This window comes from Erythrolamprus reginae, chromosome 2, assembly GCF_031021105.1.
Source record: "Erythrolamprus reginae isolate rEryReg1 chromosome 2, rEryReg1.hap1, whole genome shotgun sequence".
NCBI classification, from domain to species: Eukaryota; Metazoa; Chordata; class Lepidosauria; order Squamata; family Dipsadidae; genus Erythrolamprus; species Erythrolamprus reginae.
The window spans coordinates 34,611,419-34,729,137 of record NC_091951.1 but is presented as its reverse complement, the minus strand read 5'-3'; the positions used below and the strand labels follow the sequence as shown (position 1 = coordinate 34,729,137).

At 41.9% G+C, this 117,719-nt stretch overlaps 4 protein-coding genes across 4 annotated transcripts; all 4 read right to left on the bottom strand.

Moving 5' to 3' along the window:
- Nucleotides 1-2,019: 2,019 nt before the first annotated feature.
- LOC139159317 (vomeronasal type-2 receptor 26-like) lies at nt 2,020-22,769 on the bottom strand. The gene is made up of 6 exons (XM_070736640.1): nt 22,639-22,769; nt 19,272-19,563; nt 17,113-17,913; nt 10,516-10,737; nt 9,138-9,264; nt 2,020-2,930 (listed from the first exon to the last, which is right to left on the bottom strand). Exons 1-6 carry the CDS (start codon nt 22,767-22,769, stop codon nt 2,020-2,022), a joined length of 2,484 nt encoding a protein of 827 aa, XP_070592741.1.
- Nucleotides 22,770-26,594: 3,825 nt separating this feature from the next.
- LOC139159316 (vomeronasal type-2 receptor 26-like) lies at nt 26,595-52,605 on the bottom strand. Its single transcript, XM_070736639.1, has 7 exons — nt 52,481-52,605; nt 49,063-49,221; nt 47,090-47,381; nt 44,714-45,520; nt 36,891-37,118; nt 33,049-33,175; nt 26,595-27,499 (listed from the first exon to the last, which is right to left on the bottom strand). Exons 1-7 carry the CDS (start codon nt 52,603-52,605, stop codon nt 26,595-26,597), a joined length of 2,643 nt encoding a protein of 880 aa, XP_070592740.1.
- Nucleotides 52,606-56,314: 3,709 nt separating this feature from the next.
- LOC139159315 (vomeronasal type-2 receptor 26-like) lies at nt 56,315-81,283 on the bottom strand. The gene is made up of 7 exons (XM_070736638.1): nt 81,145-81,283; nt 78,104-78,374; nt 76,320-76,611; nt 73,524-73,952; nt 65,009-65,236; nt 59,985-60,111; nt 56,315-57,225 (listed from the first exon to the last, which is right to left on the bottom strand). Exons 1-7 carry the CDS (start codon nt 81,281-81,283, stop codon nt 56,315-56,317), a joined length of 2,397 nt encoding a protein of 798 aa, XP_070592739.1.
- An 8,175-nt stretch (nt 81,284-89,458) lies between these two features.
- Nucleotides 89,459-104,635, bottom strand: LOC139159314 (vomeronasal type-2 receptor 26-like). Its single transcript, XM_070736637.1, has 6 exons — nt 104,478-104,635; nt 102,792-103,083; nt 100,995-101,801; nt 96,618-96,845; nt 92,418-92,544; nt 89,459-90,369 (listed from the first exon to the last, which is right to left on the bottom strand). The coding sequence occupies exons 1-6, from the start codon at nt 104,633-104,635 to the stop codon at nt 89,459-89,461; spliced, it is 2,523 nt and encodes an 840-aa protein (XP_070592738.1).
- Nucleotides 104,636-117,719: the final 13,084 nt, after the last annotated feature.

Genomic DNA, 117,719 nt, shown 5'->3' with positions numbered 1-117,719 from the left:
GGAGGCGTCTGTAATATGGCAAATGATTTAGCTTTACTAGATAAGTGGTTAAAGCAATGGAAACTGCAGTTTAATGTTTCAAAATGTAAAATAATGCACTTGGGGAAAAGGAATCCTCAATCTGAGTATTATATTGGCAGTTCTGTGCTAGCAAAAATTTCAGAAGAGAAAGATTTAGGGGTAGTGATTTCTGACAGTCTCAAAATGGGGAAACAGTGCAGCCAGGCAGTAGGGAAAGCAAGTAGAATGCTTGGCTGCATAGCTAGAGGTATAACAAGCAGGAAGAGGAAGATTGTGATCCCGTTGCATAGAGCGCTGGTGAGACCACATTTGGAATACTGTGTTCAGTTCTGGAGACCTCATGTACAAAAAGATATTGATAAAATTGAATGGATCCAAAGATGGGCTACAAAAATGGTGGAAGGTCTTAAGCATAAAACCTATCAGGAAAGACTTAATGAACTCAATCTATATAGTCTAGAGGACAGAAGGGATTGGGCAGACATGATTGAAACATTTAAATATGTTAAAGGGTTAAATAAGGAACATAAGAACAAGGGGGCATAATTTGAGGTTAGTTGGGGGAAAGATTAGAGGTAATGTGAGAAAATATTATTTTACTGAAAGAGTAATTTATGCTTAGAACAAACTTCCAGCAGACATGGTCGGTAAATCCACAGTAACTGAATTTAAACATGCCTGGGATAAACATATATCCATCCTAAGATAAAATATAAGAAATAGTATAAGGGCAGACTAGATGCCGTCAATCTTCTATGTTTCTATATAGATACAGCATTCAAAAACAGTCATATACCTTATTCCCCATATATCTCCATCTATTTATATTGCACTTTTTTCTGAAATCCATTTCCTTCCTTCCTTGCTATAGAGGATACTCTATAGAAAAATACATATATGAACAGCAAAACAACAAAGGAAACCTTGATTATGGTCTGTGAAACTATGACGTTTGGGGGACGGGAAAGGAGGAGGATATCAATGAGACTTAGGGTTGGGAATAGGGATGGTGGTAGAAATATTTATAGGAAGGCAAATTTGGAGAATGCTGAGAAATTCAATGGCTCATGGGGGAGACATATAGATGAAACTCGAAAAATTAGAATATCATGCAAACGTTCATTTATTTCAGTAATGCAACTTAAAATGTGAAACTTAATATATGAGAGATACTCATATCATGCAAGACAAGATAGTTTAAGCCATGATTTGTCATAATTGTGATGATTATGGAATACAGCTCATGAAAACCCCAAATCCACCACCTAAGAAAATTAGAATATTACATGTGATCAATAAAACAGGGATTGTACTTAGAACAATATTGGACCTCTGAAAAGTATAAGCATGCATATGTACTCAGTACTTCGTTTGGGACCCTTTTGCAGCAACTACTGCCTCAATGCAGCATGGTATGAACACTAACAGCCTGTGGAAATGCTGAAGTGTTATGGCAGACTAGGAGGTTTCAATAGTGGTCTTCAGTTCTTCTGCATTGTTCGATCTCATATCTCTCTTCTTTCTCTTGGCAATGCCTCATAGATTCTCTATGAGGTTCTGGTCAGGCAAATTTGCTGTCCAATTAAGGACAGTAATCCCACAGTCATTGAAACAGTTTTTGATGCTTTTGGCAGTGTGGGCAGGTGCCAAATCCTGATGGAAAGTTTAAGTCATAATCCCCATGAAGTGATATGTAGATGGAAGCAACAAGTGCACCAAAATCTCCTGGTAGACAGCTGTGTTGACCATGGACTTAATGAAGCACAGTGGAACAACACCAACAGATGACATGGCTCTCCAAATCAGCACAGACTGTGGAAAGGTTTGCGAGGAAGAATGGAGAGGCACACATTGCAAGATGCTTGAGATCCATTGTAAAGTTTCCACATTTGAGGAGCCATGTCATCTACTGGTGTGGGTGAACTGTGCTTCATTAAGTCCAGGGTCAATGCAGCCATCTACCAGGAGGTTTTGGAGCACTCCATGGAAGCATTAAATTCAGTCTCCGTCATTTTTTTTCATCATGAGATGCTCCTTCATGTTCATATGAGGTTTCAGAATAATGATGTAACATTTGGGGACAAAGATGCAGCCCAGTAAGCCTAGGCTCGAGGACAGGATAGAGAAGACCTGCACAGCTACCATGTATTTCCCTTTGGTGCTCAGGTAGGTGGGGACGAAAGAGATCCAAACACTACAAAAAACCAACATGCTGAAGGTGATCAGCTTAGCTTCATTGAATGTCGCTGGCAGTTTGCGGGCCAGAAAAGCCACCAGGAAGCAGACAAAAGCTAAAAAACCCATAAAGCCAAGGGCAGAATAGAACATTGTAACCGAGCCTTCATTACACTTTAACAGGATATGTCCTGGTTGAGAATGCATATCAACATCTGGGAATGGTGGAGAAAGTCCAAGCCATATGATGCAAATTCCTATCTGAACCCAAGAGCATGACAAAACAATGGAGATGGCCAGATGCTTCCCCAGCCATTTCCTCATCCTGCTGCCTGGTTTTGTGGCTAAAAATGCAACCACCACCATTATAGTCTTGGCCAACAAGGAAGACACAGCAACTGAGAAAACAAAACTAAAAGTGGTTTGCCGAAGAAGGCAGGTTAATTTTTGGGGGTGACCAATAAACAGGAGGGAAGTCAAGAAGGAAAAGAGAAGGGAGACCAGGAGAATATATGTGAGATCCCGGTTGTTGGCTTTGACTATGGGAGTTTCTCGGTATTTAATAAAAATATATAGAACAAAGCCAGTGGTTAGTGACAAACCACCAGCAGAAATAGCCAGGATAAGACCTAAGGTTTCTTCATAAGACAAGAAACTTATAACTTTGGGTTCACACTGGTCTCGCTTCTTATTGGAATGTTGGTCATCTGGACACCTTTTGCAATGAGCAGCATCTGAAAAGCAGAAACAATGTTTTTTATTAATTAGCAGATATGTGAGCACATATACATTCAACAGTCTCATGCATATTAAATAAATCTGTTTTTGGACTTCAGGGTGGTGATCGAACCGCGGCAGGAGGTTGGGGATAGTGCTCTGTCCCCGTCTCTCCCTTTTTCATGCTGTAAGTCACGGTTTGCAATTTGGTCGAGCTCGGAGGGCTCGATCTAGAACAGGGGGGGTCTCCTAGATCCCGAGGGGCAGAACACCACTGGCCCGGAGGGAAAGAAATAACCCGCAGCTCCAGCAATGAAGAACCTCGCCTCAGCTCCAGCTGGGATGTGGCCATAGCGGCTCGTACACGAAGGAGGAAGCCAAAACATTTAAACAGAGATCAACTGAAATAAAGATCAACAGAAAAGAAAAGTATAGAATAAGGTAAAATTTTGGACTTTATAATTTTTGAAAAGTGAAAGAACTCAAAAGTAAATAAGGTGAACAAAGAAAAGTTTTCTCTTAAGAATCAAATCGCCCTCCCAAATTGGAAGTTATACTATCAAGCGGCAGCTCTATTTTGGATAAAAGAATGGTTAACTTTGGAAAATAGAAGACTATTAAACTTGGATGATTTAATGTTAGGTTGGCATGCCTTTGTTTGGTATGAAAAGTTCAAAAATCACTCATATTTTAAAAGACACAAAATTAGAAAGGCATTATTAGATGTTTGGAATGAGATAAAAAATCATTTCTTGGTAATGCCAGAATGGATTTCACCAATAGAAACTATATGCCCCCCAAATTTATTAAAAGAAGGCAAAATATGGAAATATAGAGATATACTTGATAACCAACTAAAATTGAAAACTAAACAAGAATTACAGGAAGTAGGTGTAGAAATGGATTGGTGGCAAAATCTCCAGATTAAATCCAGATTCCCAAAAGATGTAAGAACATTTATATTTGTTCTGACGGCGTGTCTCAACCGCCCGTAACTACAGGATAATTAGTCCAGGAAGACACACAACACACGATAAAAGGAAAACCCAAAAGTTTTTATAAACAGAAAAACAGAAATAGCTCCCTTTTTAAATGTCAAAGGGATTTTCTGGTACACACAAGGCACAGGTTAAATGCAGTCCAATTGCTCACCCAATAACTGGGAAATTGAGTCCAATTCTAAAGTCCAGAGAGTCTACACACACAATCCTGAAGAGCAAAAACCACAATCTTGATGAAACAATTAATCAGATAAATTGCCATGAGGCTAAAATACCAGGCTGCATTTTTATCTGTAGCACTAATTACAGCAGCCCCACCCAACCACAGGTGGCCTCATTTTCTCTTGTAATAATCCTTCAGTTGTTGTCTCCTATGCATCACTCTACACATGTGTGGATGTGTCATTAATTCTTGTTCAGAATCCAGGGATGATACAGATGACTGATCTCCTCCTGGGCTGTCTGCCAAACTTCCCTCTTATCTGTCACTCACGCTTCCCTGCTCAGAGGAGACTTCGTCAGCAGATTCTACTGGGAGAAAAACAGGCCTGCAGCGTGTGGATGTCTCCCCCACATCCACTTCCACATTCCTTGGGGCAGGAGCTGGGCCAGAGCTAACCACAACAATATTTAAGAAAGGTAATAATATATTAGGGAAATTATTAATTCAAAATCAAAGAAAATTTATTGGGAAGGTGTATAAATACTTAATAAATTACAAGGCAATAGGTTGGATATTAAAAGATAATATGATTAGTTGTTGTAAAAACTTAGGAAAAGAAATAGATTTGGACACATGGGAAAAGGTCTAGACATATAATTGGAAAATAACTAAATCAGTTTCTTTTAAAGAAAATTAAATTAAGATGTTTTACAGATGGCACTTGCCACCCAATAGAATCTCAAAGATGTTTCTAAGCACTTCACTTAATTTTGGGAAATGCAAAAAAAGAAATTGGTACATACTTTCATACATGGTGGACATGTCCAAAAACAAAGATTTATTGGAATAAGGTGGAGAAATTGTTAAGAAAAATTACAAATAAAGAAATTAGGAAGACCCCAGAATTTTTCTTATTAGGTATCACAGATATTAGGCAAAAAAGAGAAATATATTATTTAATAATTCATATTTTACTAGCTGCAAGGATTGCTTTTGCACAAAAATGGAAAGAAAATGAAATTCCAAAAGATGAAGAGGTTTTAGGAAGATTATGGAATGTGCAGAATTAGATATGATGATGAGACAGTTAAATAACCAAGTTAAAACAGAATTTTATAATACTTGGCAGAAGGTTTTCAACTGGTGGAACACAAAAAAAGATTTTTAAAGATATCAAAATAAAGTGCTAAATAGTTAAATTTACTAGACTGAATATATTATATAGAGATATTGGATACATAAGTTTATTTTTTGAATTGGTTTAAACCACAATTATATAATTGGTGGAAAGTACTGAAAAATTAAAATTTCTATGATAGCATATATCATATAGAGATATTTTATTGATATGTTTACTTTTCTCTATTGATCTAAACTAAAATTAGTTTTCTCTTTCTGTATTAAGAAGACAATTGTAGCTCCTTTTTGTGTTAAATGTTGTTCATTTTGTCATGTCTTATTTTGAATATTAATAAGAAAATATTTAAAAATAAATAAATAAATCTGTTTTAGAAGAAGAATATTTTGAAGGGAATAAGATGCAAGCTACATTTAATTGTGCTTGATTAGTGTTCTGTCGAGCTCTCTGGTAGACTCCTCTCAAAAATTCACAGGTACAAATTTCAGACACATACATGTTTGAAAATTCAAAACAATGTTCTTTATAATGAAAATTCACTTAAACTAAGCCCTCTTTTGGTACAGCAAAGAGCACTCATCTCCAAACAAACTGATAATTTGTACAAGTCCCTTATCAGTTCTGAGATACTTAGCTTGCAGCTGTGAGGCAATTCACAGTCCTTCTTCTTTCACAAAGTGAAACACACCTTGCTCTGGTTTAGTTTCAAAGCGGGGGGAAATCAGCACACAAAAGGTCAAAGTCAGTAAAGTAGCACGAAACACCACGATCAGATAATCCTCCACAATGGCCAAACCCACAGGCTGCTATTTATAGCAGCCTCACTAATTACCACAGCCCCACCCAACCACAGGTGGCCTCATTTTCTTTAATAATAATCTCCCAGTTGTTGTTGCCTATGCATCGCTCTCCGCATGCGTGGCTGTATCATTAACTCTTGTTCTGAATCCAAGGAGGAGCTAGATAATTGATCTCCTTCTGAGCTGTCTGCTACACTCTCCTCCTCCCTGTCACTCATGTCTTCTTGGTCAGAGGAGCCTTCATCAGCAGATTCCACCGGGGGCAAAACAGGCCTGCAGCATGTGGATGTCTCCCCCACATCCACAGTCCTTGGGGCAGGAGCTGGGCCAGAGCTAACCACAACAATTAGAATCAAATGTTGTTGGGAAATAAAAAAGAGCAGTGTGTAATAGTGAGCAGATTCTATAAAAAACTTCCAGATTCAAATGCAGTGTGGTACATTTGATATGTTTAGAAAAAAATATAATTTGATCATTGTTTCTGAATCTTAGCTGAAGTAACCAGCTGTCCAGTATGGAAACCAGTATGTTTGCCCATATGAGATTTTGATCTGATATATCAGGGATATATCTTGCAAGGCTGGTGTCATAGACCATGTTTTGCATACAGAAAATTCCAGCATCATCCACCAACATTTTAAAAGAAATTATCAGAACAGCCTTTCAATGATATTTTGATAGATCTCTGGAAAAGACAACTAGACACAAGAACATTTTTTTTCCGAACGCCATTTCTCATCATTCCTGTCACCCATTTCCTCCCATGTTGACTGTATGACTGTAACTTGTTGCTTATATCCTAAGATTTTTATTAATATTGCTTCTTCATTGCTTATTTGACCCCTATGACAATCATTAAGTGTCGTACCACATGATTCTTGACAAATGTATATTTTATTTTATGTACGCTGAGAGCATATGCACCAAGACAAATTCCTTGTATGTCCAATCACACTTGGCCAATAAAATTCTATTCTATTCTATTAATGGTGATGGTGATGGTCAATATTTTGTCTTAGGGATGGAATTTAGGAAAGTAGTAGGTTAGCAAGTAGATTAAGATATTCATGAACTGAGAGAACCAATGGTAACAAGGTCAGTCAATGAATCGCCTTGGAAACTAAATCAGCCAATGAGAGTTAAACACATGTGAGTCTGTGCATGGAATCAAAATTGAAACTAGAAGGCTGGGCGTGGTTCAGCCCACTCTGTACTCTCTCTGTATCTCTCTAAACTGTGAACTAGAAGCAGCTTATGTTTTACTTGTAATTGTTGCTACCTTGAAGAAGAACTCTGCTAATGGTATTGTAAATTCATGTGTTATTATGCTTATAAAGAAGTTAATGAATCCAGATGAATCAGTTATCTGTGTGGGCTTCTGGAAATTGAATTTTCTGCAACAAACTCTGATAAAGATGTAAATAGGCAAACTTCTTCAGAAGTTAATGACATGGTTAACCTTTTCAGTATCTGGACAACCAGTTAGTCCTTGATTTACTGCCATAATTAAACTCAAAATTTCTGAAGGTTCTAGGCAACCTCAGGAATCCTGTAGAATAGGAAATCCAGTATAAGATGTTCTACAGGTGGCATTTACCACCTCTAAGAATTGCCAGGGTGTTCCTAAATTCATCCTCAATATGCTAGAAATCTAAGAAGGAAACTGGAACCTGTTACCATTTTTGGTTTTGTGATTTGCTCAAAGGCAAAAAAAAAAAAGAATTGGAGTAAAATCCTGGCTGATATAGATAATAAAAGAAGAGATAGAAGGAAGCCTGAATTATTTCTATTGAGCATAATTGACAAAAAAATGTAAAACAGAAATATTGATTATACATATCACTACTGTAGCTAGAATAACATATGCACAATTTCAGAAAAAACAGGAAACACCAAAAGACAAGATTATAATTAGAAAAATATTACCTTATTTTTCAGAGTATAAGACACACTGGAATATAACACACACTTTAGTTTTGGGGAAGGAAAACAGGGAAAAGAATCTGCTTACCAGGTATTCATCTGGCTAGCGTTCTTAGTCTGGTCAGTTTCAGCACATTATTTTATCACTTGGTTAAGGGCTTAAAATATTTATTCTGAGAGAGTAACAAGTAATAAGCAACAAGCTTGAAAGCCAGTAAGAGCTGTGAACATCATTAGCACCTGGAAAGAAACAATCTGAGTAGGTAGAGCAATGGAAAAAATATCCTGCACAGATTTAGGGCTTGGTTAACATTCCTATTTGCAGAGAATAACAATGAAAGAGCTTGAAAGCCAGTAAGAGCCGGGAACATTAATAGCACCTGGTTAGGGCTGGAAAAAAACACCTGGAGCAAGTAAAGCAATGAACATCCCCCCCAAAGACTTAGGTCTTGGAAAACATTCTTGGCAGAGAGTAACAATGAAAGAGCTTGCAAGCTGGTAAGAGCTGGGAACATCTTTAGCATGTGGTTAGGGCTGGAAAGAAACTTACTCAGAGCAAGTTTGAACAATAAAAAAACCCCTGCAAAGACTTAGGGCTTGGAAAACATTCTTCACAGAAAAAATAATAATTCAAGAGCCTGCAAGATAAGAGCTGGGAAGATTGTTAGCAGCTAGTGAGGGCTGGGTGAAAAAAGCTACATTCAGAGTATAAGACGCACCCAAATTATCAGCCTCTTTTAGAGAGGAAAAAGGTGCATCGTATACACCGAAAAATACAGTACATTGCGCTGAAATTGACCAATTAACAAGGGGGGGGGAAAGAAGACACAAAATACTACTCGGTATGGAATAAATTATATGAATTGCTGAAAGAAAGAATGGATAAAAGATGAACTACAACTGTCAATACTTGAAAGAATAACATCAAATCTTTATGGATCATTGCATAGAATAACGTAGATAAAAAAAGAAGTGAAAGAAAGAACAAGTTATTTATAAAAATATAAATATGTTTGTATAGGGAAAGTATATTGGTGGATACAAACCGAGGGATGCTTACCGTAAACATAGGGGAATTATACCCATATACATTTTTCTGTCTTGTTTATGTATGTGTTTAATGTGTATAATAAAAAAAACAAAATTTTTAAAAAGGAATCCTGTAGAATAGTTTCATGGTTTGCTCTAAAGCTACCTACCTTCTTGCATGGAAATTGTTCCTTCCACACAAAGAGAACAGTCATAGCAGCAGATTGGTGCTCCCTCTCTGGTGAGCTTGGTGTATCCTGGGTGACAACTTTCAGTACATCTAGACAAAGGAACCTTCTAAATATACAAGGGAAGAGTGAATTAGAGGGATATTCTTATGACTGGCAATGACTCAGAGTAGGTTCCCACTCTGGACTAAATTGTATTCATGATAAAATTATTGAACCTAGTCACTGATGAACTGACCCCCTGAAATCCTAGAATCCTTTCTGACAGCAGGATTTGGAGTAGAGCAAAGGAAAAATTATTCCAGCTCATTCTTGAGTGCTTCTTAATTCAAAAGTGATAAAGGATCTACACTAGTCAAACCTCTTGACCCTATATGCCAGCTATGTCCCTATCACAAAATTCAAGAATATACTTCAAGGTTTATTTCCAAGTTTAATGCAAATATTTTATTTTATTTTTTCAGAAACTCGTTTTCAACATCATACTCTTTTTCTGAAAGATCTCCAGAAGGAGTTCCGCTGAAGCAGGATTTTTTTCCGTAGTCCTCTTAAAATGAAAGAGAATGGCGGTTCATCAAATTTCATCAAGTTGTGCTCAATTTTCACAGTGAGCCTGGAAAAATCCCTGACGTTTTCTTGAGTTTGGGAAGTGATTTGCCCTCCCTCCCATTCTAGGAATGAGAGTGATCAATTGATCCAATATCATTTAACTGGCTTTATGCCCAAACAGGACTGGAATTCATGGTCTTCCACTTATTATCTTACACTAAACTGGCTATTTATATTTATATGATTTAGATTTCTTATATTTATATTATTTATATTTATATTTAGATAAATATAGGATTTCCATGGAAAGGAACATTTATGAGTTTTGATAGTAGTTTTTAGTAATTTTAAATAATTTTGTGATGGCTACCGCTTCTTTATCTATAACTATACCTGGAACTCGCATTTTTAGGACAATTCTTAATGTGTGTGTGTGTGTATATATCACCCAGTTTAGTGAAGTGGGGAAAAGTCCCAATGTGTCATGTGACACCGCCATAATGCCATGAGTTTGACACCCCTCCTCTACACTATTCCTAAACCAGAGCATTATGAATACCTTTCTGTGTGTTTGGTGTAATAAGAGGCAACCCTTCACAATTTTATTGTGCTTCCTGTCTTAGCTTATATAGATGTATTATTCATAGTATCTAAGAACCTGTGGTTCTATCTAATGTATAATGAATTCATAAAACTTTAAAATGCATTAAGGACAGTTAATCTCCAATGAATTCAGTAGGGGTATTTTTTAAGCAGATGTGCACAATATGTATAGCTAAATAATAAAACCAAACAAAGCAGCAACAAATACCTTATTAAATGATGTTGGCCACTTAATGCCACTTTGATCAATGGAGATCTTGACTTCTGAGGAGGCCTCATTTTCTACACTTCCAACTTTCACCCCAGAAGTAGATCTGTTGGGGTACACCACCCACTGAATGATATCAAATCCAGGATCTTGATCCTTCTCCAAGTAATCTCCATCCACACTAAAATTGGAAACCTGGAAGTTTTTCAAGAACGGATGAAGCTGTAATGACACAGAAAATCACACATTCCAATCTGAGCCTTGATTTCCTGTCTATAGGTAATGATTTCTTTAAGTAATCTTTGTCCTATAATCATTAGTTTAGTGTCCATTCAAAGTTACAATGGCACTGAAAAACTGATATATGAGTGGTATTCATATTTATGACCATTGCAGCATCCCCATAGTCAAACATGGTCAAAATTTGGGCTCTTGGCAACTGGCATGAATGTATGATGATTGCACTGTTCTAGGGTCATGTGATGAACACTTGTAACCTTCTCAGCTCCAGCTCCCTTCTGGCAAGCAATGGAGGAAGCCAGATTCACTTAATAACCGCAGTGGTTCCCTGTGGTAAAAAGTCATAAAATGGAACATAACCCATTTCATGTCTTGCTTAGTAACAGAAATGTTGGGCTTAATGACCAGAAATGTTCTGGTTGTAAGCTGATGACTACCTGTATTATTATGGATTAGGATGGTCTGAATATGTCTATGAAGATTCTCAGTCATCCAGCAACATGGACTTCCTTATTTATTTATTTTTTGAAGATATTTTGTTTCTCATCCAAGAAGCAATTTCACTATCCACTCAGAGCTGAAGAAGCTTATTAGATGAGAAGCAAAATGTCTTTAAAGAAAAACAAGAAAGTCCAGTTGCCTCTTGAAAAAGCATCTTTGGGGTGTTCCAGATAACTCATTTTCTTCAGCTCGGTGCTTCTGTCTGAAAAGCAACTCAGAGAAATAAATGTCTCTCCTTTCTTCCCCAAGAAAAGCTAGATCTTGTCTAGATATGCCTTGTGTGTTCTGCTTTGGGCCTGAATGAGTCGGAATAATGAACCACCCACTGCAAAAGTTCAAACCAGAACAAAAGTATATTATAGAAAAAGAAAGTAACAAAGCATGGTCCTTTTAATTTCTACTGGCAATGTTCACAGTCAAGAATGAAGAAATAACAGAGTAGGCTATGGGCCTGGAGCCCAGTCTAATTAGAATATTCTACAGTGAGTACATGCATTGTCAAAAACATATCCCATTAATCTGAGCTTTGCAAACAGCGATAATCTCTCTACGAGGATCTTAAAGCCAAGGTTGCCAGCAAAGCATTTCTGGAACTCTGATTCTAGCAATGCCACCATAATGACATGTTGGCAGACCATACCTCTATTCTCCCAGAAATCCTCCTTTTATACTATATGGGTGTTATCACTGTTACCCAGAGCTAAAAATGACTAGATTTTTCTCATAGACTATCGGAACTTTTTCCCATAAAGCTTTTCCAGTCTGCTTCTAAAACTTCTGACCCAGGCATCTAATAGGTCTCTTGATCCCCCAGTTCCTCACCCCCATCTGAATCAAGGGAAACCATCATTACGATTTCTTCAGTCTCTGGAGGTTCCTCAGGTTCCAGCTCTCCCTCACTCTTTGATTCAGCTGGCAAAAATGCTGGCCTAGAGCACCAAGACGGGTCCAGTTCATCCTCCTCAGAATCTGTCACTAACTGACCCGGTGGTGGACCACTCACAACATTGTGAAATACTTGAATGGAACATATTTTGTCACTGATAAGTTTAGTGCCAGATGGGGGAGGGCAACCTTCGCACAGTGGTTAGAAACATCCCACACCCAGCCAGTGTTTCCTGAAGCCTGTACACATGGGAAGGAGAGGGCAGCCCAGCAACCTTCATGTGGTGGAAGCTTTCTAGGCCAGTTGCCCCTTCCTTCCTCAGACAGAATCCCCCAAAGCACCCTCCCCATTGCCACTGCTCTCTCTTACCACTGCCCTGTCTTTCCACCACTGCCCTCTCCTGCATTAGGAAGAGTTGTGCTTGGCACAGCAGCTAGGCCATGCAGATCCTTGCTGGGTTGACCCAGCAGCAGCAACATCAGCCACAGCCCCAAGGCCCTTCACTATGAGTCACAGCACACTGAGCCATGCAGGGTAGGCAGAAAGCCTTTCTCCTGTATGCTTATCTCATGGATGAAACCCAGCCAGCCTGGCTCAGCATGCCAGCAGGAGTTGGGTATTCTGGGTGCAACTGTGGGAAAGGTCTGTAAGAGACAAGAAAGGGTGCTTTTTAGCCAAGAAGGGCATCAGAGGGAAAGCCAAGATGACCACCGCCACCCCATGGCATTCCAACCTGAATATGGGTCTGGAGTGCAAAGAAAAAAGTGTCAAAAGGTCCCCAAAATGTTCTCCATTATTTTGCCACAAACATCACCTTCCCAACAGCAGAAATATCTTTAAAATCTGGATTCTCTCTTGGTGAGGCAGTGGGTGGATGGGAGTGAGTGAGCAGAGGCCCAGGGAAGGAGGCAGCTCATTGCCAGAAACAAGGCTGCTTACCGGCAGGTGCAGGCAGTACTGGGCCGCCCAAATTTTTACTGCCACACTGTGGGTGTGGCTTATTTTGTAGGTATGGCTTGATGGTCATGTGACTGGGTAGGAGTGGCTTGCTGGCCATGTGACCAGGTGGGAGTGGGTTGAATGATCATCATTGTTCAAGTGAACTGTTAAGTCCTCGACTTACAACCTTACCAGTGTCACTCTCTAGGGGTGACAATTTGCTTCACGTTTCCCATGCTCTCCTTCCTGGGTCACCTCCTGCCTCAGGCTGGGTAGCTAGGCAAATGAGTGCTATTCAGCTGTTGAGAAAAGAGGGGGAAGGAAATGGGCCCCCTGCAACACCTGTTGGTGCTGGTCCCCCTGCCGCTTTCTGAGGAGGATGAAGATGAGAGGGGGGATGGTCAGCTATGGCTGGGCACACAGCTTCATTTGCACCGGTGGAAGTGAGTTCAGCCAGCTGCCCACTTCTGGGTGCAGGACTTGGCAATCATGTTCATGTCCTCAGGAGGTGACAGCATCAGCTGAATGTGCCGTTTTGGAATCAGGGAGGGGAAAATGCTTTCCTCCCTGATCCTCATATTTCAGGAGGAGGATCTGACCAGGAGGAAAGAGAAGGTATGTCTGCAGAGGAGGAGGAGGGGGCTCTGTGATGTGCATCCGCACTGTGATCCCCTCCCTGGATTCTTGATCCCTCTCTTGTCCACCCTGTTATGCAACATGCTCTCTGCCCTGAGAAGGCGCAAGCCTCTGCAGAGCCATGTGGCTGAAGTGCTCCTAGCATTTTCTCCGTACTGTCCACAACCAGATACTTTTTGTGATTCCGTGTCCTTCACGGGCAGGTCAGTGCCAGCCACAGCTCAGGAAGGAGGAGAATATGTAGGGAAGGGAGAGCTACAACTGGGAGAAACCTGGATTGTGAAGGGGGAGTGAACTCTTCCCTCTCTGTATCCAGTGGCAGCAGCTGTTCCTCCCCATTTCCCTCATTCCTGAACTGACATGAAGGCAGGGGTGGGCTACTGCCTGGACTGGGGGGAATGCAATGGGGTAGTGAAAATGGATCTCCACCCCAGAGCACCCAATTTGCATGAACGATGTTGAAAGAAAATGCAGGGTGTCCTACATAAGCCACACCCACAATGTTGTAGTAAAAACTTTGGTAGCCCTTCACTGCACAAAGGGCACCATGGCTGGTGCTGAGCTGCCCCTGCTCTGTTCAGCATGGCCTGCTACTCACCTCACTGCACAGTGGTGGCAGCACGAGGAGTCCTTGCCATCCCCACTGCCACTGTTATCCCAGCACAGGAAGGTATTCCGCTTGGGAGCACATGCACATGGTAGGAATATAAGAGAGAGGATCTCCTCTCTCTATTATTTCTGCCCTTCATTTGAGATCTGACAGAGCTGGTACTGCCTGGTTCCTGTTGCTTCAGCAACTCAACTAATAGAACTCAGAAAGCAGAATTTATTTATTTAGTGAAGGAAAGAAGAGAAGGAGGAGGGAGGGAGGGAGGAAAAATCAGGGGAGGGGGAAGGAAAAATCAGACAGAATTAGATTAGATATTAACAGAAACAGAAGAGAGGGTGATAAAAATCTGTATAGCTATTTATTGAGCATTAAATTAGAAGAAGAACAAGTGCAAGAAACTGATAGTTTGGGGAAAATGGGGTTATATGATAAAACTAGCAAAATGGCAGTAATTATGGGATAGAAATTATAAATGAACAATGTCATATGCATATAAAGAGAATTTGTATAAGATGTTTTATAGATGGCACTTTCTATCAGCAAGTCTGGCAAAGATGTTTAAAGATAAATCAGCTAAATGTTGGAAATGTCATCAGGCACCTGGCTCATATTATCATATATAGTGGACATGTGTAGAAGTTAAGAAATATTGGACAAAAATACATACATGGTTGGAAAAGATAATACAACAAGATCTTGACTTGAAACCTGAAATATTCCTGTTGGGGATTTTACCAGGAACTTACAGCAAAGAAAATGTATATTTGATTATTCATGTAATAACTGCAGCTAGAATTGCAAAAAATTGGAAAACAGAAGCGATCTCTACAGAGGCGGATGTGATTAGGAAAATATTAGAATGTGCAGGAATGAATAGGTTAACACTGGCAATTAAAGAAAAAGAACAAACCAAATATTATATTATATGGGAGTTACTTTATCAATGGTTAGAGAATAAATATAAAAGTTAGAAATAAAAATAGATGAATGAAATATGAAAAATATATTAATAAAGTTAAATAAATTAAGGATTGTTATTTGTTTGTTTTGTTTGTTTGTTTGTTTATTTATTTATTTGTTTGTTTGTTTATTTGTTTGTATGCCGCCCCTCTCCGTAGACTTGGGGCGGCTCACAACATATAATAAAACAATTCACAACAAATCTAATAAATTAAAAAAAATTAAAAAACCCATTATTAAACCAGACATACACACCGACATACCATACATAAATTGTATAGGCCCGGGGGAGGGGAGGATGCCTCAATTTCCCCATGCCTGACGGCAGAGGTGAGTTTTAAGGAGTTTACGGAAGGCAAGGAGTGTGGGGGCAGTTCTAATCTCCAGGGGGAGCTGGTTCCAGAGAGTCGGGGCTGCCACAGAGAAGGCTCTTCCCCTGGGACCCGCCAGATGACATTGCTTAGATGACGGGACCTGGAGAAGGCCAACTCTGTGGGACCTAACTGGTCGCTGGGATTCGTGCGGCAGAAGGCGGTCTTGGAGATACTCTAGTCCGATGCCATGAAGGGCTTTATAGGTCATAACCAACACTTTGAATTGTGACCGGAAATTCAAAGTAAATAATATTAGATAATTAATGTATTGGAATTAAGCTAACAATAGATTAAATAGTGAACCTGGTTGTAAACTTCAACTGCAATAACACAAAATATTTGTATTCAGATGACACACTATTTAATGAAAGATGAATTGTTTGTATAAAAATAATTAAAAAATAAAAAAACAAATGATTCCATAATTTGAGAAACAACAAATCTCTCCTTCTCTTTAAGTCCTCACACCTCATCAGAACAAATACTAGAGATGGGAAAGTCTCATTCAAAATATTTCTTCCCATTTTTCCTTCTCACCACCAGTGGAGAATTGAAGAATTGAAAGAGGACCAATGGTGGGTTGCTCCTGGTTTGGCCCGATTCTAAGAACCAGTAATAGCAATGGTGGGAGGGTCTGCCCACCCACTCAGGACACTTTTGTTCATGTGCAGAAACATAATCCTCATGTGTGAATCGGTAGAAAAGGGTTTTACAACCCACTACTGAGGAGGACCCTCAGTGGAACTTGAAAGTATATTCTTGAATTTTGTGATAGGGACATAGCTGGCATATAGGGTCAAGAGATCACAAAGCAGAAAATAGATTTCACCCCGGAGTTTTGTTTGCTAGGAATTACTAACCAAAATTGCAAAAAAGAAATGTTGTACTTGATTATACATATTTTTACAGCGGCAAGGATTATCTACGCGCAAAACTGGAAAGGGGAAGATATCCCCAAAGAAGAGGGAGTTATTGCAAAAATATTAGACTGCGCGGAAATGGACATGATGACAAGACGCCTGAATGAACAGGAAGAAACCAAATTTTATGAAACATGGAACAATGTTTATGAATGGATAGATAAGAATAAAAAATAAAGAAAGAAGAGTAATAATAAGTATAGATTAGATAATTTTTTCTCATTGAAATTTATATTAGATTTAGTTTATAAATTTGCCTTTCTTTTTTCTCTTTAAGATTTTTTGACTTGAAACTAGCTAGAAATTTTTTTATGATATCAATTTTTTCTAATAGATATTTTTTGTATTAGTAGCATTGAATTAGATATTCAATCATGTATTCCTTTTTCTGTATCTGCATTTATACTTTTGAGAAGAGCAGGGATGATACATCCCTACACTGTATGTTAAATGTTTGTAAGTCTGTATGTTATTTTAAAGAAAATTAATAAAAAAATATTGAAAAAAAAATGAAAGTAGGTGAAATTTTACCTGCCATGGCTGGGCTACTGGATGGTGTGCAACCTGCCTTTTCTTCTGGCCCACGCAAGAGGTGTAGGCAGCATTGAGGGTCCAAGACACAGCTTGAATTGCATTGCGAATACTGTAGGCATCCTCAGACAAGATTTTTGCAACTACGTCCGGGGGTAGGATTCTCCAGTTCTCTTTTTCTGTGCATCTTTCCCAAACCTTCTTTGACAGCACAGAGCTTGAATGGGAACACTGAAAGGCTGACTGTGCAAACGTCATAAAAGTAAAGAAGTCAGAGGTATCACGATTGTATGATATTCTTGCCTTTGTCTTGATTACAAATGACAAAGAAGCATGCTTGCGCTGAAGATCAATGAGTCTGTATAGCCATCTCACACTTAGATCTGACAAGGCTGTTATAATCCACACTTTCCCAATGGCTAATTTTTCTCTCCTGTCCATGATTTTGATTATTAGCCCTAGTGTTGTTACAATGCTCAAGTCCAATTGAGAAACAATTGTATTTACTTTACTCTTTCTTAAGTATAAAAGCAGGTCTTTTTCTATTTCAAAATTGAGCACTGGGATGCTTTCTGAGAAGGCAACACAAACTCCTTTCTTGAGGGCTGCAGGCACAAATGTCTTTCTGAACTTCTCCCCGTTTTCATTGTCTGGTGCAAGGAGGCAGATCCAGGTCCATCGGAAATGCAGGAGCAGTTTGACAATCACCAAGTGAGGAGGTTCTTGTCTTGGACCCATCCGGTAAGAGAAAGGAAATTGATATGCATGCTCAGAGATGTGACCAATGATCCCATAGTTGATCTAAGATGAAATAGAAAAGTTAGCTGATCCTTCCTTCCTTCCTTTTTTCCTTCCTTCCTTCCTTCCTTCCTAGTTGTACTAGTGACTGGAAGGAAAAACTAATGGAAGAAAAGGGGATGCAAATTTTTGTGCCATTATATTTTTCAGCCATCAAGAATGGAACGCATTTATGTTGTTAGACCAAATCCAATTCAGTACCAAGAAAGAGGGGGCATTGGGTTCACAATACATACTTACATAAATATATACATGCATACATGCTCATTGCATTATTCCCCTTTTATTAGTTTCATTATGCAAAGCAATGAAAAAGAGTAATAATTCATAAGATTTAAAAATAACTGAAGAAACTACATTAAAAAAGGGAAGCTAATAAAATGTAGGCCACACCAATTCCACTCATTACATTTATCCCTATTTGCTACCCTTGGAAACCATCTTTCTTTTCAAATGTCCATAAAACCTCTTCATACTTTGCCTTTTGTTCTTTAAACTTTTCACTTTCTAGATCTCTTTTTCATGTGTCCTCAACTCATCCAACCAAGGTCAAATTATGTTGGTTTTCCCATTCCTTTCAATCCTTCCTTCATTTTGCATTTGATTTCATTTCGTTCTTTCCTTGGACAATGCACCAAATGCACAATTTTTATCACTGTTTTGTGGCAATCATTATTTTATCTGTATTTTATCATCCTCACTTGCCTTACTTCTGGAGCATTCTGTGATTCTTTTCACTCTCTTCCAAGCATCTCCCTTTCCTTACATCCACTTTCCACTTATTTTGGTATTGTTTTAAAATCGCATCATGCACACATGCCAAACAAATGGAAAGTAAAATGTAAGAACATTATGGGGAAAAAATTCTTACAAGGCTTGTAACCATTTTGATGGACTTAGCAAAAATGGCTAAACTGACTGCTTTAATTAAAGAAAAAAAATATAGCTAACTTTGTTTCTACTTGGAAACCACTTCTGGACTTTGCGGTTGAGGTGGAAAAAATTAAATGTTGGGTTTTGCTGATTAGTTAGGTTTGTTGTTATAGAAATAACTAGTATATATTACTATGTAAAAACAAAAATGTTAAGCCTATATCTCTTACTATATTATGCTAAAAAGAATTGGAAGTCAGTGCTTTTCTTTCTTTTCCCCCCTATACTTTTTCCTCTTCTCTCTTTTCCTGCTTTACTTTCCTATTATTGTCTCTTTTTTTGCATTTTATGTTTTGATAAATTAATAAAAATTTAAAATAGCAAAACTCAACTGTCTCTAGATTAACTTGGTGATATTCACCAAGATCAGATTCTGGACACATTTGGAAAATTTGCAAAGTGGACTTAGTTTCAACTTATATTCATACCTGTGGGATCTTGTAGGTGCCCAACATAACTGCAACATAATTAAAAAGCTCAGAATCTGCCTCTTCCAGAACAGCCAACAAACCTTTTTGCCTTCCACATCTGTAGTTTGGGATGGTCTGTTGTCCCATGGAGAGCAAATCTATCATGGCTTCGTGTGTTATTCTTTCATTCATATAATTCTCATAAATGTTGTAGCCCAGAGTTATATTGGGTAAGAGTCTTGGATTCTGGTTGATTTCATGAATGGCAAAGAAGAAAGGCAAGACATGCCAGTAACTTGCATGTGGCATACTGCAACATAAGAGAGATCAGTGTGATGATGGCACAGTGGATAGAGTGCAGCACTGCAGACTGCTGATCACTGGCTGCCAGCAGTTCAGCAGTTCAAATCTCACCAGGCTCAAGGTTGACTCAACCTTCCATCCTTCTGAGGTGGGTAAAATGAGGACCCAGATTGTTGGGGGCAATATGCTGACTTTGGGAACAACTTAGAGAGGGCTATAAAAGCATTGTGAAGCAGGATATAATGCTAAGTGATATGGCTATTTTCTGCAGGTTGTCCCTTAGGCCACTTTCAAATATTCAACTGGATTTCAGTTTGAGAACTCTACCCAGGGAACCTCGGAAATTACACCCCAAAACTTCAGAGGAATAGTTAGGGCAAAGAAGGATAAGATAGTCCCACTATTCTCCCTTGCCACACTCCTATATAGGAAACTATTTTCAGTTAGTGATTGTTTGTTCCATTAGAGAAAACCAGCATTCGACATCATTTATTTACAAGACTCTTCTAGGTGTAGACTTCTCAGGATGGCTCTATTAGAAGTAGAATCTTCTTGACATAAATTGGGCTTCTTACCCCAAGAGAGAAGAGAAGCAAAATATCAAGCAAAATGATCCCCATAAAAAGCCCCAAAGTTGATTATTCATATACAGTATGAGTTAGGAAGAGAACATGAAAAAGAAATTTCCCAGCAAAATGAACACATTTATGTTAAAGGGAAAATATCTAAATGGACAATTTTCTAAATAAATGCCATTTGCTTATGTTTCAAATTAATGATCTAAACAGATTTCTTCCAATTACATTTTCCCTTTTTCATGGATAGAAGTCTGTAGAGATTCTCAGTCACCCAGGTCATGGTTGTCTTAAAGGTTGTCTCCTTTTTCAGGAGGCAACTGGACTTTCTTTCTTTTTGGTTTTCTTTTGAAGACATTTCTCATCCAAAACACATCTACACCTCTGACAGGACAGTGGGTAATGAAAGGTTTTTCATGGATAGATAGCTATCCAGGTAGCTGTAGGAATCATCATGCCAAAATAGGCTTGCATTTACCATCTTATTTCTTTTTCACTGCCTTAAATATTCAAAGTGGTTAGAGTTGACTATAAATAAAACAAACCAAGAGTGGTAGAATGCTTTGTTGCATCAGAGCATTACCTTATTGCTCTATAATTGCTTTAGAGTGGCAGAAGCTTTTTATGTACATTATTCTGCTTCTCTGATAAAATGTTCTTTTCTTGACAAGAACTTGCATTCAGTTCAATATCATTTTCTTCCAGATCTGAAGGGGATAAGTCATTCATTCAATCCATCCATCCATCCATCCATCCATCCATCCATCCATCAATCAATCAATCAATCAATCAATTTATATTCCATATTTCCTAACCACTCATCTCCTTTCCATAGAATAGAATAGAGTAGAATAGAATGGAATGGAGTAGAATGGAATAGAATAGAATAGAATGCAATGCAATGCAATGCAATGCAATGCAATGCAATGCAATGCAATGCAATGCAATGCAATGCAATACAATACAACACAATAGAACTTTATTGGCCAAGTATGATTACACACAAGGAATTTGTCTTGGTGCACATCGTCTCAGTATACATAAAAGAAAAGATATGTTTGTCAAAGGTACAACACTTAATGATAGTCCAGGTAGAAATAAAGCAACCAAATCATATTAGGAACCAGTCAATATAAATCATAAGGATACAAGCAACAAACAGATTTAGAACAACATATCCCTGAGTCCTGCTGAGTTTCTGTCTTCCTTGATAATCTAAAATTAACTTAAATAGGAAATTCAAATAGTGGGTAGATGTAGACAGACAGGAGACAGACAAATAGATAGACAGAGAAAGTAATAAAATTAAGGCAGGGATCTTTGAAAGTGCAAATATAATTCAAGTGCTTTGTTCCTAAATCAAACTGGAGAGAAAAAAGTGACTTGTTTGAGAAAAGCTAGGAAGTTGGAAATATGGATTATTTCCTACGTGAAAGAGGACATTGGAGAAGGCAAAATCAATCACAAGAGTCAAGTGCACTGCAAGAATTACCTGCGAAACCTGTTGGTTGGTGGCATGACAAAAACATATGGATGAAATAAGGTGTTGACTGTAGATATGATTCCACTAATAAGGTAATCTCCTGGCTTGTAGAAATTGGATTTTTCCTCTCTTGCGACATTCAAGGGACATCTGATTTTTAGCATCCCACACGGGAAATGGGACACCAGTAGAAACAGAGTCAGCAACACTTGACATCCCATAATAGAAGCACTTGCTATAGCTGGACAGAGATACTGTTAATGTCTGCTGTTAATGTCAGAGCTGGTGCCTCACTGGGGGCAAAAACCCCTTGCCAAAGAGTACAACTGCATTACTTCACCAAAAATGAAGTCCAGCACCAGATTTGAAAGGAGTTACATATTTAAAACAGGTGTGGGCTTCCCTTTTCTAAACCCACCCTCCCTTCTCTGTAGAGGAAGTGGTACTTATAGAACAGATTTTCAAGTTCTGAATATCAGCAGTTAGCAGATATTTTTAAGAAAGGCATCCTGGGTAAGAGAGAGGAATCACCAAGGTACGCATGGTGTGTGGCAGCAAAACAAATTACTGTGATTGTGATAATTATAAGTTAACTACAGAATCACAGCTGGTTTTTTTAAAAAAACTTTATCTGTGGGTGCACAGCTGGAGAAATAACTGTGTGACTCCTGGGCATAATTTCATTTTAAGAGTCCACTTTAAGAGTCAGGCAGGAAATAATTTAGGAAAGTTTAGTCTTTACTCAATATGACATATTGAAGTTTATAGTATTATAAAACAGCTTTATTTGTTTTTTTCTTTGTTCAATATATTTACAGTATATGGCCATCTATCTTATGCAGAACTCTCAGTGATGGGCAGCCAAAATTTTTACTGCCACACTGTGGGTGTGGTTTATTTTGTGGGTGTGGCTTAATGGTCATGTGAATGGGTAGGAGTGGCTTGCCAGCTATGTGACCAAGTGGGAGTGGCTTGAACGATCATCGTTCAAGTAAACTGTTAAGTCCTCGACTTACAACCTTACCAGTGCTGCTCACTGGGGTGACAATTTGCTTCATATTTCCCATGCTCCCCTTCCTGGGTCATCCCCCCTGGGTAACTAGGTGAATGGGTGCTGTCAGAAGCATAAATGCTGCCAGCGCCACTTCCACCCATGCCTTCTGCTTGCACCTCAGGCGGAAGGTGGCCGTGTGAGGCTGGAGGGGAATTGGGCAGGAGAGAGAGAAGCTCATTCAAGGCCAGGAAGGAGGAAAGAGGGAAAAAAGCAAGGAGCACAGACACAGCAGCAGCAGCAGCAGGGAAAAAAAGGAGAGCCCAGCCGAGACTGGTAATCCAGGAAGTGACAGCCGCTGATTAGCTAGAGCTATGCACGCATCTTCATTTCCACTGGTGGAACTGTGTTCCACCCCATCCTGCCTGCTGCCCACCCCTGCTCCCAGTGAACGGTTAAAATAGCATAATTATACAATTAATAATTTATTATCTATTAGAACCACCAATAGTAAAAACCTGGTCCCAAAATAAGCTTTAATAAGCAGTTCATGACAAAAAACTTTCATCAATCTCACACTATCCCAGCCAGGTCTTGTGCTTTTTGGAAAGCTGGGAGAATGGGAGGCCTGTCAAACTTCAAGTGAAGAGTTCCATTGAACAGGGGCTGCCATGAAAAAGACACATTTCTAGATCCCATAAGATGACAATGTTTAAGGGAAAGCACTGTGAGCATGCTGATCGCCTCTAATCTGGAAGGATGAGTAAAAGTGTCCTTAGACAGAAGGTCTTCCATCAGATAATCTAGCCTTGTTCCATTAGGACTTTGAAGATAATAATGGGCATACTGGCAGGGGGGACAGGAGCCAACTGTCAGAGTTCCAACTAACATGCCTGTAGCAAACAGATATATGAGAAATAGGTTCTTCAAATAACAGTTTTATTGGACCTCTCATATTGGCATAAGATGGGGAAAACCAACCCTGAATACTTCCATGGTTTTCACTTAATTCAAAGTAAAAGTTTCTCCCTCTTTCCCAAACAATCAGTCCAGTTGCCTGGTGACATCGATTCTCCTCTCTCCGGCTACCTGTGGGAATGTTCTTGGTTCCCAGGAGAAAGTATTTTGTTTTGGTTACACACCCCAACTATCTCTATCCCTCCCCCAGGGGTGGGCTCCTCTTGGTTCGGACTGGTTTGCTCCAACAAGTGGAGACCTGCTGGTGACATCATGATGACATCACCAAAACGAATTGGTCAGTGCTGATTCATGGACACCACCAGCTTTTAAAAAAATAATTGATTTTTTTTCCCCCTTCTGACCATGCACAGAAGCCGAGTTTTGGCACTGTACATGCAGTCACCATCTTTTTTTCAGCTTTTAAAAAAAAATTATTTTTCCAGATTTTTTGTTACTGCGCATACTATGGGTCATGGAAGGGAGTGAACTAGCAGCAAGGTAAGTTGAAACCCACACCTGCCCCTCCCTGTCCCTCAGCTCTAGTGTGGCAACACTGAAGCCTCAAAATAGCCTCAGTCAGGTCACCTTCAGGGTTGACACCAATGCAATTCATGCAACAGAAATATAATCGGGTAAACCTGGGGACACCCGTTACTGTGTATACCACTACCTTCTAGACAAGTCTTAGCTTCCAACTGGTCTTCATGTGCAGCTCCACATAGATCATATTGCATTAAGTGCCATGAGTGTAGGAAGACCCTCATATTCTAGAATAAAACAATCTCTGCATCCAGCCCATTGCCATCTTCTATTATAACTTCTGAACTGAACAGTGTTTTTTAAACAGAACATAAGAATGCACACACACACATTTTCTCCATGCTGATATGGAAAAATATCCTTCCTATATTCAGGCCAGGTGGACGTCAATCATTATCTCCAATGGAAGACAGTCAATATTCTTGGCTACAGTTATTATAACATCTAGATTGTTAAAAAGGAGTGGGAATGGAGTCAAGCCTTCAGAACTCCATAAAGCAAAGGCCTAAGACTAAATATTCCTCTCTGCACTCTGTTCTGCTTCAGACATAATTGGATCGGAACAAAGAAGCACCCATGTACATACAATTCACGAAATACATCTATATTTAAAAAATGATTTGTACAAAACAAGGTCAGACTTTTAATCCTTGTTGCCAATGTTCCCAGTCAAATTGTCTAATAGATAAAGAGTGGGCTGCAGCCCAGAAGCCAAATTCAATTCAATTCTTCTTAAGTGTTCACATATCTTTTAAACACACAATTATGAATCTTCAGGTTTTCCTCAGACAGCTGCATCTCTGCACAATTAATTTAAAGGAATAATAGTAGTTTGCCAGCAAAGCATTTCTGGAACCCCAGATCTAGGACCTCCACCATTACAAATGTTGAAACTCCACACCTCTTTACCCATAAATCCTCATTTATACACTGCCTGCTTGTGTTTAACTGTTTCCAAGACATATTCACTGTCTAGACTTTCTTTCATAGAGATATCACCTTCTAGAACTTTTCCCATACAGATATTCCTGTCTACTTCGTGACCTTCTGACCCTGGCAATTAATAGGGGTTGTTGATACCCAATGTCTCTTCCTCCTCTCAGTCAGATATCACCATCATTAGGATTTCTACAATGTCTGGTGGTTCCTCGGGTTTTGGAGGTTCGAATTCTCCCTCACTCTCTGACTCAGCTATCAAGAACACTGGCCTAGGGTACCAAGACAGACCCGGTTCATCCTCCTCAGAATCTGTGACTCACGGAAATGGTCGGGGACCACTCACAACACACACCAACTGAAATTAATTTTGGAAGGAGGAAAATAATCACAGAAGATATGTTCTTCTGATTCTCTCAGGCAGCCCAGAAGTCAATTTTTTCACTGCCATATCTAAACCCCATGGTTTTCTATATGTTCCTGAGCCAGATTGCTCTTCCCCCTATCCCAAACTAGCTTCTTCATCTCTGTACTATCCAGAAGTGATATTCAGCCAGTTCAGAATAGTTCACTCAAACTGGTAGTGGAAATCGTGGGTGGGTCCGTCGCAGCTAGGGGTGGGCTGCTGCCCAGATGGGTGAAGAAATGCAGTGGGGTAGCAAAAATGGAGCTCTGCCCCAGAGCATCAAATTTGCACTGAAAGATGTTGAAAGAAAATGCAGGGAATCCTGAATAAGCCATACCCATTGTGTGGTAGTAAAAGTTTTGGTAGCCCTTCACTTGTCACAGCTCTATGCTATCCTATTTGTGCATGTTTTTGAGACAGGGCACATGCACTGAAGGCTTGCGTGTGAATAAAGTGCATGCACTGGAGCCTGTTCCCATGTGCGGAGGTGGCATGTGTGAGCAAAGTGAATGTGCGCACACACGCTCACATTTATGAACCAGTAGGGAAGGCAACTGAAAACTATCCCTGGTACTATCCCCCTCCTCAAAGCTATTTGTGATGAGGATTGTGATAAGTGATGATTCTCCAAGCTTATGTCCCAAACATAGATTCAGGAGAGAAGGTTGATGAGTTTTATGGTCAAGTTTGGTTTGAAATTAAATACGTAAGCAAGATTGAGCATTGTTATTGGAGTCTACAATGTCAAAACAGGAAAGAACATGAGGGGAAATGGTAGTTATCGGACTAAATGTGATATGGATTGGGAGAACAATTGCTTTATTGGTAATGTCTCAAAACCAGAGTCTAAACAAAATAGAATTAAACAGAGTGATTTCAGATCAGTAAAGAAGTGAGACAAGACTGTATACTCCCTTCTTATTTATTCATCTTTTATGCTGAATGGATATTGAAGAAATGTATATTAGAAGACAAGTAACATGGTTTTAAATTGATAGAAGAACCAACAATAACCTTCACCATGTTCTTTATTGATAGTAAGATTAATCACATGGGAGAAAGGCAGACTCCTTAAAATAAATAACAAATAATTTACAATGTCTCATTTTAACCTAGGAGTAATTTGGATTTTTAAAAACGGCCAAAATCAGGAGCTCTCTTTGTCTTTCATCATTAGATGCTCCTTCATATTCAAATCAGGTCTCAGAATGATGATGTAACATTTGGTGACAAAGATGCAGCCCAGTAAGCCCAGGCTCGAGGACAGGATGGAGAAGATCTGCACAGCCACCATGTATTTCCCTTTGGTGCTCAGGTAGGTGGGGACGAAAGAGATCCAAACACTACAAAAAACCAACATGCTGAAGGTGATCAGCTTAGCTTCATTGAAAGTCGCTGGCAGCTTGCGGGCCAGAAAAGCTACCAGGAAGCAGACAACAGCTAAAAAACCCATATAGCCAAGGGCAGAGTAGAACATTGTAACCGAACCTTCATTACATTTTAACAGGATTTGTCCTGGTTGAGAATGCATGTCAACATCTGGGAATGGGGGAGAGATTCCCAGCCATATGAAACAGATGCCCACCTGAACCCCAGAGCAGGACAACATGATGGAGTTGGCCAGAGATTTCCCCAGCCATTTCCTTATCTTGCTGCCTGGTTTTGTGGCCAGAAATGCCACCACCACCATGATAGTCTTAGCCAGCAAGGATGACACAGCAACTGAGAAAACAATACTGAAGGCAGTTTGTCGAAGAAGGCAGGTCCCTTTCTTGGGTTGACCAATGAATAGAAGGGAAGTCAAGAAGGAAAGCAGGAGAAAGATCAGCAGAATGTAGGTGAGATCCCGGTTGTTGGCTTTGACTATCGGAGTTTCTCGGTATTTAATAAAAATTCCTAGAACTAAAGTAGTGGTTAGAGACAGAAAAAGGGCAGAGATAGCCAGGACAAGACCTATGTTTTCTCCATAGGACAGAAATGTTATAACTTTGGGGACACAGTGATCTCGCTTGTTGTTGGAGTAGTGGTCATCTGGACATTTTTCACAATGGGCTACATCTGGAAAACACAAAGTATTTTTAACAAGTGATTTAGTGACATTCAACACATCATAACCAACTTTCCAGAAAACAAGGTGGAAATGGTCTGTGTTGGTTAGTGACAATTAAATAACTCAAAAAGAAATCACTAAGCGTGAATAAAGTAGAAAATTATAGTTATGAAAACATTCCTCTCTTACCTTTTATTTATTTCCTCAACCTGTGAGTAGAATATAAACACACACATAACACACACCCCAATTTATTCTATTAGTTTGTTTTTTTTAAAAAAAATATTTTATTGATTTTTTACAATATAAATATACACGCAACATAAAACAAGTGCGTTGTGAATTGTGCCCACCACTAGACAAACATTCATACCCCACCACCAAATCGGGGGTGTTTCTTGTATAAACCATTTTAACCCAAGAGCAAAGTATCTATTTACATATTATTATTATTATTATTATTATTATTATTATTATTATTATTATTATTATTATTAATTCAATTTTTATGCCGCCCTTCTCCTTAGACTCAGGATGGCTTACAACATGTTAGCAATAGCACTTCTTAACAGAGCTAGGCTATTGCCGCCACAATTCGGGTCCTCATTTTACCCACCTTGGAAGGATGGGAGGCTGAGTCAACCTTGAGCCAGTGATGAGATTTGAACCGCTGACTTTCAGATCTGCAGTCAGCTTCAATGGCCTGCAGTACAGCACTCTACCTGCTGCGCCACCCCGGCTCATTTATATTATAAAGTGATTCCAATTTGTTTCTTGTGGCTTGGTCTCAGATTCTATATTCTTTATATTCTATTAGTTTCTGTGGTTGTGTTTCACATTAAACTATAAATGTTCTTGCTAGCATCTGTATTTATATTAGTTTTAATTAATTTCACAACTTTCTGGCTAAAAACCATGTTCCAAAGGTCTAAATATATCCCTCTGTGGCATGTGTTCTGTATCTCAACCAAAAGCCAAATACCAATAGCACACCATCACAATAAAGGGACAAAAGCTACAAAATTATACATCTCCACCTCATACCAATTCAGTGAAGCGGTGGATGTGATGTGCTGGTGCCTGGAAGCTGTAAGGGTCTGGATGGGAGCCAACAGGCTCAAGCTCAACTGAAACAAGACCGAGTGGCCATGGACATTTTCTCTTAAGGACCACTCTATTTGTCCATCCATTGTTCGGGGGGGTGGGGGTGGAAATTGACCCCCTCAGACAAAGTCCACAACTTGGGTGTCCTCCTGGATCCACAGCTGAGCCTTGATTACCATCTCTCAGCAGGATGACCTTTGCCCAGGTTCGTCTGTTATACCCGTTGTGGCCCTATTTGGACCAGGAGGCTTTACGGAAAGTCACACAGGCCCTCATCACCTCCTGTCTAAACTATTGCAATGTGCTTTATATGGGGCTACCCTTGAAGAGTGTTCAGAGACTGCAGACAGTACAGAATCCCACTGTACGAGCTGTCATGTGTGTACCTCGGTACACCTAAATAACACCTATGCTCCGCGAGCTGCACTGGCTACCGATTAGTCTCTGGTCACAATTCAAGATGTCAGTTATTACCTATAAAGTCCTACATGGCTTAGGGCCAGATTATCTATAAGACAGTCTCCTGCCACATACTTCTCAGAGACTAGTAAGGTCCCACAGGGTTGACCTTCTTCAGGTCCCATCAACTAAGCAATGTAGATTGGCAGAGCTGCAGGGGAGGGCCTTCTTTGTGGCTGCTACAGTTCTATGGAACCATCTCTCCCCCGATGTCCATACTGCTCCCATCCTATTAGCCTTCCAAAAGGTTGTGAAGACCTAGCTTTGCCAAAAGGCCTGGGGACCATGAACATTTATATATGTCATGGCTGAATTGTATTGAATTGTATGCATCTGTGTTCATTGGATTGTTTGAGTTGTGCATTTTATAACTGGGGTTTATTGTTTTAATATTTATATTTTACTTCTTTATTGTTGTAATTTGCATTTTTATATTGCTGTAAACTGCCCTAAATCCTTCAGGATTGGGCAGCATAGAAGTTTAAATAAATACATAAATAAATAAATAAATAAACAAACAAACAAACAAACAAACAAATAAATAAATAAATCATCACCTCGAGGTTCGACTACTGTAATGCTCTCTACATGGGGCTACCTTTGAAAAATGTTCGGAAACTTCAGATCGTGCAGAATGCAGCTGCGAGAGCAGTCATGGGCTTACCCAGGTATGCCCATGTTTCACCATCACTCCGCAGTCTGCATTGGCTGCCGATCAGTTTCCGGTCACAATTCAAAGTGTTGGTTATGACCTTTAAAGCCCTTCATGGCATCGGACCAGAATATCTCCGAGACCGCCTTCTGCCGCACGAATCCCAGCGACCGATTAGGTCCCACAGAGTGGGCCTCCTCCGGGTCTCGTCAACTAAACAATGTCGGTTGCCGGGGCCCAGGGGGAGAGCCTTCTCTGTGGCGGCACCGACTCTCTGGAACCAACTCCCCCTGGAGATCAGAACTGCCCCTACTCTTCCTGCCTTCCATAAACTTCTCAAAACCCACCTTTGCCGTCAGGCATGGGGAAACTAAACATCTCCCCCTGGGCCCACTGAATTTATACATGGTATGCTTGTGTGTGTGTATGTTAGTATAGGGTTTTTTAAAAAAACTTTTAATATTTTAATTAATTGGATTATGTATTGGATTGTTTTTTCACTTGTTGTGAGCCGTCCCAAGTCTTCGGAGAGGGGCGGCATACAAATCCAAATAATAAATAAATAAATAAATAAATAAATAAATGAACAAACAAACAAACAAACAAACAAACAAATAAATAAATAAATAAATAATGAATGAATGAATAAATAAATAAATAAACACACACACACACACACACATACATACATACATACATACATATATGTAATGGACCAATTTACATATCTTGGCATCACCCTCTCCCATGCAGTGACAATTGACCTTGAAGTCAACTGCAGAATCTCCAAGCAAGCTTATTTATTTATTTTTATTTATTATTTGGATTTGTATGCCGCCCCTCTCCGAAGACTCGGGGCGGCTCACAACAAGTGAAAAGCAATCCAATACATAATCCAATTAATTAAAATATTGAAAAATTTTAAAAAACCCATATACTAAAATACATACACACAAGCATACCATATATAAATTCAACGTGCCCAGGGGGAGATGTTTAGTTTCCCCATGCCTGACAGCAAAGGTGGGTTTTGAGGAGTTTGCGGAAGGCAGGAAGAGTAGGGGCAGTTCTGATCTCTGGGGGGAGTTGGTTCCAGAGAGTCGGTGCCGCCACAGAGAAGGCTCTCCCCATGGGGCCCGCCAACCGACATTGTTTAGTTGACGGGACCCGGAGGAGGCCCACTCTGTGGGACCTAATCGGTCGCTGGGATTCGTGCGGCAGAAGGCGGTCTCGGAGATATTCTGGTCCGATGCCATGAAGGGCTTTAAAGGTCATAACCAACACTTTGAATTGTGACCGGAAATTGATCGGCAGCCAATGCAGACTGCGGAGTGATGGTGAAACATGGGCATACCTAGGTAAGCCCATGACTGCTCTCGCAGCTGCATTCTGCACGATCTGAAGTTTCCGAACACTTTTCAAAGGTAGCCCCATGTAGAGAGCATTACAGTAGTCGAACCTCGAGGTGATGAGGGCATGAGTGACTGTGAGCAATGAGTCCCGGTCCAGATAGGGCCGCAACTGGTGCACCAGGCGAACCTGGGCAAACGCCCCCCTCGCCACAGCTGAAAGGTGGTTCTCTAATGTGAGCTGTGGATCGAGGACGCCCAAGTTGCGGACCCTCTCTGAGGGGGTCAATAACTCCCCCCCCCCAGGGTAATGGACGGACAGATGGGATTGTCCTTGGGAGGCAAAACCCACAGCCACTCCGTCTTATCCGGGTTGAGCTTGAGTCTGTTGACACCCATCCAGGCCCCAACAGCCTCCAGGCACCGGCACATCACTTCTACCGCTTCGTTGACTGGGCATGGGTTGGAGATGTAAAGCTGGGTATCATCGGCATATTGATGATACCTCACCCCATGTCCTTGGATGATCTCACCCAGCGGTTTCATGTAGATGTTAAATAGCAAGGGGGAGAGGACCGACCCCTGAGGTACTCCACAAGGGAGAGACCTCGGAGTCGACCTCTGACCCCCCACTAACACCGACTGCGACCGGCCAAAGAGGTAGGAGGAGAACCACTGAAGCACAGTGCCTCCCACCCCCACCCCTCCAACCGGTGCAGAAGGATACCATGGTCGATGGTATCGAAAGCCGCTGAGAGATCGAGGAGCACCAGGACAGAGGATAAACCCCTGTCCCGGGCCCGCCAGAGATCATCCATCAACGCGACCAAAGCGGTTTCCGTGCTGTGACCGGGCCTGAAACCCGACTGCTGGGGACCTAGATAATCGGCTTCTTCTAAGGACCGCTGGAGCTGGAGTGCCACCACCTTCTCGACAACCTTCCCCATAAAGGGAAGGTTGGAGACTGGACGATAGTTGTTAAGTACGGCTGGGTCCAGGGAAGGCTTCTTGAGGAGGGGGCGCACAAGCGCTTCTTTATAGAGTGTTGGAAAAACTCCCCTCCCCAAGGAAGCGTTGGTAATCTCCTGGGCCCAGCTCCGTGTCATTGCCCTGCCGGCCGAGACCAACCAGGAGGGACACGGATCCAGTAAATAGGTGGCGGAACTCACAGCTCCAATGGCCTTGTCCACTTCATCAGGTGTCATCAAGCTCCACATTTGGCAGACTAATGACCAATGTGTGTAACTGACATGGAATAAGCCTTGCTACAAAGCTCAAAGTCTACCAACTAATAGTGCTAATTACCTTGTTGTATGCCAATGAGACTTGGACTGTATAGAGGAGACATGCTAGGCAATTGAACCATTTCCACATGACCTGCCTCCATAGAATTCTGAGGATCTGGTGGCAGGATAAGGTGCCTGACACTGAGATTCTCTCCAGAGCAAGCCTGCCATCAATTCCTACCCTGCTGATGAAAACCCAGACACTCTAGGCAGACCATGTTCCTAGGATCCCAGGCCATTGAATCCCTAAACAGCTCCTCTATGGTGAGCTGTCTAAAGGAAAGCAATCTCATGGGGGGCAAAGGAAATATTATAAAGACATTTAAAGCCTCCTTCAAGTCCTATGACATTGACAGTACCTCCTGGGAAACCCTGGCACAAGATCGGCCAACATGGCTCATGCTGATCCACCAAGGCTGCCAGACATCTGAGGGCAGAAGAACATTCAGAGCAGTTGAGAAGCAAGCACTCTGCAAATACAGGGCTGCAAATGCAAATGCTGAGACAATGGTGCCCATACATGTCTGCCCACCATGTGGCAAAACATGTAGCACATAGACCTTCCCAGACACCTGCAGACACATTGTGTAAAGCCCACAACACATTAAATGTCAAGTTCCTCCTTGAACACAATGAACGAACATTAATATTGTCCTTAGAATAAAAGACTTGTGTTCCTTTTCTCTTTTTGCATTACCTACCTTCCTGCACAGAGATGGTTCCTTCCATACATGGAGAACAGTCATAGCAGCAAACTGGTTCTCCCTCTCTCAAGAGCTTGGTATATCCTGGGAGGCAACTTTCAGTACACCTGGAAAAGGGGGCCTTCTAAAGAGAAAGAAAATAAGAGAAATGTATGAATGAGGGGATTACTTCTAAAAATGGAATTGAGCACCAAAGTGGAATGCGGGGAAATCCATGTCGCTGTGTCATTTGGCCACACACTCTCCCCAAATCTGCCTCTTTATGGGTTTTATTATTTTACTATTCCTATGTATCCATGCAATTTTGTAGTTTTCAGCCTTTTCACTATAATGGAATTACCTCCTGGACCTCTCAAAAGATCTATTGCTTATAGTGTTTGCTGTCATCTGTGCTGTTTGCTATTTGGCAAATTACTGAGGGGCAGAGGTCTTTTTTCTTTGTTTTCCTTCCACAAAACTAAATTGTGTCATATACTCCATTGCATCTTATACTTTGAAAAATATGGTATTTGCCAGAACTGGGACTCTGTGAGCTTCCTGCTTGTTGCAGGGACCATTTTGTATGAAGTCCAGCTGCTTCTGTATTGTGTGTGATACAGTTGCTTAGGAGTCAGTTGTGTAGTTTTTGTGTTTTTTTGTGTGTCGGCCGGCCAGGAAGGACGACTCCGTGACATCAAAGCTCTGCCCCTGGAATTCCCTATTGGAATTCCCCACCTCCGTTTGAGCCTCCTGACCGGCCGACAGCTCCACAGCTCTTCTGGCAAGGTGATAGCCAGGTGGTGACGCTTCTCGGCATTCTGCCAAACCCGAACGCCGAACCCGAACTTTTGCCGAACTTCCGGGTTCCGCATTTGGGAGAAGGCTGAGAAGCCCCCTGGCTGTTTCGGAAGCTGACAGATGGGCGGCGGCGCTTTTCAGCGTTCTCCCAAACCCGAACCTGAAATTTTGCCAGACTTCTGGGTTCGGCATTCGGGAGAATGCCAAGAAGCGCCCTGGCTGTTTCAGAAGGTGGCAGCCAGGTGGTAGCGCATAGCGGAGCACCCGTTTTTGCGATCCTGGGAGGTGGGGTTTCCCATGGAGGGGAGCCTCAGGGGAATCCCAGGATCGCATAAACAGGCACTTGGCTTGCAATGGAAGTCTGGTGGTGGGGTATCTCGGCGGCGGTAGCAGCTGGTTCGTAACGCGGAAAAGGTTTGTAAGAAGAGGCAAAAAAATTCCAAACCCCGGGTTCGTATCTCGAAAATTTCATATGATGAGGGGTTTGTATCACGAGGTGTTCAGGGCAGCCCATTATAAAAGAAAATGTCTCACGCCTTCTTTTAGAATGGGCTTCTTTGGACACAGTGCCAAGGAACACAACGGAGCTACAAGTGTTAGGTAGGATGCACATCTGGCAGCCCAACACATTACACCTGCCAGAAGTGAGTCTCTTTGAGACTCTTCACATGACCGCTGCTGCCTCATGGAGCAGGACTCTGCAAGACTTGTGCTGTTGCATGGATGAAAGGCAGGAGGACCCCAGCTGTGGTGGTATGATGAAGCTCACAGCAGTTCTGCAGTTTGTGCATGCAAGAGCATATGCAGAGTCCTGCTCCATGAAGCAGTAGCTGTGGACCAGCTAATCAGCTGGCACCAAGAACAGGGAGGCAGGCTTACCTGGTAGGCTGATCAGGCTCAGTGCTTAAGGCAAGCAAGTGGTTGAAAAAGAGTGGCAGGAAAAGCATGGCGAATGACCTGCCGCCCCTTTGGCCCCTCTAAGAACCTTCCTGCCACCACCATTGCCTCTTACCGCCCCCTATTTGTTCCCACCCCCCACCTCCAGAGGTCAGTCCTGCCCACGTTGGGAACCACTTGTATAAGACTAGTTGTATTAAATCAAATTTAAAATTAATGGAATTAAATATTTGTACCAACAAAGGGGGGGAAATAAAATATAACAAAAATGAAAATAGGTCAATTGTTGGAATTATATATAATTTGAATAATTATTATTTCCTTCTATAAGATAAGATGTGTATAATTGATAAATTTGATGTAATACAAAAAGAATTCTGATGATTATTGATATTATTGGAGTAATATAAGAAGTTGAAATGAATATAAATTAGATAATTAAAATGTTGGTTTTTATGGGGCATTTAGAAATGATAAAAATAGGGGGAGAGAAAAATGAATGACGAGTAAACAGATTAAGGCAGGGGAGGAAGCAATATGGCTTTAAATTAAGAGTCAGGAGAGATAATAGCTATCTTTGGAAATCAAGCTATAGCGGTTAATTTGCATTAAAAATTGGAAGAAACAATTCGGATATCCCAGTTGATGCAATTAGAGATAGCATTAAATAAATAACATATACCCAAATAATGATTTAATAATATACATATAAGTAGTGTTGGGTGAACCTAACTTGCATAGTTCGGGTCCGTGCAGAACTTTGCGGTGGTCGGCATACCGAACCAGAACCCGAACTTTTAAAAAAGTCCGTGTTCAGGTTCAGCGTTCAATCAAACACCGCAGTGGGCGGGAGGTGGAGGTGGGGAGGGCTCTGACTCAGTGAAGCTGGCTGAGGAACTCTGAGAGTTGAAGTCCACAAAGTCTTAAAGTGGCCAAGGTTGGCTGGCAACAAGGGGGGAGAGCTGCGCCACCTCCAAGCCCAAAATACCTGCCCTGGTCCATGCAGCAGCTCCCCGCCTTGGATGCCCTCTGCTTGGTCTTTGTTTCCTGCCCCCCCCCCCCGGCAAGAAGGGGGTCTGCCCAGGGTTGATGGGATTTCCCCACCTCGGGTATGGCGCTGCAAGCAAAAGAAGGCGGGGAATCCCATTTCCTTGCCATGACATCCAAGGCAGGGGAGCTGCTGTGTGCACCGAGGTGGGTATTTTGGGCTTGGAGGTGGCGCGGCTTTCCCCCCTATTGCACCCATTGCCCAGGGCAGCCTTAGCTCACCCTGGCATTCTTTGGAAAGGGGAGGGGGCAGGTTCTGTGTTGACGTAGGCCCTGCCCTCCCATCTTCCACCAAAGCTGCTCGCGACCACCTGTCTCCTTTTATTTCTTTCACAAAAGATTCAGCCACCATGGTCATCGGCCACCATGGTGGGGTGGTGCTTGAGCTGCTCAAGTGCCGACACCATCTTCTGCTTTTTCACGGGGGAAACTGACATCATCGCACGCATGGTGGTGAAAGAAATTAAAGGAGGAGGCGCAGCTGCGGTGTCCAAGCTTTTTCCGTAAGAAATAAAAGGAGACAGGCAGCCAGGGGCTGCTTTGGTGAAAGATGGGAGAGAGGGACCAGAAGTGTTGGGGTTAGGGTTAGGGTTCAGCGAACTTACCCGAACTCCACCACCAAGTTCGGCCAAACCCGCTGAACCCGAACTTCAATGGGTTCGCCCAACACTACATATAAGGTTAAGAAACAAGAAGTATAAAAATAAAGCAGATAAATCCAGAGAAACATGGAAATATGTTATCAATCTGTTATATATAATATGTAATAGAATAGAATCAATTCAATCAGGGAAGGGTTTAGAAGGAGGAAGAGAAAGAAGAAGGGAAGATGAGAAAGGTGGAGAGAGAGGGAGAGAGAGGAGTGAAGGGGATAGGGAAATAGAAAGGTGGAAATAAGGTGTAAGAATGTACTGCAGATAGGAGAATTGAAGAGAAAGAGGGGAGTGAAGATAGAAATCAATTGATTAATAACAGTAAGATTGGAGGTTAAAACAGGCTATTGACTTTATGAGAAAAGTGTATTTTATTGATGTATTTTTGAGGTATATGTGTTGTCGTAAATGAGATAAATGTGGAGGAAAAAATTTAAAAAATTAAAAAGAGGCAGATTTGATTACCTGATTAAAAGATGTGGGCCATACGATGGCACTCTCATGGACAAAGATCTTGCTATCTGAAGAGACATCTTTTCCAATATTCCCAATTATCACCCCAGCAGCAGACTTGTTGGGAAATATTGCCCAGTCCATGATATCAAAGTCAGCAGTAGGAAGTCCATTCTTATCCGAATAAACATCATTTACAGAAAAATTGTAAATCTGGAAGGTTCTTAGAAAAGGATGAAGCTAAAAAAGGTATGGAGAATCACACTTGCAATGTATATGTTCTCATTTCAACCCTAAGTCAAAATGGGTACCTCATCCCAGTGCTCCTGTCTGCAAATGTGGCAGGAAGATTATTTCTCTCTCTCTAATTCCTCTGTCCCTTTCCTTCCCATTTCCGGTGTCTCTCCCATTCCCTTTCCACACACACACATACACACACACACTCAAACACATAGACCTTTTTACTTCATTAATTTGCTTTATAAAATTTGCATTCTCAGATTCCAAATGTGTTGGTTCCAGCAATCTCATCATATTGCTATAGTAGTTTTCCCACCCCATATTGCTGTTACAAAATAATGTCTAATTTTGCTTGACAGAACATATTGGCTGCATCTTGGCTTTTCTGCAGAGTTGTTGTCCACCACCCTCTATACAGCTCATCTACTGGAAGGAAACTTGTACTGTATAGTTTATGGGGGGAAAAGTAAAAATAGGAGGCACATGCAATGCATGTTAAAATAAAAAAGGATAGGGTTTCTAACAGTCTATTTTGAGAGGCAATATCACAAATGTATCCCAGCGACCGGTCACATTCCATAGGGTTGGCCTTCTCCAGGTCCCATCGGCCAGGCAATGTCAGACCCATGTTGAATGTTGGAATAGAACATCGTGATTATTGTGGCATCCTAGTGCTTATTTATTCAGCAACTAACTGATAACCCATAGTTGCAAGGGTATTTATTTATCCCAATCCTGTATTAAACAGAAATCTCAAATTGACCAGGTTAAATCAATTGATGCCATCTACAAAGACTTTCGCAAAGCCTTTGATTCAGTAGTTCACAACAAACTTCTTATGAAACAAAAATCTTACGGCATCTCAGGACCACTGCAAGATTGGATATCAGTGTTCCTGTCAAACAGACAACAGGTGGTCAAAATAGGTAATGCCATATCTAATCCCACTCCAATTAATGGTGGTGTTTCCCAAGGCAGTGTCCTAGGACCCACTCTCTTTATACTCTACATAAACGATCTCTGTGACAATATTACAAGTACAGTAGTACCTCGTGATATGAACCCCTCGTCATACGAACTTTCCAAGATACGAACCTGGGTTTCAGAAATTTTTTGCCTCTTCTTACAAACTTTTTCCATCTTACGAACCGGCCGCCCGAACGCCGAACCTGGAAGTTCGGCAAAAGTTTGGGTTCGGGTGGCTGCCCCCCGGCTGTTTCAAAAGGCGACAGCCGGGCGGCGGGGCTTCTCGGTGTTTTCCCAAACGTTGAACCCGGAAGTTTGGGAAAAGTTCAGGTTCGGCATTCGGGTTCGGGAGGACGCCAAGAAGCCCCGCCACTCGGCTGTCAGCTTTGCAAAAGAGCCGCGGAGCTGTGGGCTGGTCGGGAGGCTCAAACGGAGGTGGGGAATCCCAATAGGGAATTCCATGGGCGGAGCTTTGATGTCACGAAGACGTCCTTCCTGGCTGGCCGAACCGTGGACTCCAGGAAGGACGTCTTCGTGACATCAAAGCTCCACTCATGGAATTCCCTATTGGGATTCCCCACCTACGTTTGAGCCTCCCGACCAGCCGACTGCTCCGCGGTTCTTTTGCAAAGCTGACAGCCGGGTGGCAGGGCTTCTCGGCATCCTCCTGAACCCGAACGCCGAATCCAAACTTTGCCAAACTTCTGGGTTCAGCGTTTGGGAGAATGCCGAAAAGCCCCCCGGCTGTTTCAAAAGGCGACAGCCGGGCGATGGCGCCAGCAAAGCGCCGTTTTGGGTGGGGGAGGTTGCTTGCATGCATTAATTGAGTTTACATTGTTTCCTATGGGAAATATTGTTTCGTCTTACAAACTTTTTGCCTTACAAACCTCCTCCCGGAACCAATTAAGTTCGTAAGTAAAGGTATTACTGTAATTGCGTTCTCTTTGCTAATAATGTTAGACTGTTTAATACCTCCGATAATACTTCTACCATTCAAAAGGACCTTGACCATGTAGCTGAATGGTCTAACAACTGGCAACTCCAAATCTCATCCAACACATTGGTAAAAAGAATCCGAATACTAAATACACACTTGGACAAATTTAACTCACAGAGGACCCTCACTCAGTCAAAGAGCTTGGAGTACTCATTTCCAATGACCTAAGTGCCAGAGGAACTGTAACAGTATTGCCAATAAAGCAATTCTAATTCTATGCAGCTTCTTCTCTACAAACACCGATCTACTAACCAGAGCAGACAAAACATTTGTCAGACCAATTCTTGAATAAGGCTCACCTGTATGGAATCCACAATGCATAACAGACCTTAATACAATTGAAGGAGTCCAGAAATACTTCACAAGAAGAGTCTTCCACTCCTCCTCACACAAAAGCTTATACCTTATTCCTCAGATTTCAATTACTATGTTTAGAAAATTTATAGCTACGCCGCCTCCGAACTGATTTAACTGTTGTTCATAAAATCATACATCATAATGCTCTTCCTGTTAGTGAACACTTCACCTTTAACAACGACAACACAAGAGCATGCAATAGATAGAAACATAGAAACATAGAAGTCTGACGGCAGAAAAAGACCTCATGGTCCATCTAGTCTGCCCTTATACTATTTTCTGTATTTTATCTTAGGATGGATATATGTTTATCCCAGGCATGTTTAAATTCAGTTACTGTGGATTTATCTACCACGTCTGCTGGAAGTTTGTTCCAAGGATCTACTACTCTTTCAGTAAAATAATATTTTCTCATGTTGCTTTTGATTTTTCCCCCAACTAACTTTGTGTCCTCTTGTTCTTGTGTTCACTTTCCTATTAAAAACACTTCCCTCCTGGACCTTATTTAACCCTTTAACATATTTAAATGTTTCCTTCTGTCCTCCAGACTATACAGATTGAGTTCATTAAGTCTTTCCTGATACATTTTATGCTTAAGACTTTCCACCATTCTTGTAGCCCATCTTTGGACCCATTCAATTTTGTCAATATCTTTTTGTAGGTGAGGTCTCCAGAACTGAACACAGATACAAACTAAATGTAAATCACTCCAAACTAGACTGCAGAAAATACAATTTCAGCAATAGAGTGATAAACTCCTGGAATTCACCACCGGTTTCTGTTGTTTCCTCCTCCAATCCCAAAATCTTCAAACTTACAAAATAGACCTCTCCCCTTTTCTAAGAGGTCTGTAAGGGGCATGCATAAGTGGATCTTTGTACCTACCGTCCCTGTCCTACTGTCTTTTTATCTTTTCTATCTCTACTTTATACTTACATTATGTTAAAACATTCTACAATACTATATTTGTATAACAAAATAAATAATAAATACATAAATAAAATGAATTATATATATAGTGTAAAATAATTGGCCCATCCAACATCACGGGAAAATTTCTACAGGGAATAGCCTTTGAGGTTATGGCTTGCCCTATTTGCTTGAAACTGAGGCCCTAGGGCAGTGATGGTGAACCTTTTTGGTGTTGAGTGCCCAAAGGGCTCATGTGCACAACCCCAAAATGCAATGCAAGCACTCAGTTGCATGCGCCCCTGTTTATGCACCCCAACCCACACACATGTGCCCCCACTCATATGCATACATTCCCATGCATGTGCCCTCCACAACCCATTTTGGCTTCCAGGTTGGTGCAGGACGCCTTCCAAGCCCAAAACAGGGCATGGGGGGGCACATCCAAACCCCCAAAATGCAATGCTAGCAACCTCTGCAAATGCATCTCACCCCAACATGCATACACGCAAGAGTCCCTTGCATGCACCCCATGCCCCACAAATGCCAGGCAAGACCCGAAGAACAGCTGGCTGGTGGGAGATGTACATGCGTGATGGAGCTAGGCTGGAGCAATTGCTGGCGCACCTGCATTGAAGGCTCCGCATGCCACTTGTGATATGTGTGCCATAGGCTTGCTATAAAGTTCCTAGTGGGTTTCTTGTTTGTTTGTTTGTTTGTTTGTTTGTTTGTTTGTTTGTTTGTTTGTTTCTTTCTTTCTTTCTTTCTTTCTTTCTTTCTTTCTTTCTTTCTTTCTTTCTTTCTTTGTAGAACCAATTCCCTATTACCAGAGGGAGCTCCCTTCTGGCCCCTTGTGTGAAACCGTTACCATGGCAACTCTACTGTGCTGTACACAGAAGCCATTTTAAGGCTCAATAGGCAGTATTTTAATAGAACTTGATTCCAAAATGCACACTACCACTGTGAAAAATACTGTGATTTGACACTGTAGATATAATGTCAGGCCCAAAGTATTATGTGAAGTTTTAGGTTTTAGCCTGACAATAGTTAGCAGTGATAGGGAAACAGGAGGAGTGAGAGAGAGAGAGAGAGAGAGAGAGAGAGATTGATACCAACACGCATTCCTTTACGCAGAGTCCAAGGTCAACTGAATAAATGAAGAAGCCAGTAATCCCTGCACCGGATTGGTCCACATGATTGCATCTGTGAGTGTGGGGATGTGAAATAAACTTTAACCTGGATGTGAACTGAGGGGAAATAAAGTCTTGGAATTTGCTGTCAGATAACCAAATAGCATTTGATAAATAAATCACATTCCACTCCTGTGCTTTCACACAAGGTTTGATTTATTAACATGGCCATTTTGGATTCAATGCACAATCATTTCAACACTGAATTTCCCCTCACTTCCCATCCAAGTTAAAGTTCATTTCACCACAGATGCAATCATGTGGACCAATCCGGTGCAGGGATTATTGGCTTCTTCATTTATTCAGTTTATTTATTCTTTTATTTTATTTATTTATTTTGTCCAATACACAATACATATTGAAGAGAACAGACATGTAGTAATATATAATAAAGAAAAGGATAGAAGAAAAGATATAAAAATAGAGGAGAAGATATATGAAAGGAAGAAAAGATATATGAGAAAAAGGAGAGACAATTGGACAGGGGACGAAAGGCACACTAGAGAGGTCAATCGTGGATAGTCTAAGGGAGAAATGTTGGGGGTTAGGGGCTGACACTACTGAGTCAAGTAGTGAGTTCCACGCTTCGACAACTCGATTGATAAAGTCATGTTTTTTACAATCAAGTTCGGAACAGTTAATATTAAGTTTGAATCTGTTGCGTGCTCTTGTGTTGTTGCGGTTGAAGCTGAAGTAGTCATTGACAGGCAGGACTTTGCAACATATCGTGTTTTAGGCATCATAGTTCTAAGCTTTCTAGACCCAGGATTGTTAGTCTATTTTCGTAGGGTATTCTGTTTCGAGTGGAGGAGTTTAGGGCTCTTCTGGACATTTTGGACATTTTCGAGGGTGTTGATGTCCGAGATGCGGTATGGGTTCCAGACAGATGAGCTGTATTCAAGGATGGGTCTGGCAAAAGTTTTGTAGGCTTTGGTGAGTAGTGTAAGATTGCTGGAGCAGAAGCTGCGTAGAATCAGGTTAACAACTCTAGAAGCCTTTTTGGCGATATTGTTGCAGTGGGCTTTGGCACTTAGGTCATTTGATATTAGTATTCCAAGCTCTTTTACTGAGTGGGGTTTGGCTGTGAGATTTTGTTTATTCAGTTTATATATGAGGTTTGGGTTCTTTTTTGCAGATGTGGAGGGTAGAGCATTTGTTGGTTGATATTTGAAGTTGCCAGGTGCTAGACCAATCTGAGCCAAAGTCGAGGTCTTTTTGGAGAGTAGATGTGTTGTACGTGGTGTTGAAAATTTTTACATTGTCGGCGAAAAGAATACAGTTGCTTGTGATATGATCGCAGAGGTCGTTGTTGTAGAGAATGAAGAGAGTAGGACCTAATATGCTGCCGTGGGGAATGCCACTTTTGACAGGGATGGGGGTGGAAATGGCGCTTCCAATTTTGACAACTTGCTGCCTGTTTGACAGGAATGCAGTCATCCAGCTGTGGAGGAATCCTGAGATGCCATAGGATTTGAGTTTTAGGAGTAGTAGAGACCTCGGACTCTGTGTAAAGTAATGTGTGTTGGTATCAATCTCTCTCTCTCACTCCTTCTGTTTCCCTATTGCTGCTAACTATTGTCAGGCCAAAACCTCTAACTTCACACAATACTTTGGGCCTGACATATAATTCATTCCTTTTCATTTCAGCAGCCCAGATGTTCCAGAGTTATTCTGGAACACACACATACACACAGAGAAACACATACACGCAGACACACCAAAGGGTGTTAGGGATGTGTTACCCTCATAGTATTTAGTAAGTCATCTGTGTACCAAATTTGGTTTAAATTGCTCCAGGCATTCCAGAGTTATGCTGGAACATACACACACACACACACACACACACAAAGAGAGAGAGAGAGAGAGAGTGCTAGGGGCGCTAGGGATGTCTTACCCGACATTATTTTTCCCAGATAGTAAGTCGTCTGTGTACTAAGTTTGGTTGAAATTGCTTGAAGCATTCCAGAGTTATGTTGGAACATACAAACATACTGTACATCCTTCTTAGATAGATGACAGAGAGAGAAAGAGGGAGAGGTAGGTAGGTAGGTAGGTAGGTAGGTAGATAGATAGATAGATAGATAGATAGATAGATAGATAGATAGATAGATAGATAGATAGATGAAAGAAGCTTCCAGTCTCTTGAGAAATCCTATCCTATTCTCGCAAGCTTTTCTGATCTGAATCAGCACATCAGGTTTAATCTAAAAAATTCAGCAATGCAGTCTCCAGAATATTCAATAACACAATCTCTCTGTTTCTCTCTCTCTAAACCTCCTCATATAACCATGTTGCTGGATCTTTCAATTTATATTGTTTTATATGATTCCTAGCATGATTTGTTTCATTGTCTGGAGTAGTGAGACCGATCCCCGTCCATTGGAAATGCAGAAGCAGCTTGATAATTGCCAATTATTATTAACCTTATTAGTAACCTTGACTATCACTAAGTGTTGCGACTTTTTATTCTTGATGAATGTATTTTATTCTCCTTATGTTCACTGAGAGCATATATACCAAAGACAAATTTCTTGTATGTCCAAACACACTCAGCCAATAAAGCAGTCTGTCTGTCTGTCAGTCTCTCCCTCCCCCCCTCTCAAATATTAGAAACAGGCAATTATTATTGGGCTATCTCCATGATCTCTGCTTATCTTTGACATAACATTTAAGAATTGAATCTGGATTTGAATGGCTACTGAAGTTGATGGAGTTGGCAGAGTGTTGGGCTGCCATTTCTCAAAAATGGTGTAGAGTCTGCTTGGGCAGGAGGTTGGGCTAGATGACCTACCAGGTACCTTCCAACTCTGTTAATCTGTCTATAGCTAAACTGACCATTTTGATCAAAGAAAAGAATATAAGTACCTCTATTGATACATGGAAACTGCTTCTGGACTTTATGCTTGAGGTGGTGCTTTGATTTTCGGTTTTACTGATTAGATTGATTTGTTGTTATAGAAATGGCTAGTCTATATAATTATAGAAAGGTAACTGCAACAGATGGAGTCAGAAGTCAACACTTTTTTTAAAAAAAATCTCTCTCCCACCCCCTCCACTTTTCTTTCTCCTCCCCTATTTGCTTTCGTGTTTTGGTATTTTATTCTATAATCTAATAAAATATTTAAGGACTAACGAATTAAAAGGGAACCATCAGCAAAATTTTGAAGAAGCATTACATGCCAGGGCTGTACTATCGGGAATGTCTGATGGTCCCCCACACGCATCTTACTCATTTGGGAGGAAAGAGCAACATCAAGGACTGAGGCCACAAACTGGATTATTGTGGAAATACTGGAGCCATCCTCGGACAGGATTCTTTCAACTAGATCTTGGGTTGGGGTTTCCCAGCTCTCTTTTTCCAGGCACGTTTTCCAAACTTTCTTAGACCATAAGGGGCTTGAAGAAGAACACTGAAATGCTGTCGCCCCAAATTTCCCTGTGGTAGAATAATGTGAATAAAAATCATAATATTGTGTTCTTTTCTTTGATTGAGTTGAGAAGGATAACAAAAGATGGTTATGCTGGAGATTAACAATCTGGTAAAACAATCTCACACTGATATCTGACAAAGTCGTAGCAATCCATACTTTTTCCCCAAACAGGACTTGTTGCTTGTCAATGCCTTGTATTAGCATTGCTACTGTAAATGTAGTTTGAGAATCCAACTGACAAATGATACTTTTTGCTTTAGGATCACTAAAATATTGAAGGAAGTACTTTAATATCCTTGGCCTAAGAATCATGGGTAAGCTTTCTGAGAAGGAAACACAGATGCCTTTCCTTGTGGCTTCTGGTACAAAGGATTTTCTGAACCTGTTCCCTGTTTCATTGTCTGGAGCAGTGAGACCGATCCACGTCCATCGGAAATGCAGAAGCAGCTTGATAATTGCCAAGTAAGGAGGTTCTTGTTTTGGAATCACCCGGTAGAAAAAAGGGAAATGATGTTTCGGCTCTGGAATGTGGCTGATGACTCCATAATTGATCTAAGATAGAAGAGAAAAAAATATTTGATTGCTTTGCTTTTAAGGACAAAAATAAGTGGTTATCTCTAAGGTAGGGGTGAAATTCAGCAGGTTCTGACAGGTTCTGGAGAACCGGTTAGCAGAACTTTTGAGTAGTTCGGAAACCAGCAAATACTCTGGCTGGTCCCAGAGAGGGGTGGGAATGGAGATTTTGCAATATCTTCCCCCTGGATTGGGGAGGGAATGGCAATTTTGCAGTAACCTTCCCCTGCCATGCCCACCAAGTCATGGCCACAGAACCAATAACAAATGGATGTATTACAATATTTCTCTTTTTAATAATAATATTAATACTACTACTACTGTACTACTATTAATAATAATAATAATAACAACAACAACAACAACAACAACAACAACAACAACAGCAACAGAGTTGGAAGCAGGGGTGGGCTACTGCCCAGATGGGGGGAAATACAGTGGGGTAGCGAAAATGGAGTTCCACCCCAGAGTACCCAATTTGCACTGAAAGTTGTTGAAAGAAAATGCATAAGTCATGCAGTGTGGTAATAAAAATTTTGGTAGCCCGTCACTGGTTGGAAGGACCTTGGACATCCTCTAGTCCAATCCCCTGCTTAGGCAGGAAACCATATACTACTTCAGACAGATGGTTATCCAACATCTGCTTCAAAACTTCCAGTGTTGGGGCATTCACAACTTCTGGAGGCAAGCTGTTCCACTGATCAATCATTCTAACTGTCAGGAAATTTCTCCTTAGTTCTATTACCTCTCTGCTTGTTTAGTTTCCTCCCATTGCTTCATGTTCTACCCTCAGGTGCTTTGGAGAATAGGTTGATGCCTCCTTCTTTGTGGCAACCCCTGAGATACTGGAAGACTGCTTGTCCTTCTTTTCATTAAACTAGCCATGCCCAGTTCCTGCAACTGTTCTTCATATGTTTTAGCCTCCAGTCCCCTAATCATCTTTGTTGCTCTTCTCTGCACTTATTCTAGAGCCTCAATATCCTTTTTGCATCGTGGTGACCAAAACTGAATGCAGTATTCCAAGTGTGGCCTTACCAAGGCCTTATAATGTTTTTGCTGTACTTTTTTTATTGTAAAGACTTGTGAATGACTATTTCTTTAAAAAAAAGAAATAAATTTGATCTGATTTGATCATGGATTGGAGAAAATGGAATGTCATGTGAACACAGCAGAAAAAAATGTGGATATGTTTAAATGCAAGTAAGGAAAACATCCTCTTAAAGTAAAAATTCCCTAGATTATTTCCATTACAGTCCTTTGGATTTTCTTTGGATTTGGTTGGAATAAGGGTGAAAAGGTTATTTTGTCACCCAAGACATATAACTGCAATGACCAGAAGACAGGGAGAAGGGGCAGAAGGGTTAGGGTTGGTGAAATGGATGCAAATTTCATGCAAAGTTTAATATAATATAACAGAGTTGGAAGGGACCTTGAAGGTCTTACACCCTAATTAACATAGCTGAAATGTAATTAAAAGGTTCTGAATCAGACTCTTCAAGCACAGCCAAAATATTTTTTTGTCTTCCACAACCATAGTTTGGGTCATACTTGTGGAATTTTGTAGGTGCCCAGCATAGTTGAAATGTAATTAAAGAGTTCCGAATCAGTCTCTTCAAGCACAGCCAAAATATATTTTCGTCTTCCACAGCTGTAGTTTGGGACATTCTCTTGCCCTGTTGACAGCAAGTCCAAAATGACTTCAGATGTCATCCTGGCACTAAAAAAGTTCTCATAGATGCTGTAGCCCAGGGTGATGTTGGGTAAGAGCTTTGGGTTCTGGTTGATCTCATGAGTGGCAAAGAAGAAGGGCAGGACATGCCAGAGGCTCATGCTCTTTATACTGCAAAATAAGAGACTGCAGTTGGTTTTCATCTCAATGTGGAGTTTTCATCTTTAATTCATAAAATCACATCCTATTTCCTGGAGCTGTTCCTTTAATGACATTCATAACTAATCAGTTGGATCACTGTCATAAGAGGCTAACCTGGAAATTTAACAACCGAACTATCTGCAATTATTAACGAAATGATTAGATTAGTTTAGATTTATTGGATTTATATGCTACCCCTCTCCGCAAACTCGGGGCGGCATCTCTCATATACAGTGGTACCTCTACTTAAGAACTTAATTCGTTCCATGACCAGGTTCTTAAGTAGAAAAGTTTGTAAGTAGAAGCAATTTTTCCGATAGAAATCAATGTAAAAGCAAATAATGTGTGCAAACCCATTAGGAAAGAAATAAAAGCACGGAATTTGGGTGGGAGGAGGAGGAAGAGGAGGAAAAGGAGGAAGACAGTTGCTGCCGAAGAAAGAAGGTGAGGTGAATCAAAAAAATCCAAAACTTTAAGGGTTTTTTAAAAAAGAGGGCCTCTGAGGCGGCGAGGAGGAGCATGCGCCTCTCATGCACCTGGCGCTAGGCTGTTTCCGATACACTGCTCCAGAGAGAAAAACCCAGGAGGAATGGCAGAAAACTGGCCGGGCATTTGTGCCACTCTCAAATTTCCTGGAAAAATTTTCCAGGCTTGGGTTCTTAAGTAGAAAATTATTCTTAAGAAGAGGCAAAAAATTCTTGAACACCCGGTTCTTATCTAGAAAAGGTCTTAAGTAGAGGCATTCTTAGGTAGAGGTACCACTGTATCTGTAATGCTTTAGTCCCCTGTGACATTTGGTAACAGGTTTGGATTCTGGTTGACCTCATGAAGGGAGAAAGCAAGAGGGGATCAGACCGAAAGCTCACTCCCTGTATTATAATGCAGGAAATATTCTCAGAAATTCTTTATTCAATTTTTTAAAAAGTCAGATGATTGTATTAATCATTTATAGGATCTTGCCAAGAAATGAACTTCTTTGGGCGTTGCTGTTAAAAGGACAGTCCCATTGACTACAGAGGACTATCTTTCCAACACTTTCCTTACGGGCTCAAAAATCATCCCAATTGGAAGCTCTAGATCCTTGATGGTGAACTTATGGCGCGCATGCCACAGGTGGCACACTGAGTCCTCTTTGCAGACACATCAGCTATTTACCAGCTCAGCTCCACAGATCATTATCCATACCTCCCCACCGGCCAGCTGATTTTCAGGATAGATATGTGCATGCTTTCTCCTCACTTTCTGTGGCCTGTGCTTCCCATGTTCTACCCCAGCGCTTTTCCCCTCTCCCAGCTCCATTTGGGGATAGGAGGTTTTCCTCCCCTCCCATCACTGTTTTGGGATGTGAGGCTAAAAGAAGGGGGTTGTGTGTGCATGTGCAGGGGCAGGAACTGCAGGAGGGCCATTGCATTATAGATGTGGGCACTTGCACACATGCACATACACACACTTTCGGCACCTGAGGAGAAAAAGGTTCACCATCACTGCTCTAGATAGTTTTAATCATAGACTGGTAATATCATTAATGTCAATATTAAAAGTTACAACATATAAAATTTTAGCATTCATATCAGCTAACCATCCCTATTAAAAGAAACACAGTGGAAAAGATACAATTCATCACTAGCTTTGAATATAGATCAGGATTTACCTTACAAACGTGTGTTTTGGAGGCTTAAAGAATGTGTATGGTTGAAATAAAGTGCTAGATGTAGATATAATTCCAGTAATTAGGTATTCTCCTGGCTTGTAGTAATGCAATTTATGTTTTTCATCTTTCTGCACATTTAATGGACATTTGGTCAACATACTGCATGGAAAATGGAACACCAAAAGAAACAGCTGCAGTATTTCAGATATCATAATGAAGATCTTCTTTAGTTCTGTGAGACAGACAACACAATCTTTAGTTTCAGGAGAATCTAAGGGGAAGCACAATTCTTTTGCCCAAGGACACAGATACACTGATTTGCTTTAGCAAGATAAAATTTAAGCTGGCCCATTAAAAAGACAGCATTAAAATTCAGACCTGTACAGTATGCCTACAGGAGTCTCATCATATGTTCTTCATAATCTTTGAGGTCCTTGTGGATTAGATGTTCAGATATTTATAAGAATTATAGAATGTTTGTGAAATCTGTTGACAAGGGTTACTAAGTATCCGTACCTTGGTTTCAAAATAACTGTGGGTGAGAGAAGTCCTCTAGGATTTAGTGAAAGATGAAGTCATCATTGTGATTTTGATAATTATATAGGGATTTGGGAATCACAGTTTATTTTATATATGACATCATTTACTAGTTTGCCTGAGGAGGAAAACTTTGCCTGACTTATGGGTGTAGTTCCAATGTAACCAGGGTTGGGCAGCAAGTGGAATAGCATGGAATGCGAGATTCGGCTTCTGCGCATGTCCAGCAGCCAAATCTCGCTACACCAGCCAGCAGCAACAGCGCCCCACACTAGGTGGGCCCAGAGAGCGGGTGCTTGTCTGGTTGGCATATGGCACCTCTGCTGTTGCTGCTGAGGTCGGCCAATGCCTATGGGGCTAGGTCCTGCAAGGCATGGCGTTGGTCAGTCCCAGCCGGGAGCCACCAGTGGGAGGAAATCCTCCCAGAGACTCTCTGGATACCAAAAATGCCCTCCCAGAGCCTCTTTGCGAGCCAAAAATCAGCTGGCCGGCACACACATGCAAATTGGAGTTGAGCAAGGGCAACTGCTCGTGTTCCAGCAGATATGGCTCCACGTGCCACATTTCACAAATATTGTTCTAGATCCATGAGGGTGAACATCTGGCACGTGTGCTTGCGAGGCATTGCCCTATGTTAACTCCAGCATACATGTGCACTGGTCAACTGATTTTAACCATTCCAGAGGGTGGGAGAGGCCGTTTTCATCCTCCCCAGACTTCAGGAAAGCCACCAGAGCTTGTGGATGGCAAAAAACTGTTCCAAATAACCTGCACAAGGGGGCAGCATGGGAGGGATTGCGCACACTTGCATGGGACAGACTGCATTATGGGTATGGGCACATGCATGCATGCTATTGCACATGAGCATCCCCTTTTGGTACCTAAGCAAAAAAGGTTCACCATCCCTGTTTTCAAATAAAAGGCAGTCAAACTTTTCTGAATTGTTCCCCTAAGTTCTGTAAACTTATAAAAATGCCTCTGGATCATGTGAAATTGTTTCTTCCAATTGCACACCTCTGTTGCAACAGTCTCTCTCAATTCCCCATCTAATTATTAAAATCATAGTTATTTATTCTATTTTTTAAAAAAATATTTAGGAGATTTCTACCATTTTTCATTTTAACCCTGGTGCTATGTGTGAGACTCGAAATTGAAGTTTGAGACTCTGTAAAAATTTTCCCCTGCATTTCTGAAACTTGAAATTTCAGGACTTTTCATCATTTCAGGGGTTCTCTCTGTGAGAATTTTTTTGGGGGGAGGCGCTTAGTTTTTGCTGTGCAAAAAAAGTCACACTTGTATTGTTTTCCAGTTTATGTGACTCGAACCAAAAATTCTTTATTTTAAGTGTTTATATTTGGTCAATTTGGAAACCTCTTTCCCTTGGAAACTAGGCTGAACATTTCTGCATACAATGAAATGAAAATTGAAATAAAAAAATAATGCTTATTGGTTTATTTTGCTCATAAAAGCCCCCCCCCCTTTTTGTGAATTTGTTTTCACTTTATAGATAGTTTAGCCTGAAAAATGCGTACAATTTTACTAAATTTTGATCCATCCATCAATTTATATTTCATATTCCTTAGCCACTTATCGCCTTCCCATAGAATAGAATAGAATAGAATAGAATAGAATAGAATTTTATTGGCCAAGTATGATTGCACACACAAGGTGCATATCATCTCAGTATATATCAAAGAAAAGATAAGTTTGTCAAAGGTATAACAATTAATGATAGTCCAGGTACAAATAGGAGTTGATTCTGGAGGAGGACTTGATTCTGGAGGAGGAGGCCAATCTGGTATGTGTGACTGAGACATGACTGGGCCAAGAAGGAGGAGTTCCCCTTTCTGAAAAGTGCCCAGCCAGGTTTCAGGTACAGCATCAGCCATGACCCCAGGGAAGGGGGGGAGGAGTGGCCATTATAGCCAAGGAGTCTGTTATCCTGCGCAGACTCACTGCTCATGAGATTGCGGGTTGTGAGTCCCTCCTTGTAAAGTTAGACCTAGGGGTTCAGGTGGGCTTGTTGCTCACATACCTGCCTCCCAGCTGCATGTCAACAGCCCTGCCTGTGCTACTCGAGAAGGTAGCCGGGCTGGCAGTGGAGTCCCCCGGACCTATTGTCCTGGGGGACTTGAATCTGCCATCTCTCAGCTAATCCTCTGGGCTAGGGCAGGAGTTCATGGCCACCATGACAGCCATGGACCTGCTTCAAGTAGTACAGGGTCCGACTCATGAGGGGGGACATGCGCCCGACATGATATTTCTCTCAGAGGAGTTGAGTAATGGTCTGACATTAAGGGGCTTAGAAGTTGTGCCTTTGTCATGGTCAGATCATTTTCTGCTATGGCTTGACTTCAAGGTGCCAATCCTTTCCCGCAGGGAGGCGGAACCGACTAAGTGGTTCCACCCGAGATGCCTGTTGGATCCAGGAAATTTTCAGAGGGAGCTTGGGGTTTTGCCGGATTCAGTTGTCCACAGCTCGACAGAGTCTCTTGCTGTGGCCTGGAACAGGGCTGCGACTAAGGTTCTTGACCGAATTGTGCCATTGCGACCTCTCTGTGGCACTAGACCCCGGAGGGCTCTTGGTTTACCGAGGAGCTCCGGATGTTGAAATGCCAGAAGAGAAGCGATGGAGGAAGACTAAATCCGAATCTGACCGAAAACTTGTAAGAGCTCGTATTAAGACTTACAAAGTGGCACTCAAGGCGGCAAGATGCGCATACCATGCCGCCTTGATTGCAACAGCAGAATTCCGCCTGGCTGCTCTGTTTAGGGTGACCCGCTCCCTTCTTAATCAGGGGGAGCTAGGGAGCTCTTGCAGAGCAGTGCTGAGGATTTTAACTCGTTTTTTGGTGATAAAGTCACTCAGATCCAGACAGACCTCGACTCCAATCGGATAGCAGTGTCGGCTGTCAACGAGTCAATCGAGGTAACTGGGGCCCGTCCTTGTCCATCTGTCTGGATGGAGTTTGATCTGGTGACACCTGATGAAGTGGACAAGGCCATTGGAGCTGTGAGTTCCACCACCTGCTTACTGGATCCATGTCCCTCTTGGCTGGTTTTGGGCAGCAGAGAGGTGACACAGAGCTGGGTCCAGGAGATTATAAATGCTTCTTTGAGGGGGGCTCCTTTCTGGCTCCTTATAAGGAGGCACTTGTGCACCCCCTCCTCAAGAAACCTTCCCTGGACCCAGCCGTACTTAATAACTATTGTCCAGTCTCCAACCTTCCCTTTGTGGGAAAGGTTGTCGAGAATGTGGTGGCGCTCCAGCTCCAGCGGTCCTTGGAAGAAGCCCATTATCTAGGCCCTCAAAAGTCGGGATTCAGGCCTGGCTACAGCATGGAAACTGCTTTGGTCACTCTGATGGATGATCTCTGGCAGGCCCGGGACAGGGGCTTGTCCTCTGTCCTGGTGCTTCTTGACCTCTCAGCAGCTTTCGATACCATCGGCCATGGTATCCTTCTCCGCCGTCTGGAAGGGTTGGGAGTGGGAGGCAGTGTCCTTCAGTGGTTCTCCTCCTACCTCTCTGGTCGGTCGCAGTCAGTGTTAGTGGGGGGGTTCAGGGGTCAACCTCTAGGTCTCTCCTCCCTGCTATTTAATATCTACATGAAACCACTGGGTGAGATCATCCAGGGGCATGGGGTGAGGTATTATCAGTACGCTGATGATACCCTGTTGTACATCTCCACCCCATGTCCAGTCAGCGAATCAGTGGAAGTGATGTGCCGGTGCCTGGAGTCTGTTGGGGTCTGAATGGGTGTCAACAGGCTCAAACTCAACCCTGACAAGATGGAGTGGCTGTGGGTCTTGCCTCCCAAGGACAATTCCATCTGTCCGTCCATTACCCTGGGGGGGAATTATTGACCCCCTCAGAGAGGGTCAGCAACTTGGGCATTCTCCTCAATCCACAGCTAACATTAGAGCACCATTTTTCAGCTGTGGCGAGAGGGTGTTTGCCCAGGTCCACCTGGTGCACCAGTTGCGGCCCTACCTGGACCAGGAGTCACTGCTCACAGTCACTCACGCCCTCGTCACCTCGAGGTTCGACTACTGCAATGCTCTCTACATGGGGCTTCCATTGAAAAGTGTTCAGAAACTTCAGATCATGCAGAATGCGGCCGCGAGAGCTATCGTGGGGCTTCCAAGATCTGCCCATGATTCGCCAACACTCCGCAGCCTGCACTGGTTCCCGATCAGTTTCCGGTCACAATTCAAAGTACTGGTAATGACCTACATGGCATCGGACCAGAATACCTCCGAGACCGCCTTCGGCCACACGAATCCCAGCAGCCAATTAGGTCCCACAGAGTTGGCCTTCTCCGAGTCCCATCGACTAAAAAATGCTGTTTCGCAGGACCCAGGGGAAGAGCCTTCTCTATGGCTGCCCCGACCCTCTGGAATCAACTCCCCTCAGAGATTCGAACTGCCCGTACTCTTCCTGCCTTCCGCAAGATGTTGAAGACCTATCTATGTCCCCAGGTATGGGGGGAATAACTATCTTGTCCCCCCAGCACCACCTTTTTTTCTGACTGTAATATATGAGAAGGGTATGATTGTGAAGTAATGATCATTTTTTAATATTTGTGGGTTTTAAATGGTTTTTAACTTATATCGGATTTGTACTTTGTATATTGTATTGCTGTTGTTGTGAGCCACCCCGAGTCTTCGGAGAGGGGCGGCATACAAATCTAATAAAACTTAAACTTAAACTTAAATAAAGTATATTAGGAACCAGTCAATATAAATCATAAGGATACAAGCAACAAAGAGATTTAGCACAACATATCCCTGAGTCCTGCTGAGTTTCTATCTTCCTTGATATTTTTTTAAGTAATCTAAAATTAAATTAAATAGGAAATTCAAATAGGGTAAGTGGGGACACAGACTGACAGACAGACAGACAGACAGACAAATAGAGAGACAGAAAAAGTGATAGAATTAAAGCAGGGATCTTTGAAAGTGCAAATATAACTCAAATGCTTCGTTCCTATATCAAAATGGAGGAGGAAAAGTGATTCTTTTGAGAAAAGCTAGGAAGTAGGAAATACAGATCATTTCCTACGTGAAAGCGGACATTGAGAAGGCAAAATTAATCACAAGAGTCAAGTGCACTGCAAGAATTACCTGCAAAATCTGAACTCTGAGTGACTCCCAACCAACAATTAAAATAGCATAATTATACAATTAATAATTCATTATTTATTAGAACCACCAATAGTAAAAGCTGATCCCAAAAAAAGCTTTAATAAGCAGTTCATGACAAAAACTCTCATCAATCGCACACTATACCATCCCGGTCTTGTGCTTTTGGAAAGCTAGGAGAGTGGGGGCCTGTCAAACTTCAAGTGAAGGGTTGAACGGGGGCTGCCATGAAAAAGACACATTTCCTAGATCCCATAAGATTACAATGTTTAAGGGAAAGCACTATGAGTATGCCGATCCTCTCTAATCTGGTAGGATGAGTAAAAGTGTCCTTAGATAGGGGGCCTTTCATCAGATAATCTAGCCCTGTTCCATACGGGACAGTGATGGCCAACATATGGCATGGTGCGACAGGTGGCATGCAGAGCCATATCTTCTGGCACGCGGGCCATTGCCCGGGCTCAGCTCCAACATGCATATGTGTGCTGGTCAGCTGATTTTGGGCTTACACAGAGATTCTGGGAGGGCACAACACTCACAACACACACCAACTGAAATTAATTTTGGAAGGAGGAGAAGAATCACAGAAGATAAGTTCTTCCCAGTCCTGATTCCCTCAGGCAGCCCAGAAGGCCAGTTTCTACACTGCCAGATCTAAAACCCATGTTTTCTATATGTTCCTGAGCCAGATTGCTCTTTCCCCTATCCCAAACTAGCTTATTCATTTCTGTGCTATCCAGAGTTGATATTCAGCTGGTTCGGAATGGTTCACTCCAGCTGGTAGCAGAAATTGTGGGTGAGTCCACCCCAGCTCTATGCTGTTCTATTTGTGAATGTTTTTGAGACAGGGAACATACACAGAAGGCTTGCGTCTGAATAAAGTGCATGTACTGGAGGCTGTTCACAAGTGTGGAGGTGGTATGTGCAAGCAAAGTGGGTGTGCACACACACACTCACATTTGTGAACCAGTAGGGAAGATAACTAAAAACCATCCCTGGTACTATCCAACTGCTCAATGCTATTTGTGATGAGGATTGTGATAAGTGATGATTCTCCAAGCTTATGTCCCAAACATAGATTCAGGAATGAAGGTTGATGAGTTTTATGGTCAAGTTTGGTTTGAAATTGAATACGTAAGCAGGATTGAGCATTGTTATTGGAGTCTGGAATGTCAAAACAGGAAAGAACAAGAGGGGAATTGTAGTTATAGGACTAAAGGAGATATGGATTTGTAGAACAATTGCTTGATTGGTAATGTCTCCAACCCAGAGTCTAAACAAAACAGAATTAAATAGAGTGATTTCAGATCAGTAAAGAAATGAGACAAGTCTGTATACTCCCTTTTATTTATTAATCTTGTATGCTGAATAGATATTGGAGAAACATATATTAGAAGACAAGTAACATGGTTTTTAATTGATAGAAAAAACATCAATAACCTTCACTATGTTTTTCATTGATAGTAAGATTAATCACATGGGAGAAAGGCAGAGTTCTTAAAATAAATAACAAATAATTTACAATGTCTCATTTTAATCTAGGAGTAATTTGGATTTTTAAAAATGGCCAAAATCAGGAGCTCTCATTGTTTTTCATCATTAGATGCTCCTTCATGTTCATATGAGGTTTCAGAATAATGATGTAACATTTGGGGACAAAGATGCAGCCCAGTAAGCCTAGGCTCGAGGACAGGATGGAGAAGATCTGCACAGCCACCATGTATTTCCCTTTGGTGCTCAGGTAGGTGGGGACAAAAGAGATCCAAACACTACAAAAAACCAACATGCTGAAGGTGATCAGCTTAGCTTCATTGAAAGTCGCTGGCAGCTTGCGGGCCAGAAAAGCTACCAGGAAGCAGACAACAGCTAAAAAACCCATATAGCCAAGGGCAGAGTAGAACATTGTAACCGAGCCTTCATTACATTGTAACAAGATCTGTCCTGGTTGAGAATGCATGTCAACATCTGGGAATGGGGGAGAGATTCCCAGCCATATGAAACAGATGCCCACCTGAACCCCAGAGCAGGACAACATGATGGAGTTGGCCAGAGATTTCCACAGCCATTTCCTTATCTTGCTGCCTGGTTTTGTGGCCAGAAATGCCACCACCACCATGATAGTCTTAGCCAGCAAGGATGACACAGCAACTGAGAAAACAATACTGAAGGCAGTTTGTCGAAGAAGGCAGGTGCCTTTGTTGGGTTGACCAATGAATAGAAGGGAAGTCAAGAAGGAAAGCAGGAGAAAGATCAGCAGAATGTAGGTGAGATCCCGGTTGTTGGCTTTGACTATCGGAGTTTCTCGGTATTTAATAAAAATTCCTAGAACTAAAGTAGTGGTTAGAGACAGAAAAAGGGCAGAGATAGCCAGGACAAGACCTATGTTTTCTCCATAGGACAGAAATGTTATAACTTTGGGGACACAGTGATCTCGCTTTTTGTTGGAGTAGTGGTCATCTGGACATTTTTCACAATGGGCTACATCTAGAAAACACAAAGTATTTTTAACAAGTGATTCAGTGACATTCAACACATCATAACCAACTTTACACAAAAAAAACAAAAGATATTAAAATAATGAAATCAAGGGGGAAATGGTCTGTGCTGGATAGTAACAACTGAATAACTCAAAAAGAATTCACTAAGCATGAATAAAGTAGAAAATTATAGTTATGAAAACATTCCTCTACCTGTGAGTAGAATATAAACACACACATAACACACATACCCCAATTTATTCTATTAGTTTGGTTTTTAAAAAAAAATATTTTTATTGATTTTTTACAATATAAATAGACGCGCAACATAAAACAAGTGTGATGTGAATTGTGCCCACCACTAGACAAACATTCATACCCCACCACCAAATCGGGGGTGTTTCTTGTATAAACCATTTTAACCCAAGAGCAAAGTATCTATTTACATATTGTAAAGTGATTCCAATTTGTTTCTTGTGGCTTGGTCTCAGATTCTATATTCTTTTTTTTCTTTTTTTTTCAGATTCTATATTCTTTATATTCTATTAGTTTGTGTGGTTGTGTTTCACATTAAACTATAAAGATTCTTGCTAGCATCTGTATTTATATTAGTTTTAATTAATTTCACAACTTTCTGGCTAAAAACCATGTTCCAAAGGTCTAAATATATCCCTTTGTGGCATGTGTTCTGTATCTCAACCAAAAGCCAAATACCAATAGCACACCATCACAATAAAGGGACAAAAGCTACAATATTATACATCTCCACCTCATACCAATTCAGTGAAGCAGTGAATGTGATGTCCAGGTGCCTGGAAGCTGTAAGGGTCTGGATGGGAGCCAACAGGCTCAAGCTCAACTGAAACAAGACCGAGTGGCCATGGGCATTTTCTCTTGAGGACCACTCTATTTGTCCATCCATTGTTCGGGGGGTGGGGTGGAAATTGACCCCCTCAGACAAAGTCCACAACTTGGGTGTCCTCCTGGATCCACAGCTGAGTCTTGATTATCATCTCTCAGCAGGAGGACCTTTGCCCAGGTTCGTCTGTTATACCCGTTGTGGCCCTATTTGGACCAGGAGGCTTTACGCAAAGTCATGCAGGCCCTCATCACCTCCTGTCTAAACTATTGCAATGTGCTTTACATGGGGTTACCCTTGAAGAGTGTTCAGAGACCGCAGATAGTACAGAATCCAACTGCACGAGCTGTCATGTTTGTACCTCGGTACACCTAAATAACACCTATGCTCTGCGAGCTGCACTGGCTACTGTTTAGTCTCTGGTCACAATTCAAGGTGTCGGTTATTACCTATAAAGTCCTACGTGGCTTAGGGCCAAACTATCTATAAAACTGTCTCCTGCCACATACTTCTCAGAGACTAGTAAGGTCCCACAGGGTTGACCTTCTTCAGGTCCCATCAACTAAGCAATGTAGATTGGCAGAGCTGCAGGGGAAGGCCTTCTTTGTGGCTGCCACAGTTCTATGGAACCATCTCTCCCCCGATGTCCATACTGCTCCCATCCTATTAGCCTTCCAAAAGGTTGTGAAGACCTAGCTTTGCCAAAAGGCCTGGGGACCATGAACATTTATATCTGTCATGGCTGAATTGTATTGAATTGTATGCATGTGTGTTCATTGGATTGTTTGAGTTGTGCATTTTATAACTGGGGTTTATTGTTTTAATATTTATCTTTGACTTCTTTATTGTTGTAATTTGCATTTTATATTGCTGTAAACTGCCCTAAATCCTTCAGGATTGGGCGGCATAGAGGTTGAAATAAATAAATAAATAAATAAATAAATAAATAAATAAATAAATAAATAAATAAATAAATAAATATATAAGGAAGGAAGGAAGGAAGGAAGGAAGTACGTACGTACGTACGTACGTACGTACATGTAATGGACCAATTTACATACCTTGGCATCACCCTCTCACATGCAGTGACAATTGACCTTGAAGTCAACTGCAGAATCGCCAAGCAAGCTCCACATTTGGCAGACTAATGACCAATGTGTGTAACTGACATGGAATACGCCTTGCTGCAAAGCTCAAAGTCTACCAACTAATAGTGCTAATTACCTTGTTGTATGCCAGTGAGACTTGGACTTTATAGAGGAGACATGCTAGGCAATGGAACCATTTCCACATGACCTGCCTCAATAGAATTCTGATGATCTGGTGGCAGGATAAGGTGCCTGACACTGAGATTCTCTCCAGAGCAAGCCTGCCATCAATTCCTATCCTGCTGATGAAAACCCAGACACACTGGGCAAACCATGTTCCTAGGATCCCAGGCCATTGAATCCCTAAACAGCTCCTCTATGGTGAGCTGTCTAAAAGAAAGCAATCTCATGGGGGGGCAAAGGAAACATTATAAAGACATTAAAAGCCTCCTTCATGTCCTATGACATTGACAGTACCTCCTGGGAAACCCTGGCACAAGATCGGCCAACATGGCTCATGCTGATCCACCAAGGCTGCCAGACATCTGAGGGCAGAAGAACATTCAGAGCAGTTGAGAAGCAAGCACTCTGCAAATACAGGGCTGCAAATGCAAATGCTGAGACAATGGTGCCCATACATGTCTGCCCAACATGTGGCAAAACATGTTGGGCATAGACCTTCCCAGACACCTGCAGACACATTGTGTAAAGCCCACAACACATTAAATGTCAAGTTCCTCCTTGAACACAATGAACGAACATTAATATTGTCCTTAGAATAAAAGACTTGTGTTCCTTTTCTCTTTTTGCATTACCTACCTTCCTGCACAGAGATGGTTCCTTCCATACATGGAGAACAGTCATAGCAGCAAACTGGTTCTCCCTCTCTCAAGAGCTTGGTATATCCTGGGAGGCAACTTTCAGTACACCTAGAAAAGGGGGCCTTCTAAAGAGAAAAAAAAATAAGAGAAATGTATGAATGAGGGGATTACTTCTAAAAATGGAATTGAGCAGCAAAGTGGGTTCATGTGGAATGCAGGGAAATCAATGTCGCTGTGTCATTTGGCCACACACTCTCCCCAAATCTGCCTCTTTATGGATTTTATTATTTTACTATTCCTATGTATCCATGCAATTTTGTAGTTTTCAGCCTTTTCACTCTAATGGAATTACCTGCACTGGTAAAAGGGCAGTTGAAGGAGACACTACTATTTCTCTTGGACCTCAAAAGATCTATTGCTTATAGTGTTTGCTGTCATCTGTGCTGTTTAGCAAATTACTCAGGGGCAGAGGTCTTTTTTCCTTGTTTTCTTTCCACAAAACTAAATTGTGTCATATACTCCATTGCATCTTATACTCTGCAAAATATGGTATTTGCCAGAACTGGGACTCTCTGAGCTTCCTGCTTGTTGCAAGGACCATTTTGTGTGAAGTCCAGCTGCTTCTGTATTGTGTGTGAGACAGTTGCTTAGGACAACCTTTTTTGAGCCGCGGCACATTATTCACATTTCAAAAATCCTTTCTCTCTCTTGCTGTCTTTCTCTCGCCCCCCTCTCTCTACCTCTCTCTTTCTCTCTCTTGCTATCTCTCTTTTTCTCTCTCTCTCTCTCTTGCTTTCTCTCTTCCTCTCCCCCCTCTCTCCCCCTCTCTCTCCTTCTCTTACTATCTCTTTCTCTCTCTTTCTGTCTCCCCTCTCTCCCTCTCTCTTTCTCTCTCTCTCTCTCTTGCTATCTCTTTCTCTCTCTTTCTCTCCCCCCTCTCCCCCTCTCTCTTTCTCTCTCTCCCTCTCTTGCTATCTCTATCTCTTCCCCACCTCTCTCTCTCTTTCTCTCTCTCCCTCTCTTTCTCTCTCTTTCTCTCCCCCCTCTCCCTCTCTCTTTCTCTCTCTCCCTCTCTTGCTATCTCTTTCTCTCCCCCCTCTCTCCCTCTCTCTTTCTCTCTCTCCCTCTGTTGCTATCCCCCCTCTCTCTTTCTCTCTGTCCCTCTCTTGCTACCCACCCTCTCTCCCTCTCTTGCTATCTCTTTCTCTCCCCCCTCTCTCCCTCTCTTTTTCTCTCAGCAGCGGCATCAGGTTGATCAGCTGTGAGGCGGAGCTCCGGAACAGAGGCACCGACGGCGTCTAGACATGTTGCTAGACGCCATACATGCTGGCGTTGCGCTGGGCATGGACATGGGGCTGGGGCCTCCGTCCCAGCCCAGCCAGCAGGCAAGTGCCAGCCATGCAATTCCAGCATGTCCGCCTCACAGCTGACCACCCTGGCGCCGCCCCATGGCTACTGCCCGCTGCCACTGCCACCGCACAGCTACAGCAACATGTCCAGCCGCCGCCGGTCGGTGCCTCCGTTCCGGAGCTCCGCCTCACAGCTTACCATCCTGGCGCCACCCCACAGCTACTGCCTGCTGCTGCTGCCGCCGCCATCACTCTCCCGCTGCGTGCCGCCCTCCCGCTGCCACTGCCCTCCCACCAGGCCCCAAAGCTCACCTGCTGCCGTCACCAGGAAAGCTCCAGCCGGGCGGGGCGCTGCAGATGCCGGAAAACTTGGAAGGCACAAATAATTAAGCTCAGGTTCCGGTCTCAAAACTTTTTGATCTTCGCAAAAAGTTGCAAGACCAGAAGCTGAGCTTTTTTCTTCGCGGCACACCTGACCATGTCTCGCGGCACATCAGTGTGCCGCGGCACACCGGTTGGGAAACACTGGCTTAGGAGTCAGTTGTGTAGTTTTTGTGATTTTTTGTGTGTCGGCCGGCCAGGAAGGATGTCTCCGTGATGCCAAAGCTCTGCCCCTGGAATTCCCTATTGGAATTCCCCACCTCCGTTTGAGCTTCCTGACCGTCCGACAGCTCCACAGCTCTTCTGGGAAGGTGACAGCTGGGCGGCGGCGCTTCTCGGCATTCTCCCAAGCCCGAACGCTGAACCCGAACTTTTGCCGAACTTCCAGGTTTGGCGTTTGGGATAACACCGAGAAGCCCCCACGGCTGTTTCGGAAGGTGACAGCCAGGTGGCAGCACCTAGCAGAGCACCCGTTTTTGCGATCCTTGGAGGTTTGGTTTCCCATGGAGGGGAGCCTCAGGGGAATCCCAGGATTTGCAAAAACAGGCATTTCGCTTGCAATGGAAGTCCAGAGGTTGGGCATCTGGGCGGTGGTGGCAGCGGGTTCGTAACGCGGAAAAAGTTTGTAAGAAGAGGCAAAAAAATTCCGAACCCCGGGTTCATATCTAAAAAATTTCATATGATGAGTGGTTCGTATCACGAGGTACTACTGTACTTGTAACTTCATCCCATTCCTCACTCTTGTGTCCAGGGCAGCCCATTATAAAAGAAAATGTCTCACACCTTCTTTTAGAATGGGCTTCTTTGCACACAGTGCCAAGGAACACAACGGAGCTACAAGTGTTAGGTAGGATGCACATCTGGCAGCCCAACACATTCCACCTGCCAGAAATGAGTCTCTTTGAGACTCTTCACATGACAGCTGCTGCCTCATGGAGCAGGACTCTGCAAGACTTGTGCTGTTGCATGGATGAAAGGCAGGAGGACCCTGGCTGTGCTGGTATGATGAAGCTCACAGCAGTTATGCAGTTTGTGCATGCAACAGCATATGCAGAGTCCTGCTCCATGAAGCAGCGGCTGTGGACCAGCTGATCAGCTGGCACCAAGAACAGGGAGGCAGGCTTACCGGGTAGGCTGATCAGGCTCAGTGCTTAAGGCAAGCAAGTGGTTGGAAAAGAGTGGCAGGAAAAGCATGGCGAATGACCTGCCGCCCCTTTGGCCCCTCTAAGCACCTTCCTGCCACCACCCTTGCCTCTTACCGCCCCCTATTTGTTCCCACCCCCCCACCCCCAGAGGTCAGTCCTGCCCACTTTGGGAACCACTTGTATAAGACTAGTTGTATTAAATCAAATTTAAAATTAATGGAATTAAATATTTGTACCAACAGAGGGGGGGAAATAAAACATAACAAAAATGAAAATAGGTCAATTGTTGGAATTATATATAATTTGAATAATTATTATTTCCTTGTATAAGATAAGATGTGTATAATTGATAAATTTGATGTAATACAAAAAGAATTCTGATGATTATTGATATTATTGGAGTAATATAAGAAGTTGAAATGAATATAAATTAGATAATTAAAATGTTGATTTTTATGGGGCATTTAGAAATGGTAAAAATAGGGGGAGAGAAAAATGAATGACGAGTAAAGAGATTAAGGAAGGGGAGGAAGCAATATGGCTTAAAATTAAGAGTCAGGAGAGATAATAGCTATCTTTGGAAATCAAGCTATAGCGGTTAATTTGCATTAAAAATTGGAAGAAACAATTCGGATATCCCAGTTGATGCAATTAGAAATAGCATTAAATAAATAACATATACCCAAATAATGATTTAATAATATACATATAAGTAGTGTTGGGTGAACCTAACTTGCATAGTTCGGGTCCGTGCAGAACTTTGCGGTGGTCGGCATACCGAACCAGAACCCGAACTTTTAAAAAAGTCTGTGTTCAGGTTCAGCGTTCAATCAAACACCGCAGTGGGCGGGAGGTGGAGGTGGGGAGGGCTCTGACTCAGTGAAGCTGGCTGAGGAACTCTGGGAGTTGAAGTCCACAAAGTCTTGGTTGGCTGGCAACAAGGGGGAAGAGCTGCGCCGCCTCCAAGCCCAAAATACATGCCCTGGTGCACACAGCAGCTCCCCGCCTTGGGCTTTGTTTCCCACCCACCCCCTGGCAAGAAGGGGGTCTGCCCAGGGTTGATGGGATTTCCCCACCTCGGGTATGGCCCTGCAAGCAAAAGGAGGCGGGGAATCCCATTTCCTTGCCATGACATACAAGGCAGGGGAGCTGCTGTATGCACTGAGGTGGGTATTTTGGGCTTGGAGGTGGCGCGGCTTTCCGCCATATTGCACCCATTGCCCAGGGCAGCCTTAGCTCACCCTGGCACTCTTTGGAAAGGGGAGGGGGCAGGTTCTGTGTTCACATAGGCCCTGCCCTCCCATCTTCCACCAAAGCTGCTCGCGACCACCTGTCTCCTTTTATTTCTTACAGAAAAGGTTCAGCCACCATGGTCATCCGCCACCATGGTGGGGTGTTGCTTGAGCTGCTCAAGCGCCGACTCCATCTTCTGCTTTTTCACGGGGGAAACTGACATCATCGCACACGCGGTGGTGAAAGAAATTAAAGGAGGCGCAGCTGCGGTGTCCGAGCTTTTTCTGTAAGAAATAAAAGGAGACAGACAGCTGCGGGCTGCTTTGGTGGAAGATGGGAGGGAGGGACCAGAAGTGTTGGGGTTAGGGTTTGGGTTCAGCGAACTTACCCAAACTCCACCGCCAAGTTCAGCCAAACCCGCTGAACCCGAACTTCGATGGGTTCGCCCAACACTACATATAAGGTTAAGAAACAAGAAGTGTAAAAATAAAGCAGATAAATCCAGAGAAACATGGAAATATGTTATCAATCTGTTATATATAATATGTAATAGAATAGAATCAATTCAATCAGGGAAGGGTTTAGAAGGAGGAAGAGAAAGAAGAAGGGAAGATGAGAAAGGGGAAGAAAAGAGGTGGAGAGAGAGGGAGAGAGAGGAGTGAAGGGGATAGGGAAATAGAAAGGTGGAAATAAGGTGTAAGAAGGTACCGCAGATAGGAGAATTGAAGAGAAAGAGGGGAGTGAAGATAGAAATCAATTGATTAATAACAGTAAGATTGGAGGTTAAAACAGGCTATTGACTTTATGAGAAAAGTGTATTTTATTGGTGTATTTTTGAGGTATATGTGTTGTCGTAAATGAGATAAATGTGGAGGAAAAAATTTAAAAAATTAAAAAGAGGCAGATTTGATTACCTCGTTAAAAGATGTTGGCCATACAATGGCACTCTCATGGACAAAGATCTTGATATCTGAAGAGACATCTTTTCCAATATTCCCGATTATCACCCCAGCAGCAGACTTGTTGGGAAATACTGCCCAGTCCATGATATCAAAGTCAGCAAGAGGAAGTCCATATTCATCCAAATAGATGTCACTTACAGAAACATTGTAAATCTGGAAGTTTCTTAGAAAAGGATGGAGCTAAAAAGGCATGGAGAATCATACTTGCAATGTATACGTTCTCATTTCAACCCTAAGTCAAAATGGGTACTTCATCCCAGTGCTCCTGTCTGCAAATGTGGCAGGAAGATTATTTTTCTCTCTCTAATTCCTCTGTCCCTTTCCTTCCCATTTCCAGTGTCTCTCCCACTCCCTTTCCACTCTTTGTTCTCTGTTTGTCTCTCTCTCTCACCCCCCCCCCCACACACACACTCAAATACATACACCTTTTTACTTCATTAATTTGCTTTATAAAATTTGCATTCTCAGATTCCAAATGTGTTGGTTCCAGCAATCTCATCATATTGCTATAGTAGTTTTCCCACCCCATATTGCTGTTACAAAATAATGTCTAATTTTGCTTGACAGAACATATTGGCTGCATCTTGGCTTTGGGTCACCAGCCTGGAGCTAAATTGTTCAGTCTCCTTTGGCCAGTATCCTAAGGCACCCCTGCTGCTTACCCTTTGCTGCAGAGTTGTTGTCCACCACCCTCTATCCAGCTCACCTACTGGAAGGAAACTTGTGTAGTGTATGGGGAAAAAAGTAAAAATAGGAGGCACATGCAATGCATGTTAAAATAAAAAAGGATAGGGTTTCTAACAGTCTCTTTGTGAGAGGCAATATCACAAATGTATCCCAGCGACCGGTCATGTTCCATAGGGTCGGCCTTCTCCAGGTCTCATTGGCCAGGCAATGTCAGACCCATGTTGAATGTTGGAATAGAGCATCGTGGTTATTGTGGCATCCTAATGCTTATTTATTCAGCAACTAACTGATAACCCATAGTTGCAAGGGTATTTATTTATCCCAATCCTGTATTAAACAGGAATCTCAAATTGACCAGGGTAAATCAATTGATGCAATTTACAAAGACTTTCGCAAAGCCTTTGATTCAGTAGTTCACAACAAACTTCTTATGAAACAAAAATCTTACGGCATCTCAGGACCACTGCAAGATTGGATATCAGTGTTCCTGTCAAACAGACAACAGGTGGTCAAAATAGGTAATGCCATATCTAATCCCACTCCAATTAATGGTGGTGTTTCCCAAGGCAGTGTCCTAGGACCCACTCTCTTTATACTCTACATAAACGATCTCTGTGACAATATTACAAGTACAGTAGTACCTCGTGATATGAACCCCTCGTCATACGAACTTTCCAAGATACGAACCTGGGTTTCAGAAATTTTTTGCCTCTTCTTACAAACTTTTTCCATCTTACGAACCGGCCGCCCAAATGCCGAACCCGGAAGTTTAGCAAAAGTATGGGTTCGGGTGGCCGCCAAGAAGCCCCGCCGCCCGGCTGTCGCCTTTTGAAACAGCCGGGAGGCTTCTTGGCATTCTCCCAAACGTTGAACCCGGACTTTCTGTAAAAGTTCGGGTTCAGCATTCGGGTTCAGGAGGATGCCAAGAAGCCCCGCCGCCCGGCTGTCAGCTTTGCAAACAAGCCACGGAGCTGTCGGCCAGTCAGGAGGCTCAAACGGAGGTTGGGAATCCCAATAGGGAATTCCATGGGTGGAGCTTTGACGTCACGAAGACGTCCTTCCCGGCCGGCTGAATTGTCAAAGCTCCGCCCATGGAATTCCCTATTGGGATTCCCCACCTCCATTTGAGCCTCCCAACTGGCCGACAGCTCCACGGCTCTTTTGCAAAGCTGACAGCCGGCCGGCGGGGCTTCTCGGCGTCCTCCTGAACCCGAACGCCGAGCCCGAACTTTGCCGAACTTCCAGGTTCAGTATTCGGGAGAACGCCGAGAAGCCCCCCGGCTGTTTCAAAAGGCGACAGCTGGGCAGCGCCCAGCGAAGCGCCATTTTTTTGGGGGGGGGGTTGCTTGCACGTATTAATTGAGTTTACATTGTTTCCTATGGGAAACATTGTTTTGTCTTACGAACTTTTTGCCTTACGAACCTCCTCCCGGAACCAATTAAGTTCGTAACACAAGGTATTATTTTAATTTCGTTCTCTTTGCTAATGATGTTAAACTGTTTAATACCTCCGATAATACTTCTACCCTTCAAAAGGACCTTGACCATGTAGCTGAATGGTCTAACAACTGGCAACTCCAAATCTCATCCAACACATTGGTAAAAAGAATCCGAATACTAAATACACACTTGGACAAATTTAACTCACAGAGGATCCTCACTCAGTCAAAGACCTTGGAGTACTCATTTCCAATTACCTAAGTGCCAGAGACACTGTAACAGTATTGCCAATAAAGCAATTCTAATTCTATGCAGCTTCTTCTCTACAAACACCGATCTACTAACCAGAGCAGACAAAACATTTGTCAGACCAATTCCTGAATAAGGCTCACCTGTATGGAATCCACAATGCATAACAGACCTTAGTACTTCACAAGAACAGTCTTCCATTCCTCCTCACACAAAAGCTTATACCTTATTCCTCAGATTTCAATTACTATGTTTACAAAATTTACAGCTACGCCGCCTCCGAACTGATTTAACTGTTGTTCATAAAATCATACATCATAATGTACTTCCTGTTAGCGAACACTTCACCTTTAACAACAACAATACAAGAGCATGCAATAGATAGAAACATAGAAACATAGAAGTCTGACGGCAGAAAAAGACCTCATGGTCCATCTAGTCTGCCCTTATACTATTTTCTGTATTTTATCTTAGGATGGATATATGTTTATCCAAGGCATGTTTAAATTCAGTTACTGCGGATTTATCTACCACGTCTGCTGGAAGTTTGTTCCACGGATCTACTATTCTTTCAGTAAAATAATATTTTCTCATGTTGCTTTTGATTCCCCCCCCCAACTAACTTCAGATTGTGTCCCCTTGTTCTTGTGTTCACTTTCCTATTAAAAACACTTTCCTCCTGGACCTTATTTAACCCTTTAACATATTTAAATGTTTCGATCATGTCCCCCCTTTTCCTTCTATCCTCCAGACTATACAGATTGAGTTCATTAAGTCTTTCCTGATACATTTTATGCTTAAGACCTTCCACCATTCTTGAAGCCCGTCTTTGGACCCGTTCAATTTTGTCAATATCTTTTTGTAGGTGAGGTTTCCAGAACTGAACACAGATACAAACTAAATGTAAATCACTCCAAACTAGACTGCAGAAAATACAATTTCAGCAATAGAGTGATAAACGCCTGGAATTCACTACCGGTCTCTGTTGTTTCCTCCCCCAATCCCAAAATCTTCAACCTTACATTATCTAAAATAGACCTCTCCCCTTTTCTAAGAGGTCTGTAAGGGGCATGCATAAGTGGATCTTTGTACCTACCGTCCCTGTCCTACTGTCTTTTTATCTTTTCTATCTCTACTTTATACTTACATTATGTTAAAACATACTACAATACTATATTTGTATAACAAAATAAATAATAAATACATAAATAAAATGAATTATATATATAGTGTAAAATAATTGCCCCGTCCAACATCACAGGAAAATTTCTACAGGGAATAGCCTTTGAGGCTATGGCTTGCCCTATTTGCTTGAAACTGAGGCCCTAGGGCAGTGATGGTGAATCTTTTTGGTGTTGAGTGCCCAAAGGGCTCATGTGCACACCCCCAAAATGCAATGCAAGCACTCAGTTGCATGCGCCCCTGTTTATGCACCCCAACCCACACACATGCGCCCCCACTCATATGCATACATTCCCATGCATATGGCCTCCACACCCCATTTTGGCTTCCAGGTTGGTGCATGATGCCTTCCAAGTTCAAAACAGGGCATGGGGAGCACATCCGAACCCCCCAAAATGCAATGCTAGCCACCTCTGCACATTCATCTCACCCCAACATGCATACACACAAGAGTCCCTTGCATACACCCCATGCCCCACAAATGCCCAGGCAAGACCCGAAGAACAGCTGGCCGGTGGGAGATGTGCATGCATGCATGATGGAGCTGGGCTGGAGCAATTGCTGGCGCACCTGCATTGAAGGCTCCACATGCCACTTGTGGTATGTGTGCCATAGGTTTGCTATCAAGTTCCTAGGGGGTTTCTTGTTTGTTTGTTTGTTTGTTTGTTTGTTTGTTTCTTTCTTTCTTTCTTTCTTTCTTTCTTTCTTTCTTTCTTTCTTTCTTTCTTTCTTTCTTTCTTTGTAGAACCAATTCCCTATTACCAGAGGGAGCTCCCTTCTGGCCCCTTGTGTGAAGCCGTTACCATGGCAACTCTACTGTGCTGTACACAGAAGCCATTTTAAGGCTCAATAGGCTGTATTTTAATAGAACTTGATTCCAAAATGCACACTATCACTGTGAAAAATACTGTGATTTGACACTATAGATATAATGTCAGGCCCAAAGTATTATGTGAACTTTTAGGTTTTAGCCTGACAATAGTTAGCAGTGATAGGAAAACAGGAGGAGTGTGAGAGAGAGAGAGAGAGAGAGATTGATACCAACACGCATTCCTTTACGCAGAGTCCAAGGTCAACTGAATAAATGAAGAAGCCTGTAATCCCTGCACCGGATTGGTCCACATGATTGCATCTGTGAGTGTGGGGATGTGAAATAAACTTTAACCTGGATGTGAACTGAGGGGAAATACAGTCTTGGAATTTGCTGTCAGCTAACCAAATAGCATTTGAGAAATAAATCACATTCCACTCCTGTGCTTTCACACAAGGTTTGATTTATTAACATGGCCATTTTGGATTCAATGCACAATCATTTCAACACTGAATTTCCCCTCACTTCCCATCCAAGTTAAAGTTCATTTCACCACAGATGCAATCATGTGGACCAATCCGGTGCAGGGATTATTGGCTTCTTCATTTATTCAGTTTATTTATTCTTTTATTTTATTTATTTATTTTGTCCAATACACAATACATATTGAAGAGAACAGACATGTAGTAATATATAATAAAGAAAAGGATAGAAGAAAAGATGTAAAAATAGAGGAGAAGATATATGAAAGGGAGAAAAGATATATGAGATAAAGGAGAGACAATTGGACAGGGGACAAAAGGCACAATAGAGAGGTCAATCGTGGATAGTCTAAGGGAGAAATGTTGGGGTTTAGGTGCTGACACTACTGAGTCAAGTAGTGAGTTCCACGCTTTGACAACTCGATTGCTAAAGTCATGTTTTTTAGAATCAAGTTTGGAGCAGTTAATATTAAGTTTGAATCTGTTGCATGCTCTTATGTTGTTGCGGTTGAAGCTGAAGTAGTCATTGACAGGCAGGACTTTGCAACATATGATCTTGTGGGCAATACTTAGATTGTGTTTTAGGCGTCATAGTTCTAAGCTTTCTAGACCCAGGATCGTTAGTCTATTTTCGTAGGGTATTCTGTTTCGAGTGGAGGAGTGAAGGGCTCTTCTGGTAAAGTATATTTGGACATTTTCGAAGGTGTTGATGTCTGAGATGCGGTATGGGTTCGAGACAGATGAGCTGTATTCAAGGATGGGTCTGGCAAAACTTTTGTAGGCTTTGATGAGTAGTGTGAGATTGCTGGAGCAGAAGCTACGTAGAATCAGGTTAACAACTCTAGAAGCCTTTTTGGTGATATTGTTGCAATGGGCACTTAGGTCATTTGATATTAGTATTCCAAGGTCTTTTACTGAGTGGGGTTTGGCTGTGAGATTTTGTTTATTCAGTTTATATATGAGGTTTGGGTTCTTTTTTGCAGATGTGGAGGGTAGAGCATTTGTTGGTTGATATTTGAAGTTGCCAGGTGCTAGACCAATCTGAGCCAAAGTCGAGGTCTTTTTGGAGAGTAGATGTGTTTTATTTATTTATTTATCAGATTTGTATGCCGCCCCTCTCCGCAGACTCGGGGCGGCTCGCAGCAATAATAATACAATGTAAACAAATCTAATATTTAAGTTAATTTTTAAAAAACCCAATTTAGAAACCAATCATACATACTAGCATACCATACACAAATTTTATAAGCCTAGGCGGAGGGAAAATGTCAGTTCTCCCATGCCTGACGACAGTGGTGTTGAAAATTTTTACATCGTTGGCGAAAAGAACACAGTTGCTTGTGATATGATCGCAGAGGTCGTTGTTGTAGAGAATGAAGAGAGTAGGACCTAATATGCTGCCCTGGGCAACGCCACTTTTGACAGGGACGGGGGTGGAAATGGCGCTTCCAATTTTGACAACTTCTTGCCTGTTTGACAGGAATGCAGTCATCCAGCTGTGGAGGAATCCTGAGATGCCATAGGATTTGAGTTTTAGGAGTAGTAGAGACCTCGGACTCTGTGTAAAGGAATGTGTGTTGGTATCAATCTCCCTCTCTCACTCACTCCTTCTGTTTCCCTATCGCTGCTAACTATTGTCAGGCCAAAACCTCTAACTTCACACAATACTTTGGGCCTGACATATAATTCATTCCTTTTCATTTCAGCAGCCCAGATGTTCCAGAGTTATTCTGGAACACACACATACACACAGAGAAACACATACACACAGACACACCAAGGGGTGTTAGGGATGTGTTACCCTCATAGTATTTAGTAAGTCATCTGTGTACCAAATTTGGTTTAAATTGCTCCAGGCATTCCAGAGTTATGCTGGAACATACACACACACACACAAAGAGAGAGAGAGAGAGAGAGAGAGTGCTAGGGGCACTAGGGATGTCTTACTCGACATTATTTTTCCCAGATAGTAAGTCATCTGTGTACTAAGTTTGGTTGAAATTGCTTGAAGCATTCCAGAGTTATGTTGGAACATATAAACATACTGTACATCCTTTTTAGATAGATGACAGAGAGAGAGAGGGGGAGAGGTAGGTAGGTGGTAGGTAGGTAGGTAGGTAGGTAGGTAGGTAGATAGATAGATAGATAGATAGATAGATAGATAGATAGATAGATAGATAGATAGATAGATGAAAGAACCTTCCAGTCTCTTGAGAAATCATATCCTATTCTCGTAAGCTGTTCTGATCTGAATCAGCAAATCAGGTTTAATCAAAAAAAATCAGCAATATAGTCTCCAGAATATTCAATAACACAATCTCTCTGTTTCTCTCTCTCTAAACCTCCTCATATAATGGATCTTTCAATTTATATTGTTTTATATGATTCCTAGCATGATTTGTTTCATTGTCTTGAGCAGTGAGACCGATCCCCGTCCATTGGAAATGCAGAAGCAGCTTGATAATTGCCAATTATTAGTAACCTTATTAGTAACCTTGACTATCACTAAGTGTTGCATCTTTTTATTCTTGATGAATGTATTTTATTCTCCTTATGTCCACTGAAAGCATATATATCAAAGACAAATTTCTTGTATGTCCAAACACACTCAGCCAATAAAGCAGTCTGTCTGTCTGTCTCTCCCTCCCCACCTCTCAAATATTAGAAACAGGCAATTATTATTGGGCTATCTCCATGATCTCTGCTTATCTTTGACATAACATTTAAGAATTGAAAGGGAATCTGGATTTGAATGGCTACTGAAGTTGATGGAGTTGGCAGAGTGTTGGGCTGCCATTTCTCAAAAATGGTGTAGAGTCTGCTTGGGCAGGAGATTGGACTAGATGACCTACCAGGTACCTTCTAACTTTGTTAATCTGTCTATAGCTAAACTGACCATTCTGATCAAGGAAAAGAATATAAGTACGTCTGTTGATACATGGAAACTGCTTCTGGACTTTATGCTTGAGGTGGTGCTTTGATTTTGGGTTTTACTGATTAGATTGATTTGTTGTTATAGAAATGGCTAGTCTATATTATTATAGAAAAGTAACTGCAACAGATGGAGTCAGAAGTCAACATTTTTTTAAAATAAATTGTCTCTCCCACCCCCTCCACTTTGCTTTCTCCTCCCCCTATTTGCTTTCGTATTTTGGTATTTTATTCTATAATCTAATAAAATATTTAAGGACTAATGAATTAAAAGGGAACCATTAGCAAAATTTTGAAGAAGCATTACATGCCAGGGCTGTACTATCGGGAATGTCTGATGGTCCCCCACATGCCTTTTAATCATTTGGGAGGAAAGAGCAGCATCGAGGACCGAGGCCACAAGCTGGATTATTGTGGAAATACTGGAGCCATCCTCGGACAGGATTCTTTCAACTAGATCTTGGGTTGGGGTTTCCCAGCTCTCTTTTTCCAGGCACGTTTTCCAAACTTTCTTAGACCATAAGGGGCTTGAAGAAGAACACTGAAATGCTCTCTCCCCAAATTTCCCTGTGGTAGAATAATGTGAATAAAAATCATAATATTGCGTTCTTTTCGTTGATTGAGTTGAGAAGGATAACAAAAGATGGTTATGCTGGAGATTAACAATCTGGTAAAACAATCTCACACTGATATCTGACAAAGTCGTAGCAATCCATACTTTTTCCCCAAACAGGACTTGTTGCTTGTCAATGCCTTGTATTAGCATTGCTACTGTAAATGTAGTTTGAGAATCCAACTGACAAATGATACTTTTTGCTTTAGGATCACTAAAATATTTAAGGAAGTGCTTAAATATCCTTGCCTTAAGAATAATGGGTAAGCTGTTTGAGAAGGCAACACAGATGCCTTTCCTTGTGGCTTCTGGTACAAAGGATTTTCTGAACCTGTTCCCTGTTTCATTGTCTGGAGCAGTGAGACCGATCCACGTCCAACGAAAATGCAGAAGCAGCTTAATAATTGCCAAGTAAGGAGGTTCTTGCTTTGGAATCACCCGGTAGAAAAAAGGGAAATGATGTTTTGGCTCTGGAATGTGGCTGATGACTCCATAATTGATCTAAGATAGACGAGAAAAAATATTTGATTGCTTTGTTTTTAAGGACAAAAATAAGTGGTTATCTCTAAGGCAGGGGTGAAATTCAGCAAGTTCTGACAGGTTCTGGAGAACCGGTTAGCAGAAATTTTGAGTACAGTGAACCCTCGATCATCGCGAGGGTTCCGTTCCAGGACCCCACGCGATGATCGATTTTTAGCGAAGTAGCGGTGCGGAAGTAAAAACACCATCTGCGCGTGCGCAGATGGTGTTTTTGCTTCCACTGCCGCCCGCCCTTCGCCCGCCCACCCCGTTGCTCGCGCCTGGGGTGCGCGCGCGCTTGGGGACTCCCTAGCTCCGCTTCCCAGCTGGGGAGCGGAGCTGGGATGTCCCCAAGCGCGCGCGCTTTCCCCAGCAACGCGCGCGCGGTGGGGACTCCCTAGATCCGCTTCCCAGCTGGGGTGCGGAGCTGGGATGTCCCCAAGCGCGCGCGCTTTCCCCAGCAACGCGCGCGCGGTGGGGACTCCCTAGATCCGCTTCCCAGCTGGGGAGCGGAGCTGGGATGTCCCCAAGCGCGCGCGCTTTCCCCAGCAACGCGCGCGCGGTGGGGACTCCCTAGATCCGCTTCCCAGCTGGGGAGCAGAGCTGGGATGTCCCCAAGCGCGCAGGCACCGCCCGCCCGCCCACGCTGTTGCTGGGGCCGCTTCCCAGCTGGGGAGCGGAGCTGGGGTGTCCCAGGGAAGCCTCTGGGGGAAGGGGGAAGACCCAGGGAAGCCTCTGCCCGGCGGGGAAACTCCACCATCTACGCATGCGTGGAAGGGCACGCATGCGCAGATGGTGGAGTTTACTTCCAGGTTGAAAACTCGCGAAATAGCCCTTTCGCGATACTTGAGGACGCGAAACTCGAGGGTTCACTGTAGTTCAGAAACCAACAAATACTCTGGTTGGTCCCAGAGAGGGGTGGGAATGGAGATTTGGAATATCTTTCCCCTGGAGTGGGGAGGGAATGGCAATTTTGCGGTATCCTTCCCCTGCCATGCCCACCAAGTCATGGCCACAGAACCAATAACAAATGGCTGTATTACAATGTTTCTCTTTTTAATAATAATATTAATACTACTACTACTACTACTACTACTACTATTACTAATAATAATAATAATAATAATAATAATAATAATAACAATAACAACAACAACAACAACAACAACAACAGCAACAGAGTTGGAAGCAGGGGTGGGCTACTGCCCGGATGGGGGAAAATGCAGTGGGGTAGCGAAAATGGAGCTCCACCCCAGAGTACCCAATTTGCAGTGAAAGTTGTTGAAAGAAAATGCATAAGTTATGCAGTGTGGTAATAAATTTTTTGGTAGCCCTTCACTGGTTGGAAGGACCTTGGACATCCTCTAGTCCAATCCCCTGCTTAGGCAGGAAACCATATACTACTTCAGACAGATGGTTATCCAACATCTGCTTCAAAACTTCTAGTCTTGGGGCATTCACAGCTTCTGGAGGTAAGCTGTTCCACTGATCAATCATTCTAACTGTCAGGAAATTCCTCCTTAGTTCTATTACCTCTCTCCTTGTTTAGTTTCCACCCATTGCTTCATGTTCTACCCTCAGGTGCTTTGGAGAATAGGTTGATTCCTCCTTTTTTGTGGCAACCCCTGAGATACTGGAAGACTGCTACCCCTTTCCCCCTTGTCCTTCTTTTCATTAAACTAGCCATGCCCAGTTCCTGCAACTGTTCTTCATATGTTTTAGCCTCCAGTCCCCTAATCATCTTTGTTGCTCTTCTCTGCACTTATTCTAGAGTCTCAATATCCTTTTTGCAGCGTGACGACCAAAACTGAATGCAGTATTCCAAGTGTGGCCTTACCAAGGCCTTATAATGTTTTTGCTGTACTTTTCTTATTGTAAAGACTCGTGAATGACTATTTCTTAAAAAAAAGAAATAAATTTGATCTGATTTGATCATGGATTGGAGAAAATGGAATGTCATGTGAACACAGCAGAAAAAAATGTGGATATGTTTAAATGCAAGTAAGGAAAATATCCTCTTAAAGTAAAAATTCCCTAGATTATTTCCATTACAGTCCTTTGGATTTTCTTTGGATTTGGTTGGAATAAGGGTGAAAAGGTTATTTTGTCACCCAAGACATATAACTGCAATGACTAGAAGACAGGGAGAATGGGCAGAAGGGTTAGGGTTGGTGAAATGGATGCAAATTTCATGCAAAGTTTAATATAATATAACAGAGTTGGATGGGACCTTGAAGGTCTTACACCCTAATTAACATAGCTGAAATGTAATTAAAGAGTTCTGAATCAGACTATTCAAGCGCAGCCAAAATATTTTTTTGTCTTCCACAACCATAGTTTGGGACATACTTGTGGAATTTTGTAGGTGCCCAGCATAGTTGAAATGTAATTAAAGAGTTCCGAATCAGTCTCTTCAAGCACAGCCAAAATATATTTTCGTCTTCCACAGCTGTAGTTTGGGACATTCTCTTGCCCTGTAGACAGCAAGTCCAAAATGACTTCAGATGTCATCCTGGCACTAAAAAAGTTCTCATAGATACTGTAGCCCAGGGTGATGTTGGGTAAGAGTTTTGGGTTCTGGTTGATCTCATGAGTGGCAAAGAAGAAGGGCAGGACATGCCAGAGGCTCATGCTCTTTATACTGCAAAATAAGAGACTGCAGTTGGTTTTCATCTCAATGTGGGGTTTTCATCTTTAATTCATAAAATCACATCCTATTTCCTGGAGCTGTTCCTTTAAAGACATTCATAACTAATCAGTTGGATCACTGTCTTAAGAGGCTAACCTGGAAATTTAACAACCAAACTATCTGCAATTATTAATGAAATGCATCTCTCATATACAGTGGTACCTCTACTTAAGAACTTAATTCGTTCCATGACCAGGTTCTTAAGTAGAAAAGCTTGTAAGTAGAAGCAATTTTTCCGATAGAAATCAATGTAAAAGCAAATAATGTATGCAAAACCGTTAGGAAAGAAATAAAAGCATGGAATTTGGGTGGGAGGAGGAGGAGGAGGAGAAGGAATAAGAGGAAGACAGTTGCTGCTGAAAGAAGAAGGTGAGGTGAGGGGAATCAAAAAAATCCAAAACTTTAAGGCTTTAAAAAAAAGAGGGCCTCTGAGGCAGCGAGGAGGATCTCGCACCTCCCATATACACGGCACAAGGCTGCCCCCGATACACTGCGCCAGAGAGAAAAACCCAGGAGGAATGGCAGAAAACTGGCCGGGCATTTGTGCCACTCTCAAATTTCCTGGGAAATTTTTCCGGGCTTGGGTTCTTAAGTAATAAATGGTTCTTAAGAAGAGGCAAAAAAATCTTGAAAACATGGTTCTTATCTAGAAAAGTTCTTAAGTAGAGGCATTCTTAGGTAGAGGTACCACTGTATCTGTAATGCTTTAGTCCCCTGTGACATATGGCAACAGGTTTGGATTCTGGTTGACCTCATGAAGGGAGAAAGCAAGAGGGGATCAGACCAAAAGCTCACGCCCTGTATTATAATGCAGGAAATATTCTCAGAAATTCTTTATTCAATTTTTTTTGAAGTCAGATGATTGTATTAATCATTTATAGGACATTGCCAAGAAATTGACTTCTTTGGGTGTTGCTATTAGAAGGACAGTCCTATTGACTACAGAGGACTATCTTTCCAACACTTTCCTTACGGGCTCAAAAATCATCCCAATTGGAAGCTCTAGATCCTTGATGGTGAACTTATGGCGCGCATGCCACAGGTGGCACACTGAGTCCTCTTTGCAGGCACATCAGCCATTGGCCAGCTCAGCTCCACAGAACATTAGCCATACCTCCCCACCAGCCAACTGACTTTCAGGTCAGATATGTGCATGCTTTCTCCTCACTTTCTGTGGCCTGTGCTTCCCATATTCTACCCCAGCGCTTTTCCCCTCTCGCAGCTCCATTTGGGTATAGGAGGTTTTCCTCCCCTCCCATCACTGTTTTGGGATGTGAGGCTAAAAGAAGGGGGTTGTGTGTGCATGTGCAGGGGCAGGAACTGCAGGAGGGCCATTGCATTATACAACGTTTTAGCATTCATATCAGCTAACCATCCCTATTAAAAGAAACACAGTGGAAAAGATACAATTCATCACTACCTTTGAATATAGATCAGGATTTACCTTACAAACGTGTGTTTTGGAGGCTTAAAGAACTTGTATGGTTGTAAGAAAGTGCTAGATGTAGATATAATTCCAGTAATCAGGAAATCTCCTGGCTTGTAGTAATGAAATTTATGTTTTGCATCTTTCTGCACATTTAATGGACATTTGGTCAACATACTGCATGGAAAATGGAACACCAAAAGAAGCAGCTGCAGTATTTCAGATATCATAATGAAGATCTTCGTTAGTTCTGTGAGACAGACAACACTATCTTTAGCTTCAGGGGAATCTAAGGGGAAGCACAATTCTTTTGCCCAAGGGCACAGATACACTGATTTGCTTTAGCAAGATAAAATCTGCCCCATTAAAAGAACAGCATTAAAATTCAGACCTGTACAGTATGCCTACAGGAGTCTCGTCATGTGTTCTTCATAATCTTTGAGGTCCTTGTGGATTAGATTTTCAGATATTTATAAGAATTATAAAATGTTTGTGAAATCTGTTGACGAGGGTTACTAAGTATCCCTACCTTGGTTTCAAAATAACTGTGGGTGAGAGAAGTCCCCTAGGCTTTAGTGGACGATGAAGTCATCATTGTGATTTTGATAATTATATAGGGATTTGGGAATCACAGTTTACTTTCTATATGACTTCATTTACTAGTTTGCCTGAGGAGGAAAACTTTGCCTGACTTATGGGTGTAGTTCCAATGTAACCCGGGTTGGGCAACAAGTGGAATAGCATGGAATGCGAGATTCGGCTTCTGCGCATGTCCAGCAGCCAAATCTTGCTACACCAGCCAGCAGCAACAGCGCCCCACACTAGGTGGGCCCAGAGAGTGGGCACTTGTCTGGCAGATGTATGGCACCTCTGCTGTTGCTGCTGCTGCTGCGGCTGGTCAACGGCTATGGGTCTAGGTCCTGCAAGGCATGGCATTTGTCAGTCCCAGCCGGGAGCCACCAGTGGGAGGAAATCCTCCAGGTAGGAGAGCAGCTCATTGGGGAGACTCTGGTAAGTGGGCAACACTGGCAATGGGGGAGCAACTTCATCTCCCCAATGAGTTGCTCTCCTTCCTGGAGGATTTCTTCCCCCTGCTGGCTCCCAGCTGGGATTGACTGCCGGCAGTGGTGCCAGCAGTGGCAGGAGTGGCAAAGGCGTCCCAGTCAGTCCTGCCCAGGAGCCACCAGCTCATTGAGGAGACGACATCACTCCCACATTGCCCATATGGCCCACTTGCTAGAGTCTTCCCGACGAGCTGCTCTCCTTCCTGGAGGATTTCTTCCCCCTGGTGGCTCCTAGCTGGAACTGCTTCGGGCATGATTCTGCACTTGTGCAGGAAGCTGAAGTGTGGGCACGCATGTGTGCATGTTCCCCTTCCTCCCAAGCATTTCAGTAGTGCCGTGAATGGTTTCCCTTTACTGTTATTCAAGAAACCTACTGTGCAATGAATACTCTGGTGGAAGCAGACTATCTGGTCCTGTTATGTTTGGGTTTCATGTTGAGCCATAGCACAGAGAAGGTACTGATTGTGCTGGTGAATTAACTCTGGTGAACCCTGGACCTTTGATCAGATATCATCTTGCCCATGCTGGATCTCTCAGCTGCTTTCCATATTCAGTCACAATATACCTCTAGGCCAGGGTTGTCAAACTCAATTTCATTGAGCACCACATCAGCCTTATGTTTGACCTCAGAGGGCCAGGTAGGCATGGGTGAGGTGGGCATAGCCAGCTCAGCATCACTCCTTAAAACCCACCTCTGCCGTCAGGCATGGGGGAATTGAGACATCTCCCACGGGGCCTATACAGTTTATGCATGGTATGTTTGCGTGTACGTTTGCTTTTAATAAGGGGTTAGTGTTTTAAATTATTAGATTTGTGGACATTGTTTGACATAGTTTTTATTATTGTTGTGAGCTGCCCCGAGTCTGCAGAGAGGGGCGGCATACAAATCTAATTAATAATAATAATAATAATAATAATAATAATTATTATTATTATTATTATTATTATTATTATTATTATTATTATTATTATTATTATTATTATTATTATTATTATGGATGCCTGTGATAGCACAAATTGTCAGCAAAAATGAGCCCCGTTTTTGGCTGCCACCACCTCCTGCAACCCTCTACCACTGAAAATGTAGCTTAGGAGGGCTGTGCTGAATGGGCTTCAAAGAAACCCACATGAATAATACATTAAAACAGTCCATGCAAGGGAGAAAAGTGCTTGAGTTACTCTGGAAAGTTTCTCTCACTTCAGATAAGACTGAAAAAGATGCATTATCCAGACCTGAGCAAAGGTAGAAGTAAAATAAAGTAGATGATGACCAGCAGCAAAATGGATGGGCTTAATTACAGTTTCAATGTATGATATCTTTGAAATACATGAATGTCGAGGTGCAGAGAGATCATTTTGAAGGTTTAGCTATGATGTCCCAAAGGTGTTTTTTTTAAGAGGCAACTTTACTGTCTGGTTTTTCTTTGAAAACATTTTGCTTCTCATCCAAGAAGCTTCTTCAGCTCTCATTCAAGCCTCCTGAAAAGGCACTTTTGGGACGATCATGACCTGGAGGACTGAGAATCTCCATAGGCATCTAGCTAGGATTCCATTAAATGTTGATACCCATCAATCCATGTTAAATTAATCCATTCCCACTTATTTTCTATACCAGTGTTGGCAAACATTTTTAGCACCGAGTGCCAAAACAGGAGTGCATTCACTTGTGCATGTGCGAGTGCCAGAGACTGTAAGAAACCCCCTCCCAGTACACATGCAGATCCCAGGAATATGCTATTTTGGTTTCCGGTCCATGCATACTCACAGGTCACCTGGTCTTCCAGTTCCTGGCATGCATGCATGCAGGAAAATAAAAGCTGGCCAGTGGCACATGCACATACCCAGTAATGGGCAGCCAAACTTTTTACTGCCACACTGTTGGTGTGGCTTGATGGTCATGTGACTGGGTATGAGTGGCTTGTCGGCCACGTGACCAGGTGGGAATTGCTTGAATGATCTGTGATGAACTGTTAAATCCTCAACTTACAACCTTACCAGTGTCGCTCGCTGGGGTGACAATTTTCTTCACATTTCCCGTGCTCTCCTTCCTGGGTGGCCCCTCCACTTCAGCTGGGTAGCTAGGCGAATGAGTGCTGCCAGAAGCATAAATGCTGCAAGCACCACTTCCAGCCATGCCTTCTGCATGCACCTCAAGCGGAAGGTAGCTGTGGTTGGAGGGAGGGGAGCCGGGCAGGAGAACAGGAAGCTCATCTGAGGCCAGGAAGGAGGAAAGAGGAAAAAAGCAAGGAGCGCAGACACAGCAGCAGCAACAGGGGAAAAAAGGAGAGTCAAGCCGAGACAAGTAATCCAGGAAGTGACCACCACCAATTAGCTGGAGCTGTGCATGCATCTTCATTTCCGCTGGTGGAACTGTGTTCCACCCCGTCCTGCCTGCTGCCCACCCCTGCCTATACCACAAACCAGAAGATAATCTTCGTGGTGTGCACATGTGCTCCAGGTGGCTGCTCTTCCAGTTTCTGGTGCTCCCATGTCCATGAAGATTAGATGGCCAGTGCACCAGAACCTGGAAGACCAGTGGGCGACAGTTATGAACCCAGATGGATGGCTTCATATGCCACTTCTAGCACACATGCCATAGGTTCACCATTATAGCTCTATACTGACCCAGAGAGGAAAATATTCAGAAAAGTTTTCATTTTACATTTAAAAAAGCAACAGTTGATGTTAGTAGTGCAGCACTGTGGTAGTGCAGTGGTTAGAATGCAGTATTGCAGGCCAACTCTGCTGACTGCCAGCAGTTTAATCCTGACTGGCTCAAAGTTGACTCAGTCTTCCATCCTTCCAAAGTTGGGAAAATGGGGACCCAGATTGTTTGAGTCAATATGCTGACTCTGTAAACTGCTTAGAGAGGACAATAAAGCACTATGAAGCAATCAGGGGTAGGTTCTAATGTACCTTGCTGCCAGTTCACTTCCTCCCATGCCATGTGGTGCACCTTGTGCATGCACAGTGCCAGAAAAATCCAGAAAAATAAATAAATAAATTTACAAGCTGGAAACAAGATGAGGACCACATGCACAGTGCTGGAAACACAGCTTCTGCACATGCTCAGAAGAAGAAAAAAAATTAAAGCTGGCGGTTCAGGAAGATTACGTGCAGTTGAACAAAAACATAACAATTTTGGTCTCTCTGTATCCAACTCCTATAATGTTCTTGCGGATTTAAATAGTAAGGGTGTTGTAGATATTAGCAAGGCCCCTCAGGCGGAGAATGAGGGGATGTTCAAAGCAGAAGTTGTTGTAAATGAGGAACATAGTGTCACCAAACCAAGTCCAGTTAGTAGAAATAAAGAGAGGACACATGTTCTTGTGGGTGACTCGATTGTCAGAGGTGTTGATTTGGGACAGAGGAAGGATGTGGTGAAGGTGATGAGGTGTCTTCCAGGAGCCACTGCCCACAGGGACAGCAGGCGGATTACAAACATTGTCAGGGCTGTGAGTAAAGGTAATAAAGTTGATGTGGTGGTGCATCTTGGCACAAACGATCTGTCCCAGAGAAATGTTAATGTAGTAAAAAGAGATTTTCAAAGTCTAAGTGTGGAGCTGGGTAAAATAACTGATTCAGTGACTTTCTCAGAGGTGTTACCGGTTTGTGGCCAGGAGGGTAAAACAAGTTGTATCAGAGAGTTTAATGTGTGGTTAAGGCAGTGGTGTAAAGCTGAAGGTTTTGGTTATGTAAGTCATGATGTCAGTAGATGGTCTAATAGGGAGTTGTTTAAGAGGGATGGTTTGCATCCATCATACAGAGGTACCCAGGTGCTCGGTGAGGAATTCAGAGCTTTTTTGGACAGGCATTTAAACTAGGTAAAGGGGACAGAGATGTACCAGATGTGGAGGATTTCTGTCCCCGACCAATGAGGATACATCAGTTTCTGGAAGCATATGAAAAGGGAGCTGAAAATAAAATAGATGTAGTTGTTGATGATAAGGGGCAAACTAATAATGAAAATAATGTTCTTCGGGTAATGTGCACGAATGCTCGAAGCTTGAGCAACAAGCTCTGTGAGTTAACGGCCATAATATCTAGAGATAATTTGGATCTGGTTGCCATAACCGAGACATGGTTTAAGGATTCCAATGAATGGGAAATATCCATACCAGGATATACACTGTATAGGAAGGATAGAATAGAGAGAAGGGGAGGTGGAGTAGCCATTTATGTTAAAGAAAGTCTAAAAACAATACTAATTCAAAATACATGTAAAGATCTGGAGACCCTCTGGATTTGCATGCAAAATAAAGACGGTTCTGTCATTAGAATTGGGGTGATCTATAGGCCTCCAGGGCAATCTGAGGAACATGACAACAAGATGGTGGATGAGATTACCCTAATGGCAGTAAAGGGAGATTTTGTTGTTATGGGTGATTTCAACATGCCTGATGTTGACTGGAATATCCCCAGTGCCCTTACATGCAAAAGTAAGAATATAGTAGAGGCCTTTACAGGAGCAGCTATGGCACAGCTAGTTAAGACACCAACTAGAGGGGAGAATATTCTAGATTTAGTTTTTACGAATGGGAATCGGGTTTCAGAGGTCAAGGTGGGAGAAAATTTAGGTTGCAGCGACCATCTATGTTTGTGGTTTGATGTAAAAACTCATTGTGAGCAATCCTATACTGCAACCAAAGTATTGGATTTCAGAAAAACAAATTTTAATGCAATGGGGGAATATTTAAATAATGAATTAAAGGGGAGGGATAAAATGGCAGGAGCGAGCACCCAGTGGACTGTATTAAAAAAGGCCATCTTAAAAGCCACAAGACTTTATGTAAAGCAAGTAACTAAAGGTAAAAGGAAGAAGAAACCGCTATGGTTTAGCAATGATGTAAGGGCTATAGTCAATGAAAAAAAGGCTGCCTATAGGAGGTATAAAGAGTCTGGAAGTATAGCTGATAGAGAGGTGTATAAAATGAGGCAGAAGGAGGCGAAACAGATAATATATGCTGCTAAAGCCTCAAAAGAGGAAGAAATAGCAAAATCTGTAAAGAAGGGGGATAAAACCTTCTTCAGATATATTAGTGATAGGAAGAAGAAAAACTGCAGCACCACAAAGCTTAGTACCGGGAATAATACATGCATTAATGGGAATAAGGAGATCGCTGACCATTTCAATAGCTACTTCTGTTCAGTTTTCTCAAAGGACACCTTACAAAATAATACTATAGAGGGATATAGCATTGCTTCCAGCTGTACGGATTCAGCTCCAGTGATCTTAGAAGCCGATGTCTTAGAAGAACTTGAAAGATTAAAGATAAATAAGGCAATGGGTCCAGATGGCATCCATCCCAGAGTTCTTAAAGAACTCAGATCTGTCATTGCTACCCCCCTGACTGATTTGTTTAACCAATCCCTGTTAACAGGAGATGTTCCTGAGGATTGGAGAATGGCCAGTGTTGTGCCTATCCACAAGAAGGGCAGTAGAGAAGAAGCTGGAAACTACAGGCCAGTTAGCTTGACATCAGTTGTAGTTAAAATGATGGAGACTCTACTCAAAAAGAGGATAAATCAGCATCTAAAAAACAATAACTTATTGGACCCAAATCAGCATGGCTTTACTGAAGGCAAATCGTGTCAGACTAATCTCATTGAGTTCTTTGACTATGTCACAAAGGTGTTGGATCAAGGTGGTGCCGTGGATATTGCCTATCTGGACTTCAGCAAAGCCTTTGATACGGTTCCACATAAAGAGCTGATAGATAAATTAGTGAAGATTGGACTTAATCCCTGGATAGTTCAGTGGATTTCAAGCTGGCTGAAGCATAGACATCAGAGAGTTATTGTTAATGGCGAGTATTCTGAGCAGAGACAGGTTACAAGCGGTGTGCCACAAGGGTCTGTTCTGGGTCCTATTCTTTTTAATATGTTTGTGAGTGACATAGGGGAAGGTTTGGTAGGGAAGGTTTGCCTATTTGCCGATGACTCTAAAGTGTGCAATAGGGTTGATATTCCTGGAGGGGTCTGTAATATGGTAAATGATTTAGCGTTACTAGATAAATGGTCAAAGCAATGGAAACTGCAGTTTAATGTTTCCAAATGTAAAATAATGCACTTGGGGAAAAGGAATCCTAAATCTGAGTATTGCATTGGCAGTTCTGTGTTAGCAAAAACTTCAGAAGAGAAGGATTTAGGGGTAGTGATTTCTGACAGTCTCAAAATGGGTGAGCAGTGTGGTCGGGCAGTAGGAAAGGCAAGTAGGATGCTTGGCTGCATAGCTAGAGGTATAACAAGCAGGAAGAGGGAGATTGTGATCCCCTTATATAGAGCGCTGGTGAGACCACATTTGGAGTACTGTGTTCAGTTCTGGAGACCTCACCTACAAAAAGATATTGACAAAATTGAACGGGTCCAAAGACGGGCTACAAGAATGGTGGAAGGTCTCAAGTATAAAACGTATCAGGAAAGACTTAATGAACTCAATCTGTATAGTCTGGAAGACAGAAGGAAAAGGGGGGACATGATCGAAACATTTAAATATGTTAAAGGGTTAAATAGGGTTCAGGAGGGAAGTGTTTTTTAACAGGAAAGTGAACACAAGAACAAGGGGACACAATCTGAAGTTAGATGGGGGAAAGATCAAAGGCAACATGAGAAAGTATTATTTTACTGAAAGAGTAGTAGATCCTTGGAACAAACTTCCAGCAGACGTGGTTGGTAAATCCACAGTAACCGAATTTAAACATGCCTGGGATAAACATATATCCATTGTAAGATAAAATACAGGAAATAGTAAAAGGGCAGACTAGATGGACCATGGGGTCTTTTTCTGCCGTCAGTCTTCTATGTTTCTATGTTTCTATGGCACCCACAGCCTGGCACCAACTGAACTGGTTCTTTGACATCATCATGATGTCACCAGTGAATCACTACCGGTTTGGGTGAACCCGTCCAAATTGGGAGGAACAGACCTCTGGAAGCAGTATATAAGTCTAAATTCTATTGCTATATCATGTTCTGGAATAGATGACCTTCACTGAGGTGCAAAACAGACAGAAGAAGTGTAAATTGTGATATCTCCACTACCTAGTTAAAAAAATATTCTATTGGTTTACTACAGAACAATCTTTAACATTTCACAAATATTGTTCTAGAGCAGTGATGGCAAACCTTTTTTTCCTTGGGGGCCAAAAGAGCATGCACATGTGTTATCACGCATGCACAAGTGCCCACACCCATAATTCAATGCTTGGGAAGGGCGAAAACTCCTTCCCTCACCCCCTGGAGGCCCTCTGGAGGCCAGAAACAGCCTGTTTCCCAAATTCTGGTGGGCCCAGTAGGCTCGTGTTTTGCCCTCCCCAGGCTCCAAAGGCATCCCTGGAGCTGGGGGAGGATAAAAACGCCCTCCCCCATCCTCCCAGAGACTCTATGGATACCAAAAATGCCCTCTCAGACCCTCTTTGCGAGCCAAAAATCAGCTGGCCAGCACACACATGCACATTGGAGTTGAGCTAGGGCAACTGTTCGTGTTCCAGCAGATATGGCTCCACGTGCCACATTTCACAAATATTGTTCTAGAGCCATGATGGTGAGCCTATGGCACACGTGCATGCGGTGCACCAGTTGCGGCCCTACCTGGACCGGAAGTCACTGCTCACAGTCACTCATGCCCTTGTCACCTCGAGGTTCGACTACTGCAATGCTACATGGGGCTTCCTTTGAAAAGTGTTCGGAAACTTCAGATCGTGCAGAATGCGGCCGGGAGAACTATCGTGGGGCTTCCAAGATCTGCCCACGTTTCGCCAACACTCCGCAGCCTGCACTGGTTCCCGATCAGTTTCCGGTCACAATTCAAAGTGCTGGTAATGACCTATAAAGCCCTACATGGCATTGGACCAGAATACCTCTGAGACCGCCTTCTGCCACACGAATCCAAGTGGCCAATTAGGTCCCACAGAGTTGGCCTTCTCCGGGTCCCGTCGACTAAACAATGTTGTTTCGCGGGACCCAGGGGAAGAGCCTTCTCTATGGCTGCCCTGGCCCTCTGGAATCAACTCCCCTCAGAGATTCGAACTGCCCATACTCTTCCCACCTTCCACAAGATGTTGAAGACCTATCTATGTCGCCAGGTATGGGGGGAATAACTATCTTGTCTCCCCAGCACCACCTTTTTTTCTGACTGTAATATATGAGAATGGTATGATTGTGTAGTAATGATCATTTTTTTAATATTTATGGGTTTTAAATTGTTTTTAACTTATATTGGATTTGTAGTTTTTATATTGTATTGCTGTTGTTTTGAGCCGCCCCGAGTCTTCGGAGAGGGGCGGCATACAAATCTAATAAAACTTAAACTTAAACTTAAATAAAGTATATTAGGAACCAGTCAATATAAATCATAAGGATACAAGCAACAAAGAGATTTAGCACAACATATCCCTGAGTCCTGCTGAGTTTCTATCTTCCTTGATATTTTTTTAAGTAATCTAAAATTAAATTAAATAGGAAATTCAAATAGGGTAAGTGGGGACACAGACTGACAGACAGACAGACAAATAGACAGAAAAAGTGATAGAATTAAAGCAGGGATCTTTGAAAGGGCAAATATAATTCAAATGCTTCTTTCCTACATCAAAATGGAGGAGGAAAAGTGATACTTTTGAGAAAAGCTAGGAAGTAGGAAATACAGATCATTTCCTACGTGAAAGCGGACATTGAGAAGACAAAATTAATCACAAGAATCAAGTGCACTGCAAGAATTACCTGCAAAATCTGAACTCTGAGTGACTCCCAACCAACAATTAAAATAGCACAATTATACAATTAATAATTCATTATTTATTAGAACCACCAATAGTAAAAGCTGATCCCAAAATAAGCTTTAATAAGCAGTTCATGACAAAAACTCTCATCAATCGCACACTATCCCATCCCGGTCTTGTGCTTTTGGAAAGCTAGGAGAGTGGAGGCCTGTCAAACTTCAAGTGAAGAGTTGAACGGGGGCTGCCATGAAAAAGACACATTTCCTAGATCCCATAAGATTACAATGTTTAAGGGAAAGCACTGTGAGTATGCCAATCCTCTCTAATCTGGTAGGATGAGTAAAAGTGTCCTTAGAAAGGGGGCCTTCCATCAGATAATCTAGCCCTGTTCCATACGGGACAGTGATGGCCAACATATGGCATGGTGCGACAGGTGGCAATCAGAGCCATATCTGCTGGCACACGAGCCATTGCCCGAGCTCAGCTCCAACATGCATGTGTGTGCTGGCCAGCTGATTTTGGGCTTACATAGAGGTTCTGGGAGGGCACAACACTCACAACACACACCAACTGAAATTAATTTTGGAAGGAGGAGAAGAATCACAGAAGATAAGTTCTTCCCAGTCCTGATTCCCTCAAGCAGCCCAGAAGGCCAGTTTTTCCACTGCCAGGTCTAAAACCCATGTTTTCTATATGTTCCTGAGCCAGATTGCTCTTTCCCCTATCCCAAACTAGCTTATTCATTTCTGTGCTATCCAGAGTTGATATTCAGCTGGTTTGGAATGGTTCACTCCAGCTGGTAGCAGAAATTGTGGGTGAGTCCACCCCAGCTCTATGCTGTTCTATTTGTGAATGTTTTTGAGACAGGGAACATACACAGAAGGCTTGCGTCTGAATAAAGTGCATGTACTGGAGGCTGTTCACAAGTGTGGAGGTGGTATGTGCGAGCAAAGTGGGTGTGCACACACACGCTCACATTTGTGAACCAGTTGGGAAGATAACTAAAAACCATCCCTGGTACTATCCAACTGCTCAATGCTATTTGTGATGAGGATTGTGATAAGTGATGATTCTCCAAGCTTATGCCATAAACATAGATTCAGGAATGAATGTTGATGAGTTTTATGGTCAAGTTTAGTTTGAAATTGAATATGTAAGCAGGATTGAACATTGTTATTGGAGTCTGGAATGTCAAAACAGAAAAGAACAAGAGGGGAATTGTAGTTATAGGACTAAAGGAGATATGGATTTGTAGAACAATTGCTTGATTGGTAATGTCTCCAAACGAGAGTCTAAACAAAACAGAATTAAATAGAGTGGTTTCAGATCAGTAAAGAAATGAGACAAGACTGTATACTCCCTTTTATTTATTAATCTTGTATGCTGAATAGATATTGGAGAAGCATATATTAGAAGACAAGTAACATGGTTTTTAATTGATAGAAGAAACATCAATAACCTTCACTATGTTCTTTATTGATAGTAAGATTAATCACATGGAAGAAAGGCAGAGTTCTTAAAATAAATAACAAATAATTTACAATGTCTCATTTTAATCTAGAAGTAATTTGGATTTTTAAAAACGGCCAAAATCAGGAGCTCTCATTGTTTTTCATCATTAGATGCTCTTTCGTATTCAAATCAGGTCTCAGAATGATGATGTAACATTTGGGGACAAAGATGCAGCCCAGTAATCCCAGGCTCGAGGAGAGGATGGAGAAGATCTGCACAGCCACCATGTATTTCCCTTTGGTGCTCAGGTAGGTGGGGACGAAAGAGATCCAAACACTACAAAAAACCAACATGCTGAAGGTGATCAGCTTAGCTTCATTGAAAGTCGCTGGCAGCTTGCGGGCCAGAAAAGCTACCAGGAAGCAGACAACAGCTAAAAAACCCATATAGCCAAGGGCAGAATAGAACATTGTAACTGAGCCTTCATTACATTGTAACAGGATCTGTCCTGGTTGAGAATGCATGTCAACATCTGGGAATGGGGGAGAGATTCCCAGCCATATGAAACAGATGCCCACCTGAACCCCAGAGCAGGACAACATGATGGAGTTGGCCAGAGATTTCCCCAGCCATTTCCTTATCTTGCTGCCTGGTTTTGTGGCCAGAAATGCCACTACAACCATGATAGTCTTAGCCAGCAAGGATGACACAGCAACTGAGAAAACAATACTGAAGGCAGTTTGTCGAAGAAGGCAGGTCCCTTTCTTGGGTTGACCAATGAATAGAAGGGAAGTCAAGAAGGAAAACAGGAGAAAGATCAGCAGAATGTAGGTGAGATCCCGGTTGTTGGCTTTGACTATCGGAGTTTCACGGTATTTAATAAAAATTCCTAGAACTAAAGTAGTGGTCAGAGACAAAAAAAGGGCAGAGTTAGCCAAGACAAGACCTATGTTTTCCCTGTAGGACAGAAACGTTATAACTTTGGGGACACAGTGATCTCGCTTGTTGTTAGAATAGTGGTCATCTGGACATTTTTCACAATAGGCTACATCTGGAAAACACAAAGTATTTTTTAACAAGTGATGCAGTGACATTCAGCACATCATAAAAAACTTTACACAAAAAACCAAAATATATTAAAATAATGAAGTCAAGGGGGAAATGGTCTATGATGTATAGTAACAACTGAATAATTCAAAAAGAGATCACTAAGCACGAATAAAGTAGAAAATTATGGTTATGGAAAACATTCCTCTCTTCCCTTTTATTTATTTCCTCAATCTGTAAGTAGACTATAAATACACATATAACAAACATACCCCAATATATTCTATTAGTTTGTTTGTTTGGTTGTTTATTACATTAAACTATAAATATTCTTGTGAGCATCTGTACTTATATTAGTTTTAATTAATTTCAAAACTTTCTGGCTAAAAATCAAGTTCCAAAGGTCTAAATATATCCTGCTGTGCCATGTGTTCTATATCTCAACCAAAAGCCAAATATCAAGGACATACCATTACAGTAAAGGGACAAAAGCTACAATATTATACATCTTCACCCCATGCCAATTCAGTAAGGCGGTGGGAATGATATGCCGGTGCGTGGAAGCTCTAAGGGTCTGGATGGGAACCAACAGGCTCAAGCTCAACCCAAACTAGACTGAGTGGCTAGGGGCATTTCCTCCTTTCTCCCTACATTGTTCTGTGGGGGGGGGCATTGAACCCCTCAGACAAAGTCTGCAAATTGGGTGTCCTTCCTGAGCCTTAATTACCATCTCTTGGCAGGGGGACCCTTGCCCAGGTTCACCTGGTATAACTGTTGCGGCCCTATTTGGACTAGGAGGTTTGGCTCATAGTCACTCAGGCCCTCATCACCTCCCATCTAGACTATTGCAATGTGCTCTACATGGGGTTACCCTTGAAGAGGGTTCAGAGACTGCAGATAGTCCAGAATGCAGCTGCACTCGATTAGTCTCTGGTTACAATACATGGTGTTGGCTTTTCTGGTTTTTTTAAATTTTTATCCTGCACAGTTTCTTATCTAAAAGGAAATAAATCAAAAAGACTTTGAAGGAGGGCTGGGAAGAGACAGGGGGCGGGCAGAGTGAACAAGCTTTACTAACAGGAGAAGAAATATCTCTTCGGCTTTTTAGTTTGGAGAAGTGCTGCTGAGTTTGGCTCTCTAGGAACATCTGAGATCTTTGAAACTTGATGCCGCCCTTCTCGTTGTGGACTTGCAACCTTAAAACCCCACAATAAAAAAACATCCACCCATCCATCAATCATTGACCCCCTCAGAGAGGGTTCGCAACTTGGGCGTCCTCCTCGATCCACAGCTAAGATTAGAAAACCATCTTTCAGCTGTGGCGAGGGGGGCGTTTGCCCATGTTCGCCTGGTGCACCAGTTGCGGCCCTATCTGGACCGGGACTCACTGCTCACAGTCACTCATGCCCTCATCACCTCGAGGTTCAATTCAAAGTGTTGGTTATGACCTTTAAAGCCCTTCATGGCATTGGACCAGAATATCTCCGAGACCGCCTCCTGCCGCACGAATCCCAGCGACCGATTAGGTCCCACAGAGTGGGCCTTCTCCGGGTCCCGTCAACTAAACAATGTCGGTTGGCGGGCCCCCTTCTCTGTGGCGGCCCCGACTCTCTGGAACCAGCTCCCCCCAGAGATTAGAACTGCCCCTACCCTCCTTGCCTTTCGTAAACTCCTTAAAACCCACCTTTGTCGTCAGGCATGGGGGAACTGAGATATCTCCCCTGGGCCTATACAATTTATATATGGTATGCTTGTCTGTATGTCTGCTTAATAATGGGGTTTTTAAAATATTTTAAATAGTAAAATTATTAGATTTGTTTGTTTAATACAAGTTTGCTGATTAGAAGAGCACGTTTGTGTTTGATTTCTTTTCCTTGGACTGTTACGAATTGCCTGAGCCCAGGCAGGCAGAACACCAGCCACCTGCAGACACATTGTGTAAAGCCCACAAGCCATTAGATGTCAAGGTCCTTCTTGAATACAATGGACAAATATTTATATTGTCCTTAGAATAAAAGACTGGTGTTCCTTTTCTCTTTTTGAATTACCTACCTTCCTGCACAGAGATGGTTCCATCCATACATGGAGAACAGTCATAGCAGCAAACTGGTTTTCCCTCCCCCAAGAGCTTGGCATATCCTGGGAGGCAACTTTCAGTACACCTAGAAAATGGGGCCTTCTAAAGAGAAAGAAAATAAGAGAAATGTATGAATGAGGAGATTACAATGGTACCTCTATCTAAGAACACCTCTACTTGAGAACTTTTCTAGATAAGAACCGTGTGTTCAAGATTTTTTGCCTCTTCTTAAGAACCATTTTCTACTTAAGAACCCGAGCCCGGAAAAATTTCCCAGGAAATTTGAGAGCGGCAAGAAGGCCCGTCTAGTTTTCTGTCATTCCCCCTGGGTTTCTCTCTCTGGCGCAGTGTATGGGAGGCTTCCTTCCACCGGATGTATGGGAGGCATGTGCTCCTCCTCGCCACCTCAGAGTCTCTCTCTTTTTTTTTAAGCCTTAAAGTTTAGGATTTTTTTTGATTCCCCTCACCTCACCTTCTTCCTTCGGCAGGGACTGTCCTCTTCCTCTTCTTCCTCCTCCTCCTCCCACCCAAATTTCGAGCTTGTATTTATTTCCTAATGGGTTTTGCACACGTTATTTACTTTTACATTGTTTCCTAAGGGAAAAATTGCTTCCACTTACAAATTTTTTAAGAACCTAGTCACGGAACAAATTAAATTCTTAAGTAGAGGCACCACTGTACTTCTAAAAATGGAATTGAGTACCAAAGTGTTTTCATGAATGCCAAAAGATACTTTCAAGATCTTTTTCCAAATACAATAAAAATCAATACATTACAACATCTCATGTGCCTTCTTACAATATTTATTTCTTAGATCTCAGTTTCCTGTTAACTCATACGAGTGGTGAAATGTAAAAATTTTCCCTACAGGTTCTGTGGCCTTGGTTAGGGGGTCATGGCTTGGTGGGTATGACTTGGGAGTCATGTGACTGGGTGGGCTCGGCTTGGTGGTCAAGGTCATCTGACTGGGTCAGTTCAAAAACCAACTTTCATACTTCACACACAAACAACACTAAAGTCAAACAACTGACTCACACACAATGGAAAAGGACACAAAATGGCCCCTGCAGCAAGCATGAACCTCACAGAGCCACAAGGAGCTCAAAAACCAACTTTCACAGAAACAACACAAAAGCCACACAACTGACTCACCCGCAATGCTAAAGCAGTTGGACCTCATACAAAATGGCACCTGCAACAAGCAGGAACATCACAGAGTCACAGAGAACTCAAAAGCCAACTATCACACTTTACACAAAAATAACACAAAAACTACACAACTGACTCCTAAGCAACTGTCTCACACACAAAATGCAAAAGCAGCTGAACTTCACCTAAAATGGTCCCTACAACAAGCAGGAAGCCCAAAGAGTCACAGTTCTGGCAAATACCATATTTTTTAGAGTATAAGACGCAATGGACTGTAAGACACACTTTAGTTTTGGGGGAGGAAAGCAAGGAAAAAAACCTCTGCCTCTCAGTAATTTGCCAAACAGCAAACAGCACAGATGATATATACTGTTTGCTGTCTATTTCTGTGCAGGTGTGTCTGACCCATGGAATAGCAAAGAATTGGAGAAATGTACATTATGGCAATATATTAATGCCAGAGAGGTTTCTTAAATGTAATCACACTAACTCCTCACAATTATTTAAATATATCTACTCAAAACATGATTAACTCAGGATTTAGTTCAGCTGCCTTATCTTAATACTAAACAGGACAAAGTTACATTTCAGATTATACTTTTACAGATCTTTAAATTTGATATGTCTTTCTGGAACTACAGTTATTCTCTGCTATTTAAAATAAAATAAAATAGCACTGGGCCTTTTCAAATCAAGCATTTATTTTAAAAAGCTTCAGTTTGTTAAGTTGTCTTGAACAATAATAAAGGATCTTTAAAAAATAAGTTATAATTTGAACATTCTTTAGACATTTATAGACTTATCTCCTTGCAGTTTCAGCAGTCCAACTTTGCCAGCAGCCCACCTTTGAGTTTGTGAGTTTTAGTTTGTGAGTCTCCTTAACTTCCTTACATGCTAAAAGCATAATTGAGCTAGCGAACCATGTGTTTTGCACCCTACCCCAGAACAATGCTGGTATTCCCACCATAAGCAATAGACCTTTTGAGAGGTCCAGGGGAAATAGTAGTGTCTCCTTCAACTTCCCTTTTATCAGTGAATGTAATTGCATTATAGTGAAAAGGCTGAAAACCACAAAATTGCATGGATACATAGGAATAGTAAAATAATAAAACCCACAAAGAGGCAGATTTGGGGATGATGTGTGGCCAAATGGCATGGCGACATGGAGTTCCCCGCATTCCACAGGGGAACCCCAATATCCTAGCCACTTGGAGACTTGATTCAGTCAGAATGAGGTCAGAACCACCCTGGAGGGGTGATAAACAAGAGGAACACATGTCAGTAAACTGGGGGGTAGCAACCTCCCCCCCTCCAGGGAGCCAACACAAGCCTCATGGCCAGCTGCTAACCTTGAATTGAGAGAACTATCTTATAGTCTAGAAAAATTTAAAACAGTGAACAATTTGCCATTGTATTAAAAGACATTTTTTGGACTCGTTGAGACTGGAATGAGCATGGAATAAACGTAATAGTAAAAGATTAGAAGGATTTGGAATTTGAATGAGAAATATGGAGATTTAAATGTTGGAACTCACATTATTTCATTTAAAAGAAAATAATTTAAAAAGGCTGTGGAAGCAGATACATGCTAACAGCTGGATATCTGCCAAGTTTGAGAGGTTTATTGAAATCGTGAGATGTTTTCTATTATAATGGACTTCTCTGGACACAAGGCCAAGGAATGCAGTGGAACTACAAGTCTTAGGTAGGATGCCCATCTTGTAATTGGATGCAGTTTAGGTGTGACCAGTAAGGTGGAGTGGGGGCTGGGCAGGTTGCAAGATGGGCCTCCTATCTAGCACTTAAAACTTCATCCCATTCCTCACTCTTTTGTCCAGGGCAGCCCATTATAAAAGAAAATGTCTCATGCCTTCTTTTAGAATGGGCTTCTTTGGACACAGTGCCAAGAAACACAACTTAGCTACAAGTATTAGGTAGGACGCACATCTGGCAGCCCAACACATTCCACCTGCCAGAAATGAGTCTCTGTGAGACTCTTCACACCACCACTACTGCCTCATGGAGCATGACTCTGCAAGGCTTGTGCCATTGCATGGATGAAAGGCAGGAGGACCCCAGCTGTGGTGGTATGATGAAGCTCACAGCAGTTCTGCAGTTTGTGCATGCTCCGTAAGGCAACAGCTGTGGCTCAGCTGCTCAGCTGGCACCAAGGACAGGGAGGCAGGCTGATCAGGCTCATTGCTTAAGGCAAGCAATTGGTTGGAAAAGAGTGGCAGGAAAAGCATGGCGACCCACCTGCCGCCCCTTTGGCCCCTCTTAGCATCTACCTGCCACCATCCTTGCCTCTTACCACCAAGATGGGGCATTTAGAAATAATAGAAATAGGGGGAGAGAAAAATGAATGATGACTGAAAAGATTAAGGAAGGGGGGAAAGCAATGTGGCTTAAAATTAGGAGGCAGGAGAGATAATAGCTATCTTTGGAAATCAAGCTATAGCGGTTAATTTGCATTAAAAATTGGAGGAAACAATTAGGATATCCCAGTTGATGCAATTAGAGATAGCATTAAATAAATAACATATACCCAAAAAATGATTTAATAATATACACATAAGGTTAAGAAACAAGAAGTATAAAATAAAGCAGAGAAATCCAGAGAAATATGGAAATATGTTACCAATCTGTTATATGTAATATGTAGTAGAATAGGATCAATTCAATCAGGGAAGGGTTTAGAAGGAGGAAGAGAAAGTAGAAGGGAAGAAGAGAAAGGAAGAGAGAAGCAGTGGAGAGAGAGGGGAAGAAAGGAGTAAAGAGGGAGAGGGAAATAGAAAGGTGGAAAGAAGGTGTAAGAAGGTACTGTAGATAGGAGAAGTGAAGAGAAAGAGGGGAATGAAGAAAGAAGATAGAAATAAACTGATTAATAACAGTAAGATTAGAGGTTGAAAAAGGCTATTGACTTTATAAGGAAAATGTATTTTATTGATATATTTTTGAGGTATATGTGTTGTCATATATGAGATAAATGTGGACAAAAAAAATTAAAAAGAGGCAGATTTGATTACCTGATTAAAAGATGTGGGCCATATGATGGCACTCTCATGGACAAAGATCTTGATATCTGAAGAGACTTCTTTTTCAACATTCCCGATTATCACCCCAGCAGCAGACTTGTTGGGAAATACCGCCCAGTCCATGATATCAAAGTCGGCAGTAGGAAGTCCATTCTCATCCGAATAAACAGCATTTAGAGAAAAATTGTAAATCTGGAAGTTTCTTAGAAAAGGATGGAGCTAAAAAGGTATGGAGAATCACACTTGCAATGTATACATTCTCATTTCAACCCTAAATCAAAATTGGTACTTCATCCCAGTGCTCCTGTCTGCAAATGTGGCAGGATGATTAGTTTTCTCTCACTAATTCCTCTCTCCCTTTCCTTCCCATTTCCAGTGTCTCTCCCACTCCCTTTCCATTCTTTTTTGTCTGTGTGTCTCTCTCTCTCACTCACTCTCTCTCACACACACACGCAAACAAACACATAAACCTTTTTAGTTCATTATTTTGCTTTATGAAATTTGCAATCTCAGATCCCAAATGTGTTGTTTCCAGCAATATCATCATATTCCTATCATAGTTTTCATATTGGCTGCATCTTGGCTTTGGGTCACCAGCCTGGAGCTAAATTGTTCAGTCTCCTCTGACCAGCATCCTAAGGCACTCCTGCTGCTTCCCTTTGCTGCAGAGTTGTTGTCCACCTCTCTCTATCCAGCTCACCTATTGGAAGGAAACTTGTGTAGTGTAAGGGGAAGGGGAGTAAAAAAAGAAGACACATGCAATGCATGTTAAAATAAAAAAAGGATGGGGTTTCAATCAGTCTCTTTGTGAGAGACAATATCACAAATGTATCCCAGCGACCGGTCAGGTCCCACAGGCTCGGCCTACTCCAGGTCCCATCGGCCAGGCAATGTCAGATGTTTGATGTTGGAATAGAACATCATGGTTATTGTGGCATCCTAGTGCTTATTTATTCAGCAACTAACTGATAACCCATAGTTGCAAGGGTATTTATTTATCCCAATCCTGCATTAAACAGGAAAAGAAATGAATCTCAAATTGGCCAGGGTAAATCAATTGATGCAATCTACAAAGACTTTTGCAAAGCCTTTGATTCAGTAGTTCACAACAAACTTCTTATGAAACTAAAATCTTATGGCATGTCAGGACCACTGCAAGATTGAATATCAGCATTCCTGTCAAACAGACAACAGGTGTTCAAAATAAGTAATGCCATATCTAACCCCACTCCAATTAACGGTGGTGTTCCCCAAAGCAGTGTCCTAGGACCCACTCTCTTTATACTCTACATAAATGATCTCTGTGACAATATTACAAGTAATTGTGTTCTCTTTGCTAACAATGTTAAACTATTTAATACATCCGATAATACTTCTACCCTTCAAAAGGACCTTGACCATGTAGCTGAATGATCTAACAACTGGCAACTCCAAATCTCATCCAACAAATGCTCTGTCCTACACATTGGTAAAAAGAATCTGAATACTAAATACACACTTGGACAAACTTAACTCACAGAGGATCCTCACTCAGTCAAAGACCTTGGAATACTCATTTCCAATGACCTAAGTTCCAGATCCCACTGCAACAGTATTGCCAATAAAGCACTAAGAGTCACAAACTTAATTCTACGCAGTCCAGACATTTTTCACAAGAAGAGTCCTCCACTCCTCCTCACACAAAAACTTAATTATTCCTCAGACTTCAATTACTACGTTTAGAAAATTTACAGCTACACCAACTTGGAACTGATTTAACTGTTGTTCATAAAATCATCCATCATAATGTACTCCCTGTTAGCGACTACTTCATTTTTAACAACAACAACACAAGAACACGCAATAGATACAAACTAAATGTAAACCACTCCAAACTAGACTGCAGAAAATACGATTTCAGCAATAGAGTGGTCAACACCTGGAATTCACTACCAGACTCTGTTATTTCCTCCCCAATCCCCAAATCTTCAACCTTACATTATCTACAATAGACCTCTCCCCTTTTCTAAGAGGTCTGCAAGGGGCGTGCATAAGTGCATCTTTGTGCCTACCATCCCTGTCCTACTGTCTTTTTTATCTTTTCTATCCTTACTTTATACTTATATTATGTTAAAACATACTACAATACTATATTTGCATAACAAAATAATAAATAAATAAATAAATAAATAAATAAATAAATAAATAAATAAATAAATAAATAAAATGAATTATATCTATAGTGTAAAATAATTGCCCTGGCCAACATGGGAAAAATTCTACAGGGAATAGCCTTTCAGGCTACGACTTGCTCTCTTTGCTTGAAACTGAGACCCTAGGGCAGTGATGATGAACTTTTTTGGTGTTGAGTGGCCAAAGGGATCATGTGCACACCCTCAAAATGCAATGCAAACCCCCCAGTTGCATGCGCCCCTGTTTATGCACCCCACCCCACCCACATGTACCCCCACTCATATGCATGCATTCCCATGTATGTGCTCCTCATGTCCCATTTTGGCTTCCAGGTTGATGCAGAAGGCCTTCCGAGGGCATGGGGGGCACATCCAATCCCCCAAAATGCAATGCTAACAACCCCTGCACATGCACCTCACCCCTTGCATGCACCCCGCATATGCCCAGGCAAAACCCGAAGAACAGCTGGCCGATGGGAGATTTACATGCATGCGTGATGGAGCTGGGCTGGAGCAATTGCTGGCCCACCTGCATTGAAGGCTCCACATGCCACTTGTGGCATGTGTGCCATAGGTTGCTATCAAGGGCCTAGGGGGTTTCTTGTTTGTTTGTTTGTTTGTTTGTTTGTTTGTTTGTTTGTTTGTTTGTTTGTTTGTTTGTATGTATGTTTGTTGGTTGGTTGGTCGGTTGATTGGTTTGAAGAACCAATTCCCCATTACTAGAGGGAGCCCCCTTGTGGAGTACTGTGAAACCATTACCATGGCAACTCCACTGTGCTGTACATAGCCATTTTAAGGCTCAATAGGCTGTATCTTAATAGAACTTGAATCTAAAATGCACACTATCACTGTGAGAAGTACTGTGATTTGACACTATTGACATTCCTTTTCATTTCAGCAGCCCAGACATTTCAGAGTTATGCTGGAACACACACATACACACAGAGACACATACATGCAGACATACCAAGGGATGCTAGGGATGTGTTACCCCCATAGTATTTAGTAAGTCATCTGTGTACCAAATTTGATTTAAATTGCTCCAGGCATTCCAGAGTTATGCTGGAACATACATACACACACACACACACACACACACACACACACACACACAAACACACACACACAGCGCTAGAGGTGATAGGGATGTCTTACCCTAAATTATTTTTCCCAGTACGTCATCTGTGTACTAGGTTTGGTTGAAATTTCTTGAAGCATTCCAGAGTTTTGTTAGAACATACAAACATACATCCTCTTTAGATAGATGACAGAGAAGAGAGAGAGAGATGATAATAGATAGATAGATAGATAGATAGATAGATAGATAGATAGATAGATAGATAGATAGATAGATAGATAGATAGATAGATAGATAGATGAAAGAACCTCCCAGTCTCTTGAGAAATCATATCCTATTCTCACAAGCTGTTCTGATCTGAATCAGCATATCAAGTTTAATCTAAAAAAAATCAGCAATATAGTCTCCAGAATATTCAATAACACAATCTCTCTGATTCTTTCTCTCTAAACCTCCTCATATAACCATTTGGCTGGATCTTTCAGTTTATATTGTTTTATATGATCCCTAGCATGATTTGATAGTTTATTAGTAACCTTGATTATCACTCAGTGTTGTATCTTTTCATTCTTCATAAATGGATTTTATTCTCATGTACACTGAGAGCATACGAGCACAAATTCTTTTTTTGTCCAATCACACTTAACCAATAAAGCATTATATCTGTCTGTCTCTCTCTCTCTCTCTCTCTCCCTCAAATATTTTCTAAGTCAATTATTATTGGGTTATCTCCATGATCTCTGCTTATCTTTAACATAACATTTAAGAATTGAAAGTGATTTGAATGGCTACAGAAGTTGATTGAGTTGGCAGAGAGTTGGCAAAGACTAGATTAGATTGAGTTGTTGTTATAGAAATGGCTAACCTATAGTATTTCAGAAAAGTAAACAGTTTGAATTGTGATGTTAATGCTTTATTCTACTGCAACAGACGAAGTCAGAAGTCAACACTTTTAAAAAAAAATTCTCCCTCCCACCCCCTCCACTTTTCTTTCTCTTCCTTGCCACTATGTCCCCCTATTTGCTTTTGGTTTTTTTATTTTATTCTACAATCTAATAAAACATTTAAAGACTAAAGAATTGAAAGGGAACCATCCCCAAAGTTTTGAAGAAGCATTACATGCCGGGGCTGTACTATCGGGAGTGTCTGATGGTCCCCCACACGCATCTTACTCATTTGGGAGGAAAGAGCAGCATCGAGGACCGAGGCCACAAGCTGGATTATTGCGGAAATACTGGAGCCATCCTCGGACAGGATTCTTTCAACTAGATCCTGGGTTGGGGTTTCCCAGCTCTCTTTTTCCAGGCACGTTTTCCAAACTTTCTTAGACCATAAGGGGCTTGAAGAAGAACACTGAAATGCTGTCTCCCCAAATTTCCCTGTGGTAGAATAATGTGAATAAAAATCATAATATTGTGTTCTTTTCTTTGATTGAGTTGAGAAGGATAACAAAAGATGGTTATGCTGGAGATTAACCAGCTGGTAAAACAATCTCACATTGATATCTGACAAAGCCGTAGCAATCCATACTTTCCCCCCAAACAGGATTAGTTTCTTGTCAATGTTTTGTATTAGCACTGCTAGTATTAATGTGGTTTGAGAATCCAACTGACAGACGATACTGTTTGCTTTAGTGTCAATAAAATATTGAAATAAGTGCTTGTCAATCCCTACCCTAAGAACCATGGGTAAGCTTTCTGAGAAGGCAACACAGATGCCTTTCCTTGTGGCTTCTGGCACAAAGGATTTTCTGAACCTGTTCCCTGTTTCATTGTCTGGAGCAGTGACACCGATCCATGTCCATCGGAAATGTAGGAGCAGCTTGACAATTGCCAAGTAAGGAGGTTCTTGCTTTGAAGTCATCCAGTAGAAAAAAGGAAAATGATGTTTCTGCTCTGGAATGTGGCTGATGACTCCATAATTGATCTAAGATGGAAGGAAAAATGTTTGATTGCTTTGTTTTTAAGGACAAAATAAGTGCTTATCTCTAAGGCAAGGGTGAAATTCAGCAAGTTCTGACAGGTTCTGGAGAACCAGTTGGCAGAAATTTTGAGTAGTTTGTAGAAGCAGCAAATACCACCTCTGTCTGGTCCCAGAGTGTGTGGTGGGGAATGGAGATTTTGCAGTATCCTTCCCCTGCCATGCCCACCAAGCCACGGCCACAGAACCAATGACAAATGGCTGTATTACACTGTTTCTCTTTTTGTTGTACTCTTTTATTGTAAAGACTGGTGAATGACTGTTTCTTTAAAAAAAAAAAGACATTTCATCTGGTTTGATCATGGAATGGAGAAAATAGAATGTCATGTTAATAGAGCAGAATAAAATCTGGATATTTTCTCATTGTCTTTAAATGCAAGTAGGGAAAACATCCTCTTAAAGTAAAATTTCCCTACATTATTTCCATTACGGTCCTTTGGATTCTATTTGGATTTGGTTGGAATATGGATGAAAAGATGATTTTGTCTCCCAAGACATGTAACTGCAGTGACCAGAAGACAGGGAGAAAAGGCAGAAGGGTAAGGGTTGGTGAAATGGATGCAAATTTCATGCATAATATAATATAAGTATAATATAATTTCAAGTATAATATAATATAATAACAGAGTTGGAATGGACCTTGAAGGTCTAACTCCCTGCTTCGGCAGAAATGGTTGAGAGCGCTTCATTTGAGCTATGGATGAAGGTTCCTTCAGCTCAAAACTCTCTGTGTTTACCTGTGTATCTTTGAAAAAAATCAAGACATATACTAATGTCTGAATGAAAAAAAGAGACATTTGAATGCCTGATGAAAAATATAATATTTCAGGTGTCTTTTAATTTTCTGTCATCTGACTCATTTTATTTACTACCTGACCCCTTTTGGACTATCAGTTGGCTTTATAAAATGAAATTAGCTTGAATAGTCATTCATACTTGTGGAATTTTGTAGGTGCTTAACATAGCTGAAATGTAATTAAAGAGTTCCGAATCAGTCTCTTCAACCACAGCCAAAATATTTTTTTGTCTTCCACAACTGTAGTTTGGGACATTCTCTTGCCCTGTAGACAGCAAGTCCATAATGACTTCAGATGTCATCCTGGCATTGAAAAAGTTCTCATAGATGCTGTAGCCCAGAGTGATGTTTGGTAAGAGCTTTGGATTTTGGTTGATCTCATGAATGGCAAAGAAGAAGGGCAGGACGTGCCAGAAGCTCATGCTCTTTATACTGTAAAATAAGAGACTGCAGTTGGTTTTCATCTCAATGTGGGGTTTTCATCTTCAATTCAAAAAATCACATCCTATTTCCTGGAGCTGTTCCTTGAAGGAAATTCATAACGAATCAGTTGGATCACTGTCTTAAGAGGCTAGCCTGCAAATTTTAACAATCTAACTATATGCCATTATTAATGAAATGCATCTCTCATATATCTGTAATGCTTTTGTCCACTGTGACATTTGGCAACAGGTTTGGATTCTGGTTGACCTCATGAATAGAAAAAGCAGAAGAGGATCAGACCAAAAACTCACTCCCTGTATTATAACACAGGAAATATTCTCAGAAATTCTTTATTCAATTAAAAAAAGTCAGATGATTGTATTAGTCATTTATAGGACCTTGCTAAGAAATGGACTTATTGGGTGTTGCTGTTAGAAGGACAGTCCTATTCACTACAAAGGACAATCTTTCCAATGCTTTTCTTCGGGCTCAAAAATCATCCCAATTGGAAGATCTAGATCCATTATGGCAAACCTATGGTGCGTGTGCCAGAGGTGATACATGGAGTCCTCTCTGCACAAACATCAGCCATTGACCAGCTTAGCTCCACTGTACCTCCCCAACGCCCAGCTGATTTTCAGGTCAGGTACGTGCATGCTTTCTCCTCACTTTCTGTGGACTGTGCCTTCCCATATCTGTGGAGATTCTACCCCAGCACTTTTCCCCTCTCCCAGTTCAATTTGGGGTTGGGAGGCTTTCCTCCCCTCCCATTACTGTTTTGGGATGTGAGGCCAAAACAGGGGGGGCTTGGGTGCAGGGGGGGGCTGCGGTAGGGCTATTGCATTATAGATGTGGGCACTTGCACACATGCACATACACACACTTTAAAACATATAAAATTTAGCATTCATATCAGTAACCATCCCTATTAAAAGAAACACAGTGAATACATGTATTTACTAGGCATAATCAGAGATAATCATAGCAAAGAAAATTACTATCTAATAAATCACTTACTCACTGCTGCAAGATTAGCATATGCACAAGTTTGGAAACAAGAAAAGGCTCCAAACAAAGAAATGGTGATTTAAAAAATATTAGACTGCGCCAAATTTAGCAAATTAACATATGAGATACAAAACCAACAAAATAAGGACTAGTACAAAGTGTGGGGAAAAATATACAACTGGGTGGAAGTTAAGAAAAGGGTATAGCAAATAGAATTGTAAAAAAAACAAATCTTGTAAATATATAAATCGTAAATGTTCAATGTTGTATTGTATGATGTCTAAATGTTTGTATGTCAAACAAAATAAAAATAAATATCAAAAATAAATAAATAAAAGAAACACAGTGGAAAAGATAAAATTCATCACTAGCTTTGAATATAGATCAGGATTTACCTTACAAACATGTGTTTTGGAGGCTTAAAGAAGATGTATGGTTGAAATACAGTGCTAGATGTAGATATGATTCCAGTAATCAGGAAATCTCCTGGCTTGTAGTAATGAAATTTATGTTTTTCATCTTTCTGCACATTTAATGGACATTTGGTCAACATACTGCATGGAAAATGGAACACCAAAAGAAGCAGCTGCAGTATTTAAGATATCATAATGAAAATCTTCTTTAGTTCTGTGAGACAGACAATACTATCTTTAGTTTCAGGGGAATCTAAGGGGAAGCACAATTCTTTTGCCCAAGGACACAGAGACACTGATTTGCTTTAGCAAGATAAAATTTAATCTGGTCCATTAAAAGGACAGCATTAAAATTCATATATGTACAGTATGCCTATAGGAGTCTCACCATGTGTTCTTCATAATCCTTGAGATTTTCAGATATTTATAAGAATTACAAAATGTTTGTGAAATCGGTTGACAGGGGTTACTAAATATCAAAATAACTGTGGGTGAGAGAAGTCCCCTACGCTTTAGTGGAAGATGAAGTCATCATTGTGATTTCGATAATTATATAGGGATTTAGAAATCACAGTTTATTTTCTGTATGACTTCATTTACTAGTTTGCCTGAGGAGGAAAACTTTGTCTGACTTATGGATGTAGTTCCAATGTAACCAGGGTTGGGCAGCAAGTGGAATGGCATGGAATGCGAGATTCGGCTTCTGCGCATGTCCAGCAGCCAAATCTTGCCGCCCCAGCCAGCAGCAACAGCGCCCCCTGCTGGCTGGCATGGGATGCCTCTGCTGCTGCTGCTGCTGCCAATGCAGCTCACCAGTGGCCACAGGGCTGGGTCCTGCAAGGTGCAGTAGTGTTCAGTCCCAGCCGGGAGCCACCAGCAGGAGGATATCTTCCAGAAAGGAGAGCAGCTCATTGTTGAGAGTCTGGTAATTAGGTGACGTGGGTGGCGGGGGAGCAACTTCGTCTCCCCAACGAGCTGCTCTCCTTCCTGGAGGATTTCTTCCCCCTGGAGGCTCCCAGCCGTGATTGACCACCGGCAGTGGCACCAGCAATGGCAGGAGTGGCAGAGGCGCCCTAGTCAGTCCTGCCCAGGAGCCACCAGCAGGAGGAAGTCCTCCAGGAAGGAGAGCAGCTCATTGGGGAAACTCTGACAAGCAGGCGACAGGGAGCGACGTCTCACCAACGAGCTGCTCTCCTTCCTGGAGGATTTCTTCCTGATGGTGGCTCCCAGGCAGAACTGCTTCAGGTATGATTCTGCACTTGCACAGGAAGCTGAAGGGTGGGCGCATGCATTCCTCCCCAGAGCATTTCAGTAGTGCCTTGAATGGCCGCCCTTTACTGAATGTAGCCATCAAAGTAATTCAGGGTACTTGTTAATCCTATTATTCAAGAAATGTACCGTGCAGTGAGTACTCTGGGGGAAGCAGACTGTCTGGTCCTGTTATATTTGAGTTTCATGTTGAGCCATAGCACAGAGAAAGTACTCTGTGCTAGTGATTTAACTCTGGTGGACCCTGGACCTTTGGTCAGATATTTATTTATTTATTTATTTATTTATTTATTTATTTATTTATTTATTTATTTTATTTAGATTTGTATGCCACCCCTCTCCGCAGACTCCATTTATCCATTTTGGCTCTGCTGGATCTCTGAGCCTCTTTCCATATTCAGTCACAATATACCTCTAGGCCAGGGTTGTCAGCCTTGTGTTTGACCTCAGAGGGCCAGGTAGGCATGGGTGAGGTGGGCATAGCCAGCTCAGCATTACTTGTATTATGGATGCCTGTGGTAGTGAAAGTGCTCTGCCAGCGAAAATGGGCCCTGAGCTCCATTTTTGGCTGCCACCACCTCCTGCAACCATCTGCCAGTGAAAATGGAGCTCAGGTGCTGAATGTGCTTCAAAGAAACCCACATGAACAATGCATTGAAACAGTCCATGCAAGGGAGAAAAGTGCTTGAGTTAATCTGCAAAGTTCCTCTAACTTCAGATAAGGCTGCATTATCCAGACCTCAGCAAAGGTAGAAGTAAAATAAAGTAGTTTATTTTATACAGTTTCAATGTGTAATGTCTTTGAGATATGTGAATGTCCAGTTGCAGAGAGATCATCCTGAAGATGGAGCTATGATGTCCCAAAGATGTTTTTTTAAGAGGCAACTTTACTTTCTGGTTTTTCTTTGAAAATATTTTGCTTCTCATCCAAGAAGCTTTTTCAGCTCTCATTCATGCCTCCTGAAAAGGCACTATTGGGACGATCATGACCTGGAGGACTGAGAATCTCCATAGGCATCTAGCTAGGATTCCATTAAATGTTGATACCCATCAATCCATGTTAAATGAATCCATTCCCACTTATTTTCTATACCAGTGTTGGCAAACATTTTTGGCACCGAGTGCCGAAACAGGAGTGCATTCACCAGTGCACGTGTGATTGCCAGAGACTGTAAGAAAACCCGCCCAGCAGTGTTCCCTCTAATTTTTTGGGGGGGGTGGTGGAAAAGTATAGTGTCTGAGCAGCAGTCCCTTCGGGACTGGGCGGCACAGAAATAATAAATAAATAAATAAATAAATAAATAAATAAATAAATAAATAAATAAATAAATAAATAAATAAACAAACAAACAAACAAGCAAGCAAACAAACAAACAAACAAAAAACCCACCATGTTTTGCCTCAGAGAATTTCAAAATAAAATACTGTACTGTGTGTCTATAACAGTGAGCTCATAATAGGGCAACTCTATCAATATCAAAATGCCACTTAAATAGTTGAGCTAGTTTCAAACTAGATTTTGATTTTCTTTCTCTCTTCCTTACTCCCATTCTTTTTCTTTCTCTTTTCCTTCCTCTCTTTTTTCTACCTGTTTCTCTCTCTTCCTCTCTTCCGCTCTCTCTCCTTCCCTCTCACTCTTTCCCTCTTGGCTTCTGGGCAGGTTTGGAAAACTCTGAGTTGATGATGATTTTTAAGTGAGCGATTGCTCACTGCTCAGCTTAGAGGGAACTATGCCACCCAGTACACATGCAGGTCCCAGGAATATGCTATTTTGGTTTCCGGTCCATGCATACTCACAGGTCACCTGGTCTTCCAGTTCCTGGCATGCATGCATGCAGAAAAAAAAAAACTGGTCAGTGCGGATGCATATACCCAGTAATAGGCAGCTAAACTTTTTACTGCCACACTGTGAGTGTGACTTGTTTTGTGGGTGTGGCTTGATAGCCATGTGACTGGGTAGGAGTGGATTGTCGTCCATGTGACCAGGTGGGAATGGCTTGAATGATCACCATCATTCAAGTGAACTGTTAAGTCCTCAACTTACAACCTTACCAGTGTCGTTCGCTGGGGTGACAATTTTCTTCGAATTTCCCGTGCTCTCCTTCCTGGGTGCCCTCACCACCTCAGGCTGGGTAGCTAGGCAAATGGGTGCTGCCAGAAGCATAAATGCTGCCAGCACCACTTCCAGCCATGCCTTCTGCATGCACCTCAAGCGGGAGGTGGCTGTGGTTGGAGGGAGGGGAGCCGGGCAGGAGAGCAGGAAGCTCATCTGAGGCCAGGAAGGAGGAAAGAGGAGAAAAGTGAGGAGAGCAGACACAGCAGCAGCAAGGGGGAAAAGGAGAGCCGAGTCGAGACAAGTAATCCAGGAAGTGACCACCGCCGATCAGCTGGAGCTGCGCATGCATCTTCATTTCCACTGGTGGAACTGCGTTCCACCCCGTCCTGCCTGCTGCCCGCCCCTGCCTATACCACAAACCAGAAGATAATCTTCGTGGTGTGCACATGTGCTCCAAGTGGCTGCTCTTTCAGTTTCTGGTGCTCCCATGTCCATGAAGATTAGATGGCCAGTGCACCAGAACCTGGAAGACCAGTGGGTGACAGTTATGAGCCCAGATGGATGGCTTTGTATTCCACTTTCAGCACACATGCCATAGGTTCACCATTATGCCTCTATACTGACCCAGGGAGGAAAATATTCAGAAAAGTTTTCATTTTTTAAAAAGCAACAGTTGATGTTAGTAGTGCAGCACAGTGGTAGTACAGTGGTTAGAATGCAGTATTGCAGGCTAACTCTGCTGACTGCCAGCAGTTTAATCCTGACTGGCTCAAATTTGACTCAGTCTTCCATCCTTCCAAAGTTGGTCTGGATGGCAAAAAACTGATCCAAATGACCTACCAGAAGTTTAGAAATGAACTTCCAATTAGCCATTTTTCACCTTCCCCAGACTTGAAAATAAGCCTCCTGAAGCCTGGGAAGAGTCAAAAATGGCCCAGCAGGCCTACCAGAAGTCCAGAGGCTTCAGGGAGGTCTGCATGCATGCACAGGGGGGCAGCGTGTGGGGGATTGCGCACTCTTGCTTGGGAGGGAGAGCATTATGGGTATGGGCACATGCATGCACGGTATTGCACATGTGCATCCCCTTTTGGCACCTGATCAAAAAAGATTTGCCATCAATGTTTTAAAATAAAAGACAGTCAAACTTTTCTGAATTGTTCCCCTAAGTTCTCTAAACTTATAACAATGCCTTTGGGTCATGTAAAATTGTTTTCTCCAATTGCACACCTCTGTTGCAAAAGTCATTCCCAATTCCCAATCTAATTAGTAAAAACATAGTCATTTATTCTATTTTTAAAAAATATATTTATGAGATTTCCACCATCTTTCATTTTAAAGCAATTAGGCAGAGACTGAAATTGTACATGTCTCTTCCAGGTGTAGAGAAAACTCCAACATCTTGACTGCCGATGAGCTAGGATCTACTGTATTTCACAGAGAGAGAAAATACAGGAAGGATCTCAATATTTGCAAAATGCTACTGCTGCAAAAGCAGCTCTTCCTGATTTTGATTCAGATTCTGTCCCAATTTCCCTGTGCCACGATGTTCAGGAAATGTCCACTAAAGGTGATAACAGAAGAACTGAAAGAGTTTAATTACTACAAGCCAGGAGACTATTTGATTACAGGAATAACATCTAAAATATTTTCTCGACGTTACCCCTATGTTTTCTCTGAGGCTCCAATGCACAGATTGAGAAGGTATTTGTGGGCAAGTACAGGATTCTAGTGATGTTTTATTTACCCACTTTGCTGTTTTTTTTCCTTTTCCTAATTCCTCACCATGAGAAAGGAAGGTGGCCTAGTGGTGAAGACATTCACCTCCAAGTCTGAAGGTTTGAGAGCAGTGTTCCTTCTAATTTTTTTTTTGGGTGGGCGGAAAAGTATAGTGCCTGAGCGGCAGTCCCTTTGGGACTGGGCGGCACAGAAATAATAAATAAATAAATAAATAAATAAATAAATAAATAAATAAATAAATAAATAAACAAACAAACAAAAAACAAACAAACAAACAAATAAAAAACCCACCCTGTTTTGCCTCAGAGAATTTCAAAATAAAATACTGTACTGTGTGTCTATAACAGTGAGCTCATAATAGGGCAACTCTATCAATATCAAAATGCCACTGAAATAGTTGAGCTAGTTTCAAACTAGATTTTGATTTTCTTTCTCTCTTCCTTACTCCTATTCTTTTTCTTTCTCTTTTCCTTCCTCTCTTTTTTCTATCTGTTTCTCTCTCTTCCTCTCTTCCTCTCTCTCTCCTTCCCTCTCACTATTTCCCTCTCGGTTTCTGGGCAGGTTTGGAAAACTCTGAGTTGATGATGATTTTTAAGTGAGCGATTGCTCACTGCTCAGCTTAGAGGGAACTATGTTTGAGAGTTCAATCCTAGGTAATGACATATGCTTCTCTATTAGGGCACAAGGAATGAATATCTGCTTTGAACTCCACATGACATCAAAAAGGGCATTTGGTTAGTAAATGCTCACCAACATCCAATCACCATGACTCCACCCCAAATTAAGTGATTACAGGGTCATAATGAGGGAGTTAACGTTTCTCCTTTCCCCAATTCTTTGCCATGAGAAAGGCAGGTCATCACTGCTTCTCTCAATTTGCTTTAAAACCCTGCTGTTCTGTTCGGGTCGTATGTGACCCGAAGCCAAGTTTGAGTCCCTGTAAAAAAATTTCCCTGCATATCTGAAACTTGAAATTTCATGACTGTTCATCATTTCAGGGGTTCTCTCTATGAGAATTTTTTTTGGGGGGTGGGGGGCTTAGTTTTTGCTGGGCAAAAAAAGTTACAAATCTTCTGTTCCCGGGTCACCCTGACCCGGACCAAAAACTCTTCATTTGCAGTGCTTATGTTTGGTCTTTTTGAAAGCTTTTTTCACTTGGAAAGTAGTCTGAACATTTCTGCACACAATGGAATGAAAATTGAACTGAAAAAAATAATCCTTATTGGTTTATTTTGCACATAAATGTGCCTCCCCCCCATTTTTGTGAAATGTTTTTCAAGTTATGGATAGTTTTGCTTGCGAAATGCATTCTATTTTACTGAAGTTCATGTGGGATTGGTAGCTTGAACATTTCTGAATATAAGAAAAATATAAAGGAACTGAAAAAAATGATTCTTACTGGTTTTTTAACATCAGAAATAAGGCCTCCCCCCCCCCCCTTGGCTGCTTGCAACCATTTTCACTTTTTATTTTTTTATGCTCCAAATCCGAAATATTCTTTAAAATATTAGGCATTCATTTACTCAATTTAACAATGCTGATCATCAAAAAATATTTGTGGGTTGGGGGAAAAAAAATTTTCTGGGCAAAAAAAAGTCACGTTTAGTCTGTTCGGGTCATATAGACCCGGACCAAAATGATTTTTTTTGGGTACTTGAATTTGGTCTTTTAGAAAACTTTTTCAACTGGAAAACTAGTTTGAACATTTATGAACATAATGATATGAAAATTGAACTGGAAAAATTGAGACTTATATTTCTATTTTGATCAAAAAGCCCCTCCCCCCATCCTTTCTGAATTTCGTGTCAATTTCTATTTTTTAAGGCTACAAATCCCTAAGGAATTTCCCCCCAAAAGGTTTGATATACTAAATTGAACAATCCTGAACATAAGAAAAATATAAATGAACTGAAAAAAATGGTTCTTATTGGTTTATTTTTGCCACAAAAGGGCCACCCCCCTCGGCCTTGCTGTGTGCCATTATTGTCACTTGTTATACATATTTGGCTAGAAATATTTGGAATATCCTTTTGAAAATCAACCACATTGTAGCCAGAGAACTAATTTTATGAAAGAAATCCATTTTACTAAAAAAAAGTATGTAAGTTTGAAATTAACAGCATATTTTTAATATAAATTGAAATAACTTTATGTGCAAAATAAACCAATATGCATCAAATTTTCCAGTTCAATTTTCATATCATTATGTTCAGAAATGTTCAAGCTACAAATCCCACACCAACTTTAGTAAAATAGAATGCGTTTTGATAACAAAACTATCCATAAAGTGAAGACTATTTCACAGAAACAGGGGGGGGCATGCATTATATCATAAAAATAAACCAATAAGATTTACTTTTTTCATTTCAATTTTCATATCATTGTGTGCAGAAATGTTCAAGCTACCAATCCCACACCAACTTCAGTAAAATAGAATGCATTTTGCAAGCAAAACTATCCATAAATTGAAAAACATTTCACAAAAACGGGGGGGAGGCACATTTATGTGCAAAATAAACCAATAAGGATTAATTTTTTCAGTTCAATTTTCATTCCATTGTGTGCAGAAATGTTCAAACTTGTTTCCAGGTGAAAAAAGCTTTCAAAAAGACCAAATATAAGTACCTAAAATGATCAATTTGCAGTCCGGGTCAAATAGACCCGGGAACATAAGATTAGGAATTTTTTCTAAACAGAACAGCAGGGTTTAAGTAAAGTGCTCCTGAGTTGCATGATGGTTCTGGAAAAGCTAAGCATGCAAAGTTCCTTTTAAGTTATTCTGCCTCAAGAGCATAGACAGCTTTAGCAAAATTCTCCCAAGATGACTTTCCTAAGTAGATTCCGCCTGTTCTCAAATGATTGGTGGGTAAACAGGAAATGTGTATTTTTAAAAATTATTTATATACAGTATATAAATGGTAGTTTTATAATGAGCAATGTTGCAATCAAGCTACTCAAAACCTTTGAGCAGAAGGCAGTTTTTTGAGGTTCCTCGCCATTGTGTCATCTCCGTTCCTCTATTACACTCTATCCTTTTTTCCTCCCTTTCCAATATTTCTTTCCAACCAATGCCTTGATCTATTTAATAAGATGTTGTGGCTTCAGTTTTACCTTTGCTTCAAATAAAGGAATATGTTGTAAACAGAATTCAAGGAGAACAGAGACGTTATATGATAAGTTAATGTTTCAGCTATAGACAATCATGTTAAAGATTTTTAAAGTGACTCCAAAGCCATTAATATTCTGTAAAAGAATTTTACAGAAGGTAGATAATACCACTTGCTCAAGACTGAATCTAGTACTTGAATCTGACCATGAATCGTCTCCTAGGTGATCTAGTAGGAAGAAATCATATATATATATATATGATTATTATACCAGTATATATAAATGAACACAGCGAGATCTGAGCTGCCTTCCCTCTATAAATACTGGTGGTTGGGTGTGGAGCCCTGGCTCAGCAGCTGCAAGCTGTGTTTAAACTTCCTGGTAAGTCAGTGGGGTAACACCTGGGGACATTGATGTAATTGATGTATGCTGATTAGTTGATGTTTGTGGATTGGGGGTAATATCCTGAGCAGTTGGACCTCATCGAAACGTCGCCAAATTTACAAAGTTCCATTTTCCATTTGGTATGTTTTATGTGTGTTTTATCTATGATATGCTTTATGGATGGATGTGAGCTACCTAATGACATTGTACAAATAGGCTATTATTTTGCAGTAAGACAATGATGTTCCACCTCATCCTGCACTTCTTCTTAACTGTTCATAAAATCAACCAGAGCCCAAAGGTGTTACCCAATATCACACTGGGTTACAACATCTATGATAACTTCCTCAATGCAAGGATCACATATGAGGTCATGATGGACTTGCTGTCAACAGGGCAGGAAAATGTTCCAAATTACAGATGTGGAAGGCAAAAGAACCTGCTGGCAGTTCTTGAAGAGGTGGATACTGAATTCTTTGATCACATTTCTACATTCTTGGGCATCTACAAAATTCCACAGGTATGAAGCTAAAATAAACTTAATTCTATGTTGTATGATCTTCAAATTAGCCCAAACTACAGACCTTATATTATTTCCAAAATGTAATTAGAGATTAAAATTCCTAAAATAATTTTGTTTCCCAAAAATGCATAGATATGACTTTAGTCTCCCTGCCACAACATGGCTTTGAAACAATGTCTTTAGTTTGTGACTTCTCCAATTCTCCAACTAAAAAAAATTGAAACAAAACATGTAAATGAATTCAGGTCTCATGATAAAATGTCTACTAAAATTTGGAGAATGATAGAGACATATTATGGCACACGTATGCTTGGAGAAAGGGAATACCAAAATGTGGCCTGTTGCAATATTTTTTGTTGAAAAATCCACAATAGCTGTTTTGGGAAATGAAAGCATGAGTTATTCAAAAGTAATAATAAAATGAGTTGGAGATGGTAATCATTGGGTATTTTAAAAATGGACATGAGAAAGAAAGACAAAAGAGAATCAAGGATGTATAAGTGCTGAATGAAGGAGCTCTAAGTTGAAAAGTTAATGACCAGTATGAAAAAGATGGGTTTGGTCATAAAAGCATAGAATGAAAAGGTTAAAAAGGTCTGTAAAGATCTCCTAGCCCAAACTTCAGACCTGACTAGCAATCCTCAGACCACTGCAGACCAATACGAACCAATTACTTCTATTAATTTAGCCAAGTTATTATTATTTGAATGACCCAATTTAAAGTGATTACCTCTGCTTGAATGGATCAATACTGAAACAGCCTATTTTCAATCAACAGTGTCTCCTCTTCTAGTAGCAAAATCCTCTCCATAATTACTAAAGATCAGCAAACTCAATTTGTTTCATCTAGAAAAGATACTTTTCTGAAGGGAAAAGGAAAGGGAAAGGATGTGGCTTTAGTCCTCTTCCCTTGAAGTGGATTAAATAGACTGCATATCCTTTATATGAAGGTTGTGAGTTTGATCCTAGGCAAAGGCAGATATTTCTCTCTCTGGACTTTCACACTGGTTTAACAGTCACTCAGAATCTGAATGTGATTTTCTCTTTGTGTATCCCTGTTATATCAGGAGAGTTCATTATTCTAACATATTAAGATACCCTTAACTGATCTGAACCACTTGCAAAACCTGATCTACTATGTAGCTGACCCAGAGAGTATGTAGTGCTCACTCAATTGAGCCTCAATTGTTGAAAGCAAGAGTGCCTCACTGCATCCATTTCATTAACCAGACATAGCTGTATCAGGATTGAAATCCAGCAGGTTCTGACAGATTATAGAGAACTGGTAGTGGAAATTTGGAGTACAGTAAATCGCGAGGGTTCCGTTCCAGGACCCCACGCGATGATCGATTTTTAGCGAAGTAGCGGTGCGGAAGTAAAAACACCATCTGCGCATGCGCAGATGGTGTTTTTACTTCCACTGCCGCCCGCCCTTCGCCCGCCCACCCCGTTGCTCGCGCCTGGGGTGCGCGCGCGCTTGGGGACACCCCAGCTCCGCTTCCCAGCTGGGAGGCAGAGGTGGGGTGTCCCCAAGCGTGCGCGCTTTCCCCAGCAACGCGCGCGCGGTGGGGACACCCTAGCTCCGCTTCCCAGCTGGGAGGCGGAGGTGGGGTGTCCCCAAGCGCGCGCACTTTCCCCAGCAACGCGCGCGCGGTGGGGACACCCTAGCTCCGCTTCCCAGCTGGGAGGCGGAGGTGGGGTGTCTCCAAGCGCGTGCGCTTTCCCCAGCAACGCGCGCGCGGTGGGGACACCCTAGCTCCGCTTCCCAGCTGGGAGGCGGAGGTGGGGTGTCCCCAAGCGCGCGCGCTTTCCCCAGCAACGCACACGCGCGTGGGGACACCCTAGCTCCGCTTCCCAGCTGGGAGGCGGAGGTGGGGTGTCTCCAAGCGGCGCGCTTTCTCCAGCAATGCGCGCGCGGTGGGGACACCCTAGCTCCGCTTCCCAGCTGGGAGGCGGAGGTGGGGTGTCCCCAAGCGCGCGCGCTTTCCCCAGCAACGCGCGCGCGCGTGGGGACACCCTAGCTCCGCTTCCCAGCTGGGAGGCGGAGGTGGGGTGTCTCCAAGCGCGCGCGCTTTCCCCAGCAACGCGCGCGCGGTGGGGACACCCTAGCTCCGCTTCCCAGCTGGGAGGCGGAGGTGGGGTGTCCCCAAGCGCGCGCGCTTTCCCTAGCAACGCGCGCGCGGTGGGGACACCCTAGCTCCGCTTCCCAGCTGGGAGGCGGAGGTGGGGTGTCCCCAAGCTCGCGCGCGCTGCCCGCCCGCCCACGCTGTTGCCGGCTCCGCTTCCCAGCTGGGAAGCGGAGCTGGGGTTTCCCGCGCGCGTGCCGCCCGCCAGCCCACGCCGTTGCTCGCGCCGCCGCTGGGGTCTTACCAGGGCAAGAGGGGGAAGACCCAGGGAAGCCTCTGCCCGGCGGGGAAACTCCACCATGTACGCATGCGTGGAAGGGCACGCATGCGCAGATGGTGGAGTTTACTTCCGGGTTGAAAACTCGCGATATAGCCCTTTCGCGATGCTCGAGGACGCGAAACTCGAGGGATCACTGTAGTTCGGAGAACCGGCAAATACCACCTCTGGCTGGCCCTAGAGTGGGATTGGAATGGAGATTTTGCAATATCCTTCCCCCAGGAGTAGGGGAGAAATGGGGATTTTGCAGTATCCTTCCCCTGCCATGCCAACCAAGCCACGCCCACAGAACCAGTAGTAAAAAAAATTGCATTTCATCACTGAGCTGTATGGATAGGGTTTAGCCAGAAATCTATGCAGTTTGAGGATTGTTAATCTCACATAGAGTAAATCAGGAAGCCTCAAAGAAAGCAAAGAGGAACAGATTAGAGAACATTAAGGGACCCAGCTAATTTCAACTATTTTCCTATTAATTTCTCTCAGCATTGGAGAAAGACCCTTACTGAGGATGTCTCTAGTTTTTCTAGTATTTACATTTAAGCATCTTTCTTTTAGGATTAAAAGTGACACTAACTGCCAATATATTCTCTTTCATCTTAGATCAACTTTGGTATTTTCAGCCATAGACCTGAACCAAAACAGTATTTTCCTTTTTTCTACCGGATGACACCAAAAAAAGAACCTCCTAACTCAGCAATTGTCAAGCTGCTCCTGCATTTCCAATGGACATGGATCAGCCTCCTTTCTCAAGACAATGAAAGAGGAGAAAACTTTAAAAAAAGTTTGGAAACTCTAGCTGTAGAAAATGGTGTTTGCATTGTCCTCTCAGAGGCGATGCCAGCAACAAATGTGGATATACGTACTGGAAACATGTTTGAGCAAGAAAAAAGAAAAATAGTAGACCTTCTTATCAATACTGAAGTAAAAATTATAGTTTTTCAATTGGATTTTCAGGCCACAGTGATGCTACTATCAATAATAAGTGTTAGCGATAGGGAGAATACATTCATTGCAAAAAAAGTGTGGATTGCGACAACTTTGTCACATTTAAGCATAAAATCGTTTTCCAAAAGAATTGTTATCCAGCGTAAACATGTTTTGTTTTCCTTCCACAGCCAGACAAACAGGGGACAATATTATAACTTTAATTCATATTCCTCTACTGAGAAACAGTTTGTAAAGGAAGCGTACAAGTGTTCCTTTTCAAAGTCTGTGTTGTCTAAAAAAGTTTGGGAAAAATGCACAGAAAAAGAGAACAGACTATTACCACCCCATAACGTTCTTACAGGAATGGTAACTGAGGATGTCTCCAGTATTTCAAAAACAATCCAAGTTGTGGCTTTGGTCCTCAATGTTGCCTCTTCCTCCCAACTGAATAAGAGGAGAATGCAGGTTGGAGGCCATCATTCACTCCAGTTTATACAGCCGTGGCAGGTAAGATGTCTCCCTTGAGGTTCCACTGGTGCTCCCCTTTCACTGCATAAAATTGGATGCAGAGAAGGGTGAGACACTTCAAACAGCAATTGTCAAGTTTATACTATTTGCCGTGACAGAGACATGATAGGAATAACCAGTGAAGGGCTACCAAAAATTTTACTACCACACTGTGGGCATGACTTAGGCAGGATGCCCTGCATTTTCTTTCAACATCTTTCAGTGCAAATTGGGTGCTCTGGGGTGGAGCTCCATTTTCACTACTCCACTGCATTCTCTCTCATTCTGGCAGTAGTCCATCCCTGGGAAT

Coding starts and splice junctions, on each gene's coding strand:
- LOC139159317 (XM_070736640.1), bottom strand. CDS start 22,769: ATGGGTGGAAGTGGCGCTGGCAGCATTTATGCTTCTGACAGCACCCAT. Junction 17,914..19,271: donor GCACCTACAAGATCCCACAG/GTATGAATATAA, acceptor ATTTCATCTTAG/ATCAACTATGGGATCATTGG. Junction 2,931..9,137: donor AACAATTTCCATGCAAGAAG/GTAGGTAGCTTT, acceptor TCTGCTTTTCAG/ATGCTGCTCATTGCAAAAGG.
- LOC139159316 (XM_070736639.1), bottom strand. CDS start 52,605: ATGGCCTTGTCCACTTCATCAGGTGTCACCAGATCAAACTCCATCCAG. Junction 49,222..52,480: donor GCTATCCGATTGGAGTCGAG/GTCTGTCTGGAT, acceptor TTTTCCATGCAG/TATGTTGACCAAATGTCCAT. Junction 47,382..49,062: donor CCAAAACACACGTTTGTAAG/GTAAATCCTGAT, acceptor CTTATTTTGCAG/TATAAAGAGCATGAGCCTCT.
- LOC139159315 (XM_070736638.1), bottom strand. CDS start 81,283: ATGGCTGGAAGTGGTGCTTGCAGCATTTATGCTTCTGGCAGCACTCAT. Junction 73,953..76,319: donor GCACCTACAAAATTCCACAA/GTATGTCCCAAA, acceptor CGTCTATCTTAG/ATCAATTATGGAGTCATCAG. Junction 65,237..73,523: donor CGACTTTGTCAGATATCAGT/GTGAGATTGTTT, acceptor ATGCCTTTTTAG/CTCCATCCTTTTCTAAGAAA.
- LOC139159314 (XM_070736637.1), bottom strand. CDS start 104,635: ATGTTGACCAAATGTCCATTAAATGTGCAGAAAGATGAAAAACATAAA. Junction 103,084..104,477: donor CCAAAACACATGTTTGTAAG/GTAAATCCTGAT, acceptor CTTATTTTACAG/TATAAAGAGCATGAGCTTCT. Junction 90,370..92,417: donor AACCATCTCTGTGCAGGAAG/GTAGGTAATTCA, acceptor TGTGTTTTCCAG/ATGTAGCCTATTGTGAAAAA.